Raw genomic sequence first — 144,179 nt, 5'->3', positions numbered from 1 at the left:
TATCCCTGTCATAGATCCACGCAACTGCTGAGGGGTTCAGTACATGCAGATACCCCATCCTACTCAGGTCCTCTATCCCCAGGACAGCCAGGTGCAAACACAATTGATTAGCCTGATAATGACAACAACACCACCAGCAGCTTATTGTGTGTCAGGCACCACACCAACTGCTTTGTAAATATTGCCTCATTTAAGTCTTGGACCATTCAACAATGTACATGTTATCAGTGCCCTTTTACAGTCAAAGGAGGTGAAATGAAAATAATAGTTCACCGCTACTTACGTCATCTTTAAGTGATATTAACATAATATCTGCTCTGCTCAGTAACTGCGGGATGCTGGAGACCAGTGTGTAAAGAACTATGTGCACTATGTTGCAGATGGTAGATTATGCGTGTGGTCAGGTGCAGGTGTTGTGCTGGTTAGGTGTGCAAGCCCTCACATGGGAATCTTGGGGTTAGAATTCTGACTCCACCCCCTTGGGCAATGACTTTTCTGTGCCTCTGTCCTCATCTGAATCAAGGAGATAACAGTGCCTTCCTCAGTGGGAAGTGGGGAGGATGAAAGGAGATCATCTGTATAAAGCATTCAGCACTTTATGCTACAAAGCACAGCACTTGTAGGCAGTAAGTTCAACATATGTTAGTCATCATTACCATAATTCAATACTTACATATTTCTTAGAAAGGCATCAGGAAGTTGATTATCTCCAAGATCTCTGGAGATAAGTAAAACATTCCGGGCATAATTAATTCAAACTGGCTTTAGTGTGCGACTCTTGTGTTTGCCTATGCAGCATATGCCCACTTCCTCTGGTAAAACCACCCAGCTTTGCTTTAGGAAATGGCCCTTCTCCATTCTATGGGGTTCTGACTTGGTGCTTCCTCACCCCTGGCCCCAGGGACTCATTTCTGTTTCCCTCTGGATTTGCTGACTTTGTGGGATGAACAGCTGGACTGTTGAGTCCTCTTACTCGCGCTATGGAGAGAGTCTGCTCAAGGCATGGAGAGCAAGACAGAGCTCTGAGATCATTTGAACCTCTGGATCCATATGTGGCTGAAACTAGACACATATCAGACTTATGATTGACTAGTTCTCTCTTCTGCTTAACCTGTTTGAATTCAGTTTCCTTTTTTAAAAATTTTTATTTATATATTCATGATATAGAGAGAGAGAGGCAGAGGGAGAACCAGGTTCCATGCAGGGAGCTTGACGCGGGACTCGATCCTGGGTCTCCAGGATCACACACTGGGCTGAAGGCGGCGCTAAACTGCTGAGCCACCCGGGCTGCCCTTGAATTCAGTTTCCATCTTTGTAGTTGAAAGAGGCTCCAGATCTACTTATAAATGCTATTTGAGCACTTATAAGTGCTTATCCCTAAGTTCTGGGTATACTCCAGTTTCATATTTTATTACAGAAAATTTTATCTGCTCACTGCCTACTACTACTACTACTACTACTACTACTACTACTATTTCTACTACTACTACTACTACTACTACTACTAATTCCTATGCTTGATCTCTCTGCCTGCCTGACAACAATTATTAGGTTAAGTAATGTGTTCAAAGACTAAGGGGTGCAGGTGGGATTTAAACTCAAGTTTGTCTGATTGTAAATCTGTGAGTTTTCTACTATACCAAGCCTCCTCTTCACATTGAGCTAAAAATGTTTTCCACCTGAATGCATCTTAGACATGATGATGGAAGTCTGTGAATAAACAGGTTAATTTAGCAAAATTCACTTTAAATGTCTTCTTTAAGTCCAATCCTTTTTGAGAATTGTAATTGGAAGTGGTGCTTTATCTTACATCATTCAAGTCCAACCTGCTAATCACCACAAAGTCCTTGTTTCCAAGAGAAAAATATGAAATTAGTGCATATTTTACAGTGACTTCTGTACAAGGTAAACTAGGAGGGAATGGGGCTGGGAGTGTCCTCTGCCAGCAAGTAGCTGGAACTCCTGTGGGGAAAATCCACCTACAATGAACTAAATCTCTTGCAGGCCAGTTAGCTATATGCCACCATCAGTACAAATCATGGGCACTAGCCACAGAGAAAGGAGTATTAGTGGGATTGGGTACCTCAGGGAAGGAGGACTTCAAGGAGAGGGAGCTGTTGAGCTATGTCTTCAAGCATGAGAGGAATTCCTCAGAAGTATGTGTGCTCAAGTGATCTAAGAGTTCCCAAAGTGGGATCAGAAAGTTTTCACTGTGGGACTCCCATCTTTAAACACTGTGCTGGGAGCAGGAATACAAGAGGGATGTCAACAGTCCCAGCCTCATCGTGCTGAGGGTATGCAGCATAAAGCTGTGAGTATGAAACTAGGGGTAAGTGTGGGGTGCAGTGGGAACTTGTGGCAGTGGCCCTGTCTCAAGCGGTCAGGACATCTCAGATGGCATCTGGTGGGTGAATGCAGAGAGCGCCACAAGGGGACACTCTTCAGAGACTGTGGAGCAGTGGAAACCAGCCTGGAAAACTAGTGATAACATGACTTGACTCACTGGGGGAATAACAAGCTGTTTGCTAGAACATTTCCAGGTGGGCTGGAGCCAGGAGAGGCAATGGAAAAATATGCATAGGAAGGATTTGGGATGACCTCAATCCCTCCCCTGCCTTTGACATTAGCATAAATGTGAAGAATTCCCCTTCTGTGAAATGGGTTAGAGGCTTGGACAAAGGACTACAGTTGGCTCCCACTTCTTATTTGCTCCCTTCTCTCTCAGCTCAGCCTGGCAGAGTTCTGAATTTCCATCTCTACCTTTGTAGTTTGTTACTCATGGTTTCCAGCTTACCTTCAGCTTTGCACCCTAGTTCCTTATCTATGAATAACCCTGCTTCATGGGCTCCTGGAGACCAGAGCCACATGGCTTCCCTCCAGCTCCACCCCTACCCCGCAGCGTGTCGTGTCGTGTCTTCCCTTCTCTCTCTCTCTTTCTCTCCATCTTCTCTAGGCTGTGTACAACAACTCCCCTCAGCCCAGAGTGCTTTAGCTCTCACCTCAGCACAAGTAGCTTGGCAAGAGGGGAAGAGAGAGGGAAGTGGGTAGAGTAAAACCCAAAGGCTCTGCTGCTCTCTCTGCCTGTGGCCCCAGCCCCAGGTTCCCTTCTTATCCCCATCCCTCATTTCACTTCAGGTCCCCAGTTAGGTGCTAGCTTCAATGATACATGGACACGTCTGGTAACCCTAATCTTCAGATTTCTATCAAACATCCACATCTGGCAATTCACCATAAAGTGTGAAGAGGGCAGGTTTTAGAACATCTGTGCAGATTTTGTTTTTCTTCAGGAGATCTCAGTGAAAACAGAATGAGGCACAGAAGACAGCTTTTTAGATCCTGGGTCAGCCTCCCCTTTATGACTACATAGGACGACACTTAGAATCCTGCTTTTTCTCCCTTTAACTTGCTTTGGGCATAGAAAAAGTAAGAGGAAAAACTCGAGGATTATAGTTAGTTCCTCCATGGAAAGGTAGCAAAGGTTTTCACAGATAAAGGTAGCCAAGACCTGTGGTACCGTCCCTGAGAGTAACTAGACCAATTATTTTCACCAGAGTCCCTATCCTCAGCCTTTATCATGATGACAATTTATTCTCCTGGGTTTTAGTCACTAAAGTATCAAACACACTTGGATCTAGAAGAGAATGAGGGAAGTATGGCTATAAAATACTGACACCACATCAAAGAGGAAACCATTTTCCTTTGTCTTACATAGAACAGTCCTGAAGGTAACCAACTGTTGTATTGATGGTTGACCACAAGGGGGCAGGAGAAGATAAAAGTTCTCTTCATAAGGTTCCTTGTAAACATCCGAGTATTGGCCTCCCCAGTTCTTTTCCAGCCTTTTCTCTATGTATGGTCTGTTTCAGAAGTTTTAGAGAAAGTTACAGTGCAAACTTTGAGGCAGGGAAGGTTGAGCAATGATTCTCAAAATATATAGTTCGCAGATCAAACTTGGGAGGCACTGAGACCCTTTCAGGAAGCCTTTGAGGTCAAAGTATTTTCATACCAATATCAAGACATTATTTGCCTCTTTTGCTGCATTGATATCTGCACCAACAGTGCAAAAACGGTGATGGTCAAAAATGCTGTCACCTTAACATGACTCAAGATACTGGCATCAAGCTATTAGTAGTCAGTATATTCTTCACCATCACATATTTGCAAAAAGGGGAGAGGGCCAATCTTACCTAAGAATGGCCTTAAGCAGTGAAATTATTAATTGTATCAAATGTTGACCCTTAAATTCATATCCTTTTAATCTTCAGTGTGACAAAATGAGAATACACATAAGGTAGTCTTGCATGTCAAAGTAGAATGATCATCTTGAAGAAAAACACCCGTGCAGCCTAAAGAAGAGTCCCTTTTTTTATGCAACACCATTTTTACTTAAAAAAAAAAAAAGAAAAAAAAAAGGTCTGGCAAACAAATTATGGTTTTTCAAGCTTCAGTGTTTGGCAGATATTTTATCAAAAATAAAGTGAACTTACTCGTTTAAAGAAAATAACTAACAGTATCTGTGCCAGTATTTGTGATAAAATTTGAGCTTTCAAGTGAAAATTAGAAATCCAGAAAACTTGTATCTACCCCAGTGAACTTCACAGGTTATCCATGTTTGAAGACTCTTCTGATTAATTTGATGATGGTGGTGACATTAATGAATTTGATATTTTTTTAATATTGTGCAACTAAATGTGTCAAAACCTTGGAGATCTGTATAACTCAGTGAACCACTTGAAGGTCTATTCAAAGTGCAAAATAGCTCAATGGATTTTGGTAAACAGAGTACAAAAAGTTCATTTATATGGCTTCAGATTCTATATTGTTACTAATGTTTAAGAAACTATCATTTGGTAGTTAGGTGTAGTATAAAAGATCAAGAGTCATAGGCCAGTGCTCACTTCGGCAGTACATATACTAAAATTGGAACAATACAGAGAAGATTAGCATGGCCCCTGCACAAGGATGACATGCAAATTCATGAAGCGTTCCATAATTAAAATAAAGAGAGAGTCATAGGCCGGCTGCCAGGCTGGTTCAGTCAGAACAGGTGACTCTTGATCTTCGGATTGTGAGTTCAAGTCCCAATGCTGGGTGTAGAGATTACTAAATAAATAAATAAACTAAAAAAAAAGGGGTGGGGAAAGCCACAAGCAAATCTGAGAAGCTGTTGAGATACCTCTCCCTTTTCCAACTACTTATCTGGATGAGGTTGGATTTTTTTTTTCCACATGCTTCGTCTTGAACAATAGAGCACAGACTGAATGTAGAAGCAGATATATGAGACTCTGATAACCAACAACCACTAACTCTATCATGTTTTGAATAGACATTCAAGGAATAGGATATCTTGATTTGTTCCCTGTCATTTAGTTATAGCAGATAAACTTGGCTTCCTTCTTTGTTTACAAACTCTCTTCTTTAGAAAACAAAGGTCTTGGTCAAGATAATTTTACTTGTCTATCTAGCCTTTACTATCAACAGTATGATCATATCACCTTACACTGTAAATATTTTGTAGTTTAGAAATACCATACAGTTTATTCAAAGACCCTAAGGAAAGTGTGGTCAAGATGGGATTTACCTTTAGTCATCTAGCAACTAGCAGAAGCCTAACTAAAATCCTGGCTTTATGATTCAAGGTTGTTTCCTCCCTCATTACACTGCTTACTTTGGAAAGTAGTTCTCCACAGCAGTTTGTCACAGGAGGGTGGGGAGAAAGGAAAGAGGCCAGTCAATTCTGCATTTAAGAAAGCTCAACACAGACAGGCAGGACTGAAGAGAGTGGGACTCTTGGGTGAGGTGGGTGTCAGAATCAAACTACATGCAAACAATTCTGATTCTTTATTCAAGTGACTTGGAATTGTGGGACTAGGGAGAAAATCCTATTGGCTTCATAATCAAAGGTAGTGCTCTTCTTTGTCCAACCCTCAAGAGGGCACTAGAGCTTTTAATCTCTGCCAAGTAAGGGAAATACCCTGATACTGGTCATAGGGTACTTGGATTCCTTTTATTTCTTATTTCTATTTTTTTAAAATCTGTTAAAGAATTTTATTCTTAAGTAATCTCTACATCCACTATGGAGCTCAAACTCACAACCTTGAGATCAAGAGCCTCATGTTCTACCGACTAAGCCAGCCAGGTGTCCCTGGGCTGCCTTTTACATTACCAGTCTTCACTCTATCCATTTGTTATAGCTTTGTTTCAAGCATAAACAGAAAAGCAGAGTAAAATCAAGGGAGGGAAGCTATGTGTATGATGATTTCTTCAAAAGCTGAGAGTAGGTTATATTGTCATGCCATCAGTGTCTCTTCCATTTTTTCTCCCTAAAGACTTGGCAACTTTAACAATATTTACATTTATATGGCTCCTCTGAGTTTTCAAAGTATTTTTGTAGCATTTGTCCATTGAGCCTCAGGTTTACCTCTATGAGGAAAGTAGACTATGGGGCCTCTGGTGAGCAGAATTGTTTAAAGGTGATAGAAAAGAGTACTCTAGACTGCCTGCACTTCGAGCTGGTAGGATGGAGAAGAACTACCCCAGTGCAGCCCCACCCCCTTCCAGATCCAGTATCATCACAGCAATGGAATTGGCCTCAGACCAAGGAACCAGTGTTTCTGAGTCAGTTAATTTAGGGCACAACTTGAGAATGTGCATTTTAATAAAATTCCTAGTAGATATTTCTGACTGGGGACTACACTTTGAGAATCTCTGCTTTAACTCATACCATATACATTTGCAGAATTGTCTACAACCTTGTTGCAGGGTGTATGGCATCCATGCCCATCATGGAAGCCACCTTTTATGAATGGCCCTTTTTACAGCTGAGGCAGAGAGTAGAGATTAAGTGATTGGTCCATGGTCACATTGATAGAGATTTGGTATAGTCTGAAGTAGCAAGGCCTTCTGATTTCTAGTCAAGGGTAGTTTCTAAGGCCATCAGTTTTTTGCAACTTTCTTTAATAATAGACAGCGATGGTTGGCAATTGTTATAGACCATTCAATAATTATATGTTTAGTTGAACTTTTAGCTGAGCTTGATCTAAGGAAACAGGAAAAGAGAAAGAATCCTTCCTATTTTTATTCCTGACACAGTGTGGGAAATAGAAGTATCCTTCATTATACTTGAGAACATCAAGTATAGAAACATATAAAATACTTAATTTCAGCTCTTCAGAATGACATGTCTATACTAAATGCTGTTGAGTTCTCAAAGATAGTGGATGTCTTTTTTATTTTTAAAATATTTTATTCATTTATTCATGAGAGAGAGGCAGAGACACAGGCAGAGGGAGAAGCAGACTCCCTGTGGGGAGCCTGATGTAGGACTCCATCCCAGGACCCTGGGATCACAACCTGAGCCAAAGGCAGATGCTGAACCCCTGAGCTACCCAGGCACCCCAAGATAGTGGATTTCAACACAGTTTAATAAAAAAATATTTTTGATATTCACTGTGAGAAATATCTCTGCTGGGGCTGTAAATAAAATCTAGTCTTTAACTTAAAGGAATGTATAGTTTAGTGGGAAAAGCAGAATGTTCGTAATTGACTCCAGTGTTACACCAGATGGAATGTGGTATCTACTAAAATGGAGCTTTGAACTGTACCGAGCAGGAGATAGAGGGAAGAGGTTTCACTTAGCAGCATTAATGAAAGTTTTGTGGAGGATGTGTCATCTGAACTGAGCCTCTAAAAGGTAAGAGGATCTTGTCTGGTAAAGATAAAGAGGAAGAATCTTCTGGACAGAGAAAACTGCATGGGAAGAGATGTAGCTAAACCCAGAGCTTGCTTGAGGAGTAGCTACTTTTCCATGTGCTCTGGGAAGAGCACGCTCATGCACTATGAGATACCACTGAAATGTCAGTGGGAACAGTCAGAATGATGGAACAGTTCTGGGCCGAGAGAGATGTGATCAGAGGCTAGGTGGCCATGGCAGGTAGCAGTATGGAGGACAGATGGAAGGGACAAGAAGAGACTGGCAAGGAGGTGGACACCAGTAAGGAGGATACTTCAGAAGTTGACACAGTTGACATGAGTGAGAGAATGAATTTTGAGTCTTTTGTGGTAAACTTGGTTTTGAACCTGATTTCAACTTACTACCTTTGTTATCTTAGGCAAAATACCACTCTCTTTGGACTTCAGTTTTACTATTTCTGAAAAGAGAGGGTAGATGCTGGCTAAAGTCTATGTACTGCAAACTTTCTGCGATTCTGGGAATCCTACTTGTCCTCTGCTGCAAACAGAATTTTGGATGATCTTGGTCACTTTTTAATCCTTCAATTTTGCTAATATGATTATGCCTCCATTTGGGATCACAAAGTTGAAATAAAATACAATTGAAAGTCACATTGATCTAGCCATAGTTTGGGGTAGAAGTGTGAAGATGAAATTCTTATTCAAACCTGCCTTATTTAGAACTTATTTCAATAATACCAACTTTTCAAGTAGGATTGATTTGCAACAGAGAAAATTCTGTCTTGCTGAGTTTACAAATTCATGGAACAGGAAGCATGATTTCAACTCTGAAAATGTGGTAGTTTACTTAGGTTACTTCTTAAAAACACAAGGGTTTGCATCAGGGGTAGAGGCCAGATTTCATGACTCTGACTGGAAATATTAGGGAACAGATGAATCATATAATACATCACTTCAACCGGAAAGTGAATGTATCCTACTGTTAAGAGTTTATCTCAAAATGCTTTGTGAAATCTAAGGGAGCTGGAGGAACCCTAGCTCAAGGTGTGGGATGTCATGGTCTATCTAGCATAGACTCCAGCCAGAAGACCAAATGTGTGGCCTTTTGTTCTCTCCTGGGGGATGGGAAGGATATGGAAAACAATGCTCTGGCCATGGAGAAGATTCAAGGGAATAAAAATGAATCATCGCTGGCCGCCAGGAAACACTAGGAGTTCTCTAAATGGAATGAAGTCCTCCTGTACCTTGGGTGGGAGGAAAGGGAGTGAGGGGAAAAACAGCTGGGGGGGAGACGGAAGCTGGACAGAGGGACACTGCAACAGGCCTGTGACTCCCAACCAGCACCACAGAGGAACAAACCCAAAGGCTGTGAGCTTATGCTGGTTTCCTGTGGTGTTCCTTAGGGAGGTTGGTTGGTTTTTTTGTTTTGTTTTGTTGTTTTTTTTTTTTTTTTTACTGCCTTTGGTGATTTCCTAATCAGCTGCCCCAGTCCCCAACCTCCACCCTATGCAACGTCATCTGCATAAAAATGTGGAGAATGTGACCAACTATTCACGCGTGTCGGGAAGGGCTCTGTGAATTATGAGGCTGCACGTGTAGCCTGCTATACAAAGGGTCTCCTCCAACCAGCAGGCTGGGAACACAAATTGCTGCCCTAGGCGAAGGAGGCCCAAGGGTCAAGGGACATCTGGAGCTGAGTCCAGGCCCTGAACTGGGACTTTGGAAGAATTTCAGGCACATCCTGCTCCTTACTGGACCCTGAGGCATGGGATTTGGGCTGGATTTGCTCATAATTCTTGTGTTTAATTAATTAATGACTTAATCACTTTTTAAGCATCCTTATATTTCTCCATTAATTTCAGTTTTCTTTAGTGTTTCTAAATAATGTCTTTTTTTAAACTTTTATTAATGTCATTTTCAAACATACAAGAAAAAAATAGTATATATTGAAACTGTACCACCTGGCTTCAATATTTATCAATATTGTGCCAAATTTGTTTTACTTATATCTCCTCCACTTTTTAAATCTAGAGTATATGGTATTAAAGCAAATACCAAATCTCATATCATTTCAATTATAAAAATTTCAGAATGCTAGCAGATAAGGACTTTCATTAAGTAAGGCCTAGACCCAAAGTGGGCCTTGAACTCATGACCTGAGATCAAGAGTTACACGCTCTACCAACTGAGCCAGCCAGGCACCCCAGATAAGGACTCTTTTTTTGTAACATAATAATACTATCATATATCATATGTAATAAAATTAGTGATTTTAAAATATCATACAAATATATGTCTTATTATACCACAGAACCCCAAAAAGATCCACACATAATACATATTGGTTCCTCTCTTTTTAAATTGCCATTTATTTGTAGGAGAAATTGGGTCATAAGTTTCTTTTTTTTTTTTTAAGATTTTATTTATTTATTCATGAGAGACACAGAGAGAGAGAGAGAGGCAGAGACACAGGCAGAGGGAGAAGCAGGCTCCAATGCAGGAAGCCTGCCCAACATGGGACTGGATCTCGAGTCTCCAGGATCAGGCCCTGGGCCAAAGGTGGCGCTAAACTGCTGAGCCACCCAGGCTGCCTGGGTCTTAAATTTCTATAGAATTTCCCACATCCTAGATTTGGCTCATTGCATCCTTGTGGTATTTTTCCCATGATTCCTACTTCCTTTTCATTAGGAAATGTTATTTAGAGACTACCATCTGGGCTTGAAGGATAGTCTTTGCCACTGCATTGTCATTGTTTTATGAATTTTTAAGGGCAAATAGTGAGAAAATATTTATTTTTGAAAATAAGAAAAACTGAGTTCCTATTAATATTTTCAATTTAAGTTCATGGTTGCAGGGTTTTTGCTTACTTGATTTAAAAAAATAAAAGATTTTATTTATTTCTTTGACAGAGAGAGCATGAGCAGGAGAAGCAGCAGGCAGAGAGAGAGAGAGAAGCAGGCTCCCCACAGAGCAGATATGGCCTGGGGATTGATCGCACGTTGCTGGGATTATGACCTGAACTGAAGGCAGATGCTTAACCAACTGAGCCACAAGGGACCCCTTAATTTACTTGATTTTGTATTTGTATCTTATTTCTCCTTTCCTGAAAATCTTGATTTTTATAATATTAATATAATTACTAATTAGTTGTAATTCACAACACATTTAACGTAGGTTAAAATTTTCTTGCAGTAATTCTGTGGAAGCAGTATTGTCTCTTATGTTTCTGAAGATAGCAATTGTAGTTCCTTTTTACAATAATGTTTTCTTGTATTCCCTTTATTGTTTTGTTTTTACTACCTAGATTTTCATAAGTATTTGATGAACTTTGGCTATTGACTAAAAAATGAGAGATAGTAAAACATCAGTATTATTAATAACAGTAAGATTACTAAAGAGTATAAAACAAAGAAATTAAGTAAAAATCCCATAATCTTCCATTTGAATAGGAAATCAATATGAACTTATCTTTTTTTCTTAAAATAAATTAAAAATGCACACTTTGTTGCTCTGTCCCTGAAAAGTCTGAGAAGCAATGATAATTCAGTAATAATATGCATGACCAGCATTCAGATTCTGGTCTCTAAATACCATTCCCCACTAAGAGAAATCAGAACTTCCCAGTAAGAGAACTCAGAAACCATTCCCCACTATGAGAAACCAGAACTCTTTTGAAAAAGTGCCTGATTTCAAGACTAGGGCAGGAAATTAACAAGTAAGTCTGGGACATCATTTTATGTCAAGGAAGAAATAAAGAAGCCTTTCAAAACAAATGGAATCACATCAAAAGGATACAAAAGCCACCTTTGAGGCTCCCATTTGCCAAAGATGGGACCATTTGAGCAACACAAAGAATCAAATATATAAAAATTCCTGAGTTTATGATGGTTTTCAAAAATATTTCATTGGTCATCTTTGAAGGTTGCTAGGGCACAATGACATTAAAAAGGAAAATATAAAATATCCTTCCTTTCCTGTATGTACTGTATTTCAGGGTAACCAAATTGTTGATGTGGTAAAGGTCTTCGTAGACCTATAATTCTGACCAGTGAATGAGAAAAAATGATAGGATTCAAAAAACATCATTTTGCACCCCTTTATGATCTAGACAACAATTAGTGTTTGCTAAAACAATTAGGTTAAAAGTCAATGAAGACCTTCATAATGGAAATGTTTCCTTAACCCATTGATCCATTTGGTATCATTAAAACAACTGGACTGTATAATGATGTCCTATGGTAGGAAAAACACAACACCACTTAGGGAGTATATTCTTGCTTAAAAAAAAATCAAACCTGAATCTTATCAACTCAGTAGGTTTAGTGGTCAGTTTACAGAAAACAAGAGGAAGAACATTTAAACAAAATCATTAATATGTAATAAATGAAATCCTGAATGAGATATCCCATAAGTCAGATGAGCTACTTTCTCCACAAAATAATGGCATAAAAAATAGAGGCATGCATTGTTAGAGAATACAAGATACTTGTGAGATATAACAACCAAAGCCAATGCATGGACATTGTTTGGATCCTACTTTGAACAAACTCACTATAAAATACATCTTTGAGATAATTGGGGAAATTTGAATATAGGCTTAGTATTCAATTATATAAAGGAATTATTTTAAGTTGTACTATCATAATAGTATAAGTGCTATTTTTAAAAGTTTTGTTCAGCAAAAGATAGACGTATATTGAAGTATTTCTAGATGGGTTTAAAAATTGGTGAAACTGGGTAATAGATACATGTGAGTTCATTATACTGTTCTTTCTACTTCTAAGTTCAAAATTTTCTATCAATTAGGTTTTTAAAAAATAAAGGAACAAACTCTTGGTGAATGTTGAATCAAAGTTATCTCTAAATAAACATAGTTTTAAAAAAACAATAGAAAAAACAATCTTGGTTAACATAGAACATGGACAAAAAAAGAAAATGGGTATTTCCAAAAAAAAAATCTAAATGAACAAAACCCGATGATAAACTAACCATCTCCTCTACGTCTACCTTACTTGATTTCTATGTCGTCACTACCAATGTTCTAGATATCAATCACCTCTCTTCCATGTGATTCTGGTAATGCACAAATTCTATTTTTTCTGGCTCCTTTTTCCGAGAACTATCTCCCTTCTGTCTGTATTTGTGATGCCACCTAATTTGTGCCATGATGCAATTTTCCCATGATTAATGCAATTTATAGGACTTTATTTGTCTTCCATGGTTCTGTGTTAGATTTATTTTTCCTGTAGTCACCAAAGGAGGCAGCCCAATTGCAAAAGTAAATCCTGTTTGGATCATAGTAGAGACTGAGGCACAGCTCATTCCTTCTAAGCTGTATTAACTCTTCTCCAGTGTTGAGTCATGACTTTGTCACTTCTTTCTTCCCTGACACTAAATTTGGTGCCCATGTGTCTCCCAAACCTATTACCTGCCACTTACTTACTAGAGTGACTCGAAGCAGAAATGAATTTTTCAATTTCTGAAAACTAGCCTTTTTCACAACCCAGCTAACTAGCCTGACGGAAGAGTAAGAACTCTCGAACTCTCCCAGGACAGACTTCTCCTTCTTTTCAGAGGCAAGTGCTCACGGGGGCAAGTGCTCAGGGGGGCGGTGGGGGAACAAATGAGCCTTGTGCTCTGCCCTTAAGGTCAATGGATTGAATGTGGCCTTGTGTGTGTCGTGAATGTACAGTACATGACATCATGCATATTCAGTGGGCTTTTCCAACCGACAGAGTCCCACTCATGACCAAAATTCTTTTTTTACAAAGGCTCTCCTCTGACTTTGGAGGTTAATTTACTCTCCTGGTGCTTTTATCTTTTTTTTTTTTTTTTTCCTGTCATGGCCATGATTCTTTTTTCTTCTGACTTGCTCTTTTTTCCCTACCCTCTCCTCAATTCTGTTCTCCTTTTTCTGTCCTTTTATTTTTTCCTCCTCCTATATTCCTTGCTATCTGCTTCCTGCTTTTTCCTTCTCCTGGTTTCTCTTTTCATTCTTCATGTGTAAAACTATTAGAAACACCCGACCTCGACTGTCAGTTTTATGTGGGTCAACTGAAACCTTCTTTATCACTTCCACCCACATTCCAATCCTGCATCTCCAACAGACTAATTGATATTTATATTTGGATATCCTTGTTATTAATTCCAAAATAAAACTTATCATCTCCCTAAGAGATTCTCCCTCACATTTTCTTTGACTTTGTGACATTTCCAGGCTCCTAGCCACCCAGACTTGAGCCTCAGACTCATCTCTTGTTCTTTCCTTCACCAGTCCATTGGGACAAGGAGCACATTTTATTATCTCAGTCTTTGAAACGCATCCTCACTCATCCCTCCTCACCGTTTCTACCAACATCATGGTGATCTGGGCCCATTGGTTGTGCTGAATGATAATAGTGACTCCTCTACCCCCATTTCCCCTCTATTTGTTTTGCCCCTTGGGTTCCCTGGGCCCACTCTCACCATAGATGATTATTCACTCAAACACTGCTTGGTTCATTCCAAATCTAAAATATTATGTGAATATCTATCTACCCTTCTCTGTAGGAAACCCAACATCCTCAGGCTGGCATTTGAAACTTTTTGTAATTATTTCTATCTGACGTTCCCAACCTTCTCTCTCTCCAGCACAGCTTCCTCCTGACTGTGTATACACTATTCATTTCCTGTCAAAACCTTTCCTTATACTCTCATTCTCATTTCAGATGACACGCTGCTTCTTCTCCACTGATCTGTGACCTTTCCATCCTCCAAGTCCCTGTGAAAACCCTCTTCCTTCAGAAGGGATTTATGGATGAAATAACTAGATGCCCAGTTTTGCTTTAAAATAATCCAGTGGACAGTGGACGAGTGTGTATGTGGGGGGGGGAGGGGTAATAAATGAAATTACATGGACACAGGTTGCCATGTTAGATATACAGAGGTTCATTAACCTATTCTCTGAACTTTTGTATATGTTTGAATCTTCCATTACAGAAAGTTTAAAAATAAAATAGAATCTAGGAGTATGGCCATGAAACGTAGCCTCTTTTTTTTTTTTTAAGATTTTATTTATTTATTCATGAGAGACAGAGAGAGGGCGGGGGCGGGGGGGCAGAGAGAGAAGCAGGCTCCATGCAGGAAACCTGATATGGGACTCAATCCCAGGACTCTGGGACCACACCCTGAGCCAAGGCAGATGCTCAACTTCTGAGCCACCTAGGCATCCCAAAACACAGTGTCCTATACAGGCAGGACTCATCAACAGTTGGAGCGGATTCCAGCAGAATGTCAAATTGGTCTCAGGGAGGGTTGGTAGAGAAGAGGAGTATGGTGATCATGTAACCAGCCTATAAAATTAGATTCTACAAGATTTGTGTCTGCTCTGTTTCTGGCTGTACCCAGCATATAGAATGTTCCTGGCCCTCCATATTATTTGGGGAATTAACTTATTGAGTAAATAGATGATCTGTAAGTCAAGGTAGGTCTGAGAACAGCCTGCAAATCCATTCTGTCAAAGAAGAAAATGGCCATGTTTCTCTTGGGGCCTAAATATGTTCACAGTGTACTGCAAAAGCATAAATAAAAGCACCAAACATCTCATTTATTCAAAAGGATGTCATTGTGTGCTTACCATGCTTCATGTGTGAATAAAATACAGAACAAAGAAGTCTCTGCCTTCTGGGGCTTATATAGTAGAGGAGGTACAGACAAAAAAATACATGGTCTGGAGAGATCAATGCAGAATAAGGTGTATAGTGTCACAGGAAAACAGAAGAGGCACCACAAACTCTGGAGGCCCAGGAAGGTTCCCCAGAGCTGAAAGCTGAAGGATAAATAAGTGTTTGCCTTATGAAAACAGAAGGAAAGACTGTTTCAAGCAGAGAAAGCAGCTTGGAGAAGAGAGGAACAAATGAAAGAAGTTTACTGAGGGTGGGTCCTAGAACAAAGCAGGTCAGGCAGACTGACTGGTTGTCAAGGGTCAAGTCAAGAGATAAGATTGGACGAGAACAGAGGAGCCATATCCTGCAGGGTATTGTAGGCTAATTTATGGAATGTGAACTCAATATAAAAAGCTAAGAGAAGACCTTGAAAAGTTCTCGAGCATCCAGAGTGACGTAGTACTCAGGTTTTGCATTTTTGGAAGTCCCATCTGGCTAAAGTGCAGAGAATGGATGGGAGGGTGATAGCTACAAAGCTGTGCAATCCTTTTTTTTTTTTTTTTTTTTTTTTGAGAGACTGTGAGCTGGGACAGGGATGGGTGCGGAGGTAGGGAGGGAGGGAGAGGGAAAGAGAATCAAATCTTAAGTAGGCTCGCATGGGGGTGTGGCACTCGATCTCACAACCCTGAGATCATGACCTGAGCTGAAAAATCAAGAGTGAAACACTTAGCTGACTAAGTGACTCAGCCACCCAGGTGCTTCACTAGAGAGAGATGACGGTGACCTTGCTAATGGATGGATGGGGTGGGGCATGGGGGCGGGCAATACAGACATTTCAGAGTGGAGGATAGGGAAGCCATTCTTCAAAATAGGAAATAAGGACAAGCAGTGTATGTTCTCATTCATTTGGGGAATATAAATGGTAGTGAAGGGGAATATAAAGGAAGGGAGAAGAAATGTTGGGAAATATCAGGAAGGGAGACAGAACATAAAGACTCCTAACTCGGGGAAACGAACTAGGGGTGGTGGAAGGGGGGAGGAGGGCGGGTGTTGGAGGGGAATGGGTGACGGGCACTGAGGTGGACACTTGACGGGATGAGCACTGGGTGTTTTTCTGTATGTTGGTAAATTGAACACCAATAAAAATTAATTAAAAAAAAATAAAAAATAAATAAAAAATAAAATAGCAGAGGATAAAAAAAAAAAAAAAAACAAAAAACAAAATAGGAAATAAGGAGGAGCCACCGCTGCCAAGTCCCGACCCCGACCTGACCCCGCACACGGCCACCTGCCGCCTGCCATGCACTCCTGATTCCTTTTGGTTCTAAGTCCAAAATGGCAAATGACAACTCTCAAGGATCGGCTGATTCAGAATCTTCTTAAGAAAGACAATATCTCCCAGAATAAGATTACAGTCGTTGGGGTTGGTGCTGTTGGCATGACTTGTGCCATCAGAATCTTAATGAAGGACTTGGCAGATGAACTCGCTCTTGTTGATGTCATGGAAGACAAATTGAAGGGAGAGATGATGGATCTCCAGCACAGCAGCCTTTTCTTTAGAACACCAAAAATTGTCTCTGGCAAAGACTATAATATGACTGCAAGCTCCAAGCTGGCTATTATCACGGCTGGGGCACGTCAGCAAGGGGGAGAAAGTCATCTTAATTTGATTCAGCGTAACCTGAACATCTTTAAGTTCACCATTCCTAATATTGTCAAATACAGCCCAAACTGCAAGTTGCTTGTTGTTTCCAATCCAGTGGATATCTTTACCTATGTGGCTTGGAAGATAACTGGCTTTCCCAAAAACCGTGTTATTGGAAGTTTTTGCAATCTGGATTCAGCCCGGTTCTGTTACCTAATAGGGGAAAGGTTGGGAGTTCACCCATTAAGCTGTCATAGGTGGGTCCTTGGAGAGCATGGAGACTCCAGTGTGCCTGTATGGAGTGGAGCAAATGTTGCTGGTGTCTCTCTGAAGAATCTGCACCCTGACTTAGGCACTGATGCAGATAAGGAACAGTGGAAAGAGGTTCACAAACAGGTGGTTGACAGTGTCTATGAGGTGATCAAACTGAAAGGCTACACTTCCTGAGCCATTGGACTGTCTGTGGCAGTTTTGGCAGAAAGTATAATGAAGAATTTTAGGTGGGTGCATCCAGTTTCCACCATGATTAAGGGTCTCTATGGAATAAAAGATGATGTCTTCCTTAGTGTTCCTTGCATCTTGGGGCAGAATGGAATCTCCGATGTGAAAGTGACTCTGACTCCTGAGGAAGAGGCCCATTGAAGAATGCAGATACACTTTGGGGGATCCAAAAGGAACTGCAGTTTTAAAATTTTCTAATGTACCACATCACTGTCTAGACTACAACAAGATTTTAGTTGGAGGTTGTGTGTGTTGTCCTTATTATTTGACCTGTTACTCAAGTAGTAATATTAAAATGGCCTAAGAAAAACATCAGTTTCCTAAAGTTACAAATGGGAATGGTTCACAAAACCCTGCAGCTATATCCTGATGCTGGATGATACCTGTCTTGTGTAGTCCTAAATTGGTTAACGTAATATAGTTCCACCATCTCGGAGGCACCTCTGCCAATGTCATATATGCTGCAGCTATTCTTCAAACCAGATGTGTATTTACTGTGTTCTGTAACTTCTGATTCCTTTGCCCCAATACCCAACATGCCTAGTCGATCTTTTTTCTTCAGTCACATCCTGGGATCTAATGTATAAATTCAATATTGCATGTATAGTGCATAACTCTTCTAAAGGATCTTATTTTGTGTACTATATATGTGGGAATGTAGTGTACATTGCCATAAAATGTAAAAAGACAATGCAGCCAACTATCTGTCCTACCAACTAAAATACCAAATAAATTTTGAACAGTGAAAAAAAAAAAAAGGAAATGAGGAAATGAAGTAGTTCCCTATCTGTGTGGCTGTTCTCCACACGGATGCAAGTTTTTTCTCAAAATTGCTTTTATTTGAGAAAATAAAGAAATGTCTCAAAAATGTTCCTACTGTATAGGGAGTGCCAGCTTAGGAATGGATGGCAGTGTGAAGAAGGGAAAAGATCAGTTGGTGGCCTGAGAATAAGGAAACCGGGTTCTAGTCCATAAGTGCCATTTTCATTGTTCCACTAGCTTTGTTTCATCATACTTCCACTTCTTTAGTTCATTGTCTTCTTCACGAAGGTTGATTTTCTTGAATACTTTCTATATCTTGGTTGTGGGCTTATCTGTGTGGTTGATATTCCCAGTTAGAGTCTGTGTCACATCTGTTTGTATGGTCTACCTGGAAAGGAGACAAGAGTTGCCCTGGTGACCTGCTTGTATTCTGGTCTGCTTTCAGGAAGAGGAAGGACAGGCTGTGTCACCTGGCAGGGCACTGTACTGGTTTGTTAGATGTTAGTACTCAGCGCTCCCTACTAAGGTCAACAGCCACCTGCTGCCCTGTCTCTGATCTGATGGAGCCTGGAGGCAGACACTCCATCACTGCTGCCTGGCTGCTATTGCTGTGACATCTATTCCCTATCTGTTGTCCTGGACTCCCTTCTGCTGCAAGTTTATACAGCCTCCAAGTATATACCTCCTTAGCATGCTTCAACTTTTCTCAGAGGTCTCAGATGCATCTGGACTACAGATTTCCCTGTCAATCCAATCTTCTCAATTTTTATTCTTTTTTTTTAAAGGTTTTATTTTTAAGTAATCTCTACATTCAATGTGGGGCTCCATCTTACAACCCTGAGATCAAGAGTCACATGCTCTACCACCTAGCCACGAGGTGCCCCTCAATTTTTATTCTCTAAGTTATTTGTGACCAAAGTCTTAGATTTTTAAGGCACAATTATTTCTAGGAATTTGGAAAAACTGCAACTTGCATTTAGTCTACCATTTTGAAATGGAAGTCTCTGCTCTGGCTAAACCACTCAAGTATTTCAGAAGCTAATCTTTGACAGTCCCTGGGACTTTGTTTTTTAAGATTTTATTTATTTATTCATGATAGACACACAGAGAGAAGTAGAGACATAGGCAGAGGGAGATTCAATCCCAGGACCTTGGGATCACGACCTGAGCCAAAGGCAGACACTCAACTGCTGAGCCACCCAGGTGTCCCAAGGTCACTGGGATCTGTCTTATTTGCCCATCTTTGCTGAAATGAGAAGAGGACAGGAAAGATTTGTTGGAAAACAGGAACAATTTATTTTCTTAAAGCTGATTTCTTTTTAGGGCAGCCTGGGTGGCTCAGCGGTTTAGTGCCGCCGTCAGCCCAGGGTGTGATCCTGGAAACCCAGGATAGAGTCCCACATCAGGCTCCCTGCATGGAGCCTGCTTCCCCCTCTGCCTGTGTCTCTGCCTCTCTTTGTCTCTGTGTCTCTCATGAATAAATAAATAAAATCTTTAAAAAAAAAAAAAAAAGCTGATTTCTTTTTAATACCTGAATGGGGAGTTAGAAGTTTGTATCCAAAAGAGTATTTTTTGGTTATTGGGAAATGGGTCACTCAAAGTCAAAAGCATACTCAATGTCAGAAAAATACCTCTATTGCCTTTTAGAGTTTGGATTTATGTACTTTCCAAATGAGTGAATTTCAAGTCCCTGGACCTGGCAGAGCTGCCTTCTCTGGGCTCAGAAATAATTTGGTTCCAGGGAGCTGAAGAATTTATGGACTTCTGAATTCTATCCAACTGAATAGGAGAGAAGCTTGGGAAAGGGCCAGCCAGGTGCATGACAAAATTAGAGCTACAGCTGGAGAGAGGGGATTCCAAGAGAGGGAGGGTCAGCCTGAGGGGCTGAGTCATCAGTACAGAGAGGATTCTGAGGGCTCTGGAATTCTAGTTAGGCCCTGGTGGTGAAATGAAGTTTCGGCTTTGATCCTCTGGGAAGGGGCAGACCCTGTTGAGAGATTCCAGTTAGAGGCTACTCCCTATTTCGTGGAAAAGGGAAAAAAAAATTGCAAAGCTCTAAACAACAACAAGAACAACAACAAAGGTTTTCATTTGCTTATTTGTTTGTGTAGAAGTCTTTTAGTCTATTCAGGTACAATGAAAATAGAAGCAGGATTTAGTAAGTTAGTTAAGAAATCTTTGCTTTGTTTCCTTTCAAGAAACTGGATAAAAAGACCCCTTGACCATTTTCTAAAATTTAAATGAGTGTCTGCACAGGGTAAGAACAGGGTGTGGTGGGGAGAGAGGGTACTGGCCATGAAAGTATTAAATGTGGTGCTTGAACTTCAAGGCTCTCACTCGCAGGGACCCCTTTCAGGGCCTGACAAGTGTTCACTTGGTCATATGCTTTTGTAAAGTTTGCAAAAGTAAAACCATTGTTTTCTTCTACCTTGACTTCCCTCCATCACCATCTTTTCATATCATGTGGCAGCTAAGGGTATTTCAGGGTCTAACTAAAGGGACGTCCAAGCGAAGATAGAGTGAGTTTGGTTCAGTGTGATGTATTTACACAGTTTGCAGGCACTTTGGGTTTAGTTATTTCCACTTGTTTGAATGTAGGAATGGCTTTCGGGATTTTTTTTTTTTTATTTAATTGAGATATGACTCTTATATCCTCAAATTGAATCCTTTAAAGCTATAATTCAGTTACTTTAGTATATTCACAATGCTGTGCAACTGTCACAACTATTTGATTCTAGAACATTTTCACACCCCCTCCCCCCAAAGAAACCCCATTAGTCACTCTATTCTTTCCTTCCCCCACTGCCAGCCAGCTCCTAATCTCTTAATGCCCCCTAATCTACTTTCTGTCTCTATAAATCTGCTTGTTCTGGACATTTCATGTCCATGAAATCATACAATATGTTGCTTTTTGCATCTGGCTTTTTAAACTTAGCACAACGTATTCAAGATTCATTCAGTACTTTATTCTTTTTATAGCTAAATAATACTCCATTTTGTTCATCAAATAAATGCATCAGTTGATAGACATTTCAGTTATTTCTAGTTATGTTCTTCCTGACAATGTGTGAAGTTAGCTAACATGAAGCTCCAGGGCCAGTGGTGGTATCACACTATGGGGATGGCCAATGTGCCAGACACTGGTTGTGGAAGAGAACACTTTGAAATATACAGTCAGAAGCTATCATGTTAGTGGAATGATTAAATCTCTCTTATCCATATAGAAGTGATATTACAAAATTATTGTCAAGTAAAAAAGTTATCAAAATTTTTGAGGCCACAAAATGTGGAAAGACATATAGAGGTGTGTCAGGTGGCTAGCTCATTAAAATATCTTACTTTTTTAAAATTTGGGGATATTTTTGTTAATTATTTTGTTAATATTTTATTAGTTATTTTAAAAAACATGTGTTTTGTGGCTTATTTTCTCATTTTAAATAAGCACTTTTAAATTTAAGCTTATATTTATAATTTTACATTTCTTTTCTTAAATCCTGTAGATCATAAACTGCAAACCCCTTAAAATCACGATCCTCCTGCCTTAAGCAATACTTTCAACTCCGTCACTTTTTCTGTTTCTTTCTTTCTTTCTTCTTCTTCTTCTTCTTCTTTCTTTTTTTTTTTTAATTTTTATTTTATTTATGATAGTCACAGAGAGAGAGAGAGAGAGACGCAGAGAGACAGGCCGAGGGAGAAGCAGGCTCCATGCACTGGGAGCCCGACGTGGGATTCGATCCGGGGTCTCCAGGACCGCGCCCTGGGAAGGCAGGCGCTAAACCGCTGCGCCACCCAGGGATCCCTCTTCTTCTTTCTTTCTTTCTTTCTCTCTCTCTCTCTTTCTTTCTTTCTTTCTTTTTTTTTTTTTTTTTGTAGTATTACTTAAAATGGAAGTCTCTGCTTTGGCTAAACAATCAGAAAGGCCAGGAGCTTGTGTGAGAGATTTCCAATTAGGGGATGATACAGCAAGTTGCTCATTTTGTTGCTTTCCACTTTCTTGTCCATCTTTTTCAGCGCAGGAACACTTTGAAGAAAAACTAGCTCAGGCAATACCTTATTACCTAATTAAATATGCAGTGCCTAGAAGAGTTGCTGTGATTGATTGAATATTGTTCAGCAGGTATTTTCCTCTATGCTCCCTTCCTCTGGGGCAGAGTCTACTTCCCCTGGCTTCCCTCCGTGGGCTTGGCCCTGTGACTACTTTGGCCAATGGGATATAGACAGAAGAAGTCCATATGACAGTTCTGAGCACCAGAAGCCCCATTAGATCACATTCTGGGAGACAGTGGTCCTTCAGCATGGGTCCTGCAAGAAGATACACACAGAGACCTATATCCTGAATCTGATATTCAGCCTCAGGAGGAGCTGCTTGCCACTGACCTGCAGACCATGAGTGAGAAATAAACATTTACTGTTCTGAGCCACTGAGTTGGGGGTTGTCTGAAACACACTGGAGCTGCAGCAGAAGCTGACTAATACAGAAGCACATTCCCAATCTAAACAGCAGAGCCAATATCATTTCTTTCTCGGGAGGCAGCTGAGCTTGGTTCCAAAACTCCAACTTCCAGGATCCTTGACAGCAGATCCCAGTATACCACCTTTCTGCATGCTTCCATATTTCAAGGATATCCATTTCTGGCTTGAGGACATGCCTCCTCTTCCCCACCTCCCTTTAGCTATAATTTTAAGTACAATTTATTTCATTGTTTCTACCCTTTATAATAACACTTTTGTCACTTCAATTAAACAGCTTCCAAAAGCAGCCCACCACATTTCTCCCACCCTCTAATCTGTTCAGTTTGACAACCCAATGAAAAGTAGAAAAAAACCTCTGAGAACTTTTGATCAAGCAATTGCACTTTCAGAAATTTAGCCTAACAGAATAATCACACAAATATATAAAAATGCGTGTACAAGGATGCAAAATATAAGAAACAACCTAAATGCCCAAGTATAGGGGATAGGTTAAATAAGGTATATCAACATAATGAGATACACTGCCACCATTAAAAGTGATACAGTAAAAACATGCTTATGGACATGGGAAAAAGAGGGTTACAAACAAAACATACAATAGAAACTCATTTTGTGTACCCAAAACACATGTATATGTCTAGAAAGTTATATGCCAGTAGTTACAGTGGCTATATCTGTTTGTTAGAATTATGGGTGGCTTTTGTTTATTTCATTTTGTTATTTTTTCTTCTTTTGCCAACCATATTTCCCAATTCTGCAAAGAATATGTTCTACTTCTGTAGTAAAAATGAAGCAAATGTATTGTCCTTTTGACCCTCACAACTGTTTTAAATGAGTTGAGAGGAAGTTTCTTCCTCTCCCTAACCTTTTGTTTCATTTCATAGATATTCAGGTACAGCACAAAAAAGATGGCAAGGATGGTGAGAGGGGCAGTTCTGTTCACAAAGACAGCAAAGTTTTAGGCATTTGTGCAGAGAAAAATGGAACACAAATGCAAGGCGATCATAATGATCCAGTACAGGTAAAGATGGATTTCCTCCTGTGCCTTACCTACAAAGGTTAAGCAGATGAGCTTGGGATTTACATTTCCTGACGGAATACAGATCAACACATAATGGAAACAATGATGCTTAGAGTCCTGGATGGAGAGGAAGCAGCAATCCAACTGAGAAAATGTTCACTTGATTCTGTTTTGCCCATGTGAGTCAGAAATGAGCAACCTTTTGTTGCTGGAGGATCAGTTTCAGAAAACTGAAGTTCCTGAGAGGCTTACATGACATGCAGCAGCTCACACAGGAAGCTAGTGGTGAAGTCAGACTTTGACTTTCTGCCCAATGAATATCCTCCCATGCCATTTCAAGAGCTTCTGAGAAGACTCACAATGGTGGCAGCAGTGGCTAAGTTAACTCCAAAGTTAGAGAGTAACCATCTTCCTCCTAATCATCTGTCTCAGTCATCTGGCACCACCATATAGATATAGATGGTCCCTGGAAAAAATATGGCCTGCTTCACACATTCGCATGTCATCGATGGGCAGGAGCTGCACCAATCTGCTCTTGGTTGTATCTATTTTAGTACACCTGCTGCTGAAGTGAGCACAGAGGAGCTCTTACTGCTTCTCATGGCATGAGCTCTCTGCTTTTTTAAAGAAAGGACTGATTCCACATTCAATGTTCTCCGTCTGAAATGAACAGTGGTAAAGAAATAAAGTCAATAAAATGAAAAAAAAAGAAATTGTAAGAAGAGAGATATAATAAAATCTGTTGAGATAAAATTGTTAATCCGATAAGCTAAAAAAGATCCCAGACTAAGACTGTGTCCAGCCAGAGGAGGATAAAGTGGCAGCAGAATAGAGAGTGGGATTTCGGAGCAAGAACAGCTTCCAGGCTGAGAAATGTTGCTGGAGAGCAACAGACCCTTAAGTGGCTTGACCATTTTGGGCAGAAGAGCTAACCTAGCAGTGTGCTGGAGGAGTGGGCTATATATCTCCTCCAGCTCTGCATTCAATGACATCAGGTTGGTGGCTCGAAGTCAGCTATGGGAGGAGTATTTACATGACAAAAATCAGAAAATGCTATAAATCAAGGCTCTTGCCTTAACTGGTTGTTAAACCCTGCCCAGCATAGCACTGACACAGAGCATATAACCATTCAAGGGAAAAGCCAAGGCAAAGTCCAGCAATCCAGGCAGAAGTTCAAAAGTATGCAAACCTTTCTCCCAACCACTTAACCTCACGACCCCTGCCCACAGCAGTGCCCCGGGGACTCCACCAAAACCCACCTCCCCAGACACTTTCTTGTTATGCCTAAGCCCCACAAGGCTCTTAGAACAGGACAGAAAACAGGGCATGTGCTCAAGGAGAAGCAAAAGAATGAGTGAAAATATGACTCCTGCCTTGCACAGGGCATGCCACCTAAGCGCACAGTGAAACTTTAAACCATCCCTTTAAACTTACAGGGAAAATATAAAGGAAATTAAAAGAGCCTTAATGGTACTTGACTTGTAGAAAGGCAATCTAACTTCTTTTCTACTTTTTCTCCATCTGTGGCTCTGTCTTGTGGAGAATTAGATGGTCTTTCGTTACTTCTCCCCCCGCCCCCTTTAATATCTAGAGAAATGGCTCAGCTTTCAAACCAGATTTATTAAAATAATTTGGGGTAAGATGTAACATCTTTCATTTTTTCCAAGCCACCAGCTCTTCCTGCATCTCCTAGGTTCTCTAAGCTTAGCTACTGCCTCTTCTCGCCTCCTCGCCAGCTGCACTGTAGTGGTAAAGCAGGTGGGAGGGACGTGATTCCTTTGGGTTTCAGTGGCACAGAGGCAAGGGGGTGGGGAGAGAGATACCAGGCAGTGCCATCAAAATGATATCCTGTTTTACTGTCCACTTGACATGGTTGTCATTTTTTATGCAGGCATATTTGGGTCTTTTATCTACGTGTGATGTCGGTGCTTTTTATAAAAATCCCTTAAGAACAATTAAACGCTTAATTTAATGGCTCTCATATGGAGAAAGGAATGAGAAAAAGAAGCTCCAGATCCTGAGCAATCTTCAAGAGATAAACTCTGTCTGTACTATGGTGAAAAATAATGCTTTGAAATTGCCACTGTAAGACCATCTATGTATATTAAGGAAAATTGTAAATACACGGAATATAAAATTACATATAAAGGGCAGCCCCAGTGGCGCAGCGGTTTAGCGCCGCCTGCAGCCCAGGGCGTGATCTGGAGACCCTGGATCAAGTCCCACGTCAGGCTCTCTGCATGGATCCTGCTTCTCCCTCTGCCTGTGTCTCTGCCTCTCTTTCTCTCTGCATCTCTCTCTCTTTCTGCATCTCTATGAATAAATAAATAAAATCTTTAAAAAAAATTACATATAAAATTGTAGGAATCACCAAAGTCCCATCACCAGCCATGATGACTGCTTCCATTTTGGTTAGATTCTCCTTAAGTTCTATTTCCGTGTGTGTGTGTGTGTGTGTGTGTGTGTGTGTGTATTTATTCAAATATAGAGCAGAAGATGTAAATGGGTAGCTTTTTGGCTTAAAAAAAAAATCCAGTACGTTTTATTTGGTTCATGCAATATATTTATAATTTAAAGTTAGATTTTAACATGCAAAAATGAAGAGATTTTTACATTAAATCCAGATTTCATATTTTTCTTGAAAAATTGAACCTGGGGGCACCTGGGTGACTCCTTCAATTAAGCATGTGACTCTTGATTTTGGCTCAAGTCATGATCTCAGGGTTGTGGGATCAAGCTGGGCTGGGCTCTGCACTCAACAGGGAGTCTGCTTCTTTCCTTCTCCCTCTCCCCCTCGTCCCCTCAAATAAATAAATAAATAAATAAATAAATAAATAAATAAATCTTAAAAAAAAAAATCAAACCTGTATTTTCAAATGACAGGAGCTGAGGAGTCACCCTCAAAAGGAAGGCATGTTTGCCAATGTGCCATTGTCCCAGTGCTGGCCCGTGTTTATTTGTCTGTTTGTTTGTTTCTTTTTTTCTTTTCTTTTGTTTATGCTGCATATCTGGCTCCTATAGGTATTTCAGTTCGATGCCCATAATGTAGAGGGTTTTTAAATCATCACATTCATTTTGCATATGCAGCTTTATGTTCAGCTCTTTTCCCTAGGCAATAGATCATGGACCTTTGTCCCTGATTATTCCAGTGTACATACAGTGTTACATGCCATGTAATCCTGTACATGTTTTTTCCCTGATTATACTCATATATCTACAGTAGAAAATATCAAGTACATGAAAGTATGAAGAGGAAATGGACTGGTATTTGGAATTTTTATTTTTTCCCTATGTACATGTCTTTTTAAATAGTAGGAATCATATTGTACATACGAATTTGTATCCAGCTTTTTCACCTTTTCTTGTATTATAAACACGAACACTCCTCATCAACTATATGTGGCTTAGTTGACAATCATCTTCCCTCATGATTGGATGTTTAGGTTTTCCTTTTTAGGTCGTAATTATGTTATAATGAATATCTCTCCGCTGAAAGCTTTTTTCTATATTGGGATTCTTCTGCTGAAATATATTCCTAGAAATGGGTTCTGCAATTAAAGGATAGAAACAGTTTTAAGGCTCTTGATGTATGTTGTCAAATGGTATTCCAGCAGGGCTCTCCACTGTTCTGATTTACACATGTTCCTACATTATGTGAGAAGATGCTTCCTGACACCTTTAACAGCACCAAATGTATATATATAAATATTTTTACTTTTATATATTACATATTTTGTATACTTATATTATAAATTAATATATTATGTAATATTATATAATTAATAACATATATTACCTATTATATTTATACTAAACATATTTGTTTATATATTACTTTAATATATTATATATTTATTTATGCTTATATATTCACTACTGATTTGATACAGAAACATAGCACTTTTTGTTTTTAATTTGCATTCTTCTAGTCCCCAAGAACCCAACTTTGCCCTTTGAACAGAGCAGAACACCAAGGAAAGGGTCTCCCTAATTCAAGGGACCGCCATGAGACAGCCATGCTAATGGAGGTGGAAGTGTCAGAGGCAGAGACCCAGAAATCTCCAGCCAAGGTAGAGGAAGTCAGGAACAGAGACACTTGTGAACAGAATTGGCAAAGGAGTGGAGACCACAAAACTCGGCCCTGTGAAAACCAGGAAGGTTTAGACAGCAGTCTATGAGCCAGACGTCGTAGCTAAAGCCCAAAATAGTTAAATCCACAGAACACAGATTTTGGGGGTGGGGGGGTCTTCTAGTGTATAGTGTTTTTAGGTCCAAAGTCCTAATGAGTCCAGAAGTCTGGGAAGCCACTTGATATTTTTCACCATAGATAATGTCTCCATTTCTTTATTGTTCTTTCTAGTTCATCCTGCCAGCTTGAAATTCCTCTTGAGAAAGGATTTTCAAGAAGGAAAGGAACCTACTGTCCCAGATCCAAATCATTTATTTAACTTAGTTACATTTATGTAACTAAACTAAAAATCAAGTACCCTGGACCTGGATTAAAATCACTCAAGGCAGGAAGGAGAAGTCAACATGGCCAATCAGACTTGGGAGCCAAGGGTAATATCAGGAGTAGCCAGTGTTCACTGCCTAGAGCTATTTATTATTAACGTGGAGTCAAAAGTCTTTTATATATTTTTTTTCTGTAAACACTTCTTAAAGCTGAAGTTTGAAGAGAAAAGGGAAATATGAACATCTAAAACCTCATGGGAATAATGAATATTCTTAGCTACAGTAATATGTAACTAAACCTGAAGGGAACAGTTGTTTCTAGATTTTAATTTCAAATTTATTTCATCGAAGGCATTTTTATTAGTTTTTATCGCTAGTCTTTAGGATTTGTTTCCAGTGATTTTACTGCCTGGGAAACTGAGAGTAGGGAGCATGAAAGTTATAGTTGTCCCTAGCTCACAAAATGTTAATATAAGCATTGATCTCCACATCAGGACCAAGAAAACTTGCCAAACTCTGGCCTACTTTTGTACAACTTGTGAGCTAAGAATACTTTTTATTTTTAAATTTTTAATTAACATGTAATGTTATATTAGTTTTAGCTGTACAATATAGTGACTCAACAACTCTTCATTTCTCAGTGCTCATCACAATAAGTACACTCTTAATCTACTTTACCTGTTTCACTCACCCCCTACCTACCTTTCCTCTGGCAACCTTTTGTTCTCTATATTTAACATCTGGGTTTTTTGGTCTCTTTTTTCTTTTTCTTTGTTTGCTCATTTGTTTTGTTTCTTAAATTCCACACATGAGTGAAATCATATGGTATTTGTCTTTCTCAGTGTAACTTATTTCATATAGCATTATAGCCTCTAGATCCATTCATATTGTTGCAAATGGCAATATCTCATTCTTTTTTATGGCTGTGTAATATTTTACTATCTATAAATCTCTCTATATACACAGTACATCTTTATCCATTCATCTGTGGATACATACTTTGGGTCACTTTCATATCTTAACTATTATAAATAATGTCACGGTAAGCATAGGGGTATATATTTATCTTTTCAAAGTAGTATTTTCATTCTCTTTGGGTAAATATTCAGTAGGAAAATTACCAGATCATATGATAATTCTATTTTTAATTTTTTTGGAAACTCCATAGTGTTTTCATAGTGGCTGCACCAGTTTGCATTCCCAACAGTGCATGAGGATTCCTTCTACTTCAAATAATGTCAACACTTTCTATTTCTTGTGCTTCTGACCTTAGCCATTTTGACAGGTATGAGGTGATATCTTATTGTGGTTCGATTTGCATTTCCCTGACAATTAGTGTTATTGGCTATCTTTTTATGTTGGCCATTTGTATGTCTTTGAAAAAAATATCTACTAAGGTCCTTTGGGCATTTTAAATTAATTAACTAATTAATTTTATTCATTTTTTCCCTTTGCACATTTTAAAATCAGAATATTTGGTTCTCTTTAGTGTGGAGCTGTATAAGTTCTTTATATATTTTGGATACTAACCCCTCATCAGATATACTATTTGCAGATATCTTCTCCCATTCAGTAGGTTGCCTCATTGTTTCATTGATTGTTTCCTTTCCTGTGCAAATGTTATTTTGGTGTATTTACAATAGTTTAATTTTGTTTTTGATTCCCTTGCTGGAGGAGACATATCTAGAAAAATGTTTCTATAGTTGATATCAAAGAAATTACTGACTACGTTTTTTTTTTCTAGGAGTTTTATGGTTTCAGGTCTCACATGTAGGTCTTTAATCCTTCTTGTGTTTATTTTTATGTATGGTGTAAGAAAGTGGTTTAGTAAAAAAAAAAAAAAAAAAGTGGTTTAGTTTCATTCTTTTGCATGTTGCTATCCACTTTTCCCAAGGCCTTTTGTTGAAGACATTGTGTTTTTCCCATTATATATTCTTGCCTCCTTGGTCATAGATTAATTGACCATATATGTTTAGTTTTATTTCTGGGCTTTCTTCTCTTCTATTGATCTATGAGTCTATTTTTGTGCCAGTACCATACTGATTTGGTTTCTACAGCTTTGTAGTATATTGTAAAATCTGGTATTGTGATACCTGCAGTTTTTTTCTTCTTTCTCAAGATTGCTTTGGCTAGGGCATCTGGTGGCTCAGTGGTTGAGCATCTGACTTTGGCTCAGTCATGTTACCAGGGTCCTGGGGTGGAGTTCCACATTGGGCTCCCCACAGGGAGCCTGCTTCTCCCTCTGCCTATGTCTCTACCTCTCTCTCTGTCTCTCTCATGAATAAATAAATAAAATCTTTAAAAAAAGAGATTGCTTTGGCTATTCAGGGCCATACAAATTTTAGTGTTAATTGTTCTAGTTCTATGAAAAATTCTGTTGGTATTTTGATAGAGATTGCATTGAATCTGTAGATTACTTTCAGTAGTATGGACATTTTAACAATATTAATTCTTACAATCCATGAACATGGAATATCTTCCCATTTGTTTGTGTCATCTGCAATTTCTTTCATCAATGTTTTGTAGTTTTTAGAGCATAGGTCTTTTTCTCCTTGGTTAAGTTTATTCCTAGGTATTTTATTATTTTAGTGCAATTGTAAGAGAGATTGTTTCCTTAATTTCTCTTTCAGCTACTTAATATTTAGGTTAAAGAAATGCAACATATTTCTATATACTAATTTTGTATCTTGCAACTTACTGAATTTATCAGTTCTAGCAATTTTTTGGTGGATTCTTTAAGATTTTCTAAATATGGTATCATGTCATCTGAAGGAGTGAAAGTTTTATTTCTTCCTTATCAAGTTGGATGCCTTTTATCTCTTTTGGTTGTCTAATTGCTGTGGCTAGGACTTCCAATACCATGGTGAGTGAAAGTGGTGAAAGTGGACATTCTTATCTTCTTCTTAATCTTAGAGGAAAAGCTCTCAGTTTTTCACCATTAAGTATGATGTTAGCTGTGAGTTTTTCACAAATGGCATTTATCATGTTGAGGTATATTTCTTCTAAACCTACTTTGTTGAGAGTTTTCATCCTGCATAGATACTGCACCTTGTCAAATGCTTTTTCTGCATCTGTTGAGATAATCATATTGCTTTTATACTTTTTCTTGTTAATATGATGTATCATATTAGTTGGTTTACAATATTGAACCACTCTTGCATCCCTGGAACAAATCCCACTTGACCATGATGGATGATTTTTTAAAATGTAATGCTTTTGTAATGTTCAGTTTGCTATTATTTTGTTGAGAATTTTTACATTGATGTTCATCAGAGATATTGGCAGTTTCCTTTTTTTGCAGTGTCTTTATCTGATTTTCATATTAGGGTAATGCTGGCCTCATAATGAATTTGGAAGCTTTCCCTCCTTTTCTATTTTTTGAAATTGTTGGAGAAAAATAGGTATTAAGTCTTCTATAAATGTTTGGTGGAATTCACCTGTGAAACCATTTGGTCCTGAATTGTTGTTTGTTTGAGTTTTTTGATTACTGATTCAATTTCTGTACTAGTAGGCTGTTCAAATTTTCTATTTCTCCTTGATTCAGTTTTGAAAGGTTTTATGTTGCTAGGAAGTTATCTATTTTTTCTAGGTTTGTTGCCTTCTAATTTATCGCCATATAATTTTTCATAATATTCTTTATAATCCTTTGTATTTCTGTGATGTCAATTATTTCTCCCTTATTTCTGATTTTATTTACTTGAGTTGTCTCTTTTTCTTGATGAATCTGGCTAAAGTTTTATCAATCTTGCTAATCTTTTCAAAGAACCAGTTCCTAGTTTTACTAATTTATTCTACTATTATTTTAGTCTCTATTTAATTTATATCTCCTCTAATCTTTATTATTTCCTTCCTTCCACTGGCTTTGGGCTTTGTTCTTTTTTTTTTTTTTTTAGCTTCTGTAGGTGTAAGATTAGATTGTTTATTTGATTTTTTTTGTTTCTTGAGGTAGGCCTGTATTGCTATAAACTTCCCTCTTAGAACAGCTTTGTTGCATCCAAAAGATTTTAGACTGTTATGTTTTCACTTTCATTTGTCTCCATGTATTTTTTATTTCCCCTTTGATTTATTGGTTTCCCCATTCATTGTTTAGTAGCATGTTATTTAACCTCTGCGTATTTGTATTTTTTCCAGATTTTTCTTGTGATTGATTTCTAGTTTCATATTGTTGTAGTTAGAAAAGATGCATGATATGATTTCAATATTTTTGAACTTATTAAGACTTGTTTTATGGCCTAACGTGTGATTTATTCTGGAGGAATGTTCCACATTCACTTGAAAAGAATGTGTATTCCATTCTTTTTGGATGGAATGTTCTGAACATATCTGTTAGATCCATCTGATTTAAGGTGTCATCCAAAGCCACTATTTCCATGTTGATTTTCTGTCTGGATGGAATGTTCTGAACATATCTGTTAGATCCATCTGATTTAAGGTGTCATTCAAAGCCACTATTTCCATGTTGATTTTCTGTCTGTATCCATTGGTCTAAGTGGGGTGTTAGATTCCCCTACTAGTATTGTGTTACTTTCAGTTTCATCCATAAACCTATTAATAGTATTTTTATGTATTTAGGTCCTCCCGTGTTGGGTGCATAGATGTTTATAATTGTTATATCCTTTTGTTGGATTGTTCCCTTTATCATTATGTAGTGTCCTTCTTTGTCTCTTATTAAAGTCTTTGTTTTAAAGTCTATTTTGTCTGACCTAAGTATTGCTACGCTGGCTTTCTTTTCATCTTTTCATATTCATTTGCATGGTAAGTGTTTTTCTAACCCCTTCACCTTTAATCTACATGTGTCTTTGGGTCTGAATTGAGTCTCCTGTAGGCAGTGTATAGATAGGTCTTAGCTTTTTTATTCATTCAGTCACCCTATGTCTTTTGATTGGAGCATTTAGTCCATTTACATCAAAAGTAATTATTGGGCAGCCCCGGTGGCACAGTGGTTTAGCGCCGCCTGCAGCCCAGGGCGTGATCCTGGAGACCCTGGATCGAGTCCCATGTCAGGCTCTCTGCATGGGGCCTGCTTCTCCCTCTGCCTGTGTCTCTGCCTCTCTCTCTGTGTGTGTCTCTATGAATAAATAAATAAAAATCTTTAAAAAAAACAAAAGTAATTATTGATATGTATGTACTCACTGCCATTTATTACTTGTTTTAAAGTTGTTTTTGTAGTTCTCTGTTCCTTTCTTCTTCTCTTGTTCTCTTCCCTTGCTTTTTGATGGCTTTCTTTAGTGTTATGCTTGGATTCTTTTTAATTTTTTGTATATTTATTACAGGTTTTTTATTTGTGGTTATCATTACATTCATATATAACATCTTATGCATATAGCAGTCTATATTAAGTTGGTGGTTGCTTAAGTTTGAACCCATTCTAAATAGCACTACATTTTTATTCCACCCTCCATGTTTTATGTATTGGGATTTCATACTCTACATCATCTTATTTTGTGAATCCCTTGACTGAATTTTGTACATAAAATTCATTTACTAGTTTTGTGTTTTCACTCCCATACTAGTTTTACACGTGATTAATCTACTACTTTTATTTATGCTTCCTGTGAAATTTTATCCGTTTCCTAATTTTCATGCTCCTGATTATGGCCTTTTTTTCTCCATTCAAACAATTCCCTTTAACATTTCTTGTAAAGCTGGTTTAGTGCTCATGAATTCCTTTAAGTTTGTTTGTCTGGGAAACTGTTTGTCTCTCCTTCTATCCTGAATGCTGGATAGAGTATTTGTCAGCCTTACTGGATAGAGTATTTGTAGGTGCCAGTTTTTTTCTTTCAGCTTTGAATATATCATGCCACTCTCTTCTGACCTACAAAATTTCTGCTAAAAAATTAGCTGACAGCCTTATGGTGTTTACTTAGTATGTGTTTTCTTCTCTCTTGCTGTTTTTAAAATTTTCTCTTTTCAGTACCATTTGCATTTGCCATTTTAATTACTGTGTGTGTTGGTGTGAACCTCGTTGGGTTGATTTTGTTGGGAGTTCTCTGTGCCTGCTAGATCTGGATGTCTCTTTTCCTTCCCTAGATTTGGGAAATTTTCAGCTATTATTTCCTCAAATAAATTTTCTGCCTCCTTCTCTCTCTTTTCTCCTTCTGAGATCCATGTAATGTGAATATTATTACGCTTGATTATGCTATTGAGTTCCCTTAGTCTCTTCTTTCTTTCTTTCTTTCTTTCTTTCTTTCTTTCTTTCTTTCTTTCGTTCACTGTTTATCTGAGCTTCCTTTCATTACCCTGTCTTCCAAGTTGCTGATCCATTCTTTTGCCTCCTCTAATCTACTATTGATTCCCTATTGTGTATTTTTTATTTCAGTTATTGAATTCTTCATCTCTGATTGGCCCTTTTTTATTTTTTCTATCTGTTTGTTGAAGGTCTCACTGAGGTCCTCCAGTCCTTTTGTCTCAAGTCCAGTGACTATCTATATGATCATGACTTTGAATTCTTTCCCAGGCATATTGCCTATCTCCATTTCATTTAGCTCTTTTGCTGTGATTTTGTTCTGTTCTTTCAACTGGGATGTATTCCTCTGTCTCCTCATTTTGTCTAAATCTGTGTTTCTATGTATTAGGAAAGACAGCTGTATCGCCTGCTCTTGAAAGACATGGTCTTATGAATAAGGCTTTGTAGCACAATGACCCTTTTCACCAGGACCAGCACTTCAGGGGTATTTTCTGTCTAGGCTACATGTGCCTTACTGTTGTGTCTGACTTGCATTTACCTTCAGTCCCATTGGCTGCAGTGGTCCACTTTACCTGCTATAGGTACAATGGGAAGGGTTTGGTTCCTATGTTGTTAAGGGGCCAGTCTTGGGCTACTATGGGTTTGTCGTTGGATAGTGTCAGCTGGCAGACCAAAAGACTGATATGTGTGTGTGTGTATATGTATATATATATATATATATATATATATATGCATTTTAATATATAGATTTATATATAATTTTGATTACATTTATTTTTAATATAACCTTCTTCCCCCAAAGTGTTAATTCCCTAAGAAGAGTGCATCTTCCTTTTTCTTTTTTCTTTTTTTAAAATTTTTTGAATATTTTTTTATTTATTCGATTTGCTGACATATAGTATAACACCCAGTGCTCATCACGCCAAGTGCCCCCCTCAGTGCCCATCACCCAGTCACCCCCATCTCCCTACCCACCTCCCCTTCCACTACCCCTTATTCATTTCCCAGAGTTAGGAGTCTCTCATGTTCTGTCTCCCTCTCCGATATTTCCCACTCATTTTCTCTCCTTTCCCCTTTATTCCCTTTCACTATTTTTTATATTCCCCAAATGAATGAGACCATATAATGTTTGTCCTTCTCCAATTGACTTACTTCACTCAGCATAATACCCTCCAGTTCCATCCATGTCGAAGCAAATGGTGGGTATTCATCGTTTCTAATGGCTGAGTAATATTCCATTGTATACACAGACCACATCTTCTTTATCCATTCATCTGTTGATGGACACGGAGGCTCCTTCCACAGTTTGGTTATTGTGGCCATTGCTGCTAGAAACATCGGGGTGCAGGTGTCCCGGCGTTTCACTGCATTTGTATCTTTGGAGTAAATCCCCAGCAGTGCAATAGCCGGGTCATAGGGTAGCTCTATTTTTAACTCTTTAAGGAACCTCCACACAGTTTTCCAGAGTGGCTGCACCAGTTCACATTCCCACCAACAGTGCAAGAGGGTTCCCCTTGCTCCACATCCTCTCCAACATTTGTTGTTTTCTGTCTTGTTAATGTTCACCACTCTCACTAGTGTGAGGTGGTATCTCGTTGTGGTTTTGATTTGTATTTTCCTGATGGGAAGTGATGCGGAGCATTTTCTCATGTGCTTGTTGGCCATGTCCATGTCTTCCTCTGTGAGATTTCTGTTCATGTCTTTTGCCCATTTCATGATTGGATTGTTTGTTTCTTTGCTATTGAGTTTAATAAGTTCTTTATAGATCTTGGATACTAGTCCTTTATCTGATACATCATTTGCAGATATCTTCTCCCATTCTGTAGGTTGTCTTTTAGTTTTGTTGACTGTTTCTTGTGCTGTGCAGAAGCTTTTTATCTTGATGAAGTCCCAATAATTCATTTTTGCCTTTGTTTCCCTTGCCTTCTAGATGTATCTTGCAAGAAGTTGTTGTGGCCAAGTTGCATCTTCCTTTTTCATGTGTCCTTTATTTAAGTTCGTAGTTAGAGTTAACAAATGCTTCTTCGATAAATGATGACTATTTATATATATAATATTTATCAATATGTAAATAATACTGTTTAGAGTAAGTCAATTACTTTGAGCATCTAACATTTATAGAATATTTTAATTTATTTATATTTCAATGGTGTTTCATAAGAATATATCCTCTATAATGTTCCTCTATATACCTGTGTATAAAATTAATAGAATATTTAGGGAAGAATATTTAGGGAAGATGGTTATTTTTTTGTGGTTTTATTGAAATGTAATTGACATGTAACACTGTGTTAGTTTTAGGACTACAATATGATTTGATATGTGTATATATTCTTAAATGATCACCACAATCAGCTTAGTTGATACCTATCACCTCATATAGTTAAATTTTGTGTGTGTGATAAGAACTTTTTTAAATTTTTATTTATTTATGATAGTCACAGAGAGAGAGATAGAGAGAGGCAGAGACATAGGCAGAGGGAGAAGCAGGCTCCATGCCCTGGGAGCCCGACGTGGGATTCGATCCCGAGTCTCCAGGATTGCGCCCTGGGTCAAAGGCAGGTGCTAAACGACTGCGCCACCCAGGGATCCCTGGTAAGAACTTTTAAGATATACTCTACTAGCCACTTCCCAATATATGATACAGCATCATTAACTTTAGTCATCATGCTCTCTGTACTTTACATCCCTAGAACTTATACATCTTATATATTTAGAAGCTTGCATCTTTTGACCACTTTCATCCACCCCACCAACCCCCACCTCTGGCAGCCACTGGTCTATTTTCTGTTTCTAGGAGTTTGGTTCTTTTAGGTTTTAGATATAAGTGAGATCATATAGTACTCATCTTTGTCCAAGTTATTTCACTTAGCATAATGCCCCCAAGGTCTATCCATGTTGTAGCAAATGGCAGAACTTGCTTGTTTTTTTCTTATAGCTGACTAATATTCCAGTGTGTGTGTATACACCTCATTTTCTTTATCTATTCATTTGTCAATGGGCACTTAGGTTGTTTCTGACTTGACTAATATAAATAATGCTGCAAGGAACAGGGGAAATGCAGATATCTCTTCAACATAGTGATTTCATTTCCTTTGGGTAAATACCCAGAAGTGGAATTGGTGGATCACGGGAGAGTTCTATTTTCAATTTTTCTGAGGATACTTCATCTTGTTTTCCATAGTGGCTGTACTGATTTACATTCACATAAAAGTGCACAAAGGTTCCCTTTTCTCCACATTCTTGGTAATACTAGTTATCTCTTATCTTTAATGATGGGCATTCTGGTAGGTGTGAGGTGATAACTCATTGTGGTTTTGATTTGTATTTCCCTGATTATTAGTGATGTTGAGTACCTTTTCATGTATCTGTTGGCTATTTGTATGTCTTCTTTAGCAAAGTATCAATTCAAGGGTGCCTGAGTGGCTCAGTCAGTAAAGTGGCTGACTCTTGGTTTTGGCTCAGGTCAAAACCTGGGATTGAGCCCTGCACTGGGCTCTGTACTCAGCACAGAGTCTCCTGCAGTTTCTCTCTCCTTCCTCTGCTCATCCCCCACTCATGAGTGCGCGCTCTCGCTCTCTCTCTCTCTGTAAAATAAATACATAAATTTTTTTTTAAGAAAAATATCTATTCAATTCCTCTGCCCATTTTTTAATTGGATTGTTTGGGGTTTTTTTTTTTTTTTGCTATTGCATTGTCTGCGTTCTTTATATATTTCGGATATTAACCCCCTATCAGATATATAACTAGCTGGAAATATGTTAATATTTAAGTATTGATCTCTATGTCAAGGCTACCAAACCTTGTCCAGCTAAGGATGGCTTTTAGATGTATAAATGGTCAGAAGAAAATTGAAAGGAAAATAATATTTTTTAACATGTGAAAACGTATGAAATTCAAATTTTAGTGTTCATAAAACAAGCTATATTGGAACACAGTCATGCTTGTTTGGTTATGTATTGTCTGCTTTTGTGCTATAATGAAAGAGTGGAATCATTGCCTCAGAGACTGTATGGTCTACAAAACTTAAAATATTCATTCTCAGGTCCTTTGCAGAAAAAGTGTGTGGACTACTGCTCTAACGTATTTAGAGACATAGCCTTACACAACTGAACACCCTTACAGAGGTAGAAGATATAAGAGAGATGTCCCATGTGACTTATAATCAAGTATTGAACTTATGTTCGCTAAATTTGTAGTGCTGCTAAATCAGGCAGGAGGAGAAAAGAGTTGTTAACCACATATCAGAAAAAGTATTAAAAATAAATATGATAAATGATTAAGTTGAAGTGGGCATTTAGGATCTAATATGAAATGCTACAGGTGCAAAATAAGGAAAACCTGAGGGTATGGCATTAACAATCTGATGAAAGTTGTCAAATTATAGTGTTAAATAGTAATGCCATATTCTCAAGAGAACCAAACACAGGTGAGGTTTAATAGCAATGACATGCTTATCAGTTTGAGATCAATACTCAAGCCTTGGGACTGTACTTCTTAGTGCTTTGGATCCCTTCACAACACATTCAGCCAATAAAGGCTATTGACCAATGACTCTATATATATTAGGGTGTCTGAATTTTGGATCTCTGAGTGCTAGTAAGACATGGGACTTAGGTTTCTAACAAAGATGATCTTAAATGGAGAGAAATAGATGTATGAAAAATGGTCAAATAATCTGGTATATTTAAATGGGGTAAGGAGCAGTTTAATGCTGTAGAGCTAGGATATTGTGAAAGATAAGGTTAGTTTCTAACGCCCAGTCTTACTACTTCTAGTTATGTACTATCTAAGCTTAATTATCTAAATAATAGAAGCAATACCTACTTACATGATTTTTGAAGGAATTAAGTAAGATAATATTAAAAGGGCTTTGTAAATTCTAAAACACAGACAGATTTGGGAAAATGTTCTTGCTAGGAAGCCAGGCTGTGAGAATGACTATCCTGCAGTACTGATGAATTACTCTATACAGTTGTAAGGTTTGTTTGCTGCACAAAGGGTTGCAGCCAAGGAAGCCAATGGGGGCTTGCCAAACTGCTCTGGCTTAGGCAGAATTTGTCAGTAAGAGGAGCACATTTTTTTTCATACCATGGCATCTTCTGCTCACCAGAATATATGCACCCATACAGAAGATTTATCTTTCCTCATTCATTCTCATGAAGGTGTAATTTTTACATGTTTATATATAGATATACAGTAGCATTGTATATTCTGACAGTAGTCAAGGGGATAATGCTAGGTAGTTGTTTTTCATCTCCTTGAGAGAAGATGGGACATCGGCTCAACTTGTAGTAACAAGGATCTCAGCCAGGCAGAGAAGCTGTCTGTTGATCTAAAAGAGCTCAAGCATTAGACCATGCAAGGTGAGAACAGAATACTCATCTTTGCAAGACCTTTTAAGACAAAATAGAAAACCTTCCAAATGTTTGCCATTTAACATCTGCCTGACACTCCTGGTTCTCTGATTCTCACATTATCCTGAGATTAAAAGATGTGGGGCCTGCCTTGTGCATTACCCTGTGCTTCACATTTACTTGCCAGAAAATGATTGTGTCATTTTCTTAATGAGATTTACATTTATCAAACATCAAACTGTACTGCATGATGATAACAAGAAAAACAGGAAATACTTGACACTTTTTGGAATCTTTATATCTTATGTCCTGTGCATATATCTTATTTATGATTTTTTTTGACATTTATTGATTAATCCACTCAATGCTTAACCTATGCTGCAGAAATGCTTTCTGTATAATGCTTCTCCATTAGCAAGAAACTGAGGGTAACACTGAGCAATATCATCTGCAGGCATTAGCAGCAATAATACTGTCTTCTCTGAGCATGTCTTTCTAGGTTACCTGTTTGCCTGAGCCAGATGTAGCTTTCAGTGATCCCAGCATGATGATTTCTCTTCCACTTTTGGAAATCCTGAGAAAATTGTAGCTGAATCTTTCTGAATCTTTATGCGAGGACTCTTTGCTTTCAATACATTTTTTGTAAAATAATGACCTTGTCATCTGTATAAATTTGTACTATAGGGGACCATCCGTTTATTTCAGTGATAGCAAATGGCCCACAACATAATACTGCTTAAAATGCCTTTAGAGAATGAAGAGGTGCTAGAACACTTTTAATATAGAATCATTTACATTCTAAATGCCTTTCTATAATTATATAAACTTTTATAACTCTGTGTGACACAGACAAATATGGTCCTTGTTTAGCAGAGGAGGAAATACATTTGGAAAGAAGTCAAATGTTGGAATCAGGATCACACAAGAAATCATCAGCTAAATCAAGTTTGACCCATTACTCTTGCCAGATTCTTTTTGGGCCACCGTCTTCGAATAACAAGCAGAAAAAAAGAAGCTTCTTTTTTGGCTATTCTGAAAGACAATAAGCAGATACCACCACCAGATCACATTGGATGTTAAATTATATTAATCTAGTCAACCTCCTTGCCACTGCATATTCCCATATCACATGGTAAAAATTATTTTCAGAGGCCTCATGAGTAGAGTATGGGATAAGAAAGGAAGATTTTGACCTGCTTTTCATTGTTCTTCATTTCTCTAGATTTAAACCTGTAGGGGTTATTTTCATTCCATCATCAATCAATAAAACTCCTCATTCACGTTAAATGCCCGCCCTTGAGAAATTTACAATGAAGTCAAGGTGGGCTGACTATACATATTCAAAATGGAAAATATATGTGCAATCCTAGTGTCTAAAGCTGGTAAACACACTGTGGTCCCATTGACATACATATCTACATCTTGATGGCATTGATTACCAGAGGTACAATGTCTTCCAGTGTCTTTATCCCCAAATAAATCTTGGCATTTCCAGAATGCACACTTGTGTCCAAGACCCTGTCTTGATTATTGAAGCAACAGGTATGAGAAAGCCAAGGTCCTGATCTCCTTGTTCTGACAGCCCCCAGGGGTGTCTCTGATGATGGTGAACACTGCTTGCTCTGCATGGCCACTGACAAGCGTATGTATGTGGTTCCCACCAAGATGCACCTGGGCTGTCTTCCAAGTGTTGAGAATACTTCTATATTGTCCTCCATCAGTGCAGGAGAGGGAAACCTATTTATTCAGCAAATTCTTATTGACCATCTGTTATATGCCAGACACTATGACATCTAGGCACTGATGGTACAGTGGTGAAAAAGAGGTAGTCCCTCATGGAACCTATGTTTTCAATGGAAGAGAAAGACAATAAACAAATAAGGACACAATCTTGTTAAAGCAAACTCCTGAAGAATCAGTTTTTCCAAGGGCTTCAGTCTCTTTTTGGTGTTGTATCATCAGTAAAAGGCAGAACAAGGCAAACATGTATGAGGATAATTACAAATATAAAAAAAAAATGGAAATTGTTTTGCATTCAATTTTTAGTCAGTCTAGGCCTAATCAGGAAAGTAAGTCTCAAAGGATTGGTTTGATTGATTTTAATTAAACAAGTTACTGTTATCCCTTTTATTAATTAATTGTTTTGTCTTTTTTGACGTATTTACCCAGTTCCAGAAAAATACATTAAATATTATCAGACAGCAACTTGGCTGACCAGGAAATGAGCCAGGGCAATTTTATTACTTAGGACTATTTTAGCCAATAAATATATTCTAGCCTCTTGAGCAACTCAAGATTGAGTTTTCTTATTTTCTGTGGGGGACCATCGTCAGACATAAATTATGAATCTTACATTATAGTTCAGGAATCCTTGTGTAAACCAACAAAATCTATATTGGACAGCTCTTGGTAAGTTTTGTAAAGCTCTTAATAAAATGTAAGTAAATGATAGAATGGTTTTAAATGCTTGGAAAGAACACATTACCATGTCCAAAAAATATTTTAGTATGGTTAAGGACAAGAGGACTATTTCATTATTCAATAAGAATAGACTCAAGAGTATTGAGGTACTGTTAAATGAGAATAGGGACTAATAACAATCTGATTTTATTTTATTTTTTATTTTTTTATATATGTATGTATTTATTTTAACAATCTGACTTTAATTGGTCTAATTGTAGAGGACAAAATCCCAGGAGAGTTAAGAGAAAATGCAGTGATTCCTGCAGTTTTATGGAAAAATAGTTTGGACCAGTTTGCACGATTAGTCACATGTCTCCTTATTTTCTGATGTCCTTGCATTCCTTTGAAGCTCGGAAAAATATCAGTAACAGGAGCTAATTGGTGGGGATCTAAAATCCCACTGAAGAATAGAGATGTGTCAAAGTTAAAATATGTATATTTTAGTGAATTTGGGGGCTATAGATTAAATTTATTATGCAGAAAGTTTAGTGGTCACTGCAATTCTTTGAGAAAGGCAAATTTAGTTCGGAGAATTCTATAGGAAAGGAAGTAGTTGAGAAGAGATTGAAAGAAATTAACACAAAAATAAATAAAGAAGAGACAATAAATCTTAAGTTCAATGATAGGTCCTAAAAAAAAAAAAAAAAAAAAAAAAGATAGGTCCTTTGACTTAATCAGAGATAGGTCCTTTGACTCAATCATAGATGTTCATCCAAAGGTGTTGAAAAAAAACTATCTATACTTAATGACACCTTTTTTCATTAATAGAGGGTTGGGAAGTAAGCTGATGACTTCCAGAAGTTGTCTTGCTTTTGGAGGACTTTTAGTCCTTTTAGAACCTTGAGTCAGATATATAGTGGTCTAGACTTTAGGATACAAATGGAGGATACTAAGTATGTTTACTGGCACACATGTGTCTACGATATATGTCTTAGAATTTAAAAACAATATGTGTGACTAAGAGTACCTGAAATAGTCCTTTTTGGTGTAGTGTTTGTTTTGTTTTTTTTTAAGGAGGCTCCATACCCAATGTGAGCCTTGAACTTAGCACTCTAAGATCAAGAGTTGCATGTTCTACTAACAGAGCCAGCTAGACGCCCCAACATGTATTACATTGCATTTTTTTAAAGTAGGCTCCATGCCCAGCATGGAGGCCAATGTGGAGCTTGGACTCATGAACCTGAGATCCAGCCCTGAACTGAGATCACGAGCTGGATGTTTAACTGACTGAGCCACCCAGGAGCCCTGCATTTTTTTTTTCTCTTTTCTTAAGAAAACTCTATACCCAACATGGGGCTTGGACTCAGTGCAGTTTTAAGGCTGACTTTCACTGGGGTCTGTTTAAATATATTTGGTCTCCTAAATCTATATCCTGTAGTGATAAATTCAACTATGTACCTTTTATAATGGCAGCTCACATCTTTTGCACCTGTGACCACATACCTACCTGATCATATCTGACAAGACCAAATAGAATCTGCCAGGGAAAGAGTCAAGCTTAGTCTCACAGTGCTTTATGCAACAATTTTACAATTTTTTTACAGTGCATATTTATGGAGGTTTTGACAGATTCCATTAAAATGGAAAACTGGGACATTTTTTATTTTCAAGTACCATTAGCTCATTTTATTTTCATAGAGTTTCAGGAAGGATATTTCAATGATATATTTCTTTAAATATTTCTGCATATATTTTAACTGTAAAATGAGATTTTTAAAAAAATCATCCAGTTTTTCCTGAATTATGAGAGCTAAATATAGCAGGATTTGATCATCTGTTGAGTCTCTCAGGTAAATTTTTTCCCATTCAGTTTTGTAAAGTCTGAACCGATTTAGCCCTACCACTGTCGCTTGGGTTTTTGCGAGTATGTGTGTGTGTGTGTGTGTGTGTGTGTGTTGATTTGTAAGTACAAAAACTTAGAGATGTGGTTTGGAAAGACATCAAGGGATGTGAGAAAATTTTGAAATAGTATCTTTTCTTTTTCAGTGGAGAAGATTGTTATATGTGAGGAACTCTATTTTATTCAGAAATCCTATTGAACCACTGTATTTTAATGGTAGTAACACCCGCAAGGGATATTTGTTTTGTATAATAGTAGGTTAGTCTATTTTCTTTTAGAATGGTGCCAGTCTGAATTAATGAGACTTCCCTTTGGATATTAGACTGTTCCAATAAGTAGACATTAATTTTTAAAATTTGTAATAGGAGTTTCCAAGGAGGTTAGAAAATCCCCTTTTCTGGAATAACATGTCAAAATCATGAAAAATATCAGCTTAGACATGTTTTAATTGTGGCATACTCACGTCAGAGCTATCTGAGGAGAATAAGCTATTGATAAAAGAATATCTAGAATCTATTACTCATGCAGTACAAACTATGTATTGATTATTCTTAAGATGGGACAATCACCAAATATATCATTGTCATGAGGGTTAAACAGTCCAATCAGAACAGAACAGGCTTTGAACAACTCTTTCATGTCATGAGATTCTCTTATATTAGGAAGAGAATAGGATGTCTGGCTGCCTCAGTCGGTAGAGCATGGGACTCTTGATCTTGAGGTTGTGAGTTTGAGTCCCCTGTTGGGTGTAGAGATTATTTTAAAAGTTTTTTTTAAAAAAATTGTTTTAAAGGGAAGGTTAGGGAGAGTTATTAGGTTTGGATCAAAGCAGCATTTAATCATGTATTGGAAATAGACAGCCCAAGAATTTAATAGGTGAAAATCAACCAGCCTAAAGTGCTGGTTATTGTTGGGTTGCCTCCAGCAGATAAACAAAGTATATAAGCCTTAGATGAGGGGTCAAGAGAAACATAAGCAATGGACTTATGATGCGCTCCTACTTTGGAATAAGTACCCTTAAAATATAACCTTGTCCGTGATGCACGTATTATGATAAAGGGTTGGTATAAGTCAAAATGTCAAAAGTAGAGTAAGTCTAGTTTTTGAAGAAAAGAAAGGCTCATTTTGTATCTGGATCCAGAAAGTGAGCATTGATACAATTATTTCACTCGTATAGCTGATGGAGCTAATTAAACTATAAAGAGCATGAAACATGCCTTATTATTTTAATATCATTCCTTTTATAAGGTGAGGGGATAATTCTTTTTAGTTACCTAAGGACCATCTGGAAAACCTCAAAGATATTAAGATGTAAAAGACTCTTCACAGATTTTTATTTTTTTTTATTTTTTTATTTTTTTAATTTTTTATTTATTTATGATAGTCACAGAGAGAGAGAGAGAGAGGCAGAGACACAGGTGGAGGGAGAAGCAGGCTCCATGCACCGGGAGCCTGATGTGGGATTCGATCCCGCGTCTCCAGGATCGCGCCCTGGGCCAAAGGCAGGCGCCAAACCGCTGCGCCACCCAGGGATCCCTCTTCACAGATTTTTAAAATAAAATTTGAATTGGGGGTTTAAATTTACAAAAGACAAAAGAGTCTCTATGCATTTAGGAATAATGATGCAGCATCTGTAGGATGACTTGGAGTGGAGAAGGCTGGCAGCCAAGGAGATTAGTTAGGAAAATATTGCAATAATCTAGGTATGAGGTAGTGAGAACCTGAACAAGAATCTGTTCTTGAGAATGGAAAGGAAGGGAATGATGTACAGTAGGGAATGAAGGGAGAACTGGCAGGTCTTAGTGAGTGCCTGAGAGAGAAGGGACAGGAGAAGCCAAAGATAAAGTCTAACTTTGATCCCAGGTTACTGGGAGAAAGAAGGGAACCTAGGGCAGAAATGGGTTTAGAGTACAGGGGAGCTGAAATTTAAAAGGCAGGGGAAAAGGTATGTGTAATCTTGTAAAGGAGGAGATAGAAGGAAAGTTATGTGTGCATTCATTCATTCATTCATTCATCACATTACCTCATTCCACAATGGACCTGAAGCCACTTATAAAATTACAAAGTATAAATAGACAAGAGAATCAGGTGGTAAGAGAAATAGGAAATATCAATCAGATGTGATATCAGCACATAGGTTTGCATGCTTAAAGACACTACACTGGATCTTACTAGGTCTGTAGCCACATTTCCACTATAAACCTGATAAGACTAGGTTTTTGCTTACTAAGCTGCATCTCCCCCTGCATGATTTGAAGACAACTCTGCCTTTGCAGACTTTTCCCCCTGGATTTTGTTGATGACTAATTGAGAGAAAAGGGAGAAGGATGGGAGCCAAGATATGTGTGAACTAAGATTGGGAGAGAAACCCTCCAAGGACTTTGGGAGGAGTTTTGGCTTAAAGAATCTATGAGGCATGAAAGAAACACAGAAGAACAAAATGCTCCCCCCCCTTTTTAAAGATTTATTTATTCATTTCAGAGAGGGAGAGAGAGTTAGAACATGAGGGGAGGGGCAGAAGGAGAGGGAAAGAGAGAATCTCAAGCAGACTCCCCACTGAGTGCAGAGTCCACTGAGGAGCTCAATTTCATGACCTTGAGATATTACCTGAGCAGAAATCAAGAGTTGGACACTTAGCTGACTGAGCCAGCCAGGTATTCCAAGAACAAAATGCTTTTAAGAAACATTGCTGTTGGGCAGCCTGGGTGGCTCAGTGGTTTAGCGCCACCTTCAGCTCAGGGCCTGATCCTGGAGACCCAGGATCGAGTCCCACGTCTGGCTCCCTTCATGGAGCCTGCTTCTCCCTCTGCCTGTGTCTCTGCCTCTCTCTCTCTCTCTGTCTCTCATGAATAAATAAATAAAATCTTAAAAAAAAAAACCATTGCTGTTGATTATGTATCTCCCTCATAGTGTTTGAGAAATATTAGTCAAAGATTGCTTCACTTAGAAATCTTAGTTGGTGCTGCAGCTTTTTCTGTGGATGTTGGCACCATCCTGAGACTGATGGATGTGGGTCATGGTGCCATTATGGATCTACAAGGAGCTTTCAGGTGTGATAGCAGACTCGGGTGCTGGACAAAAATCACCAACACAGCTAAGAGCCAAGAAACAGTTTCCCTCTGATGGTTAGACCAAGAGCACTGGAACAGGAGCCAAACAAGACTTGCTCTACTACGAGTTGCCAAATAAGGGATAATGCATGTAAGTATGTTCACTTAATTGATGTTGTTTCATTAGAAATAAAATGAGGGGTGCCTGGATAGCTCAATTGGATAAATATCCAACTCATGATCCAAGTCATGATTCTGGCTCAGGTCATGATCTTATGTGTCATGAGATGGAGCCCTGGGGGCGTGGTGGTCCTTGCTCAATGGGGAGTCTGCTTGAGATTCTCTCCCTCTGCCCCTCCCCCACTCTTGCATGCACTCTCTCTCTCAAACAAATACATAAATCTTTTTAAAAAAGAAATAAAACAAAAACAAGACAGGAATCTCAAGAAATGACCAACTTGAAGTTGTTTTGTATGTCAATATATATGAATGCCTCCTTTTTAAAAGAGCTCCAAGAAGAGGTAAAGGCCAGATTCATGTTCTGCATGATTGTGATTGTTCCAGTAGCACATTTAATTATAGGACATTTCTTTGTGAGAGCTGCAAAAAAATGAGTGTTCCTAGCCTCTCCTTTGTGCTTCTATTGCTCCCCAGAGAAGATTCTGGCTTTATCTAATGAGCTTTCTTCCTCTTCTCCTATTGTCTAGGCAGTGTCCTGCCCTTAGTAGACCAATGTCTCTGGAATTTTCCTAGAGATTTAGGAGTGAGAATCAGTGGGAACTATAAGATAAGATGGTTGATCCCAGGTGGCATTTTTTCCAGTAGCTTTATTAGTTTTTACAATCTCATTGAGGTATAACTGACATACAATAAACTGTACATATTTAAAATATACCGTTTGATGAGTTTTGCTATATGTATAGTCATGAAATTATCATTACAAGCGAGCCTGGGTGGCTCAGCTGGTTGAGCATCTGCCTTTGGCTCAGGTGGTGATCTCAGCATCCTGGGATTGAACCCTGTATCAGGCCACCTGTTCGGGAGGGGGTCAGCTTCTCTCTCTCCTCTGCTTCTCTTCCCTTGCTCTTCCCTCCTTGTATTCTCTTGCTTTCTCTTCCATGTTCTATCAAATAAATAAAATCTTAAAAAAATAAGAAATTATCATTACAATTGAGATAATGAACTTGTGAAAATAAAGAAAACCATAATTATTAAAAATGGAGTCAGGAAGCCCAGAAGGGAAGTTCTCACACACTACTATTTTCATTTCCAGCAGAGGGAGAGGAAGAACTTCTCCTTGTCCAGCAACAGCTCAGCCAATGAGAAATTGCTGCATGATGAGCAAGAATGTTCTTTTTTTTTTTTAAGATTTTATTTATTTATTCATGAGAGACACAGAGAGGCAGAGACATAGGCAGAGGGAGAAGTAGGCTCCCCACAGGGAGCCAGATGCAGGACTTGATCCTGAGACCCCAGGATCATGACCTGAGCTGAAGGAGGACACTCAACCTGAACCACTCAAGTATCCTGAGCAAGAGGGTGCTGAGTAGCACTTAGGACCTAACTAAGGTTGTGTGAGCCCAGCCAGGCCTAGCAGCCTGAGATCACAGTGGGAAAAGCCAAGGGCTAAAGAGACTGGGTGAGGCCGATTACCCAGGGAAAGCTATGAACCAGGCTCTTTGGTCCAGCCTCTGCATGGGGAGAAGTAAATCCAGAAGGAGATTGGTGTTCAAAGCAAATGGACCATAAGTGTATTGCTCTGTGGGACTTTGGTTCAAAGTTAGCCTGAAGAAGCTGAATTCTGAAAGAATTCTGAATTTCTTAATTCAGAGAAAGAGACTTAAAGTTTAAGGTCTTGGTGGTGAGAAGTTGCTATCACTGTGTATCCTGGGAAAATTAAACTTGGAGGAAAGTTAAAAAAAAATTTGCTCTAGGCACACAATGAACAAACTGTGCAACCTCAGAAACAGGATTTCACCTCTTGGAGTCCTGTTATCAGAACAAAGTGCAATTCTAAAGTCCTATTTGTCTTTCTGGCTTCCATAGTACTGCAACAATGGTGATATAGACTCATGGTTCAGAATGAAGAAGCAGCTGTCCATAGATAATCTTGATTTTACCCTGCTATAGAGTATATCAAATATATTACATGTTCCCAGAAGTCCCTCCAGCAAAAGGAGGAGGTGGATGGTGGAGATAAAGAGGAAGTGATAGAACTTCCCCAGAACATTGGAGGACCTGCAAGGGACCATCCTTTCCACATCCTTCCTTCACCAGCTTATAGGGTGTAGCTTCCGGAACTCTACCAGTGCTCTTAAGTCATGTCTGCTTTCTCCTTTTTCTGCTCCACCCTGGCACGCCCTGGCAACAGAGTGAAAAATGAATGGATGACCCTTTACCCAACTGCCCAATTGGACTGCCTTGAGCCATTGTGCCTCCGCCAAAGGACATAACAGGAGGGTGACCAGCTACTCTTTTAATGATGTGGGAACTAAGAGGAAGGCTTGAGTGTAGACAGGAATCCAGCCCTGTGGTTGTCTGGATTATTCTACATTATGGCAAGTGGAACCTCAGGCCCAGGCCCTTAATGTATATGCCTCTGAACCAAAGATTTTTATATTTCAAAAATTTATTCCTCTGGGCTCAATGAATTTGGATATTTTGAAGCTTGTTACACCCAAATTTTTAGCTACTTTTTTTTTTTAAAAAGAAAAACAAAAAGGATGAAAGCTTTAAGATATTCTAAGGAGGAAGATTCTCTTGTTGGCATTATATCAAATTCTTTTCTCTGGGGGAGGCCTGCTGTTGGGGCAGGGTGGGGTGGGTTCAAAAGGGTTGTAACATATTCTGGCTTTGGGCCCAACATTGTTGAAAAATGCTCAGAGGAGACTCAGAGCACTTAGATGTTTGGCTTTAAAACTTTCTTTGTTTAGATGTTCAAATTTGTTTAAATATTTTCTGAAACAGAAACAATAAAAGAACTTGAATAGAATTTTTTTCATGAAACAAATTCTTTCCTGACTTAGACTGACAAGTTCAGTGTAAAATCACATGCATGTCTTTGTTAAATATTGTACAGAAGAAGTGAAATATATATAGGATTTGGTTAAGTTTTAAACTACTCCTGACTTTCCACAACAATAATAACAGCCACTATTTGATGTTAGGTCCTAGGTCCGATCCTAAATGTTTCACATACCTTCTTTCACTTAATCTTCTCAATTGTCTTTAAACTAAGTAGTATTATTATCTCCACTTTAAGGGTCAGGAATCAGAGGCTTGTGGCTCTAGGAACTTGCCCAGGGGACATTAGTGAGTGTAAAGTTTAGGTTTGGTTGCAAACCTGTATTGATTGGACCTCAAAGCTTGGTCTCTGCCAGTAGTGTGATGATGACTGTTCAACATCCAGCTCTCTGGTACAGGAGTGGAGGTCTGCTTTAAAGTGCTTGCCAATTTCCAGTAGTATAAATATTCAACTACCAAACAATAAACCACCAAATGTTCAAGCCACCAACTTGACCTCACTGAACACAGAATGAGGAAGAAATACACAAAACCAACCCTTGCTGCTATCCACTGCCTCCAGCACACCACAGTTTACCTTGCAGATTATGTTATCATCAAATACATGTTGGAGCCTGGAGGAAACCTGTGTCACTCACCATTGAGTGGCAAGGAGTGCAGTCTTCTTACTCCTCATATTCCCACACATTTCGTCTTGTATGTTGTTCTCTTGGAGCACTGCTCCCAGATACTTCACCTGGCCAAGTCATAAAGACACACACAATTTTCTCATCTGATTTTCTCTATAGTGGGAGACCACTGTTGTTTTCCTTCTTTCACAAAATGAGGAAACAGAGGCAAGGGTTTAAGTACTTTGGTGAAACACACAGCTCACAAGTGAGTGAAGTATTGCTAGACTAAGGCTAGCCTTGAGTCTGTCAATTCCGTAGGTGACGAACTTTTCAGGAAGAACTGAAAAATAGGGATCCCTGGGTGGCGCAGCGGTTTGGCGCCTGCCTTTGGCCCAGGGCGCGATCCTGGAGACCCGGGATCGAATCCCACATCAGGCTCCCGGTGCATGGAGCCTGCTTCTCCCTCCGCCTGTGTCTCTGCCTCTCTCTCTCTCTCTGTGACTATCATAAATAAATAAAAATTAAAAAAAAAAAAGAACTGAAAAATAAAGGCGGAAGAGAGGTAATGTTAGCCAAGTAAGATTTTACATAGATGAAGTTTATCTATATCATGCCAAAAAAAAAAAAAAAGCTATGAGTCTGATAATAAATATCAAAATGATTAGCTGTGTTTTTAATTTTAAAAATCTGGATAATTTGGGAAAAGCAGTTATGGTACAGTGAAGAGAATGTGAAGAAATCAAAGAGTCTGGATTGAGCTCACTTCATCCAATGGATAGATACACGATCTCCAATGTGTCCCTTGACGTTTCCTAGCTTTGATGATCTCATCTCTGAAACGGTTGACTAGACATCAACTGAGACAATTTAAGTGAATGAAGTTAACCATCCAAACGTTTATATAATATTAAGTTTTGGTGTTGAACAGACATGGCTGAACAAAAGGAACTTCTTTTTGTTTACAACTTTTGAGATTTCAGGGAAAATGTTAAACATTGAGAATGAGGGGCACCTGGCTGGCTCAGTTGGTAGATCATGCAACTCTTGATCCCAGGGTCACGAGTAGAGCCCCACATGGGGCATGGAGTCTATTTAAAATAAAAAAAACAAATTGAGAATTAGATTAATAATTGCGTAATTTGGGTTTTGATGATGAAAAATGATACATTATTTTTTAATCTTCAAGAATTTTAAAGAATGTGTCCAAAAAAGCTATTTTTTCATGGAACTAAAAAGTTGTGAATTTATGGGATGAATATCTGGAATCCGTCTTCTCCAGGAGAACATAGTCCAGTTGCTTTATTCTGTTTCTTAGACCTTTTGGTTCTTGCTGATTTTAAGGTTAGGATAGAAAGCCACCTGAATCCAGATGGACTAAACTTGTTGTTCCAGGTCCCTTCTTAGGGCTGTCTCTCTGAGTTCAGTTGGCACGGAAATGGTAGGTTTATCTAGCCACAGGCTTATGAAAGTTTTCTCATACATAGATACATGCAAATCAGAGGCAGTATTAAGACTTGATGCTTAAGGAATTAAATCCTCTACATTCTCTTTTGACCAGAAGGAATGTTGAGAAAGAAAAGTATAGCTCTGTTCCCCCATAGATGTGATAAAGTCTGATCCTTGCAAAAGAGCTTAAGTAGTACAACTTGTGTAAGAAGAATTCTTTGGGTGCAGTTAGTATAAACAAAGGGTCCTTGGCACGAACAGAGAACTAAGCAGCTGCAAGAGATTTGCTTTAAAAACCAAAAGATTAAATACTCTTAGGAGAGAGAGAGAAACTCACTAAGGTCTCTGATATTTCCTTTTTCTTTCTTACTTCTGTGTAGTCTTCTAGATTTAAATAATGTCTGTCTGTGGTTAAAAAGACCAAAAGAATCTTCTGCTTAAGAATGACCATATTGTCAGCATTTTCCCTTTATCTCTCTCAGTTTAAGCAAGCATAGGAGTCTAAGGTTAAGTCACAAGAAATAAATTATTTTCATTCCCTTGCCACCATATCTGTTCTCTATGAGATCATCAATGAAAGGATAGTGATAGTAATTTGACCCCCATGAGAATATTATGAGTTAGTGGGAGTGATTGATGCAGAAAGCAATTGCCTTGAAATGAAATAATTAAAAGTACATGCCAGAACCAGTTTGTTTATTATGGAAAATCCTGGTGAGGAATAATATAGTGTAATAAATTTCTTTGTAGTCTTGCTATTCCTTATGATACAGCAGCTACTCACATGCCAAGTTTCTTAAGACATAAACATGAAATTGACTAGACTTTGTTTTATATTTCCACACAATTCAACTGGTCACATCTTTCTAAAACAGTCCTTATTGCTGCAACATAATTCTCAGTTCAAAGCTGGGAAATGTGCAGTGTATAATTTCATCAGGAAGTTTATACAACTTTAAATTTTACTCAGGTATACTAGAAATACAATTGCTATTACATTGAAGCATATGGAATTGTGGAAATGTGATTTCTTTAACATAAAAAACACAGAAAATTTGTTTTATTGGAAAATATAACACATTAGATGATTGAATAAAGCATACAATTGAATAGCATGATGTAGAAGGCTAGCCAAGATTATTGTTGGGTGATAAAAGCAAGTTTTCAAACTGTATATATAAAATGTCACTGTTTTTGCACTTGTATAAAACTATACTATATACATACTAGAGCACATCCATAGAAACTATATGGAGGAATATACAGCTAAGCTGTTGATGGCAGCTATAACTAGAAAATAAAATTATTAAAGGAAACTTTGGTATTCAATCTATTATATTTCTGACATATTTTAATTTTTTAATAACAAGCTGTATATTGTGTTTGAAATCAGATAAAGGTATTTTTAAAAATCTGTATATACAGATGGCAAATAAGCATATGAAAAGCTGTTCAACATCATTCATAATTAAAGAAATACAAATTAAAACCACAGTGAGGGAACCCCTGGGTGGCTCAGCAGTTTAGCACCTGCCTTTGGCCCAGGGTGTGATCCTGGAGTCCCAGGATTGAATCCCACATTGGGCTCCCTGCATGGAGCCTGCTTCTCCCACTGCCTGTGTCTCTGCCTCTCTCTCTCCTCTGTGTCTTTCCTGAATAAATAAATAAAATCTTTTTTAAAAAATAAAACCACAATGAGCTACCACTACATATTTATCATAATGGCCAAAATGAGAAATAATGGCAAAATCAAATGCTGGAGAGCATGCAGAAGAAAACAGATCATTGATGCATTGCTGGTGGGAATGTAAAATGGTACAACCATTCTGGAAAAACAGTTTGGTAATTTCTTATAAAGATAAACATACACTCAGCATATGACTCCACTTCTAGGACAAGAGAAAGAAAAATTTAATTTCCACACAAACACCTGTACATGAATATTTCTAGCTGTCTTAGTCATAGTTACCAACATCTGAAAACAGCTAAGTGTCTTTCAACTGGTGAATGGATAAACTGGTATTCCAATAAAATGAACTACTATTCAGCAGGAAAAAGAAACAGGCTATTAATACATATGCAACAACATAGATGAATCTCAAATGCATTATGCTGAGTGGAAGAAGTCCACCCAAAGAGCTGTATGTTTCCATTTATATGACATTCTGGAAAAGGCACAACTGTAAGTTGGTATCCAGGGATTAGGGATGGGATGAGAAAAGTGGAAGCACTAGGCAGTGTTTCAGGGTGATGGAACTGTTTTTGATTTTGAGTGCAGTTGTGGTTATACAACTCTAAACATTTTCAAAATTCCTATAACTATACGCCAAAAAGGTGAATTTTATCGTATGTAAATTTAAAAAATACTTTTTATTTATTTTTTTTTAAATTTTTATTTATTTATGATAGTCACAGAGAGAGAGAGAGGCAGAGACACAGGCAGAGGGAGAAGCAGGCTCCATGCACCGGGAGCCTGATGTGGGATTCGATCCCGGGTCTCCAGGATCGCGCCCTGGGCCAAAGGCAGGCGCCAAACCGCTGCGCCACCCAGGGATCCCTAAAAAATACTTTTTAAATGCTATTAAAAAGATCTAATTAATATTTTTATAAATCCACAAGTTTTGATTCATCCTATGAATTTTCTGGGTCATATTAAGAGAAACTGCTTTTAAATTTAAATTAAAGGCCGTTGCCAATTGTAAATTAACTGTGAGATTCTTGCTACTTAAGGAGAGATTGGGAGTTCAGAGCCATATCTTGCAGTCTCTGCATAAATGAAGACTGTATGACATGCAGGTCAATACTCGTTATTTAGGAGTAGACTGCAGATTGTAGGTGCCTTCTTTTAAGGCTTTAACCCCCTTCACACCAGAGGGTGGCATTACCCACCCATCACTTAGATGCAAAAAATTGTTTGATCACCTTTGTCTCAAATGTCTATGCTGCTTCTTCCTTGATTCAAACCATAGTAAAGAAGGCCCTAGAGGGCTCCAAAACCTAATGAAATGCTTAGTGGGCAGCATTAGAATAATCTTTAGGGCAGCCTGGGTGGCTCAGCGGTTGGTTTAGCACCACCTTCAGTCCAGGGCATGATCCTGGAGACTTGGGAATCAAACCCCGCATCGGGCTCACTGCGTGGAGCCTGCTTCTCCCTCTGCCTGTGTCTCTGCCTCTCTCTCTCCTCTCTCTCTCTCTCTCTCTCTCTCTTTCTCTCTGTGTGTGTGTCTCTATGAATAAATAAATAAAATCTTTTTAAAAAAAGGAATAATCTTTAGCAGTTAGCACGGTACTCCACAAAATAAAAACACTGTTTCCAATTATATTTCCCTTTAAGTTTGTGTGTCTTATGGAGGAGTAAATAAATGAATAAATTTTTAAGAGAGGAAAAAGAAGAAAATGGAGAAGACAATACAACAAAATCTGCTGCCTAAGGCTGAAAGCCTGAGCTTTTCTTGGCCACATCCATTTTACAGCTCAGCTTAGAAATGAAGTCTACTCATTTCACATGGCTTATTAATGAGTCAGGCTTGATAAATTTTGGTTTGTTAATAGAAGAGGCTGAAACAGATTGTTCCATATAAATAAGTTCTCAAAGTAGCACCCTAAGTAATGGTTATGATGCACCAGATGTTCTTAATGAAGTGACCACTTCACATAACAGTGTACGCTAGAGTCTAAACTGAAGGAAGTACCCCCTCCCCACCAAATGCCTATCATTTTATTTCCCTTCTTCTAGTAGAACATCTCCTCCTGTCCGCATCAGAAAATAACAGTGGGACACTAGCTTGCTGCCTCTTTGCTTCTGTCATTCTGTTTACTGTGGTTGCAGCTGCTTCAAGTCAATGCTAATAGTAGGTCTTTTCAACCCAGAGCATCAAGCTAATGTTTCCATATCTCAGTCAAGCGAACAGAGTCTATTAAGTCCTTCCTATATACTTTGTCTTTGACAGAGTAACAGCCAGAAAGCTCAGGAAAGAGGGTACCACCACTGCTCGGCACTGATCTGAGAGAGGGTGCTTTTTCTCACCATCACTGTGTATCTCTGGCTTGCCTGCTCTAGTGCAGCAAGGGCTGGCGCTCTGGCTTTGGGATTGCTAGCCTGGGAACTAGGCTTGATGTGTTCCTCCTGGTGCTCTGACCTGTGAACAAGTGACTGTAACTTTCTGAGTCAGAATTTTGTCACACTAAAACAAGGAGATTAGATGACGGGATTTCCTGAGCCCCTTCCAGTTCCTTTTTTATTTTTTGTACTGGAGTTCAATTTGCCAACATATAGCATAACACCCAGTGCTCATCCTGTCAAGTGCCCCCTCAGTGCCTGTCACTCACTCACCCCCTCCCCCCGCCCAGCTCCCTTTCCACTACCCCTTGTTCGTTTCCCAGACTTAGGAGTCTCTCACGTTCCTTCACCTTCACTGATATTTCCCACTCATTTTTCTCTCCTTACCCCTTTAATCCCTTTCACTATTTTTTATATTCCCCAAATGAATGAAACTATATAATGTTTGTCTTTCTCCGATTGACTTACTTCACTCAGCATAATACCCTCCAGTTCCATCCATGTTGGGCTATGAGCCTATGCAAAAAGGGGGAAACATGGGGTCCAATCAGTAGTGGAGTTCAAGGATACACAAGGCCTAGGATTCTTCCTGAATCATTAACTCATCTGCATATCAGTATACTACTCATTCAATACACAGACTACAAAGTGAAGAAGTGGTGGGTACAGGCAAGTGACACTATTAAAAGATGACAATTTGGCAAGATTGAGATGTTTCTAAAGTCCTAGGGCACATGGCATAGTGACAGTAGATACTCAAGTGTTTGAGTCAGCCTGCCCTGGTTCAAATGTTAGTCTTATCAGGTAGCTGTGTATCCTTAGCCAAATTCCTTGCTTTGGGGCCTTTGCCCATCAGATGTGAAAAATGATAATAACATTACTCTCCTCAGAGAGTTGCTCTGAGGATTAAATAAAATAATGCATGCTTGCCTGGATCATGAAACATTGGAAGTCAATTACCAACACCACTTCTGCTGCTTCTTCCACATACAGTTTGTAGTGAATGATATGCTCCAGAACCACACTGAGCAGCAGGCAGTGGTGGGGAAAGGAATGGCAGTGGTGGAGTGACTAAGGCACCAGACTTGGCCTCCAAAGTTGGATTTTACTTCAAGATAACACAGAGATCAAGAATGTGCCTGCAAACAAATTCCACAGTTTAATTTACGCTAAGCATGTACCGCCACTTCCTAGCTGGGTGACTTTGACCATGTAGCCAACCTCTCTGAGCCTCAGTGTCCCCATGACGGCACTAATGCTTATCTCTTAAGGATATCGGAATGAGCTACGTGAGATAATGCACATGAAATCATGCATTGTAAACCACAAACTCCCCCCACAAACGCAAGGATTGCTATGTGCCAGTAAGAGTATGAATGAAAACTTTGGACAGAAATCTTTCTGAAATGATACTCTGTTTCTCCAACATACTGAAATAATTTGCAATTATTTTTTTTAATGACTCAGGGTTATCTTTGTGAACATCTATTACAAACATAACATACCTGTCTGTGGCGCTTCACAGTTTTACCCTGTTCACAGGCCCAACTTCCTCTGTTCCCTCTGAGAGGTGCAGAAGCTGTTTGTCCTCATCCTGACCCTGTGCTTCGTTCCCATCAGCATCTTCCTTCACAGCTGCCATGGTCTGGCTGCTGCTCCCACTTCTTTTCTCTCATACCACATAGCTTTTATTGGAAGCAGATGTAAGAATCCTATCAAACCCTTCTGCCCAGGGCGTGATCCTGGAGTCCCGGGATCAGGTCCCATATCAGGCTCCCGGTGCATGGAGCCTGCTTCTCCCTCTGCCTGTGTCTCTGCCTCTCTCTCTCTCTCTCTCTGGCCTCTCATGAATAAATAAATAAAATCTTTAAAAAAAAAAAAGAATCCTATCAAACATTCATCTTGAATGCTAGGGCAAGGGGAGCCTTTGAGTAAGGAAGAGGCACATTCAGGTGTTTTAGAAAGCTTACCTAGCAACTGTTGATATGACGGGGTGAAGATGGGGACTGGGGTCAGAACAGAGTAGTGTTATTTACTGACAAGGAAAGATGAGAAGAGCCTGTATTTGAATGATGGCAGGCAAGAGCAGGAGGGGGTAAAGCCTAAAGAGAGTACCAGGCAAGCCAGCAAGTCTCTAGACCTTTATTTTTTTTTTAAGATTTTATTTATTTATTCATGAGAGACACAGAGAGAGAGGCAGAGACACAGGCAGAGGGAGGAACAGGCTCCATGCAGGGAGCCCGTTGCGGGACTTGATCCCGAGTCTCCAGGATCACGCCCTGGGCCCAAGGCGGAGCTAAACCACTGAGCCACCCAGGGATCCTCTAGACCTTTATTCATTCGATAAATATTTATCGAACATTTACCCTGTGTCAGAGATTGTACCAGGGAATACATTGGTGGGTGAAATAGGCAGAATCTTGATGTCTGTGAAATTATGGTCTGTTCCATTAACTGGAGGTCAGCGAGAAGGGAAAGGGGAAAGTCAAACAGAGGGTGCCAATGTTTCTAGCTTGTGTGTCTGAGGAAATGCTGGTGCAACTGACAACAAGGAAAAGACAACAAGGGAGGAGGACTGGGTCAGTATGAAAGGTGACACATTCAGCGTTCAGCATAATGGACTTGAAGAATTGATATCTAATTAAAATGCTTTCCTAAAATGAAATAAGCTTCAACTCTTGAGTTCTATGGCTGGAACCAGGTGATCTGTGTGGAGTGGTAGTTTCTCAGTGTCTAATTAGAGAGACATCCAGATTAGACTAGAGATGCTCATTCCTGGTCTTGGATTTGGGGAGACTTTTTTTTTAAACCTAAAATGAGAAAATTCATTAACGTAGACAATATCTGTAAGTATAGTTTTAGAAAAAGATACTAAAATATATGTCAAGTTGACTTTTCCCATAAAGACCTTCTATAAAGTTGAAAGCATAAAAATAAGTCTTAACCCAGTCAAGGTATTTTTTGGAGGCAGCAAGACAAAATAATCCAAACACATTTTTTATAATGATATAAGTTAATATAGGGATGGAATATAGAACTTATGTCCCATAGGCCATGTTTCAAATATCAGATGAGTCTAGGAAACTACTGCCAAGGGCTGGATTTTGGTTAATTCTTGGCCAGAGAGGGATCCCTGGGTGGCGCAGCGGTTTAGCGCCTGCCTTTGGCCCAGGGCGTGATCCTGGAGACCCGGGATCAAATCCCACGTCGGGCTCCCGGTGCATGGAGCCTGCTTCTCCCTCTGCCTATGTCTCTGCCTCTCTCTCTCTCTCCTCTCTGTGTGTGACTATCATAAATAAATAAAAAAAATTAAAAAAAAAAATCTTGGCCAGAGAGATTCCCTGCCTGCTACCTAACACAGCAATATTCAATGTGGCTCATCAAAGAAAGCTCTGTAGGCCACTGATACGTGCCAACAGAGTTGACATGCTGCTGGAAAAATTTAGAAGCCTTCCTCTTTTATTCCTTCTCAGGCCAGAGATCATTCCACTTCCTCATGGAGGTGTGCCGCTGAGATGGTAAGATCATAGTTTCCTCAAAAAAAAAAAAAAAAAAAAAAAAGTATAGTGAATCTGCTCATACTTTTAAAGGATTTGTTTAAACCTTACTGCTTTGAATCATAACTACAGAAGAGATCATTTTATCTTGAAAAAATATTAAGAGTAGGTTCACACAATCAGTGACTTATATGTAAATAGGTTTTCCTTAGGTCAAGGTAGCCAGCAAGCTATTATTTATAAGGTGTCTGTAGAACAGTGGTTTTCAACCTTGGCTGTATTTTGAATCACCCTGGGAACTTTAAAACATATTGATACCCGAGTCTGACCCCAGGGGCTCTGGTTTTTTTTTTAATTTTTATTTATTTATTTATTTATGATAGTCACAGAGAGAGAGAGAGAGAGAGGCAGAGACACAGGCAGAGGGAGAAGCAGGCTCCATGCACCGGGAGCCCGACGTGGGATTCGATCCCGGGTCTCCAGGATTGCGCCCCGGGCCAAATGCAGGCGCCAAACCGCTGCGCCACCCAGGGATCCCCTAGGGGCTCTGTTTTAATTGGTCTTTGAGAGACAAAAAATTTCCTAGGTAATTCTCATGTGCAGCTCTTGTTGAGAACCATAATTGTAAAACACTGGATTTGGGAGTAAGACCATATCCCAGGGACATAAGCTGGCTGAAAAACAAGGTCCAAAGAGAAATCCTTATTTACTATGACTCAGTGCTCACTTAGCCCTTTTCACTTTGATGTACTTTACTTTGGTGGTAGAAATGCACCCTAGCCAATTCAAGGAGTATCTTTATCAGGTTACATGTGCACGGTAGAAACAAACAAACAAACAAAAAAAACAAAAGAGAGGGCAGCCATAGGATATAGCCCCTTTACATCATTTAGAACTTGAGACCTTGTTCTTACTCATGTTAACCTTGGTAGTAGTATTACATTATAAAGAAAAAGAAGTAGCATCTGATATGGCCGCTCTACTGCTTGGGGGAATCTATCAATATATTAATGGAATCAAGCCCTGAGAAGGTTTTGTAGCCTTCACATTTTTGTCTTTTCTTCATTTATTTATTGTTTTTGTTATTTCTGATATTTATGCTTGGAAGATTGCTAGCTCATTTTGGTGCTCACGCTCATTCTGGATGACTTATGCACCAGATTCCTGTCACTGGATGCATGAAACACAATCATATTTACATTTGATGTGACTGTTGGGGCCATCAGATCATAGTTCAGCTACTGCTTGTTATAGCCTGAGCGAGTCAGTTTAGGTCTCAGAATCTCATTGTCCTTGTCTTGTAGGGTTGTTGTAAGGATTGCAAATAATATATTACAGTGTCTATTGCATAATAAATGCTCAATAAATTATAGCTGTTATCTCCAAATCTAGATTACAGAGTCCTTAAGGGTATTGGGTCATATTTTCTCTATGAAGTTTAGCTATTTATAGTTCCCTAAACATGCACGAGATGGTTTTCAATAAAGGTAATACAATTCCAACTTTATAAATGATAGGGAATATTAGAACGAATTGCCTTTATCAGGCATACAGAATTGAAGGTACTGTCTACGACCATGTTACAGAAAAAAGTGACCATGTCTAGTGGAGAATCAGGTCCACAGTCTTAAGAGGTTAAAAGCTCGGGTCCTAGAGTCAGACCACCTGAATTTGAATTCTGGTTTCAATTCTTGCTGGCTGAGTTTTTGCTCAAGTTGCTTAATCCCTCTTCACTTGTTTCTTCATCTGAAAACTGGATATGTTGAATGGATGAATGAAATAATGTATATACAGTCCTTACCTAGAATCTGGTACAATATAAAGGTTCAGCTAAGGCTTGCTATTATTATCTTTGGCTTTATTAGCATTGTTCTGACTCATGTACTAACTTCTAGAGGAAGGGACAATGGCCAGCAGGTCACATGCAAACAGAAATGAGGTGACTCAATTTGGTAAGAAGCACAGGATGTCTAGGAAAGAAGCACAGACGAAGCCAAGGACAACAGCCTTTGGAAACACAACCACAGCCACTACCCGATGGAGACAGCACACACTGAGGTCACTCTTGGGCAGTCACTCAACTCATTAGAATTTGACCAGCCCTATTTATTCAACATTGTGTCCGATAGTGGTGGAAATATTTAAAGGAAGTGAAAAGTAGACCCTTAGAGGAACTTCTAGTCTGGGTGGGGAAAGAAGTCTTTGTGAAGAAGGTGGATGCTGATGTTAAGTGCTAACTTGTGAGGTTCAGCCTGTGCTTGCAGTGGAGTTACAAGAAGATAGAGAACAATTTTGGCCCTTCTGCCACCATTATTTCTAGAGGAAAATAATGTTGTTACTCATAATACCTTAAAATATGATTAGTAGTGAAGGTATCCTGGCTACCAACATAAAACCACACCTTTTAATTCCTTTTATTCCACAACAATCCAGGATATAACTAATCTGTGAAGAATCAGGGAGTAGATTATTCAGGAAAAGGTGTGGGAGTTATGGAAGATTTCTTTTTATTTATTTATTTGGAAGATTTATTTACAACACTTTTTCCCAGAAATAGCCCAGAAGGTTGTACCAGGTACTGTGCTAGACCTGTGATGTTTAGGATGAGAAAGATACGGTCCTGCCTTCAGGGTTGGTTCACATTCTAGTGGCCCATCAAGGTCTGTTTCTTTCTCTGTGCTCAGCATTGTGGTCAAATGATCTGAAATAGATATACTGAATCCATATGACTATATAAGAAAATAAAGAAGACAAAGGTGTGCCATTATATGAAAACTACCCCTTCAGGCCCTTTTAACCAGTTGAAGGGACAAATATAAACAGAGCACTTTAGTATTTTTGGTGAGGACCTGAGATGGGAGTGTGCCCAGTTGTTACAACCACTTGTGGGGTAAGTCCTCTGCCAGAACTCTGAGAGGCTGCAGATGCGTAGTGATGTCCGAACTGAAGTCCCAGAGGGAATGAGAGATCATCAGGTGATAAGAAGAGTATTTTAAGCAAGGAACAGCATAAACAGGGCACACTGGAGTCAAGCTATCTGTGGGGATGGAGAGCTACCAATAGTTTATTATCCCTGACGGTATAGGTAAGAAAGGGCAGGAGTTGACAGACTGAGGGCAAGCCACAGGGCCTTTCCAGCTAAAGATTTAGCCTGCAGGTGAGGGAAGATCCAGCAAAGGGTCCTAGACAGGAATGTGTGGTGGTCAGATTTGTGCATTAGAAAGATGTAGAAAAAGGAGTTAGCCAAGTATCAGGATTAGGTACTGTTGCACCTAATGTTGGATTAACACTAGTGCAGGTTTGTTTTCTCACATAACTGACTATCTGGAGGTAGGTAGTTATGACCAAGTCACTCATCTCCTATCTTTATACTTTGCCATACTTTTGTCCTCATAATTGTCACTTTATAGTCAGGAGAGGGTTGTCCAGGCTCAAACCAACACATTGATATGTAAGGCAGCAAATGGAGAAAGACACAACTATGCCTGGAAATCACTTGCCTTCCAGCAAACTGTTAGCAGTTCAGCCTAACAGTTTGGTAACTAATGGTGACTCCAGCCACAAAAGAACCCGAGAGAGCACTCATCTCCTTCCATCTATGGTGGATTCTTGCAAGGGAGGAGATTGGGAATACAGGTTGGGTAGATAACCTGTCATTTCTGCCACAAAAGCTAGCCAGTAAGAGGAGACAAGGACTGGAAACAGGGCAATGGTAAGAAAGAAAGAGTGGTCATTGCTGCCACTAACAAAGACTGAACACAGAAATTCTGAGTAGTGGATCTAATTCTAAGAGTGGGTTTGATGTGTCATCCCACCTGGGGATGGATATAAATGAAAAACTCAAGTGAAAGCCGAGGGTTTGGGATATATTTGGAGGACATTAGAATGTAGGGATCCCATCAAATATATCCCAAGCACTACTGGGAATTTCTAAGCAGTGCATGGTTTTTCTTAGGCCTAACAACTTCAATTAAGCCTAAGTCTGTGGAGACCTGCTAATTTGCACAGCCCTGTTTTTTCTACATGTTAATATACCCACCCTGGAATTTAATGGATAGTAAAGTTATGCAAAGAATCACTGTGTGCAACAAGAACCAGAACATTTTCTGCCAAGCCCACCTCCAATACAAACACATACACATACCAGTCAGGGCTATACATAGAACTTGTTCTTGAAACCCAACATCTATTTGCCACACTGTGGAGCAAATGTGTTTTCATTCTCTTGATTAAAATAACAGGAAGTATCATCATTCTTGAAGTCTTGGTATTTATAACAGACATATAACCACACACACAAAAATATAACTATGGAGACTCTTGATGAGGTCTGTTGGCAAGGTGTCTGGTATGATTCCTGGCTTGGGATAAAAAGTCCTGCACCTGAATCATCTTACCTCTCAAGTAATAGTGCTCGGAGCTACCGTGAAGATGCAATCCAAGAAGACTTCAACATCTATAGAGGTCCTCTTTGACTGCCAACCCAAAAGGGGCCTCTGCCTTTTCAGCCCGTCTGGCAAGTCATGGAAATTCTACTCTGGAACTGGATACAAGAGAGGTATTTCTTCAGTATTTACTTTGACCAGTGAAATTACTATGACAGATTTTTTTTTCTTTTCCTCAAGACACAGAGTGACATTTTAAAGGAGAAACCACTTGGTGCCATAGTCTTTTAAAAATAATATTAGAATAAGGGCTCAAAGGAATGTCTGCTCAGGCACAACTGTCTATAGCCTCGTATTTCAAGAAGAATCCGGCCACTCTAAGCAGACAAAGAGCCAGAACTGCTTATTTCAGCCCCTGCCCCTTCGCTGTACTCGGCATCAGATTAAAAACTAGTGACATCCTCTCAGTGCAACAGCTCTTTTGGCCTGTTTTTTTTTTTTTTAATTATTTGAGAGAGAGTGAGAGAGAGAGAGCGAGAGCACAGCAGAGGGGGAGGCAGAGAAAGAGGGAGAAGCAGACTCCCCATGGAGCAGGAAGCTGATGTGGCCTCATCCAGGACCCTGGGATCATGCCCTGACCCAAAGACAGAAGTTTAACCTACTGAGCCACCCAGGTGCCCCTCCTTTTGCCTGTTTTGCTGCCGAATCTATGCTACATTGTGGTGTTGCTTTTTTCATATTTATACTTCATTTTCCTGACCGGATTAAGAGTTTCTTGACGTCAGGGGTCATACTTTATAATCTAATACATCTTGCAGAGTTGTGTTTGTCATAGTAAACTTGCAGAAAATAATTGTTGGATGGATGAATGAAAAAATGACAAAAACTGAAAAACAGTGTAAGATGAGTTGCTTTATAGCCCGGTAAAGAGGATTACGAAACTCAGGTCAGATTAACAGGAAAGGTGGTGTGGGGGAAAGAATGTTTCATTTGTGTCAACAGACATGGATTTTAGCCCCAGGCTGCCTTGCTTGTTTTCACTTATTCAACAAACATTTCTTTAAGTTTCTCCAGATGAGCGATGAGCGGTGTAATCCTTGCGGCAGGCCCTGAATAAGACCAAGTCCCTGCCCTCACAGTGTGGTGGTGAGGGTGAGGAAGACATGTGGCAGTCAGGGAATATGGGAGATACAATGTGATTGGCAATATGATAATGGCACACACAGGGCACATGGAGATTCTAAATCAGACTGTGGATTTCGGGAAAGCTTCCGGAAAGAGAAAGATTTTTTTTTTCAAGTGTTGAAGGATGAATGAGTGATGGGTAGAGGAGATTGATTGAGAAAAGCATGATAGGTAGAGGGACTATCATGTGAAGGTGTTACATACCATAAAATGGAAGATTGCATTTGAGAACTAAAGGCTCAGCTGTAATGGTAGCTGTGGCCAGAGCTGAAGTTAGAGAAGTAGGCTAGAACTACCTTGCAAAGGGCCTTATGGAAATATGATTTAGTGTTCAGAGCAGACGTTTAGAAATCAGACAGAACTGAGTTCGAATCCCAGCTCCGGTAGTTAGCAGCCACATAACTAACTGGTTTTTTTTTTTTTTTTAAACTGTAAGTCTTGGTTTCCTTAGCATAGTGTGTAGCTCTATCATTTATCTATTGCTGCCTAAGAAATTATCCCAAACCATCACACATTTATTAAATTCTCAGTTTCTGTGGGTCCAGAATCTGGTCCTCTGCTTCAGGATCTCCACAAGGCTGCAATCTAAGTGTCAGCCAGAGATGAGGTGTCATCTCAGAACATGACTGGAGAAGGATCCATTTCCAAGCTCCCTTACATGGTTGTGGGCAGAATTCAGTGTCTTGCTGGCCATTGGCCAGAGGCTGCTCTCAGTTCCTTGCCATGTGGGCCTCCCCAAGATAACAGCTTGCTTCATCAGAGTCAGTAAGAGACAATCTGTGACCAAGACAGATGTAGCCTAATCACTAAAGTGACTTCTCAACACTATTGCCACATTTTATAGGTTAAAAGTCATCAGGGCAGACTACACTCCAGGGGAGGGGATTATAAAAGGAAATGAGCACCATGAAATGGGGATCTTTGGGAGTCATTTTAGGCTACTAGCCTATAGATGGTAGCTTATATTACCACCAAATAAATGTTAGCGATTTTTATTATGCTCAATTGAGAGATTTGGAAAACCTAGAGAAAGCTGGTGAAGGATTTTATATCAAAGAGTAACTTCAGCTGATTTTCGCTAGGTCAAATCATGTCACGTCTTTGAGCCTTCATTTTCTCCTCAGTACAGTGAAAATACCTACTTCCCATAGAAATGAGAACATACATGTGCAAGTATAAATACATTTTTGTAACAACAAGCATACAACTCATCACAGTCAGAGGAAGCAAACTGCTTTGGGCCAGTTTTCCATTTTGTGTTGATACTGTGAGACTCACCGTCTGATATCTTCAAAGTTTTCAGGGCTTGGCCCTCTGGGCCCAGAAGGATTTGTATAACTGGAATAAACACCCACAAAAAGAAATTTGTCTTTTGAACATCCCTTAAGGCATTTCTAAGGGTTTGCTTTTTTCCCCCTTCTTTTTAAACACCTTTGCTTCCAAGGACCCCATGGGGGCTAGAGAGAGAAAACAGACTATCTGGGAAATTTCAAGCTCTTGATAATAAAAGTGGTAATAAAATCTCATCTGGCTCCTGATGCTTCACATAGGGTTTGTTTGTGGTTTATGGGGTTCCCCCACATCTAGCAGCTGGTTTCCAGTCCCAGGGAGCGACTCAGGTTACTACCCTCTTGCCCACCCCAAGGCCAACCCCTGTGCCCACAAGGCAGCGGGTGAGAGACGGAAGGTCCCCCCCCCACGCCCCCTAGCGCCACGCCCATTTCCGCTTGGTGCCCAAATGGGAAGCTTCATTCCCTGCCCCACGTGGAGCCCATCTCACACAGTAGTGTTCCATGGTCTTCCCAAGTGCTGCTTTCCCTGGGAAAGGTACACAGCGCTCTCTTGACCCAGACGCAGACCCAGACCCAGGCCGGTGGGCATTTCGGCTGGTAGCCCAGTCTTCCCAGGTGGTAGCCTCTGGATGGGGGTCGGAACTTAGGAATTAGAACCCCCACCCCTGCACTCCACCCCCGCCCCCAGCCTTCATCCCGGCTTCACACAAGGGCGCGCTTCTCGGCGGGGCGTCTCTGGGTGGAGCAAGACAGTGCCTCGACAGGCCGCGACAGTGCCTCGAGAGCAGGGCACCCGGGACTCCACCACCACACCCTCGTCCTGCCAGCCTGGCGGGGCTGCACACGCCGCTGCGGGGTTCCCCCTTGGCGCTGAGCTCCCCGCTCCTGCAGCGCCGCTGGCCTCGGACTCCGCGGGCCATTTGGTCTCGGGGGAGGGGCCCGCCGACCCTTGCGGAGCAGTCCCCGCAGGAGGGCGGGAGCGAGCCCGGCAGCTCTCGGGTTGCGGAGGCAAGAGGCGGAGCAGCACTCCGGGCAGCCCCGGCCCGAGGCTTCCACCTCGCCAGCCCCGCCGCTCCGGCGACCGCTGCCTCGGAAAACTTTTAATGAGAACCAGATGTCGAACTTTCCCCGAGCCGGTGATTGGGTCCCCGCCGGGGGCCGCAGCCAATCAGCGCGCTGGGAGGGCCCCGAGTCCCGGCCCGCCCGGGCGCCCGCGGGGATCCAGGTTGCAGGCTGGCGCGGCGCAGCTAGCGGACTGGCGGGACTGGCGGGACTCGCGGGCCGGGCGGGGACGCGCTCTGCAGCGGGGCAGCCCAGGAGCGGAGCCAGCATGCGGGGGGACCGGGCAGCCCGGCGACTGGCGCTGCAGCCGCTGCCGCCGCCGCCACTGCTGCTGCTGCTGCTGCTGCTGCTGTCCGGGGCTGCGGCGCTGCACCCAGGCGAGCTCTTCCCCTACGGGCAGTCGCGGGGGGACCAGCTCCTGCAGGAAGGCGACGACGAAAGCTCAGCCGCGGTGAAGCTGGCGAGTCCCCTGCACTTCTACGAAGCCCAGTTCAGCTACCTCTACGTAAGTCCATCCCCCGCTTGGGGTGGAAACCGGCAGATTTCTCGCAGCTTCTTCCCACGGGTCAATGTAGCGTGGATCTCCCCGAACCCCTGTTTTCCAAGGGGAGGAAATAAATAGAACGCACGCCGGGCTGTCCCCGAGCGCCCCCGGGGTGGGACCTGGCTTTGCAGCGATGCTGCTGACTTGCTTGCTTTGCTTTACCTCGAGAGGACGGGCATTAACTCAGACCCACAAATTCGCAGCCACACAAGCGTCCCAGGCAGGAAAGGAGGTGGCGATGCTGGGGCGGCCAGTGGGATTTCCAGGAAGGACCACGAGAAGGCTGCGCGCTTCTGCAGAGCTGGCGGGTCCCCCCTCGGACCCGGAGGTTTTCTCCCGCGCTGTGCGGGAAGTGGGAAGATACGTGGACCAGAAGTTTTAGGGGATTCCTGGGCCCATCGCACCGCGCTGTGGGTTGGGGTGGCGGGTGGGACGTCGGCTGCAGTTGGCGCTGGTCGCCCTGAATCCGGAGGCCGGTTCCCAGAGGGTGGAGAGGGGGGAGCGTCAGGCCCCCGGGCCGTTGCCTTCCCTCCGTGCGCAGCAGGGTGGGCGCGCACGTTTGGACCAGTGGTGGCCGCCCGAGGGCCTCCTGCCGCGAACGCGAGCGTCACCTTCTGTCCTCCTCCTCCCGCAGGTGGGCACCAACGGCATCATCTCCACTCAGGACTTCCCTAGGGAGACCCAGTACGTGGACGATGACTTCCCCACAGACTTTCCGGCCATCGCCCCCTTCTTGGCGGACATCGACACGAGCCAGGGCAGGGGCCAGGTCCTGTACCGTGAGGACACGTCCCTGGCCGTGCTGGGCCAGGCCGCCCGCTACGTGCGCGCAGGCTTCCCGCGCACCGCGGCGCGCTTCACCCCCACTCACGCCTTCCTGGCCACCTGGGAGCAGGTGGGCGCCTACGAGGAGGCCACCAGCCGGGCGCCGCCCTCGGGAGAGGTGAGTGACCCGGGGTGCTCGGCGGCTGGGCCAGCGGAGGGGTGGGCTTGCATTCTGGGCTGGAACCCCGGGACGGGTTTGGAGTTGCTCTCGTGCTGAACCTGATGGATCGATGGGTGGCCCCAGGGCTGAAGTGGCTTGGAAGCGAAGGAGGCTGTTTTCTCCGGGGGTCCTCTAAGGTGGACCTGAGGGTGACTGCTTCAAGCAAGGGAGTAGGAGGGCCCAGTCCAGATGCGGAAGGGCCTCCGAACACAAGGAGGTTCACTGTTAGGTTGTTTATTTTTAGAGTCACCTCTAAGTATCTAAGAATTATTTCTAATTATATGTTCGTTGAAGGAAAACATCAGCAAATACAGGCAATTTAAAAAAGAACAACCATCCATTTTCCTACCACTCAAAGATAATCACTGTTAAACATTTTCATTTCTATATTCCAGAGTTCTTCTTTTCCTATTGATATCTGTATTTATCTGTCACTGTCTGTTAACACTAACGGGTTCACACAGCACATACTGTTTTATAAACGATTTTTTTCACTAAATAGTATATTGTGAGTATGCTTCAATAGCATCATCTATACTATTTGCATAATATTCCACCCAGTGAATTTGCCACTGAGTCCAGGGGTCATTAGGTTATTTCCAATTTTTCATCATTATAAATAATTTTATGAAGCACTTTTTTTTTTAAATAAACATTTCCACATGTCCTTACTTGATATTCCAGGAAGTGGAATTGGTGGGCCACAGAGGATATACTTTTTATAAAGGTTCTTGATAGCTTTTGCCAAATGCCCTGCATACATCAGTTTACATGCTCCCTAGTTTGTAAGAGACTGTCCTCCATTTGTTTTATAGTCTCTACCTGAGAAGGTAAAACAACCCAAGCTCCCAGTCTTTAGATTTGGCAGCAACATTTAAGGTACTCTAAATGGGGGAGCCCGGGTGGCTCAGTGGTTTAGTGCCTGCCTTCAGTCCAGGGCATGGTCCTGGAGTCCTGGGATCAAGTCCCACATCGGGCTCCCTGCATGGAGTCTGCTTCTCCCTCCACCTGTTTCTCTGCCTCTCTCTCTCTCTCTGTGTCTCTCATGAATAAATAAATAAAATCTTTAAAAAAAATAAAGTACTCTAAATGGACATCAGGTGGAACCAGGGTAGCTTGGCAAATGGGGAACTGCCTCATTCCTGGAATAGTTAAGGTCTTCCTCCCGTGAAATTAGACGGAATCTAAAATGTCATACTCGAAGGGCTGAAACTCTTATAATTTATCTCTATTTTAACTCATCAGAGTGTTTCTAAGTTATAGAAAGATGGCATATATCCTCCCTAGAAGATTAAGTAGCTTGCTCACTCTCACTGAATCGTTCAAGAAGACGGCATTCTTGTTTTGTGTTCAAAAAAGAAAAGAAAAATAAGAAAAATATTCCCAAAAGATATCTAAGAAGATCTAGAAATAAAAGATATTTGAATTTGTGATTTTTTTGGCATTCATTTTTTTGTCAGGCAGCATTTAGTTTTGTTTTTTGAGTAACTTTTTTTTACAGTGGTGGGTTTGACATTTCAGTTATTCAGGGCAACAGAATACACTCAATTTGAACAAATATATTGGCCACTTCCCTTTTGCAGCGCATTGGGCTAGGTGGAGGGCTGGAGAAAGAGGGCTCTCCATTATTATGTTGCATTCATTCATTCACATTCATTCATTTTTGTATATAAGTTTTAAAAACTTACTTAAAATTAGTGGCGCCTGCTTGGCTCAGTCAGTTGAGCTATGGACTCTTGATTTGGGCTCAGGTCATGATCTCAGGGTCCTGAGATCAAACCTGGTGTCAGGTTCCTGGCTCAGCAGGGAATGTTCCCCCCCCCCCCTTCCTCCCTTCCTCTGCCCCTCCCCCAGCTTGTGTGTGTGCTTGTGTGCTTGTATTCTCTCTCTCTCAAATAAATAAATAAATACTAAAAAATTAAATTAAATATAACATACTTATAGTAAAAACTTAGAAAATAAACATTATTTATAATTATAATTAGCAGAGGTTACCACTGCTAATAGCTTATTGTTTTCTGTCAATCTTTTTTTTGTAGACATATATCTTATATGTGGTATATTCATATAAATGTGTGTATAAGTCACGTATATTTAAATGTAGTTAAGATTTATTCATCCAGCAGATTGTTTTTGCACACTTACTATAGTTCAGAACTGGTACAGATACAGTGAAAGGACCTCATAGTTTAGTGGAGACATTGATTATGTTCAAATGGTAAGTGCAGTAGCATCTTCACTTGGAGACTAACTCTGCTACTTCCTGGTTAGGGGACTCAATCTGGGAAGGTTTTAATGAAGAAGCAGTTTTGAATCTGAGTTGAGCATAGTGGAACAGTCTCCAAAGAAATAGCATGTGACCTATTACCCATGTTCTGTAAAGTATAATGTGTTTTGGGCATTGCATGTGGTACATTATTACTGAATAGGAAGGGTGTTTAGGCATGAGGATGAAAAGGCCATGGGGTGGGGGCAGATCATGCTCTTCTGGGAGTTTGGACTTGTTTCTTTGGCAGTGGACAGGTTTTGAAGAATTTTAAGCAAGGGATTGAATTTCTTTTTCCCCAGAGTTCTTTTTTGTCTATATTGAAAAGGTAAGGGCTCAAAGGAAAGACTACTAAGACAATTATTATATATGTTGTATATTCAAGCTACCTAGTTAATTCTTAAAACCATTATTTTATCATATTGTCTTCCCACAACAATCCTACAAGATAAGTACAAGAATTACTGTTTGCATTTCACAGATAATGGCAAATAGAAGATAATGCAATTGTCCAGAATTCTGCTCTTAATGAGGCAAAGGTCAGTTTAGAATACACATTTGATTCCTAGTTTTTTTATTGCCTTTATTTTTAAGTAATCTCTACACGCAGTGTGGAGCTTAAACTCATGACCCCAAGATCAAGAATTGTATGCTCTACCAACTGAGCCAGCCAGGTGCCCGTTTTGTTTGTTTTTTGTTTGTTTGTTTTCGTATTGCTTTTAGCCCAGATTTTTTCATGCAAGACCCATTTTCTTGGCTCAAGTAATGTCGGTGGACACAATGATAATTGTGCTTTTCCCAAAGACTTCCAATAAATAAGGCTTGATGTGATCTTAGTATCAGAAGAGTACTTGGCATCATATTTCATTCAAAGGAAAAATGGACTTGCAATGAAATTGGCTGGCAAGGATGCTGTTGATACCTTAATACTTCCAAATTAGCATTCCAGTGCTCTGAATTCAGCTGCACCTGTCTTACTTTTTCAACAATATAAAGATGAAGTTGAGTTGAGTGAGAGGAGTCAGAGAGATGAACAGTTGTACAGAAGTGCTGGGATGGTGAAATCACACTAGAGCCTTAAGATTTCATTTTTTCACAGCTTATTTGAAACCAAAAATTACAATACAGAAAAGGTGACTTTGTCACTTATTGTTTCAATTTCGCCTGTAGCATGGGAATACTGCTATTTCACCCACCTTTCAGGTTGGTTGTGAAGACAATGACAATACAAAAACAGTTTGAAAGAAGATGTGGGTTGTAAAAGGTTAGCAGTAGCTTTGGAAGCAATGACTTAGCTTCATTCTTAGATTCCTAAGCTGTAAAATGGGGGACAAATGCCTACCTTACAGGATTGTAGTCAGAATTAACTAAGGTGACGTTTTTAAGTAGTCATTGTATTCTTTTAGACCTAGTGGATGTGGCTGCTCAGCCAATCTGTGTTCCTATATGTTGGCATGATAGGGGCAGATTCTGGTTTTTAAATTTCTCTATCTTGTAAGGACTCAGTGATGTAAGGCCTTTACATTAGAACTCTTTAAATATTAGGTTTTCTGAACTACAACTTCTGTTTGATCTCTTTTGGGTGGGAACTACGGGAAGATTTGTAGATTCCAGCTCTCTTTTCTAGTTAAAATCATTCTTCAGATATTGCCATATGCTGAGTTGGCTTCAGAATTTGTTTCATTTCAAAAGAAGATAAGGGTTCTGTTTGGAGAGAGGATGTTTTTTCAATTACCCACATTGAAGGTTCTTCAGAATACTTTAAAGAGCTCTGTGATTTGAGTTCTTATTTTAATAGTTCTTTGGAGATAGATTTTGGCAAGCAGTCATCTGCCTTGCCTGAAGGGCTGTGTGAGTTCTACGTGGCTTTCTTAAACCTTGACACACTAACCCCTGTTTATCTGGGAAACTTGAAGATACCAGAGGAACAGGCATCTTTACCATTTAAAACTATTTCAGTTGTTGCCTTTCCTCTCCATGGATATTCACAGGGAGTATGACAAGATGTTGTACCTGATGTTGCAGGAATGGCAAAGTGTAACTGCAACTAAAAACAAAATGGATAAATATGGGGTGCCTTAGTGGCTCAGTTGGTTAAGCATCCAACTCTTGATTTCAGCTCAGGTCCTGATCTCAGGGTCGTGAGATCTACCTCGTTGGGTGCTTTGGATGTGTAGCCTGCTTAAGATTCTCTCCTTCCCCCTGGCTCTCTTTAAAAAAAAAAAAAAAAAAAAAAAGGAACAGATAGTGTTTATCAGTTCAGTTGATCTGAGACTCCTCAACTGTCATAGGTACCTCACAGGGCAAAGAAGTCACAGTATTGACCTTCAAAGAACTTGTTGACGGAGACATAAAGAGGACTGCTGTTTACTTCAGCTGTGGTTTGCAGGGAGGGAGAGAATTGTTTTGTTGTTGTTGGACAAATGGGAGTTATGGAGAACTGGTCACACAGATCTTTGTGATATGGGGATTGTTTTGTTGACCTTGAATGTCAGTTGAGCTGAAAGGGCTGAAAGAATGGATCTCAAGAATGAAGCAGCAGGAGAAAATGTTCTAAGCAAGGCCTTGTTCTGGGAGCAGGCTGAGAGAGCTGAGGTGGGAGACATGGATGAAGTCATGGGGCCGTCACACATGAACGGAAGGTTGCCCATCGGAGCCCATCGGGACTAGAGGGTGTTGACTTGTTTCAAGGGATGATTGTCCTTGATGGAGGGTGGTGAATCCACAGAGAGAATGAGAGGTAGAAGGACTTCATTGTAGCTTTTTGACTTCTGGAGCTGAAGTCCAGAAGACAGGAGGTCTGGGTCTATCTGAAAACATTTAACCTGAGGCTAAGACATAGCTGTGAAGATGTGCTGAATAGAGACATATATGGAAATTGGTTCATGAAATGTTTAAGCTTTCCTAAGAACTAAGAGTCAGGAAGGATGTCACATTAGAGACAAGAACATATATCTTTGAATTTTGGGCAGGATCTATAGGATTTAGGGCATAAAAAAATGAATGAGGGGAAATCATGCATGTGACAGCAACATACAGGTACTGAGAGGTGGAGAATTAAAGTAAGGGATGGAGGTTAGTGCTCACACCAAACACTGGAGGCCAGAAGTCAGTGATGCTACCACTGTAGAGAACATGTGACCCTAAGGAAGACTGGAAAGAGAATTTTGTGACCCCTGTAGGATTTACCCTACTTCTGAATTTTTATCGTAATTTTTGTAAGCCACTATAGGCAAACCTGTTTGAGACAAGGCTGGCACCATTCTGTTTCTTTGCCAAATGGCTGAAAATTAATTAAATGAATTGTAAATTTAGAAGCCTGTAAAGGAGCATGTTTTGTATCCCTCAGCCTGGTTCTGCCGAGTGTCAAGTCAACATTGACTGGTGATGTCCCATACCTGAAAGGGAGAGTCAGACCCTGCCTGGTTCCTGCTGACAACTCTGGCTTTTCTCTCTGATAACAGGATGGCAGAAACTTTGAAGCAAGGCAGCCACTGGCCCTGATCCTTTCTGTGCTACTTCTCTTCCCATGAAGGCCCCTCTCTCCTCCCTGGGATCCTGAGGAAGTTGGGAACCGGTGACCCTTTTGTAGGGTTTGGCAGCCCATCTGAGGGTTTATCTTCAGAGACAGAGCATGTGTGGTTCTTGCAAAGGCACTGGTCTCCAGGAATGTGAAGACCTTTCCGGTCTGGAAGCCAGTCGAGGAGTGTGTTGGGAGGAGGAGTCCTTCAGGACTTTAAGAAGTATGCTCTTTAGCAATTAGATGTAGAATTTTGTAGAGCCAAGAGAGAGAACTCTAAAAGTGATCATTTGGTGTGTGGGTGGTTTTTAAACAGCCAAACTCTTTTGGCCTGTACTTTAGTATCATAAATTCTATCTAAAATCCTCCTATTCGCCTTTTTCAGTGGAGACAAGTAGATTAAATACAGCCTTGCCACCTATATAATAAGTGCTTGCCTTAGGGATGGCGTATAAAAGGCATTGAATAAATTTTCATCAAACTGGATTTTTTGACTGACAAGAACGAATAAAATAAAGTGCTAAATTCCCAGGCTCCACAGTAAAAGCCAGACACTCCCCTTCACAGCTCTGTTTATTTTCTCCCTCCTCTCCTCCCCCATCCCCTTCAGTTCCTCACAATCCATAGGACCCCCCCCCCCCCTTATCTTACAGAATTTCTCTAAACTTAGAACCAGGGTTCTTCATATCTTACATTTGTTGTAGGTAATCAATGCCAGGAGCTTGGAAAGCTTAGCTTGTTACAAGTCCTTTCTCTTTCCTCAAGTACTTTGATTTCCCTAGCTGAAGCTTGTTGATTCTGACCAAAGGAGTACTCTGAAGTTATGGAATCAATGCTAATCAATGACATAGTATGTATTATGTATAGACATACTGCAGAATAGGCTTTGTTTACATTTGGCAGAAGTTAAGGTTTCCTAGCTTTGAGAAATTCTAGAAAGCATCTTTTGCCTTTTGTTTCTGGAACCGTCAAACTTTGCTGATGAAACTATCAACAACTGTAAAGATAACAAATATATAGCCCTCTACCTCCACCATCTTTAAGTGTGTGAGCTTAAAGAGAGAAAGCAGGGGTGCCTGGCTGGCTTAGTCAGTAAAGCATGCGATTCTTTTTAAGATTTTATTTATTTATTCATGAGAGACAGAAAGAGAGAGAGAGAGAGGCAGGCAGAGACACAGGCAGAAGGAGAAGCAGACTCCATGCAGGGAGCCCAGTGTGGCACTCGATCCTGGGACTCCAGGATCACGCCCTGAGCCGAAGGCAGATACTTAACCACTGAGCCACCCAGCCGTCCCAAGCATGCGATTCTTGGCTTTGGGGTTGTAAGTTTGAGTCCCATGTTGGATGCAGAGATTACTTAAAAATAAAATCTTTAAAAGAAAGCAAAATAAGGTAAGTGTGTCTATGTTAGAGAACAAAAAGAAAGATTGTGTGCTTTTTTTTCTTGAAAAGCATTTAACACCTGAATTGCTGTGTCCTATAAGCAAAATGTCAGAACTATACTTTGAAATTAAGCATTGGAGAAAGGAAGAATAAACATTGGAAGAGTCTGAACACCATATGGGGAAGGGCCCAGGACAGAATGAAATGCAAGGCACTTTCCTATTGTTTGCTATTTTATTTAGTAAGATATGATGTTCTTTTCTGGGGCCTACTTTTGTCTGTCTAGCAAAATGGAGAAATAATACTCCATTTATTTAAAATGTTATTTAAAACATTGTTTAAAATAACATTTCTAAGAGTCACATTATTTAGGAAGTAGTGGTATTTATAAATAGCTCCCAGTTCCCTACCAAATTGTAAAAGGAGAGGGATTTAGTGAGAGAAGAGAGTCCTAAATATAATACCGGTTTAAGATAAGGAAATACCACTAACAGATTACTTGGGGGTATGGATGGAGATAGCATTATATAGGTAAAGGCAAAAAGCGTCTGGCTGAAAAAACAAGAATAAATTGAACTTTAAGGAGTGATTTTATGAGGGCCTAGGTGTGGAGTTTGTGGCTAATTCAGACTCCTGGCCTCTCACTCTGGTCTGCTTTGGCTCCTCCTGTGTTTATTAATGTTCACAGGCTGCCTCTGTGATGCCTCCCAGCCTAAGCCTGACACCTCACACACCCTCATCCGGCCTGTACTATCTTCAACAGTAACTGTCCTGAATTCCAGCCATGGCCGTTCCCTTCTAAGTATGAGACGGTCCTGGGCAGAGACTCCCTTCTTTGCTCCATTTACTTCAGCACCAAGCGTAATGCCTCATGTTTAGTAGGTACTTGGCTGAATTAATGTGCAAGTGAATTAATAAGTGGAGTTTACAAACACAGAAACAGCTAACCAGGCAAGATGGAGGTAAATACTAACCAGAAACACCCACAAAGATGTTATGGGTGGTCAGAGAACAGAAATAAATCTACAGAGAATCATAGAATACCTCAGAAGGGCAGCATTAGAAGGTTAGGAGGGTTTCCGGACACAGAGAAACATGAGCAAAAATACAGAAGCATTAAAGTATGTTAAAGCACAAAGGGGAATATTACTCAGTGTGATGAAGACCCAGCAGATCTAAACCTGGGGAAAGAGTTTGGGGCAGTTAGAAACCACCTTGAATGGGATGCTAAGGAGTTAGGATGCCTAGTGGTGCAGGGTATGGATTCTAGAGCCGGCTGACCTTAGGCAGATCTGTTAGCCCACATGTCTTGTTTCCTGGTCTGTGAAATGAGGGTCAGATAACTCAGGTGCTGGTGTGAAAAGGCAGATGAAAGAGAAAAGAGAGAGGCTGTGAGAATAGTATGGAGGCTTTTGGTCAGCCAGCCAATGGCTAACACCATGCCTGCCCATAATAGGCATTCAGTAAACGCACAAATGAATGAATGAATGAATGAATGCTCCACATGAGTGCCCAAGGCAGTAAACTAAGGCAGCAATTGTGGGAATACACAGGTGAATTTTGGTACTTGCCTTTTTTTAAGATTTTATTTATTTATTCATGAGAGACACAGAGAGGCAGAGACATAGGCAGAGGAAGCCTGAGGCAGGACTCCATCCCAGGACCCCAGGATCACGACGTGAGTCAAAGGCAGATGCTCAACTGCTGAGCCACCCAGGTGCCTGATACTTGCTCTTAAAGACGGTTGGATGAGAGAAGTTTGAAACCTTAAAAACATTATTTTTGGAACCTATGGTTCTTACCTATGCATATTTCAAGTATCGATCTAAATGATAAAAGAGGATTATGGTAATGATATAGCTTATAAAATTACAACTTGAAGAGGAATTTGAATAGAAAATAATATATAAAAGCAATTTGGAGGAATCCTGAGAAGGTAGGAGACCCTTTATACTTTAATGATGCTTTGCTTGCATTGTTTTTTCTATTCTTATTTAATTAAGAATCTTACCTATTTTTGTTTGTTTGTTTGTTTTTCATAGCTGAACACTTTCCAGGCAGTTCTGGCATCTGATGAATCTGATACCTACGCCCTCTTTCTTTACCCTGCCAATGGCCTTCAGTTCTTTGGAACCCGCCCCAAAGAGTCTTACAACGTCCAGCTCGAGCTTCCTGCTCGGGTGGGCTTCTGCCGAGGGGAGACCGATGACCTGAAGAGAGAAGGACCCTATTTCAGCTTGACTAGCACTGAGCAGTCTGTGAAAAATCTCTACCAGTAAGTAACATAGGGCATAAGCCCTTCCCTGTCAGATGTAAGGACCCTTTGCAGCTACCCAAACTTGAGTGGCCATAACACCATTAAATAATATCTTGATGACTTCTTTTTTTCCCCTCTATTTAAAGATTCTATTTATTTATTCATGAGAGACACACAGAGAGAGAGGCAGAGACACAGGCAGAGGGGGAAGCAGGCTCCCCATTGAAAGCCCGATGTGAGACTTGATCCCAGGACCCCGGGATCACAACCTGAGCCAAAGGCAGATGCTCAACCACTGAGCCACCCAGGTGCCCCTCTTGGTGGCTGCTAAGGGAGGCTTCAGGTCAAAACCAGGAATTAGATTAGACCCTGGGAGGAGCAAATTCACCGAAATATAAAAGGCTCCCTATCCTTTCTGCCCTATTTGGTACAGACATCAGAAACAGAACAGTGTGTATGTGTTTGCACAGCCACTGAGGCTTGCTATGGAAAACATTGCTCTTGGAGCCACATAAAAATATCCAGTAATATAACAGATTTTTCCAAGTTAATCATTTCACAGGAGGAGATGTTGTGATTTAATCATTTAGACAGATACACGTTAAAAGTTAAGTCAAGAATAGTGTAATTTGGGGCAAAGGGAAAACCAAACACATTGGTAGCATTCAGAGGTCTCAGGGTTTCCGTACAGCTTCATCAACTGAAACCACACTGGTTGGTTTTCCATGAGGTAGCCGGCACATTCCTGAGACCCATCAGAGGCTTACTCTACTAGTGCAGTAATAAGCCCCTTTGCTCTTTGTCGGTCCACATAGTACCATATCTGGGTTAGCACCAGTTGGTATTTGTTAATTTTAGGGCTTGCGAAAAAAAAATCTTTGCTTTTATTTCTTTCCCAAGTCCGGGTCTAGAAGCCAGGCGGAATACACTGGTTACTTAGCCTTGCCTAACTGCTTCTTCCTTCCATTACATTATTCCTGGGCCCTGGAACACCTTACACTTTTGCATGCCATCGCTTTGCTCAGCTGCCAGCAAGCAGGCCCTACAACCAAATATGGTTACTTAGAGCTGGCATTTATTGAGAGCTTGTTATTTGCCAAACACCATGTAAAACACTTTCCACAAGTTATCTTAATTAAAACTCACAAGAATCCTAGGAGGTAAGTTCTACTATTTTTCTCAATTTGACAAATGTGCATAGGGAAGTTAGATTGCCTGTGACCTCAGAGTTATTCAGGGGCAAGTTCAAAATTCAAGCACGAGCCTGGAGTTCTGAACTACTTCTTTTGTGCTGAATCCTCGTCTCCTTTCCCAGTCTTATGACCCACCTTGGGCATCTTTAGGTCTCCACCCAGGCTACCTTTAGAAATCCAGTTGTGAGAAAACAGCTCTTTGCTTTCTCTTCTATGGTTGCACCTTCCTCTTCCACTTTTCCACAGATTCTCTTCTCCTCACACATTATTGAGAGATCACAATGGGCCAAACACTTGAAATACAAAGATGTCTGAAACATAGGCCCCGCACACACTAACAACCTGCACTCTGGTAGGGGCGACACACGAACAGATCAACAATTCCAGAGCATTGGAAAGAGTGCCAGCAGTACTCAGGGTACAGGAGGCAATGGGGGCCAAACAACCTGCAGGAAAAAGCAGTTGTGCTTCCCCACTGCGGTGATAAAGACCCTTTGGAACTAGGAGACACATGCGCATACACACACACACACACACACACACACACACACACACGCAGCGCTCACATTTACCTCTGTCGGTGCCTGCCCTCAGTTTGTATTTTTGATGCTTCCTAGAGATCTCCAACTTGCTTGATGAGAACAGAGAAAGATGTGGTACAGAGGGAGGGACTTTTCTTTAGTATAATCCATGCTTAACATAAAAAAGAAAGCACAGACTTTAAGCACAAATTACCCAGTATCACTACCCATTTCACGTGATAACCAGTGTTAGTTATTTGAGGACTGTAGGACCATGCAGAAACTTTTAAAAACCAATATGGTTCTTTTGCTATCCATGCGACATTTTCCCATTTATCACTATTTTATAGGTATCATTCAGGAAGATACATGTGTTTTTTCTTTTAATCATTTTAAGACTACAGAACACTGCATCATAGTTATACTATACCATTAAGATAATAACTTATTGATGAACACTTAACATGTTTTTTTTTATTTTTCTCATTATAAATATCATTGCAGAAACAGCAGAACACACGTTGCTCAGATTCTCATTTCCACTAACGATAACTTCTTAAGAGTAGAATTGCTGAGAAAAGCTATACACAGTTGAACATTCTGATGAACAGGAACATACTGCCCTTCTGAAATGTCCAGTGTATGTCCTCACAAGATAGAGCTGTGATCAGCAGCTTGTCAATATTTTATTTTATTTATTTATATATTTATAAAGGTTTTTATTTATTTTATTTGAGAGAGAGAGAGAGAGAGTACACGAGTAGGGGGAGGGGCAGAGATAGAGGGAGAAGCAGACTCCCCACTGAGCAGGGAACCCAACAGGGGCCTCCATCCCAGGACTCCTGGATCATGACTTGAGCCCAAGGCAGATGCTTAACTGACTAAGCCACCCAGAAGCCCTCTTTTCAATATTTGTGAATCTGATCAGTGTAAACGTTTATACTCTCACTCTAATTTCTTTGATTAGTAGTATAATAGCTATTTATCTATCTTTGTGACTTCTCTGCCCCTGTCCTTTGCTATTTTCTGTTGGAGTGTTTGCAAAGAGAGCTCGTAAATAAGAAAAAATATAGTGAGTATATTAATCCTTTTATATGATGTGAATCTATTTGTCCAGTTGTTCATCTTTAAAGCTATTTACCATCTAGAAGCTGTAAGTTCAGGGTTGGCAAAGTTATTGTTCTCTTCCTTTATGATTTTAGGTCTTTGTTACTCTTAGAAAGTCCTTCTATACCTTCAATTGTAGGAATGTTCCTCAATTTAATATTCTATTTTACTTTTCATTTAAATTTTCAAAAATACACAGAAGAATGGAGGGAATACATAAATGAACACCCAAAATCTCATCCCCTGGATTTAGAGTTGTTGATATTTCACCATATTCATCTTTTTTTAAGTATTTTAAAGTCAATCTCAACATTAAGGATCCAGGACATCACTAAGTCTCAAAATTATGTACAATAATGTATCATTATTATTTGTTTGGCAAAGATTTTTAAGCATACATTTTCCCAAGCGTGTTAAAAGTAGAGAAGGCATAAAATACTCCATCATTCCCTATTTGTTTTCAAATAGCCAGATTTTAGACAAAATATGTGAATTTTAGAGATTTCTAATTTGATGGTCTAGCATTCTGAAACCTAATGTCAAAATTTCAGTATGGTCCTTTTAGTTAGCATGTAGGCCTGGTTCTATTTGGTTTTATACTAGGGAAAACTTTGAATCTTATCTTAATAGTCTTTCAGTTTTGAAATAAATTGCTCACCATTGTAGGATGGTGGGTAAGTGGACACTTTTGTTATGCACCGTTTCCTTTTTATTTAGACAGAGCAACCTGGGGATTCCTGGAGTGTGGGCTTTTCATATCGGCAGCACCTCCCCACTGGAAAATATCAGGCCAGCCACCATTGGAGGAGACCTTACCAAAGCCCACCCTTCACCTCCCCCAGAGCAGTCCTTCAGGCCTGAGGCAGCCCTGGAAAGTGACTACACTGAGGACAATTTGGATTATTATGATGAGAATGAGGGAGAAGTGGAATACCCCCCGAGTGAACCTGAGGAAGCATGGAATGGCCACAGCAGTATTGACGTTTCCTTCCAGGCGAAGGCTGAGCTAGGACCTGGAGGAGGTGGGATATCTCCACCGGATTCTGTTCCAGCCTCCCCTTTGCCGCATCTGACAGCTAGTGATGGGCAATCCTACCCTGAAACAGAGTCTGTCACCTTGGACCCTCAAACCAAAGAGGGGAGAGTTCTAGAGGGGAGAGATGTTCCAGATTTAAATGGCCGAGTGGAGTCTTCTGAACAGCCAGGGACCAGAGGCCCAGCCCCATCAGAGATAGAAAGCGATTCACTGGATCCTACCCAGGGAACCCCACCTCCCCATCCAGGTAGAGGGGCACCGCTTTCAGAAGAGGATGTTCCTCCAGCCCATCCTGAAGGAAAGGCAGTTCTTCTGAATTACTCCGTGCCAGCTCATACTCCACTGGGTCAGGGGAGGCAAGTGCTAGGTGTGGAAGATGTCATTGATTCCAGCACGGAGGGTAAGTGCCTGAGAAGACTGGGTGCTGGGATTTCATTTTTAAGATGCTGGTTTGCACAGAGTTGCGATTTTTCTCTCAAGTGAGTTGGTGTGATGTTTAGCAAATGAAGATTGGAATGGACTTTTAAACCTATGTTTCAGGAGATGGAGTAGCTTTCCTTTGCCAAATAAATCTTGGCAGGCAGATTCTGTTGGAATTTCTTGACCATTAATAATGTTTTCTACAAATGGGCCTCATGAAGCAAGTGGGGAAGAACTAGGTTGCTCGGGCCAGCTATGCTCTCAAGTGTAATGAAGTATTTCAATTTGAAAGTTCAGCAAAGGTGAAACGTTCTGGGGTTTCATAGACATTACAGGGATGAAAGGGTTAAGGCAATTTTTTTAAGTGACTGGTTATGCTGGCTCAGAGGATCATTCCAGATTCATACTCCACTATGGGACAACGCGTGTGTTCTTCTTGGTGAGAGATGCCTCGGTGGCGTGTGGGAGAGGAGACCCATGGGGAAAGAAAATTGCTAACCACCTGTGTCTTGTCATTTTTGGTTCATGGCTGTGCAGCTGTGGTATTCACCTCCCTGGAGTCTTGTCCTCATTTCATGACTCACTGACCAGAGTGAGGGGCCAGAAAAGAAATGCTGAGAGGAGGCAGTGGTTAATTAATACAGACACGAAGTCATGTCGCCTTCCTTTCCTTGTTAAGACTTGTCACATTGGTTCTTTCTTTCCAGTCAGGGATGTAAACATGTGAGTGGGCAACTGAGCCCATTTGTTCCAGGGATTGCTCTTCTGACCTCTAAGAGGAGGAAAGGGGCCAGAGGTGAAAGCATTCTTCAGGACCTCTTTCCCCCTTCCCCCCCACCTTTTCTGTTTCCCATTCTTTTGTAGTAAAAACAAGTCGACCTAGCAAAGAGGGCCTTCTGGGTTCTTCTGCTGTGGTAGGGATCAAGCAAGAATATGTTTGAAGATGTGCCTATTCTAGGAGGAAAGAAACGACTTTGTGATGAAAGTGGCCTCATGTAATGATTAGAGGGAGAGCTATTGGTGTCAGAGTTAGATTTGAATCCTAGATGCTTTGCTTGCTTGTGCATTTGCTTGAGGCACTCTTGGAACCCCCAAGTCCCTGACTTTTCTTAAATTTGCTGAGGGGACTAAATGAGATAACAAGGTTCTCAGTGTCTGTACTAACTGATCCTTAATAAATTGTGGCTGTTGTTACTATAGGATATTTAAAACAGGAGGAATGGGGTGAAGGGATGGCAAGAGACTAGCCAATAGGCTTGTTGAATCACCGTGCTTTATTTTGTGCTGAAGGACCACATTTCAGTTAAATCCAAGATGTGAATTTTATCTGAAGGCTTCAGAACCTTCACTTCCTTATGACAACCTCCTGACTTTTCAGTGAAAACTCTGTATATCTAAAGAAAATGTAAAACCAAGTATCAAAGATTTATAGTAAAGGGATTTTGAGGTAAAGATGGAATCCTAAAATGGTCTCTTCCCTTGTGACTTCCTGGCCTGGGAAGAGGTTGGAATATTAAGTGGATCTGTGGAGTGATTTATTAAGGAGTTAAGAAGAAGGGGCTGCACAGCCTGCTTTGAGCTGTGAGAGGTTAAGCTCGCTGCAGTAATAGGGGAGGAGGCTTAAAGAGAGTCAAGAACAGAGGCGGCAGCCATAAGCCTTCTGGGGCATGAACTCTGATATTTAGCAGCTGCTGGAGGGCGTTTACTCCTGACGTCTTAAAAATGGCAGAATGCATATGAAAAAGCCGGTTAATACACTACAACATTTAGGGGGGAAAATCCAACCAGAAACGTTTGAACAACAACAACAACAAAATCAGCAACAGCATGTTAGAAAGCACAGAGAGACTTGGAAACTTGAAAGCACAGAGGGAAAATGGGCAAGCTTCTGCTTTCCCCTCAGGTTTTAGGAAGACTGTGTGGCTAATGGGACTATGCAGTTATGACATTTTCTTTTTTCAGATGAAACATTGGCACCCCAGAGGTCTGTGTGGACTTCCTCTGGGACAGCTGGTGGGTGGGGATGGTGGAGACTCACACAGAACATTGCCTACAAGTGCCCAGCTGTGAACCATCCTGCCTGGCTGTTTCTACTGATGGAGTAGAGAAGCATGGCTTTAGGTGTTAGGTGGACTTGAGCTTGATTCCCAGCTCTGCTGTGTGGTTTTTGGTAAGATGTATACTCTGTTTGACCCTCATGTTCTTCAGCTATAAAATGGAGGAAATGTAGACCTCATGACGTAGCTGTGAGAATTAAAGTTGAATATGGAAGGCACCAAGCCCATTGCATTTTAATTTCCCCTTTAAACTTAGAAGTCATCTTGCCAAATGAAGATATTAAGATTTAAAGAACCCCCCAAATCTCTCTCCCTTTCAATTTTTTCCCCTTAGGGACTCTTTTTAGAGGCTCTTCTTGTTATTGAGAAATCTAGATTCTTTTCAGAACATGTGTACACCACGCAAGAATGTCCCAACCACATTCTAGTTCTGGCCTCAAGTGTATTACTCACTTTGTTCTGTTCTCATAGACCACAGAACCAGCAATAAAGTGGAAATGCAAGCATCCTGTCTGAGGTGCCTTGTGACTCCAGGGAGCTCCAGTAGCTTGTCGACAACCCAGAAAGTTACATGAGCACCTACTGCATGTCCTTCTCTGACTGAAACACTAGAAGTTTTGCCTGGCATTTACCACATACCCAGTGGGTTGCTAAGTGGAACTTGCTTTAGTTTGTGCTGCCATGGTCACTCTTCTGAGCTTCCCTGTGAGGTAGATACTCTTATTGTTCCCATGTTACAGAGAAACTGAAGCCTGGAAATACTGAGAGATTTGTCTGAGTAAGAGGCAAGGAAGCCATGGAAGGATTAGTACAGGTGGTAAGGTAACAGAGCAGAAGGTAGCCCTACGTGTCCCTGCGGTCTGGGAAGTCTTTGTGACGGAGGAGGGCCTTGAGCTGGACCATGGGCTCAGGGTCTGAGAAGGAAACTGGGGAAACAGTCAGCACAGAGGACTGACAAGTATGGAGATGGAGAGAGAGATGATGAGGGGGTGGGTGAGAGAGGTCAGAATTACAGCTGACCGGGTCTGCCTGTGTGGTGGGGAGCAGGGGTCATGACTTCCAGAGCTCTTAGATATTCTTACACCTGCTGAGGTGGTGCTACCAGGAGCTTCATCTAGCCTCAGTTTGCATGGTGAATTAGAAAGGGGAGGGACACCCGGCTTTCAAAACCTACTCATACAGACTCCATTGTGGGATCCTCGTGTTCCTACTTAGATGGCAGTCGAGCTGGGAAAGCCCAGGCTGTCACAGGGATTTCCCTGTGGCTTTTAGTCCAACCAGACTTTTGGCTTTGGGAAAGGCTGCAAGAATGTGTTACTCATGCAGCTTCCACCTCAAGATGAATTAGAACAGGCTCTGCCTCCCCATCCGACCTTCCAGAGGAGAAAGCATCTCTCCTGGGTACACCTCCAGGGTGCTCAGGGTCTGTGAACACCAAGGCCTCCCATACCGGTGAAGACACCTGCAAGGGAGAGCCTGCTGGTGATCCTAATAACTGTTTGTCCAAGCAGCATCGCTACACCACACACACACACACACACACACACACACACACACGAAATAAAACACATGAAAACCGGAGGAAAAAGCATGCCACTGTTTTTCATTTACAAAGTTGGATGTGGTTTTTCTTACTAATCATTCTTCAAGGCAGGGAAACAGGAAGATCTTTCCTTTAGTGAAAATGTGGGTCCTTTTTTGAGCAGTGAAAGCTGTCAAAAGTAAAAGTCATGCCAACTGCCAGGGGCAGCCCCATGCTGGGAGCCCTCTGTCCCCTCTCTTCTCGCACACTGTGCCTGGAGCCTGCCCACTGTCCCCTTCCACGTGGCTCCGTCAGAGCTCTTAGAGAAGGAGGCAGGCCAGGCCCAAGGCTGAAAACAGGTGCTTAAATGTTGCTGGCAAAAGGAAAAGTGAAGGACAGATCCAAAGCAGTGCAGAGAAGTTTCCATATGCGTGAGTAACTTCCAATTAGGACACATCTCAAGTATTTTGGTAATGCCTTTGCTTCTTTTCTCTTATGTATCCCCACCCCATTTTTCTTTCTATTAAGGATATGAGTAAAGAAGCGTTAAATGGGAAAAAGAAATGATATAAAAGTCCTCATGTGACGATTGCTTCAGCTACTGTCTAACCAGTTAACAAAGCCTTTGCAAACTGATCACATCAAAACTGGCTGGCCTCCATCCTCCTGCTGTACCCTGAGTCACCAGCAGACTTGTCTCTACTGTTCTGACTCTTTGGGACAGGTGCTTCCAGGCAGAGAGTGGGTCCCAGGAGGGTCTGGAAGACAGCCTGTGGGTAAATTCAGGAGACAGGAGGCCATGAAAGAAAAATGATTTATTAATGTGTGGGCTCTAGTCCACTTGCCTCTGATTCACCTGGGTCTTTCTTTAAAATGCCACTTTCCACACCCCTTCTCCACCGTCTGAACCAGAATCTGCATTTTTAAACCAGGGTCCCTGGGTGATTCCAAAGGCCACACTTGAGTACTGCCCGGTGTAATAGAGCATGGGACTTAGAGCCAGAAGACCATATTTCCATGGGCCTTAGTTTTCTCATCTGTAAAATGGAGATGATAATTATTTACCAGAATAGAAAGAAGTGTGAAAACATATCCAAAATTGATGTGGAGAAGCATATAAATGATGACTGAAAGAGAAAACTGCCACTTTGTTTTGGGACACGCTCATCGCACATCTCATCCAGCTGAGATTCAGACATTGACTCTATACCTTCAAGTAGTTCAGCATCTTTGGATCTATCTGCATTTCCCATAGAAATTTGGCCTGAGGTTGATAGCTGCATGTGGGATCCTGTTTCTAGGTCCATTTCTGCCTTTTCTTCAGGGCTTCTGGATTCCCTCCACTAAAGGATCTTCACTTTGCATGCTTGTGGATCTGGGCCTGAGTGGGCAATAAGCACCGAGTCCTCCTGCTCAGCTGGCCAGGATTGAACGTGAGAGCATTCCCTGAAATCCCACCACCCCAGGAGCTGCTGTCAGATGAAATTCATTAACCACGCACGTTAATGAGCATTCTCTAGCTCTGAAATGGAAAATTTACGGATATCCCGAAGGTCATTACCTATGGGCATAAGAACCACCTGGGGAGTGGCGCAGGTGCAGATACCTGGGCTCCACCCCTAGAGCCTGAATTGGTAGGGCTAAGATGTGCCCTGGGAATTGGCATTTTTAACAAGCCCTCCAGGTGATTGTGATGCAGTGATCCCCCTTCCCCAACCCACAGTGAAATGCCAGCTCTCCCTCTGCCTGGTTGAATGGTGCCCTGCTGAGGCTCTAAGTCCTGTGGGAGGGAGCAGAGCTTCCCTGATGCCTCCAAGCTGTTGCTGGAACGGATCCCTCACAAGCCTGCCCCGCCCGGTGCCCCTGTCTCAGGAGACCCCAGCTCACCGAGATGTGAAGGTCACCATTGACATCTCTCTGTTTTCTCTTTCTCCCTCCCTCCCTCTTGCCTTCTCTCCCTTTCTGCCCTCGTTCTCTGCTCCATCCAACCCATCAGCAAACCCTGTCAGATCCATCTTCAAAATATTCCATATCTGGGCCCTCTCCTCTCCAACAGCACTTCCAACTGCTGGCACCCACTTACTGGCTCGTTCTCTGAGGTATCCTTAAGTCCGATGTCGTCACTCTTCTGCTCTGGACAGCTCAGTGGCTCCCCTTCTCACTCAGACTGAGGCCCAGCTCCATCCTATGACCTGTAGGGGCCCTCCATCAACTGGCCCATACATCCCCAGCCTTCTCTCACTGCCCCTGCTCCTCTCCCAGCCCACTGTGTCCTGCTGATAGTGTCCCTGCCTCCAGCCTCTGCCCGGAAGTACCCACCCCCTTCTCCCATGGTCTTCTCTGATCCTGCTGTTCTAAAGAACAAAGTCCCCTCCCCATCAGCCCTCTTGACCTTCCCTGATTTAAGATTCTGCACAACTCTTAATATCTGTGCTAAATAATTTACCTGTCTGTTCACTGCTGCCTAAGAGAATGTAAGCTTCTGCTGTGTCTCTAATTCCTAGAACAGAGCCAGACCCTTAGTGAGTGCTCACATTATTTGTCTGCTGTGTCTCTAATTCCTAGAACAGAGCCAGGCCCTTAGTGAGTGCTCACATTATTTTTTTAAGATTTTATTTATTCATGAGAGACCCAGAGAGAGAGGCAGAGACAAAAGCAGAGGGAAAAGCAGGCTCCCTGCAGGGAACCCGATGTGGGACTCATCCCAGGACCCCAGGATCACAACCTGAACCAAAGGCAGATGCTCAACCACTGAGCCACCCGGGTGCCCAGAGAGCTCACATTATTTGCTGAATTAATAAATGAAAGAAAAGTGCAACGGGCATTTACCTTTCCCCTAATGAGCTGTTGTAAGGTGTGCATCTGTGTGCACATCTATGTGAAGGCAGGCACAGAAAAGCCATCCTAAGGGAAACATGTGTTCCCCATTAGGAGTGAACCCATCTTTTCCCTGTGTAGCTGTCCTGGGGCTGGAAAGCTGAGCTTCTATCTGTGACGCAACAAGCTCCATCCTGCGAATGCAATGTTCCCCCTGAAAAAACTGCTTATGAATATCCCCGAGCCAGCTTCCCAATAACCACTAACCTGTCATAATAATAGTTTAAGCCTCCTTATGGCCTTTCATGGAAGCCTAACCAGTGTTTTTTGTTGTGAGGAAAAGTGCAGTCTGGATGGCAGCTCAAACTTTTGCACAGTTGCCTTTGTAAGCTGCTGGCTGCACTACCAAGCTCCTCTCCTGTTGCCCATATGAAAGCCATGCCTGTGCCTTTTTAAATTAACCCACTCTCCCTATTTATTGTCTTCCCGTGTCCCAGGTCTCTGTTTGATGACTCACTCTTGCAAAGGGGACTGAGTGCAAGGACACGTCTTCACCAAATAACAAATAGAGGGAATATAATATAAACTCACAATTTAATTCAGAAGAACAGTGTTTAGAGCTTGGTTTTATTTTTCCTCAACCTGAAAATGACCACCCTTTAGATCTGTATCAGATTGCTTTTTTTACCTTGGTACTCAGAAATATGTTCAAAAAAAGTGTGGCTTCTGGCGATGAAGGTATGAGAAGTGTGTCACCCTGATTTTAGAGAGGAAGGAATAGTGCATTTCTGCGGATTGCACAGAGCCACCTGAGCTGTGGCCAAGGTTGAGTTCTAGAGGTGGGGGTGACCCCCCCCCACTGTAATCCCCCATGCCATGTCCCTCCCCACCTGGTTCTAGAGGAGAGTCCTGCCTGAGGCAGTGCCCTGAGCACTTACCAGTGTGCTGCTTTCACTAAGCGCTTACCTTTGGAGCTGGAGAAACCCAAGACTGACCAGTTACATTGGTTTATTTTACTCAAACTAGGTCCCCACAGACTTCTTAAACCAATGGTAGACAGTGATACATAGTTTTCTTCACAACAGCATCTATAATATCCATTCTGGTTTTTGTGGTGATGGTGGTGGGGGAAGGATGCGAGTTCTATATCACTTCCCTATTTCAAAAAAAATGTTCAGGGCAGCCTGGGTGGCACAGCGGTTTAGCGCAGCCCAGGGCGTGATCCTGGAGACCAGGGATCGAGTCCCACGTCGGGCTCCCTGCATGGAGCCTGCTTCTTCTGCCTGTGTCTCTGCCTAGCTCTCTATGTGTCTCTCATGAATAAATAAAATCTTTTAAAAATATAAAAAAATGTTCAGGGTTATGGCTAAATTTTTATTTTTATCAAACTGAAATTTGTCAGCTGTATCATCAAGGCCATATAGCAAGTCTTGAGTCATTGACTTTATTCTCATGATGTTCACGGATATTCCACTTAAACTGTATTACCATCCTGCCAGCCCCTCACCTGCTGCTTTCTCAATCTATAAGCAGCAGTCAAGTACTGCCCTAAAGTTAATGCTCCTCCTATGCTTTTTTTCTCTGCTTGCTGTAATCCCCATCTGGAGCATCTCTGCTATCTCCTACCATTAGGCTTGATTTCTAAAGTATGCCTCACATCTTACTTGCTGAAGCCTATGCTGATCAACCTCAAGCACCTGATCAGATCCTTAACCTAGCTCTCATGGTCTAGGTACCTGGGTTCCATTGGAGCACAGCTATTAGGAATCTGGAGCCAGACCTCCTGGGTTCAAATTCCAACTCTGCTACCTACCACCTGTGTGACTTCAGGAAGGTCCCTTTAATATCTTTTTTTTTGTTCAGTGATTACTATTTTTTTATAAATTTATTTTTTATTGGTGTTCAATTTGCCAACATATAGAATAACACCCAGTGCTCATTCCGTCGAGTGCCCACCTCAGTGCCCATCACCCAGTCACCCCCACCCCCCACCCACCTCCCCTTCCACCACCCCTAGTTCGTTTTCCAGAGTTAGGAGTCTCTCATGTTCTGTCTCCCTTTCTGATATTTCCCACTCATTTTTTCTCCTTTCCCCTTTATTCCCTTTCACTATTTTTTATATTCCCCAAATGAATGAGACCATATAATGTTTGTCCTTCTCTGATTGACTTACTTCACTCAGCATAATACCCTCCAGTTCCATCCACGTCGAAGCAAATGGTATTTGTCATTTCTAATGGCTGAGTAATATCTTTTATCTGCAGAACAGGAATAAAAAGAGCCCCTGCTCACATGCAAATTGAAAGCCTTAATAAACTTCACAGTAGTCTCTGGCATAGAGGACACACTATTTAAATGTTTACTTTGTTCAATTTTTTACTTGCTGGTTAAGTCCCTTTCTGGCTGTGTTGTGACTTACCATGGTGCTATATCTTCCCTCTGTTGGTTTGTTTTCTGTTCTTCCCTGGAATCCTGTGTGCCTACCTGTTGATCTTTCCATTTCTTCCTTACCCTCTGGTTTCCTCTTTCTCAGACCTACATCTGAAGCACAGCTGCCACCTAGGTTTGCCTAGGAGTAGGGTACCTGTCTTCCTTGGGAGCTGGCACTTCGCAGCAGCAGCAACAGAGTCCAGCACTGGGGTTCTGTGCTGTCCCTGGGCTCCCTGAGTCTCCCAACTCCCTCTTGCCCCGGGGAAGGTGGAGGCCAGGTGTGCATGGCCACTTTGCCTCCTGGTGGCCACACTCGGATTAACATCATCCCTGGTGTCCAGAGAGAGCCTTCTCTTTTCCCTTAACGTCCTCTAGTCACACTCCACTCCCTTGGTCATTTCCTTTATGGACAATGGCCTCTGCCCCAGTTACTTTGTTTCTTGGGAGTACAGATGGCTGCCTTTTCATTAATGGGCAAAATAAGTGGAAGATGGAAGGAGTACTACTGGTCCACTGGGGTCTCCTAGAAGAGCTGTGATTGTGACCCACTGTCTTATACTGCACAGCAATCTTGCTTGTGCCATACTTGCCACCAGAAACCCTGCAAAGGCATAGGACATCTAACAGCTGCATTCCCCTCTCCCTCCCTCTCCTCCCTCCCTCTCTATACACTTTCCTTAGGGGGTGTGCCCTTGAAGGCCCTATTCGGAAGAGAATCTACTTCCCTGGGCAGTGAGAAGCTACAAGTTATTCTCTCTAGGGTCAGTGTCCCCTAGAAGAAAAGCATTCTTGGACCTGAGACCACATTTGTTATTTCTCTCTTCGGTCTTCCTCTCGGGGTCGTTGCTCTCAGGTTGAGCCACTTAGAACTGCTGCTATGTGACCATTGTAGGTTCATAAGATGGCAGCTTTGTGCAGGTTGGCCTAACCTGTGCTTACTGGTTGGCTTTTATGTTCCTGCACCACCCCCACCCGAGTGGTGAGTGGTGCAGCCTCCTCTGACTTCACCAGCTCTGTGGTGAGACCAGATGGGAGCAGTCAGCAGTACTTCTTGTCAGAAGACCAAGTAAGTGAGTTCCCCTGGGTTGAATGTTGTTCCTGTCTCCTAAACATCAACCTACTTGTTTATTACAATCTGAACTGATTTTATGGAGTAGATGTGGTGTCCCTAATAAAATTTGACAGCCACGATGCTGGAATCACTTAGTCCTTTTAACGCAAGTTTGTTTTTACTTTCCAGTCTTCACGTATAATGCTGCCAACAAGGAAACCTGTGAACACAACCACAGACAGTGCTCCCGGCATGCCTTCTGCACGGACTACACCACTGGCTTCTGCTGCCACTGCCAGTCCAGGTTTTACGGAAACGGGAAGCACTGTCTACCAGCAGGTAAGGGATACAGGCTTGACTGGACTGGGGGCTGCTCCGTGGGTATTTTCGCTCATTTCCAACTGCTGCTGTGAGCTTATGGACCTTGCATCTCCCCTGCTTGAATCAAAGCACTGCCAACTTGCAGGTGCTTAATAAATGTTTGAGAAATGAACACATTTGGGCTGATTTCCCAATTTGAGGATTAGCCAGAAATCTTTTCTCCTCTTTGCCAGCTCTCATTAGAGTCAAAGTGGATGGGAGAGTGGGAGGATGGGAGAAGATAAATCGAAGACAGGTCTGTTTTGTATGTAGATGGTTACTTGGTTGGTGACAGCATCACGAAGATGGCTAAAGACTGAGTTTTGAGAATTGTGAGTGGAATTGTTTTCTGTGCACCCATCCCCAACCTGGATGGTGGTCAAAATTGATTGGATTTGCTGTCTTTTAGGAGCGCCTCATCGAGTCAACGGGAAAGTGAGTGGCCACCTCCACGTGGGCCACTTGCCTGTGCACTTCAGTGACGTGGACCTGCATGCTTACGTTGTGAGCAATGATGGCAGAGCCTACACGGCCATCAGCCACATCCCTCAGCCTGCGGCCCAAGCCCTTCTCCCACTCACACCAATTGGAGGCCTATTTGGCTGGCTCTTTGCTTTAGAGAAACCAGGCTGGGAGAATGGCTTTAGCTTCACAGGTGAGTAGGAGGGGCCTTTGAAGAGGCTGATGGTCACCAGCCATCATGCTTTAGTTTTTATTCCGTGAAAGAGAATTTGTTTGTTCAGTGTTGCAGAGCCACAGGTGTATAGTTTTCTGTGTGGAGGTAGTTGGGAATGGTTTGCTAATGCTGGTCTAAGGACCACATGTTGATAGCAAGTGTTTTGAGGATACTTTTTGCCTCTTTCCTCCCTACCTGAAAAGGCTTGTTTCCTATTGGATTTATCCTTATCATAGGTACTGAGAGAAAAGTTCTTCCCCCACCTCTAGCTATAGACTCAAGAGCTATTTGTAAGAACTTGTTTTTCAGCAAATTTTGAATGAAACTTTGAGTTAGAAGTAGGTAGAGTATATCCAGTCACATTTGAATTTCAGGTAAACAGTCATCATTTGAATAACCTAGTAAAAGTACCAAATATTGTATGAGATGTATCATACTAAAAATACACTCATTGTTTCTGAAATTCAAACTTAACTGGGTATCCTAAGTTTTTGTGCTAGTTTTTTTGTTGTTGTTGTTAAATCTGGCACCTTACAAAGAGAAAGCACAAGGTGTTCCTAGTAGCTTCGCACAGAAAACAAGCTGTTACAAAGAGAAGCAGTTTGAAATGAGGCAGGATAAAATCACACTGTTTAATAGAAGATTTGGGGAACCGATGAAATCAGCAGCTGGTAGTACTTAGTTCTGGATATCCAATGATCTTCTGAGGCACTGTTTCCAACAGTGGTAGAAATTAAGATGTATGACGTGGTAATTATTACTGGAGGGTACTACATCTCATCCTAGCTGTGTGCTGAAGTCTCTCTTCCTCTCCAGGTGCAACCTTTACCCATGATATGGAAATCACTTTCTACCCAGGAGAAGAGAGGGTTCAAATCACTCAAACTGCTGAGGGACTTGACCCAGAGAACTATCTGAGCATTAAGACCAACATTCAAGGCCAGGTGCCTTACATTCCAGCGAATTTCACAGCCCACATAGCTCCCTACAAGGAGATTTACCACTACTTGGATTCAGGTATGTGTAGTTTTGACATCTATAAAATGGGGACAGTACATACCTTATGAGATATTTGTGAGGATGATGAGTTATTACATGGAATGTCCTTAGAACAGTGTGTGGCACATAAAAGGAGCTCAATGTCCTTTTTATTACTCTTACCAGGTATATAGTATAAGGGAGAGAAGTGTTGGCTGCTACACAAATGAATATCAAGATCCCTCTCCCAGTACTAATGTAATGCCAGTAATAATGTAATCAACAGCAACCTTGTCTCAGGGGGTGGGGGGTGGGAAGGGGTTGTATAATTACATACAGTTTTTAACCATCTGTGCTCTTTGGGACACAGGAAATTATGGACTGTTGGAATTTTTACTTGTCCTATACCCTTGTTTCAGCCTGTTTTAAAATGAGATGCTGCCCAGTGTTGTAAAACTAATGCTAGATTTGGAGTCAGAAGATCAGAATTCAGATCATGGATGTGTAGTTTAAAATATATGGGAATAAGGTCACTTACCATCCGAGGGCCTATTTTCTCCTCTTTAGAATGAACATTAAGAACACCTTTTCTCTCTGCCTTCCATAGTTGTTACATGTGAATTGTGATGAGTTTTGGAAAACCACCTGAATGCAAGACACTGGCTTAGCAGTTGCTGGCCTGCAGCACTGCAGTTTGCTTTGGGCTTTGCCCTTCCTCCTTCTGTGGGGTGAGAGGTAGAAGCCAGGCAGGAGATAAAGAGAGGAAGATGGGTAGTGGAGACCCAGGTGGTAAACAGAACAGCTGATGGCCAGAAAACTAGCCCAGGCTTCCAATTCCACACTCAAACTGAGACAAACGACCCCTTCCTTGGCCCAGAACTCTTCAGACTTATGTGCAGGGTGTTGGGAGCTGTCACATCTGTGTAATCTAGAGAATGGACTGGTTGAAAACTTGGGGTATAGAGTCAGGCTGCCTTGTGTTCCAGTTTCAGCTCTATCCCACACTGACCTTGTGTCTTAGGCTGCTTCTCAACCTCTGTAAGGCTCCCTGTACAGGATCACAGGCTCACGTTGCTGGTATGAGGTATATATAAGGCAGTGTTTCTATAGCACTTGGCATGGCTGGCACAGAGAAGCAGAATTTATCCTTTGCTAATAATGACAGCAGTGATTCTTTCTCCTGCCGCTTAGCACTTTGGCTTTGTGTCTACTCAGATTCCTGGAATTGCCTTGCAGGTTTTCCATATAAACTCAGGAACTTCCCAAGGGAACATACTCCAGGCATCATGAAAAGCTGTACAGAAAAAAAAAATCTATGAAAATCTCCCACATGAAAATCTCTAACATCTTAAAAATTTACCAATTGGGCTAACTAATGTCTATTGCAGCTGTGACCTCCACAAGTTCCAGAGACTACTCCCTCATCTTTGGTGCTATCAACCAAACACGATCCTACCGCATCTACCAGAACATCACTTACCAGGCATGCAGGCATGCCCCCAGACACTGGGCCATCCCCACCACCCGGCAGCTGAATGTAGACCGAGTCTTTGCCTTGTACACGGAAGAAGAAAGCTTGCTTAGATTTGCTGTGACCAATCAGATTGGCCCAGTTGAAGGTATGTTTCCTTCTGTTGTTTTGGGCGAAAGTGGAATCTATTTCTTCCTTCCTTTGTGAGTAGCCTTAGAATGACTCACAGAGTTTACTAAGGGTTACTGAATGCCAGGCTGTGTTAGGTGCTGAGAGTAAGGATGAATAAAGCAGGGTCTGTCTTTGAGGTGGAGACAGGTAGGAATGGAACTTTTAGAACAGTGTTCCTGCCAAACTAGGGAATAGACTGAAGCTGGTGTGTGCCAGTCTGTGTTGGAGAGACACATGTGAACAAGGTGAGACCAAGTCAAGAGGGAAGATGAAGTATTATAATAAGAACAGGGTGCTGTGAGCCTCCTCTGGAAGTTGAGGGAAGGGGTCCCTGGAAAGTGACAGTTTAGCTAGAACTTAAAGGATGAGAAGGATTTCACCAAATCAGGATAAGACAAAGAGCCAGTGCCTAGAAAAACAAAAAGAACCACATTTAAGAAAAACCCAAGTTAACATCATACTCAGTGAGGAGAGACTGGATGCTTTCGCTCTCAGATCAGAAATAAGACAAGGATGTGTGCTGTTGCCACTTCTATTTAGCACTGTATTGGAAGTTTTAGACCAGACAATTAGGCAAGAAGATAAAAAGCATCCAGACTGGAAAGGAAGAAGTAAAATTATCTTTGTTCTCCTGTGATATAATCTTATATGTAGAAAATCTAATTCATTAAACTATTAGAACTAAGTTTGGCAAGGTTGCAGGATATAATTTTTGTATATTGATCTTTATTTCTATATAATGAGCAAACTGAAAGGGAAATTTTAAACAATTTTGTGGCAAAAATGTTTAGAAATAAAAAAATTTTAAGTGTAATACTTTTCACTTTTACATTAAAACCTATAAAGCATTTAAAAATAAGACTGGGACACCTGGGTGGCTCAGCGGTTGAGCGTCTGCCTTTGGCCCAGGATGTGATCCTGGAGTCCCGGGATCAAGTTCCATATCGGGCTCCCTGCATGGAGCCTGCTTCTCCCTCTGCCTGTGTCTCTGCCTCTCTCTCTCTCTCTGTGTCTCTCATGAACAAATAAGACCTAAATATAAGAAAATCAGAAGACCTTATTTGATGGTTATGAGTCAGATGACATAGTATTAACATGGCAATTCTTCCTAAATTGACTTCTAGATTCAATACAATCCCATTCACTGACCTTTTTGCAAAAACTGAGAAATGGATCCTAAAATTCATGGTCTTTTAAGAAACCCAGAAGAGCCAAAACAATTGTGAAAAAGAACAAAGTTGGAGGAATTCCACTTCCTGATTTCAAAACTTAAGAGTAATGAAGACCATGTGGTCCTAGCATAAGAATGGATATACAGATGAATGGAATAGACGTGAGAATCCAGAAATAAACACATTTATAGCCAATTGGTTTTTCACAAGGTTGCCAAAACAATTCAGTGAGGAGAGAGTTTTTTTTAACAAATGGTTCAGGAACAGCTGGATATCCACGTACTAAAGAATGATGATGGACCCCTATCTTACACCATATATAAAAATTAACCAAAAATGGGTCAAAGACATTAATTTAGCTAAGATTTAAAAAAAAAAATAGGGGTGAATTTTTATGACTGAATTTGGCAATGGCTTCTTTAGATAGGATACTAAAAGCATAAGCAAGAAAGAAAAAAATTGGGTGGCATCAAAATTAATAGCCTGTGCTTCAGAGGATAGTATCAACAAAGTGAACATACAATCCACAGAATGGGATAAAATATTTGAAAATCCTATATATTTTTTAAAGATTTTATTTATTTGTAAAAAAAAAAAAATTTTTATTTGAGAGAGAGAAAAAGCATAAGCAGGGGGAGGGGCAGAGGGAAAGGGAGAAGCAGGCTCCTTGTTGAGCAGGGAGTCCATTGTGGCTGGATCCCAGGGCCCTGAGCCAAAGGCAGATGCTTAACTGAGCCACCCAGGTGCCTCCGAAAATCCTATATTTTAATAATAGACTTGTATCTAGAATATATGAAGAACTCTTACAATTAAAAAGTAATCTAAAAGAAATTTAGAGAGAATATTTTTCAGAATATATACAAATACTCAAGCACAGGAGAAGATGCTCAGTATCATTACTCCTCAGAAAAATGCAAACACAGTCAAAACCATAATGATGCAACTTTATATGCATATGGACAGCTATAATAAAAAAATAGGTAATAACAAGTATTGGTGAAGATGTGGAGAAACTGAAACCCTCATACACTGCTGGCAGGACTATAAAATAGTATGCCTACTATGGAAAACAGTCCAGTTTCTCAAAATTAAATACAAGGTTACCACTTGCGCAATTCTACTCCTACTTACAGAGCTAAGAGAAATGAAAATTTATGTCCCCACAAAAATTTACACATGAATGTTCATAGCAGTATTATTCAGAATAGCCAAAAGGCAGGAACAACCCAAATGTCCATCAATTGACAAGTGCATTTTTTAAATGTTCTATATCCATGCCATGGAATATTGCCAAGACCTGAAAAGATGAGGTACTGATATGAATGAATTTTGAAAACATGCTGAGTGAAGGTAGCTAGTCACAAAGGACAACCTATTGCTTGATTCTATCTAATGAAATATTCAAAAGAGGCAAATCCACAAAGACAGTAGATTAGTGGTTGCCTGGGGCTGGGCCATAATAGGAGGATCGGGAGTGGATAGCCAAAGGGTACTAGTTTCTTTTTTTTGGGGGGGGGGTTCAGATGTTTTAAAATTGATTGCAGTGATGGTTGAGTAACTGTAAATATACTAAAAAATGTCTAATTGTGTACTTTAGATGCATGAATTATATGGTGTGTGAATTATATCTTAACTGAAAAAAAGTTGGGGGGGGAGGCAAAAAATACTAAAGCAGTGTTTCTCAATTTTGTTAGAATTAGCCATACCGTGAAGCTTGATAAACATGATAAAAAAAAGTTCTAGGCTTTTTAAGGCACCATAATGCCTTGTTAAGGCATTAAGGGTGTGAGGAATCTTAAGTAAATATTGCTAAGTGAGAAAAGCTGGTCTGAAAAGGCTTCAGCTGTGTGATTCCAACTACAGTTGACCCTGAACAACATGGGTTTGAACTGTGTAGGGTTACTTATCTGTGGATTTTTTTTTCAATACAGTACTGTAGTCTTATGATTTTCTTAACATTTTCTTCAGTTTATTATAAGAATACCATATATAATATACAAAATATGTGTTATGAGTAAGGTTTTTGATCAACGGTAGGCTATTAGTTTTTGGGGTGCCAAAGTTATACAGATTTTCAATTATGCAGGGGGCAGCACCCCTAACCCCCATGTTGTTCAAGGGTCAACTGTATATACATGCTAGGAAAAGTGAAACTACGGAGCATAAAAGGATCTGTGATTGCCAGGGGTTTGGGGGAGGGAGGCGGAGAGCACGGGATTTTTAGGACAGAGAAGCTATTCTGTATGCTACTGTAATGATGAACACATGTCATTATACATCTGCCCAGACCTATAGAACTACATAACACAAAGAGTGAACCCTAATGTAGATCATAGATTTTAGGTGATATATCAGTATTGGTTTATCAGTTGTAAATGTACCACACTGATACAAGAAGCCAATGAATTGCAAATTGGAGAAAGTGGAGGGCTAAGGAAGCTTACTCTCTGCTCAGTGTTTCTACAAAACTTAAACTGTTCTTTAAAAAAAAAGAAATTTTAGGTGAGCCAGAAGATGAACCTGTGAAGTCTGGAAACCCTAATAGGTAGGAAATTGTCAGATGAAAGGGACATTTTAGTTCTGAAAGCCAATAGCTAGTGCTTTCCCCTAGAAGGGGCAGTGAGGGGAAAAGAGAAGGTCTCCTTCCCTTGGCTACACACTGATACTTTGGAGGCCAGAATTGGTACCTCTGTGAGGTGATTCTATGACTCAGCATTGGAGAGGAGGGCTCTGCAAGCCTCCTCGGGCTCCAGGTGGGGCTGCCACTTCCAAATTATGATACTGAGATTGAGGCCTGAGGGCTGGACTCTTAAAGAATGCAGAGGTGACTTGAAATGAGAATTCTGAGTTTGCTGGTGCGGGGCGGATGGGCAGTTTGGTTTTAGGAAACTTGCTTGCGGGGTGCAGGCATCGGGAGCCCAAAGATGATAAGGTATTGAATAGCATGAAAATGTCTGTTGATTTTAGAGAAATGTACATCGGAAGAGGGGAAAAAGATTATTGCCTATTTCTCAAGAAAAGATTTGAACAAAAACAACTGAGCAAACTGTCCTTCTACACTTTGCTAAGCATAGATGTCTGTATAAAAACAATGATTAGTGGAGGAGCCTTCCAGGCCCAGAATCCTGCTCAGATTCTAGAATTATGGAGGGAGAAGATAAATCTCTGGCTGTATTTTTCCTGGAGACCTACCAAGATGGGAGTAACAAAAAGAATGCCAGCAAACTGGCAGGTACCAAGCTGCTCGTCTTTTAGAATTTTATGTGATTTTTCCCTTCCATGCAAGTCAAACGATAACAGTAGCAAAGGATGGTTTACTGGGTGCCAAGCACTGTTCGGAGAACTTTCACAAATTAACATTTTTAGGTCCCACACAAGCCCCTGCCCCAAAAGGGGATCACCATCCCCCATTTTACAGAGACTGAGGTATAGACATGAAGTAACTTGCCCAGTCACAGCTACGAAGTGGCCAGCTGGGACCCAGGCCTGGGCACCAGCCCCAGAGCCCATCTCATAACCTCACCTGGCACTGCTTTCCCACATGAACTCCACTGGCCTCAGGATGGCCTAAAAAATTGGGCCAAAGTTCAAGAGGGAATATGTGTTTTAACCCTGTGTGTTTGTCCCCTGTTTCAGCCACCCCTATGGAAAACTGCAATATGGTTTATGCAACCTGAATAGGAGAGACGGGGGGAAAGAAACCAAATGACAAAATAAAACCTCCCCTCCCATTCTTGCACCCCACCCCACCCCACCCCACCCCTGGCCCCCACCTCCCTGCCCTTGGTGCATCGCAGTATCTTCTTGAGTGTTTCCAGCCAGACCGTCATTCCCTCTGGAGGAAGGGAATGTGTGGGACCCAGCACAGCCACACCGGCTGATGTGGGCACCCGTGGCTTCCCTGTGCTTGGGAGGCAGTGCTGTGGGGTCTGCCCAGTGACAGTCAGAGCCTGGGGCCCGGCCCGCTTCCCAGCTGCAGCTCCTACACCTCGCCAAGTGTTTGCACTTCAGGTGTGCGTGGGCGGTCTCTCCTGGGCTCCTGGAATGGGACCCTCTTGCACCCACCGTGGGGCTCCTTCTGGCTAGTTGGGGAGACTGGGAAGAGGGCCACTCAGTGAAGCGGAACGGACTGTTCCTTGAAGGAAAACTGCTCTTCTCTTGATTAAATGAGTAAATTAGTTCCAGATCTCCTGTCAGAGAGTCAAGCTGTTGGAGAGGGTGAGGGCGAAGCAGAACTGGTCGTGAGGAGGATACTGCTGTTCTTACTATAATAGGAGAAAGCTAACAAGCCATGGAGAATGAATAGCCACATGGCTTTAGAAATGTATTTTTAAAACTATATTTTTGGAAACCAAATTCAGCGAACAGGGCCTATGCTCAGAAGGGCTTTTATACTTGATTTAATGCTCTGCTGCTGTTCTTGTGAAACTCTTAATTTTTGAGCAAGGGGTTCCACATTTTCATTTTGCACTAAGCTCTGTGTATTATGTGGCCCATCCTGTCAGTGAAGTATATTTTAAATCAGTGTCAGATAATTATGGACAATTTTTCCCCTCGATTTTTAGGGAGGGCGGGTATCCTGTTCAAGTTTGAAAGTCAACTTTTGCACTACATGTTTTGCATGCCTAACAGGCATAAGCTAGCAGACATAAGCTCTTGACATCTATGCATACTTACTGATCTGTACCAGAATGTGCCACAGTGCAAATATGATGTTGGAAAGTACTGAGCAAAAAGGTTAAGCGTTAGTATTTACAAATTAAAACATTTCAGAGCTCACTTCTCCCTGGGTAGGCGAGGCATTTTATACAGAATCTTCTTCTAAAATGGAGAAATAAGAAAGAATTGTCTTGCATTGGGTCTTTAGTGAGGACATGACCCTGCTGTTCTTAATTATAACCATGCCGGGGACTGTCTCAGGAAGTTGGTCTGTCCTACCCTATAAGTTGTGCTTCCATCCTGTCCACCAAGAGATCCAGAGGTAAGAATGAGGGATATGCAAGGGTATCTGCCTGATTTGCAGAACTCAGGCTCATGTGGACATACTTAAGTTCATCAAGTTTAAAAAGGGCCAGAGCCATTTGTTGGTCCTTTTTTCTTGGCAAAGATTCTGTGACATAATCCAGCTAACATCATTGAGGCAAACCGAAGATAAACATATGGCCCTCTTTTTTCCCCCCCTTTTTGGACCATAATGTGGTAATAAGAATAGTCCATTGCGGGAACACATGGTGGTGTTTCTTTTAAGGCAATGGGAGGAATTTTCCAGAAAGCAGGGGGTCCCTTCAGAGACTCAGCCAAGGCATCCCAGTTCACAGCAGATTAACACAGGATATTGGAAGAGTCCACGTGGGCAATGGGACAAGCTCTGGATAGGTGGATGGACCTCCTGCAGGACTGGTAGGGAGTCTAGTCTGAGGCAGGTGGCAGCAGCAAGCACTTGGTGTAGACTAAGTTATTTTGGGCAAAGCCTACCCACTTGAGATAAGGGGGCGTGAGAAGATATGGGTGAGCTAGAGAGAAATGAGAGGGAATCTGGAAGGAAGTGGGTCTAGGAAGTTAAAGTAGGTGGTACTGCCAACATGTCTATTGATACTGAGAGGTTGGTCCCTAGAACTGTTGAGAGCAAGGCAGGTTTGGGTGAAGTTCCTAGAATCTTTTAAGTCTCAGATCAGAATTAATTCTAGGGACCAAGACAAAGCTGAAATCACATGAAGATGAGCAGTGGCCCCCACTGAGGAGGGAGAAGGAATGGAGTCACTAGGAACTGGGTAGGCCTTTCCATGGGGGAAGGGGGGATGCCTTTCACATATATCATGTCAGTTTTCTTTATTCTCTTCAGTTTTTGTAGGTATCAATATTATCTTTATTCCTATTTTACACGAGGAATCTGAGGAGTGAATGGAAGTGCCCAGAGTTAATGGATTCATTGTGTCTGGGGCTCTTTCTAATACCATCTCTGTGCCCTTGGCTTAGATACCTCTCTGAAGGTCCTTTGGTGGTGGCTGTAGCAAAATGGTGGAAAGCAGACTGCCTGCTCCAACCACCTCTTCGGACTGTGTGAGCTTTGGCAGGTTACTTGGCCTCTCTGTGCTGTACTGAAAGTAAAGATAGTAATACCTTCCTCACAGTGCGGTGGTGAGGATTTAAAAAGATAGGTTGTGTAAGAGGTTTAGAACAGTGCCTGGCAAATACGTGTTACTACTGTGCTCTATTTAGAAATAAAACTTTTTAGGGAAGATTTGAGATATTAAGAGTTATCACTACCTAGGAGATGGGTGGATCTGTGGCAAGGTTATTCCTAAAAAGTAAATACTGCAAAAATCATTCCTCTTTAGTCTTCCAGATCTTAACAAAGCAAGATGTTCCCAGTAATCAAATTGACTTACCAAATAGTTAGTTTTAGTGAGAGGTTGCCCAGTTTAGAGGCAGAAATTTTGGATGTGAGTTCTTGCTGTACCGTTTCCTGGCTTTGTGAAACGGTGCATTTTTTTCAATGTCTCTCACTTATCTGAGAGACATAATAACCAATATCCATAATTACCAGTCACAGGGCTGACAGCCCACCTCACAAAGTTATCCCGAGACTCACACAAGGTGATAGTGTGAAAGCCACTTTTAAATAAAATTATGACATGGGTTGGATGCTTTTATTCCCTGGACACAGGCCTACTATAAGCAAGAAAAAGTTAGCTGTCTGCAGAGTAGGCAAGAGGAAGCCATTCTGGAATTTAAAACTGCAATTTAAATAATCTAGTCCAGCTTTGGGTATTAATAATTTAGTAAGGTAGCCAGGTGGGCCCCCCCCAAAAATGAGTATACAGTCTGTCCCAAGGAATCTTTTATTTTTTGTCTGTGCCATTCTCTTTACAACAACCAGATTGTGCTTGTGTGTTTTACTTCCTCTCTACTCATGCAGAGAACTCAGAACCCACCCCAGTGAATCCTTGCTATGATGGGAGCCACACATGTGACATTACAGCTCGGTGCCATCCAGGGACAGATGTAGACTACACTTGTGAGTGTGCCTCTGGGTACCAGGGAGACGGACGGAGTTGTGTGGGTAAGTTGTGTGCACTCTGTTCTTTCATGGGATCCCCCAACTCGGTGTTAATAGAAGATAAGCATGTCTGCTTTAGGTTCTCCACTGATTGAGAGGCGCGTTTAGCAGCTGTTCACCTAAATGCTCTCATTTCAAAACTAAAGCACGTTCTGGTTAGGTTTGAGGTCTAGAGGATAGTTTGGAGCGGAGTATTTGGGGCTAGGACTGGGAAAAGAAGACATGTTACAATTCCTGCATATTTTGATTTCTCAAGTTTTGTCATTTTAACCCTGTATTATTTCTTATATTTACTAAAACATATGTTTTCCAGTTATCTTTAGGTTTCAGACATTGTGTTCCTTTCATCCATTACATCCCCACAAGTCTCAGAAATTTCTTTATATTTCTAAAAGAAAAATTGTTTGTTTTTCTTTTAAGTGTTGAGTGGTTGTTTTTGTTTTTACTGTTTAAAGATTTTTCAGAATATTCAATATTTCTCCCTGTGACTTATACTTGAATGATTTGAGATAAATATTACAACCTGCAACATGCATTCACATCTGATGCTTAGAAATATGACATTTTGATTCCCACCCCTCAATTTATTTGTTCATTGAAGCTTCATGGTAGTGAGACAACATTGGGCTTTCAGAGCTTCCACTTGGAGAACTCTTGATTTAAGAAGTGCTTTTCTGTCCTTTTTTCTTCTTAGATGTAAATGAATGTGCAACTGGCTCCCATCACTGTGGCCCCAACTCCATGTGTGTCAACTTGCCGGGAAGCTACAGGTGTGAGTGCCGGAGTGGTTATGAGCTTGCAGATGACCGGCACACTTGCGTCTGTGAGTGCATTTCTCTTTTTGGCCAAAATGGTGCTGATTCATTAATGTTTCCACTCTGACATACGGACGTTCTGCCGTATGGTTTTAGAAAAAATTTATGTTGAAATTACCCAAAGGTATGGATCAGTTCAGTCCTGTGTTGTTGTTTTCCTCTAAATGGATACTTCTGGTGTTGAGTTATTGAAAGGTGTTCTCCCAGTTGGGATTCCTATGTCTTGGTATTTGGCCCAATTGTGTAACAAGACTATGAACCTCTAATACCACCAGTTCTAGATAGAAGTAAGGTATTTATCAAATTTAAATGAAATGGATTATAATTCAAAGATGCTCATTCCACGTGACCGACTATAGACCTCCATCTGTAATAAATCTACTCTTGTAGGGTTAAAAAAAAACAAAACAAAAAAACCTTTGGATCTAAAGAAGTGGATCTGAGAGAACTAGGATTCCAAATTCATCCCACTGGTAGAGCCAGATGATGATAGAGAAAATACACTTTTTAACCCAGTGGGATGAAAAAGTAGCAGTGATCACAGAAACTCTGTGTGCTTGTGTCTAGTTCTGGTGATTTATAAACTTTAATCAAGGACCATCTCCATGACTGACCTTCATGTTTAGTGTTTTTGATTACAAACTCAGACCAGTACTCCCCAAACTTTAATATGTATCCATGCCATCTAGGGATCTTTTTGAAAGTCAGATTCTGATTTTCTGGCTCTGGGATATGGTCTGAGAATCTTCTGAGCCCTCAGATATCCTGATGCTGTTGGTGTGTGGATCACACTGGGAGGAGTAAGCCTCACCCATTCGCAGGCCTGCACTCTTAGATGTCCTTGCCGCCTTCTCTTTTCAGTGATCGCCCCACCTCCCAACCCCTGTGAGGATGGCAGTCATACCTGTGCTCCTGCTGGCCAGGCCCGGTGCATTTACCACGGAGGCAGCACATTCAGCTGTGTCTGCCTGCCTGGTTATACTGGCAGCGGGCACCAGTGTACTGGTGAGTACCTGTGGACTGTCGACCTCAGCGATTCTGGAAGGTCGCTTGGATGCAGTGTCTCCACATAGCCAGATCATTTCTCAAAAGGACCTCTCCCTTCCTTCACTCATGCAGCCTTGGAATTATCTAAAGAGCAAGAGAAAAGCTGTATTTTGAGTCAAAAAGCAGAGCGAGGGGTGGTTTCCCTTGGACTAGATTTTTGAGCATATACAGTTATCCTTGGTGGAGACATTCTTGGAGCACTAGGAAGCCACTCTCAGATTGTAACTTTCTGTTCCTTGGAGCTGGTGTGGGCTGGAGGATCTTTGGGAAAGCCCACTCACCTGTTGGGAAGTCTCTATCCTTCAATCTCTTTGGTTAATGGCTTCATCTAATGCTTTTAGTCATGCCTAACTGGCTGAAGTGGTATTTTAAATAATCTCTACACTTACATGCAATGCTTTTTCTCTAATTTTTCCCGCTCCCCTCTCTCTCCTTTTCTCCTGGAAATCCGAAGACATTTAAGGTGGTTGAGGCTTGATGCAGTATTACCATGAGACTGGAACACAGGACTAACTATTAACATTTAACTTGGCCAAATAATACTAATGACATTTGAGGTTGTTACTGAGCGAGGTATAATTCTCTGGGTATAAATGTTCATGAAACCATGATTAGTAGTACTTTAATATAGTTATTATTTAGCAGATCTGCATAATCCACCAAAGGTTTTCAAAATGTATCAAGTGACGTGATGGAATTGAAACCCAATTTCATGCTGTCAGTAATATCCCAGAATTATGGTAAAATGAGACCCTGGGAATGAGAGAATGGTGGGGAAAGGGTCTGTTTGGGGATTATAAACCTGAAACACAGGCTTTCTCCCTCTCTTAAAATTGCTGCCTGCATTGTCCAGGCCACTGTACCCCTGGGCACCCCGAGCTGATGTGCTAGAACAGCCGTGTAACTCCTGGGAGCTTTACAGCAGCTTAAATAGCATAGAGCCCACCCCACTCCTTACCAAATGTCTGCTTCTCATACTCCTCCCACTCCTCTTCCCCTCAGTTTCAGTGGAGAGGCTGGCTGGACCTGTAGACGGAAGCCATATGTTATGGACAGAACAAACGTGTCAGGGCAGCACTGCTGTCCTCTCCTTCCCAGATGTGGCGGGTCACTGGGCATTGTCTGCACTGGCTCTTTAATGTTTCCACTTCTGTTGTACAGAAGCTCTGCTGTATGGTTTTCTTGAAAATACAGTTTATACTGAAATGACCCAAAGCTATGGCTCAGTTCAACCCTGTTTTTTTTCTCCCCTCCTAAAAACACCCCCATCTTTAGAGCTCAAGTGTTTCTCCAGTTAGAATGAGATAGATTTGGAATTCACAGATGCTTCTCTCATTTGACCAGCCAAAGAGCTCCATCTGTCATAGGACTCTTCACAGACAGAGGTAGCCTCCACAGGTATGGGGGTCAGGGTGTGAGGTGCACTAACTCCTACTGGTGTGGTTCTGTTATTTCTCACAGTGGGAATAATATCTTTTCCACCCTCGTGGAACCTTGTCATACAGTTTCATTTAACACACTTCTGGCTCTAAGAGATGAGACTGCTTGGAGAATCAAAATCTTGTCAGAATTTCATATTTAAACATTGGGCTGCTTAGGGCAGCAGAGGTAGTGATTTTAAGGTATTTAACTCTTTAGGTCTTTGGCTTAAAGCCAATAAGTTAAATTAATTGCAGCCTAGATGTGATGCATGTTAATAATCAGAATACTATTTGAGTTAGATGCTTATTGGCCTAATTCCTTCTAGAATTATTCTCTTATCCTTCTTTTAACTTCTACTTGTCCTGTAAGACTTTGATTATCTTTGGAGTCAGATTAGAACTCGGAAATTGGCCACTTTTACACATTGAGAACTTTCGACTGATGCCATTCATTGCTATTACTTACATCTTGCTGATTTCTGCCATTTTAACTTAATTCTTTTGAAGATTTTATTTATTTATTCATAAGAGAGAGAGACAGAGACATAGGCAGAGGGAGAAGCAGGCTCCCTGTGGGGAGCCCAATGCCAGACTTGATCCCAGGACCCCAGGGATCACGACCTGAACCAAAGGTGGATGCTCAACTGCTGAGCCACTCAGTTGCCCTAGATTTCTGCCATTTTTAATTGTCCTCATTGAATCTCTGCTCCTCTACTTTTTAGATTTTCTCTGGAACCTGCAAACCTTAAAACATGCCAAACCCATCAGTTGCTTCCCTAGTGTGTTAGTTATCTATTGCAACATAACAAATTACCCCCAAGCAGAGCAGCTTAAAACAATACACATTTATGATATATAGGTCAAGGACCTGGAAAGGGCTTAGCTTGGTCCTTTGCTTTAAAGGATCCTTGCAAAGGGTAGGCCTGGGGTCTCATCTAAGGATCTAACTGAAGAAAGATCCTCCCATGGTTACCAGCAGGGTTCAGTTCCTTGAGGACTGAGAGCCTCAGGTCCCCACTAGCTGTTGCCTGGAGATAACCTTCAGCTTCTTGACACACAGACCATGAACAAGGTAGCTTACTTCCTCAAAGCCAGTGACAGCAAGTCTGCTAGCAGAATGGAAGTTATAATCACAAGAATGACATCCCCTCAATATTGCTTTGGTGTGTTGGCAAGATGCAAGTGACTCAAGGGAAGAAGATTACACAAGATTGCAAACACTAGGAGGTAGGGATCTTTGGGATTCCTTAGAGGCTGCCTCCCAGAAGCAGTTGCCATGTGGTTGCCTTCCAAGCCTTTCAGATTGTAGAGCAGTAGAAAATGAATAGTAATTTTCCTAAAGACCTATGCCATGCCTAAATCAAGCTGGGCTAATCATGAAGGTGACTTACAGGATAAATATGTAAGAGTAGGAGTGTGTGTGTGTGCACATGCACACGTGTGTGTGCATGCATGCACATATTTAAAGGCATGCCACAGTGTGCATGTGACCCTGTGACCACAGAGAGAAAACAGCAAAATAGAGAAAAGGTTCTATTTTGTGGAAAGTGTGCATTCTTGAAGCACACATATTTTTCTTTACTCCATTAAAGTAGCAATAAAAGGGTGTGTGAGTTTTTCTTTAGCCAGTTTGTCAAAAACTGAGTTCCCTGGAGAGGCTGGACTTGGCTTTGGGTTCTCAGTCTAGTCTGAGTCACTAACAGGAATTACTTTTATCCAAGTATAAGTAAATCTTTTCCAGCTTCCCTCAATCAACACTAATTTCAATGGTTTCAGGGTTGATTTCAACCATGTATTGATACGAGTTTTAATGCTCAGGCCTGTTTGTCCTCCTAGATCTTGGTGACTTTGCTAAGTGCAAAAGCAAATTCTCTTGAGTCAGGATCTTTCCAGGGAGGAGCAAGTGTGAGTTGAATAGGTGGGATGTTGCTCAGTGCCCTTACCATTCAGGAGGGACATGAGAAGACATACTTAAATTATTTTCTCTTAGATCTCCTGTCCTAAGAATGGAGAGGTTAGGAAAGGTATGGTCAAGTCGCTGCAGCCACAGGAGAAGAGAGCAAGGCTTGAAAGGAAGGAGTTTATTAGAGAGGGTCCCAGAGAGAGGGTCATCACATACCACGTGGGGCACAACCGGTGGGGTACAACCGGTGGAGTGCTTGACTGAATAGGTGAGGAGTGAGAACTTGTGGGCCAAATCCGTTTTTGGAACTTTCACTGAACGGTTTAGAAGCAAAGGGGATAGGGTAGGGTGGGATGGGTTGGCGGGAAGCTAGGAGGTGTTAATCTAGTAGTTGGATTTATTTTGAAGAGACTTCACCTAGTTTTGGGTGTGAGCAGAATAAGGCCAGTGAGAAGAGTGTTGAAACACCAAAGTGTGAATTCAAGATGGAGGATTTTAACAGATTTTCCATACAGGTTTTTCACCAGCTTAATAGGTAATAGAATGGAGAATTATGCTGAGATTGAGCCATATGTCATTATCTGAATAGTAAAGGAGCTCTTGAACCTTGTTGTCTTGGCCTCAGTGTCCTAGCAACCCCTAAAGACCCCAGACATTGGTTGTTAAGCATAAATGGCAGCCCCCTCCCCCAGTGGTACAACAAGGAGTTTCTCCTTTGCCAAGGGGCTTAACGTCTTTTCATGTTTTCTGTCCTGACACTGACTCTGATCAGAATTCCTAGGCCATAGGCTTTAAGAACATAAGTTAACTTGGTAGCTCTGGGGAGTCCCCTCTCTCTTAGTTCAAAAATAATTTCAAGAAACTGATCCCTGGGTTCTAGAAATAGGCCCTGTGTCTCAGGAATTCCTGCTTCCTGTCATTGCCTGGGGTTCCTGTTAGCATGAGAAGTACTTTTAGCATATGTATTATGAATAGCTTTAACTTCCTGCATTTACTTTCCTGCTGGATGTTCATTTTTACAGCTTTGGTTTTACAGCCAGTTTTACAGCCTTTTGCAGGCCCAGGGAATTGAACGGCCACAGCTTCACTAAGCTAAGGATTTGAGTTGTCCTTTTGAAGAGACAGAGCCAAACTCAGGGGTAATTAAATATGACAATAGAGAACCCATATCGATTAGATTGAAGATAGGGTTTTTGTTGTCATTGGTTTTGTTTGGTTCCTAAGGAAAAAAAAAAAAAAGCTGAGGAACTAAACCAGAAAACCTTCTTTGTTTCCAACTTTGCAGATGAATTTATAAGTACTGTTCTGCCTTTGTAGGTAGAAAGGAAGGTAACCAAAGAGCCCAGCTGCTCATCTGGGCAGAGACTCTTTGGGTGGCATTAAACTTGGTTGTATCAAGCATTCAGGATTCTTTTGGACTTAGGGGAGCTAATTTATTTTGACTAAACTTCCCCAAGACCGAGGATAAACAGAATGTGAATTTGCTAATAAGAGTGTAAGGGATTCCTCTCCTGTGAACAGAGCATCTGGGTTTCACGTCCAGCATGTCCACTCAGTGGTACCCAGGAAAGCCCCTTAGCCATGGGAAGGTGTCTCAATGAGAGCCAGTTCATAGCCAGGCTGGTACTGACAACCCTAGAAGAGATTTCATCTGCTGCATTGAAGGTGGGCCGAGGAGCCACCTCTGTCCCCAGCTGATTCATGTCAAATTCAGGCTGTAACTCTCCAGATTCCTGGGTTCTCTGTGTTTTTGCCACTGACTGTAGCAAATTGATGCAATTCACTCCTGGGCCCCACACTCTTCTAGGTTTCACACTGATCATCTCAACTCACATTTTTTTTTTCCTATTCACACATTTAAAAATCATTTTTGGGGTGTTTTTGTGGAAGCAACTGCTTTCTTTTATTTTCAGTAGAGCCTTGTTCAGGCCTATACCCTTGATCCTTCTCTAACTCTGGAAGACTAGGAAGTCTTTGCAGGTAGCTTATCTCAATCACCGACCATTGGTTTTATTTTATGTATTTTTTTTAAGATTTTTAATTTTTCTTTTTAAATAATCTCTACACCCAGCGTGGGGCTTGAACTCTCAACTCTGAGATCAAGAGTGAGTCGTATGCTCCACCAGGAAGGAGCCCCTGGCCATTGGTCTTAATAGTTTGACTCTCAGAGGTTTTTTGGGGATAAAGACAGTATGCTTTGCCATTGTCGGCATATGCTGATTACAGTAAATAAAAGGACTATTAAGTTGGCATTTGTTTGAATTTGCAGGATGTTGCAATTTTCAGAAATATGAAAATCTTCTGGTATCATGTGGAAGTGGAGGGTGCTGAATTCTTTATACTGATAAACCTGACAAATTTAGATTTTCTTTTTTATGTGTTGTTTCAAAACTTCTGATAGTATTTTTCTTGCACTTTTCTATCTCTTCTAAAGACAGGAAGTAGAGAAAATATCTGATTAATTGGGCATTTGTAGATAGTAGGACTCTGATTACATGAGCCCGAATGTGCTTCTAACTTAGTTGAAAAAGCACGCAGAGCCTCACAGGCTGCTGTGCATCTGCATATTGGTGCTATAGGGACATGGTGCCAACAATGCAAGAACAAAACCATTGTTACACATATTTACTGCTGTGCTACTGAAAGGAAGTGAATGATTTACAGTCTAAAGGCTAGTTCAAAGGTGATAACTTCCTGGAATTCACTGTGGATGAAAGATGCTCTAGAAATATACAGCAGGATATTTTTTACTGGAAGTGACCACACATGTTTGATTTCTAATTAGACATTCTTAGTCTAATGGGTTGACTCTTCTGTCCCTCAACTTTGTGCATTAAGCTTGCCTTTAGCTGCCATTATATTTCTGCTCATGTGCAAAGGTCTTCTAAGGTTGACCTCTTGTCAGTGACCCATGTGTACTAAGGCCATGTAGTAGCCCCAGTTGGGTGCAGTGAAGTCATGCTGTTCCTTCCTCCCTCCCCCACCCCCTCATCCCTGTTCCTGCCTCTGCAGATGTTGATGAATGCTCGGAAAACAGATGTCACCCCTCGGCTACCTGCTACAATACCCCTGGCTCCTTCTCCTGCCGATGCCACCCTGGATATCACGGGGATGGATTTCAGTGCACACCTGGTAAGGTTTGGAGAGCCAGAGTAGGCCCAGAAAATTGGCTCCTTTGGTGCTATTTTTCTACAGCCTTCAGCCCACTCTTACTGGAGACCAAGGCTTTTCCTGTTCCCTCTAGCTGCCTATTTTACTGAAGCTCACTGGCTATTAGCATTCTGGGAGGCCAGGAGTATGACCCATCCATTATCCTGCCGAGTGTCCTACCAGTTGTGGCAACTGCCTTAGTGATCTGCTCTGCCTTGGTACGTGTGATTTAGATGAAGAACTTACATCACGCTTACTAAACAGTAGCCATCTGCACTAGTGAGCTGCTAGTAAGCCCCATGACTATTCTAGGAGGTCTTGGCCAGCATGGTGCAATTTTCATGATTGCCATTGACTAGAGCTTCTCAGACTTAAATTCTAGACTTCAGGGGATGAACAAAGTTTTGCTTATTTTCTCCCAAGTCTCTTGGGATGTTTGGACAGAAGCCATTCATGTTTCTTCATTTTACGCAGACAGCCGGGGGGACCCTGAGGGTTGAAGGGGAGGGGCTGTTTTATAGTACAGTCAGCTCAGGACAGGGGGAAGTGTGAGAATTAGGGAGAAGTTAGGTAGGTTGTGGCAGAACTAAAAGTATCCAGGAGTTCAAGAGTTCAAGCTCAGTGCCTTGCTCTTTTTCCCATGTGATACTATCTCCCAAGTATATGGAGGGAAACACAAAACACCTCAGACCAAGGCCTTTGAAGTTAGCTGTAGAAGTGGGCGGGATGCAATGTGTTTTATTCCTCCTGTGTACATCTCCTTTACCGTGGCCTCTTCGGAAGACCCCGCCTCAGGACTGAAACCCTGTGAGCAGCAGCAGCACCACGCCCACGCTCAGCAGGCCTATCCTGGCAGCCAGCTGCACATTCCCCAGTGCGACGATCAGGGCCACTTCCTGCCCCTGCAGTGTCACAGTAGCACGGGCTTCTGCTGGTGTGTGGACTCTGATGGTCACGAAGTCCCCGGCACCCGGACTCCACCCGGCTCCACGCCACCTCACTGCAGACCACCAGGTGAGCCGGTCAGGGAAGAGAACTTGTTCTAGCCCTGGCCTGGGGCCTGAGAAGTGGGACGGTGCCGATTAGGGGGCAGATTACCCTCCTTGCCCAGACCATGCAGACCCAGGGCTGATCTCCACCCTGTCACAGCCTCCTTCCTCCTAGGGACGTGTGAATGATCTGTGTACACCTGTGTGCTCACTCACGTGATGGGGATGGACAGACATACATAGGTGATCACTGTGGCACACTGCACTGCCACCTTAGACTTGTCTGGTACAAGACTGGAACCTGAGATGGAGCGTGTAGGTCAGGCTGAGGGCACTGCCCTACATCAGTTACGTCAGCTTAGGGAGATCTGAGAGCTAGACAGATCTAGACAGAGCTAGACAGACCCGCCTTTTGTCCACAAGGAAAACTGCTTTCCCATCTTCCTTTGTATCACTTCACTCTGCCTTCTGAATTGCAGCTAACAGTATGAAAGTCATTTCAGCATTGATAGGAAAAATAAGTATGAACCTGTGGGTGGATCCAAAGGTTCACAGCTAGTTTGCTGTCAGCTAATCATCCCGGTTGTCTCTAGCCAGGCCTGGCATGTCAATGGGGAGAGTCCCACTTGCCCCAGCCACCATCAGAAGAGGTGCGGGAACCCATCATGGTCACCCATGCAGTCTGAGATGCTGATGGTGAACCTGTCTGTGTCATCTGAGCACTCCCCGTCTGGGTGGGGCCTGTGGTTCTCAAGTGCTCACATTTCATGCCAGCTGCAGATTGCCAGGGCAGGTTTGTGCTCCCTGCTGAACTGTTCAAAGTGGGAAGAACTTTTTTTATTTTTAATATAGAAGGACTTTATTATGAAGAACATAGGATTGATATGATACTATTTTAGCCCAAATAATTCCTATAGCCATGAGCTTGCTATTCAAAGGTCCATTTTTACTATCGAAAAAGAGAAATACTAAGCTTGGCTTTTAACATATGAGAATAAGAAGAGCTGGAGAATTACCACCAGTTTTGCATCATGGCCAGGACATTAGTCTTTCTAAGATTCACAGAGGTAAAAATTGGTTAATACTGGACATAGGTGTATGTCCTTATTGCCATGAAACTCCCAGTTTCTCTCTGTCCCTATTTTTAGGAAAAGATTTTGCAGGTCCAAAAAAAAAAAAAAAAGGAAACCCCACCCAGAAAAATTGTTTCACTCCTGCCTACTTTTGAAAAAGTCTTGGTTCTAACTCCATCTGGGATTTAAAGAAATCAGATGGTTGCAACACGCCTTGGGGAATGGTTCTGAGTTCTGTTACACTTACTAAGACAAGTATGTGTGAATGACAGGGAGTCAGAAGAGAGCCAAGAGATTGAGAAGCTAATGACTGAAGGAGGGACATGTTCTCTTGGGCAGACTCTTTCCCCATGGCCCAGACTTTTCTTTTGGTGCTGGTTCGGCCTTGGCTGTCATTTCTGACTAGTCTCCTCTGCATTTATGGGGTTGGCTTGAAGGGAGGAAAACACTCTGTGTCCAAAATTTCAAAATATTTAAAACCCTGCCAACCAAAAATAGAAAAGAAAGAAATCTGTGGTTGAATTAAGGAGCTTCAAATAGTAAGGAACGAGAGGGAGGCATACATATCAGATGTGAGGTGCCTGTTTCCCAGAAGCTGGGTGTGCTGTGTGTCTGCATTCCAGACAGAGCTTTGCCTCACTGGGTGGTCCCCTGAACCAAGACTGTACCCTCTGAGTTTGCACTGGGAGCTTGGGGGCAGTGTTGGGAACTTCTCCCAGGAATCCCATCTTGATGTAGATGGCTAGTGTTTGAGGAAGGGCCATTACCCTGTCAGGGTCTTTGAAACACATCTGGGTGAGGAAGTCAGAGACTCTCCTTCTCCATGAGGTCTTAAGAAGAGCTTGGCTCCCCAAGGGTCATGAGCTATAGAGGTGACCTGAAAAGCATCCACTTCCCCCAAACCCAATGAGTTTTGTAGTTGAGCTAGTTGGGTTTGAGCTCTGAGGATTTTATTTACCACCCTCCCATCTTCCTGGAGGAATTGTAGGTACTAGAACTAAATTGTAATGTTTCCAACTTTGTTCTTTGAAGCCATTGGGGGTTTTGACCAGAGGAGTGACATGAAATGACTGTTTTAAAGGGACTCTTCGGGATCCCTGGGTGGCGCAGCGGTTTGGCGCCTGCCTTTGGCCCAGGGCGCGATCCTGGAGACCCGGGATCGAATCCCACGTCAGGCTCCTGGTGCATGGAGCCTGCTTCTCCCTCTGCCTGTATCTCTGCCTCTCTCTCTCTGTGTGTGACTATCATAAATAAATAAAAATTAAAAAAAAAAAAAAAAAAAAAAAAAAAAAAAGGGACTCTTCCTGGCTGCTGGTCATTTACAGTGGGGGACAGCAGAGAGGGTGGAAGCCACAGAACTAGTAAGAAAGTTTGGTAATAATCCTAGCAGGAGACCATGGGGCTTGGACCAGGGTGACAGGAGTGGATGTGTTGAAAAGTGAAGATTTTCTGAATCTATTTTGAAGGGACAGATGACATTTTCTGACCTATCAGATGTGGTGAGAGAGAGAAAGGAGTCAAGGACGTTTGGGCTAAAAATGGAGGTGCTACTTACTGATACAGAAAAGTCTAGGGGAGAGCAGCGATGAGGGTAGAAAGCAGGCCCCCATTCCCACCCCTGTTCTTGTTCTGAGACTGATGTTCTACACCCAGTTGATGGTATCAATGAGGTACTTGGCTGTATGATTCTACAGACCACAGGCTTTGAGTTGCAGGAATTAAGAAAGGAGAAGTACCTTCTACTTGAGTTCCTTTGGATAAGTGTATCCTAGATGGGTGTACAAGTTATTTCAGCGTCTTACAGCAGAGTCCCAGCAGACCTAGAACCGAGACCCACCACATTTGGGACAGAGTGACAGCCCCGTGGAAACAGGCTGGGAGGAAACAGCTAGAGACACGGTTCTGCAGGAGCTGGTAGGGGGAGCAGGGAGGGGAGGGTGCTGAAGGGAGGCGGTATAGCTACAAGGCAGCAAGCTGGAGCCTACTGAAAAAAGGTTCAGCTCTGAGCCAAGGGCTTCTGGGAACTGGAGTGTTTAACAGTCAGTTTGGAGTTGTTGGCCACCACCTCTGCTGTGCTCACACATGCTCATCACAGCAAGTCTCACTCCATATGGTTTTCCAGTGAGCAGACATTGAGGGCCACATAAGTAGGGCACTCAGGGACCGTTTCTTTTTTCTTTTTTTTTATAAGTGCCCCCTCAGTGCCCGTCATCCAGTCACCCCCCCTCCCCCGCCCACCTCCCCTTCCACCACCCCTAGTTTGTTTCCCAGAGTTAGGAGTCTCTCATGTTCTGTCTCGCTCTCTGATATTTCCCTCTCATTTTCTCTCCTTTCCCCGTTATTCCCTTTCACTATTTTTTATATTCCCCAAATGAATGAAACCATATAATGTTTGTCCTTCTCTGATTGACTTACTTCAGTCAGCATAATACCCTCCAGTTCCATCCATGTCGAAGCAGATTGTGGGTATTTGTCATTACTTTCTTTTCTTTCTTTTTTTTTTTTTTTTTGTATTTGTCGTTTCTAATGGCTGAGTAATATTCCATTGTATACATAAACCACATCATCTTTATCCATTCATCTTTCGATGGACACCACGGCTCCTTCCACAGTTTGGCTATGGTGGACATTGCTGCTAGAAACATCGGGGTGCAGGTGTCCCGGCGTTTCACTGCATCTGTATCCTTGGGGTAAATCCCCAGCAGTGCAATTGCTGGGTCCTAGGGCAGGTCTATTTTTAACTCTTCGAGGAACCTCCACACAGTTTTCCAGAGTGGCTGCACCAGTTCACATTCCCACCAACAGTGCAAGAGGGTTCCCCTTGCTCCACATCCTCTCCAACATTTGTGGTTTCCTGCCTTGTTAATTTTCCCCATTCTCACTGGTGTGAGGTGGTATCTCATTGTGGTTTTGATTTGTATTTCCCTGATGGCAAGTGATGCGGAGCATTTTCTCATGTGCATGTTGGCCACGTCTATGTCTTCCTCTGTGAGATTTCTCTTCATGTCTTTTGCCCATTTCATGATTGGATTGTTTGTTTCTTTACTGTTGAGTTTAATAAGTTCTTTATAGATCTTGGATACTAGGCCTTTATCTGATAAGTCATTTGCAAACATCTTCTCCCATTCTGTAGGTTGTCTTTTAGGTTTGTTGACTGTATCTTTTGCTGTGCAAAAGTTTCTTATCTTGATGAAGTCCCAATAGTTCATTTTTGCTTTTGTTTCCCTTGCCTTCATGGATGTATCTTGCAAGAAGTTACTGTGGCCAAGTTCAAAAAGGGTGTTGCCAAAAAAAAAAAAAAAAAAAAAAGAGTGTTGCCTGTGTTCTCCTCTAGGATTTTGATGGAATCTTGTCTCACATTTAGATCTTTCATCCATTTTGAGTTTATCTTTGTGTATGGTGCAAGAGAATAGTCCAGTTTCATTCTTCTGCATGTGGATGTCCAATTTTCCCAGCACCATTTATTGAAGAGACTCTTTTTCCCAGTGGAGAGTCTTTCCTCCTTTGTCGAATATTAGTTGACCATAAAGTTGAGGGTCCACTTCTGGATTCTCTATTCTGTTCCATTGATCTATGTGTCTGTTTTTGTGCCAGTACCACACTGTCTTGATGACCACAGCTTTGTAGTACAACCTGAATTCTGGCATTGTGATGCCTCAGCTATGGTTTTCTTTTTTAACATTCCCCTGGCTAACAGTAACTTCTTGCAAGATACATCAATAAAGGCAAGAGAAACAAAAGCACAGAAGAGAAAAGAAACCTACAGGACGGGGAGAAGATATTTGCAAATAACGTATCAGATAAAGGGCTAGTTTCCAAGATCTATAAAGAACTTATTAAACTCAACAGCAAAGAAACAAACAATCCAATCATGAAATGGGCAAAAGACACGAACAGAAATCTCACAGAGGAAGACATAGACCTGGCCAACATGCACATGAGAAAATGCTCCACATCCCTTGCCATCAGGGAAATACAAATCAAAACCACAATGAGATACCACCTCACACCAGTGAGAATGGGGAAAATTAACAAGGCAGGAAACCACAAATGTTGGAGAGGATGTGGAGCAAGGGGAACCCTCTTGCACTGTTGGTGGGAATGTGAACTGGTGCAGCCACTCTGGAAAACTGTGTGGAGGTTCCTCGAAGAGTTAAAAATAGATCTGCCCTACGACCCAGCAATTGCACTGCTGGGGATTTACCCCAAGGATACAGATGCAGTGAAACGCCGGGACACTTGCACCCCGATGTTTCTAGCAGCAATGTCCACAATAGCCAAACTGTGGAAGGAGCCTCGGTGTCCATCGAAAGATGAATGGATAAAGAAGATGTGGTTTATGTATACAATGGAATATTACTCAGCCATTAGAAATGACAAATACCCACCATTTGCTTCGATGTGGATGGAACTGGAGGGTATTATGCTGAGTGAAGTAAGTCAGTCGGAGAAGGACAAACATTATTTGGTCTCATTCATTTGGGGAATATAAAAAATAGTGAAAGGGAATAAAGGGGAAAGGAGAAAAAATGAGAGGGAAATATCAGAAAGGGAGACAGAACATGAGAGACTCCTAACTCTGGGAAACAAACTAGGGATGGTGGAAAGGGAGGTAGGCGGGGAGTGGGGGTGACTGGGTGACGGGCACTGAGGGGGGGCACTTGATGGGTTGAGCACTGGGTGTTATTCTATATGTTGGCAAATTGAACACCGATAAAAAATAAATTTATAAAAAGTAAAATATTCCCCTGGCTATTCGATCAGGAACCGTTTCTAAGACACATGGTCGGTCTCAAAATAGCCCTCTCAGGTGTAGGTCCTGGAGCTGGAACCAAGTGGGAAAGAATAAATATTGTCTTTAAGCATCATGCAGTCCACTGAGTTCCCAAGGAGGGTCCCTGCTGAGTGCTCTTTAAGCAGAGGCTCTGGGCCCTGGCAGAGTGGTCTCCATGGGTCTCTCCTGGCCTGAGTGTGACCTGCACCCCTGATCTTACCTCCTCTTGCTCTCTACTGATTCGCCTGGGCCCTGATGACTAATCCTCCCGGCCCTGGATATTTTCTTTCTCTAGATTCTTGCCGGGAGCTACTTAGAGCATTTTACTGCAGCGGCCCAGTGTCCAGGGGCCTGGCTGAAGCCTTCTGAGCAGACACTAGGAGGGCGGGAGGCCAGGTGCAGGGATCCTCAGCTACATGCTGCATTCTTTCCTTGACTCACCATCAAAGGCTTTTTGTCCCCATCTGCTCAGAGCCTACCCAGAGGCCCCAGACCGTCTGTGAGCGCTGGAGGGAAAACCTGCTGGAGCACTATGGTGGCACGCCCCGGGACGACCAGTATGTGCCCCAGTGCGATGACCTGGGCCACTTCATCCCCCTGCAATGCCATGGCAAGAGTGACTTCTGCTGGTGTGTGGACCAAGACGGCAGAGAAGTGCAGGGCACCCGCTCCCAGCCAGGCATCACCCCTGCATGTAAGCAGTCCCCAGGGACAGCCCCCCCTGCCCCGCCCCAGTCACCTCGACAGCTCTGCGGGGTTTCGGGGTCTCGGTAGGGAAGCTGCCAGCTGTGGGTGACAGTGGGGAGGGAAATGAAGGGTAGAGTCCAGTGAGAGAAGTCACTCCTACGCTGTTGATTTATAATCTAGTCTACCCGAGAACCCAATTTGGATTTAGTGTTTGGTTTTGTCATTAGCAGTTTCTGTAATTAGAACATCTGGAAGTCAGTTTAACATGCAGTTACTCCTCCTCCCTAGCCCAGGGTGAAAGAAGACACGTGTCACCCCGAGGGCCCAAAGAAAAGCGGACACAATACTGGCGGGGTTTTTTTTTTCTTCCCCTTAAGAAGAAAAAAAAACTTTTGCTTTGTTCTGAGGGAAATGTTTCGTCTTCCTCCCTAGTAATTGGCAGTGTTTTACATAATCCTTGGGGGGGGGGGGAACCCTTAGAAATTAGAATTTCTTTTAAGGAACATCTGGAACACATCTGTCTAGGGTAAAAACCTTTTGATGTTTGTGGAGGTTCTGCTATGTGGAAAGTAACTTCTTCCCTTCTCCCCACTTACCCTTGATTCCTTTCCTCTTCCACGCAGGTATACCCACCGTGGCTCCGCCCACGGTCCGGCCCGTGCCACGGCCTGATGTGACCCCTCCGTCTGTGGGCACCTTCCTGCTCTATGCCCAGGGCCAGCAGATCGGTCACTTGCCCCTCAATGGTACCAAGCTTCAGAAGGATATGGCCAAGACCCTGCTGTCACTGCATGTAAAGTGGACTTCTCCCGTGGGGGTGGGACCGCACAGGGCTTTCAGATCCGGGCAAGGGCCTGGGGTAGAGGGAGGTCCTAGAGGATTTCTGGGCTGTAGTCCGACTTCAGGAGTCTGACTCTGCTACCACAGCAAATGGGGGCAGTGTTGCCGAGAATCACACTTTACCAACCAACGCTTTCTCCCGTGGTTCATGGGGTTTCAGATATGTGGAAAGGGAATTTCAGAGTTGTCAGGATAGTGAGGTTATATGATGATCCAAGATGAAATTAAAAGAACCCAATCCCCAGGGTTCTCTCCATGCTAGACCTTTCCAGAGGGTCCAACAGGTCCAGCTCAAGGGTGTGGTTTCTGTGGTCAGTTGAGAATCCCAAGTGGAAACAAATCCACCAATACCTCATTGTTGCAGCCCCCTCCTTTCCCATCCCTCCCCCCATTTGGCTCTGTGGATCAGTCTCTTCAACTCCTTCACAGAAAATCTGGGTGAAGGGGAATGCTGAGAAAGGAGCAGACAAGCTTTCCTAGGTGCTTGTTGCTTCCTGAGCCTGCAGGATCCCTTCTGCCAAGGCACTCCATTTTGGAGGAGGGATTTCTTTAAAGGAGAAAAGAGAAGGGAGTTCACCAGAAAGGCACAGACATTTATAAAGGAAAGCTGTGTGATTCCATTTCTAAACCTCATGCAGCAGGTACTCGCTTACCTAGAATAAAGAATAGTATAATGTCCATGTCTGCCTTTACTTAACAAACTAACCCCTTATCTGATTCCAAAAATTTAGAAGCAGCCAGTATTCAGAGGAAGATGTGTTTAAGATTTAGGTTTTGTAGTCATGATTTAGGTTTTGTTGTAGTCAGCAAACACTAGCATGCTGTTTTGTAAGTTTCCCTAAAAGATGTAGAAACTCAGAAATTGTCAACACCTCAAATCCAACTATTCCAGCCAAGTCTGATGGCTGTACTGCATTTCTGATTTTGCCTCTCCCAGGGCAAGGTCATGGTGGTGGTGGTAGTGGTAGGGGTGGAATTGAAAGAGAATGGAACATGAGTTATAAGCACATCTTGGAGAAATTTACTTAATATGATTTATTCTTCCAAGAAACTTTGAAGTCAGTACAGGGGTTAACGGATCCCATGACTCCCTCAGTCAATGGAAACCCACATGGATGTACACTCCTGCCTGAGACAGAGGACTTTTACTTTTCAAGTAAAACTGTACTTTGACCTTCAGATCCTTCCATATACACTGCCCATTTTTTTCACAGGAGCCAAATCCTGCTTTGTTCAGTATTTTTTATATTGACTCCTCTCCCAGAGGCATGTCAAGCGAGCCCCAGGAGGCTGTGTTAGGCAAGTCAGGACCTGGTGTGACCTCAGGGACAGCCAGATGGCCCCTAGATGTTTGCTTTGCACATCTGTTGGGTTTCTCAGACCAGGAGTCTGAGTTGGAAATTGAATGAAGCAAGTACTGTGGAGTTTTGCAAAAAAGTATCACAGACTCAGCATTAAAAAGAAGAAGAAGATTTATTTAGCAATAACAAAGGGAGGACCTCCCTAGCCAGAGGTTTGTTGGCCACCCACTCTCCAGTTCCTTAACTCATCCTAACTGGAGACTTACATAAGAGTACATCCAAAAAGTTTGCTTCATAGTTCAAAGCAGAAATATAGGGGTAAGCGATTACACCTCAAGGGAAAGATTATATTCACAGGGGAAGGGGGAGTAGATTTTGTCATTACATGCTGGTGAATTTTAGAAAAGCTGTTTCAAAAGTGCTGATGCTGATCTCATTTGGAAGGAGTAACAGTTTTGTCCGTGTTACCCCCACCCCCAGGTAAAATATTAAGAACTTACTTTGCTGAGACTAATGTTTGTCCTTTAATCACTAAAGGGGCTGATAAAATCATTTTATTACTGCTGGCAGTAATAGTGCTTATTGAGCACTAGCTCCAGACAAATGAGTGATTAGGACACTATACAAGAATTTATGGTACTAAGTTTTAGAGCAGCACCATCAAGTAGGTATTGTTATCTTCATTTTACAAATGAAGAAACTCAAGCACAGAGAGGTTAAGTTATACAGCTGGTCAGTGGCCAAGCCTGGCTGGGACCCCAGAAGTCCGCCTCCAAGCCCACTTGTGTCACCATGCCACTTGGCTGCCCGTATGACTGTATTACAGGTTGCTCACTACAGCCATGTGTGAGACAGCTGAGCGAGAGCCCCAGGGACGTGCAAGGAGTCCTAATTCTTCCAATTTCATGTTTTGGTCCATGAAGGGCTCCATAGTTGTGGGAATTGACTATGACTGCCACGAGAGGATGGTGTACTGGACAGATGTTGCTGGGCGGACAATCAGCCGCGCCAGTCTGCAACCAGGAGCAGAGCCTGAGACGATCATCAATTCAGGTCAGCAACTTCATCCAGAAGACACTTTGTTCTTCATTTGGTTCTACTAAGTTGAACAGGAGAGGTTAAGTGCTCTAGAAGTCACTTCACTGAGTGGTGCAATACTAGTCCCTCTGTAAACACGCATTCATAATGTAAGAAATGATAAAGGGATCTTACTGTGAGCCTACTGAGGAACAGGGCTCTCCGCAGAAAGGGCTTGCGCTGAGCACTCGGAGCCTGGCCCCAGCTGCTGCTGCCTGGCCCCAGCCCGGAGCTGTGCCTGCTGCGGTCCGGCTGGTGGCTGTGTTGGCCTAGAGAACTACAGGTGGAAGAACAACTAACAAAGGTCTGTTTCTCTATTAACCTGGTTCTTATAACTGAGATCCTCTCAGAACTTGGACTTTTCAAACATAGTAGAGCGCTCTGCTTCAGGTTGTTCTCTTTTCATACCTGCAAATACTCCAGTCTTGTTGTTCTATTTTCAGGTCTGATAAGCCCCGAAGGACTTGCCATCGACCACTTCCGTAGAACAATGTACTGGACGGACAGTGGCCTGGATAAGATAGAGAGGGCCAGGCTGGATGGCTCTGAGCGCAAAGCTCTCTTCCACACGGAACTGGTGAATCCTCGAGCCATTGCTGTGGATCCAATCCGAGGGTCAGCTGGGCTTCCTGATTCTCCTGCTACCTGTAGATCCTAATTTGAAGCCCTTGGATTTTAAACGCCGTGTGAGGAGGATCAGAACAAGAGTGTAAACCTCCAATGCATGAATATAACAAGATCTACTAGGTGTAAACACTGTTCTAGGCAAAGACAGAGTCTGTTCTTTCATGGAGCTCACATTCTAGAAGGAAGACAGTAAACTAATGAATAAAATAAAAATTATTAATTTGTGGTATGATACATAGAGAATTCAGAGACTATGTGAGAGGGACTGGGGGCTGATACAGATCAGGTGACCAGGCCAGACTGGGGGCTGATACAGATCAGGTGACCAGGCTAGGCTAACATTTAACCTTGAATGAGGCAGGTCTCCTTCAGTAATGCATTAGGAAATCTTCATGTTGAAGCCACAGGTTTATCATCATTAAATGGTGAAAGTAACCAAACTCAGACTCTGACACTTACTTCTCTGGCCTCATTTTCACTATATTTAATTTATCCCACAGCAACTTGTACTGGACAGACTGGAATCGAGAAGCTCCTAAAATTGAAACGTCTTCTTTAGAAGGAGAAAACAGAAGAATTCTGGTGAATAAAGACATTGGACTACCTAATGGTTTAACCTTTGACCCTTTCTCCAAACTGCTCTGCTGGGCAGATGCAGGTATTACTGGTGGCAGGCAAACACAGAGCTCTTCATTACCATGGGTGCCAGCACTCTACCACAGATTTTACAAAACCAAATCTCATCATGTAGAACTTTTGGTTTAAATTTTTAACAGTATGGTCCAGAACTACTCATTTAGTTGGTGTATAAACTGTTAACACTTTGTATTGATACTTATAATTCTTCCTGGGGTTTTGGGCGGGGGCGGGGGGGCAGTGTCTGTGAATTAGGTGCTGTTTGAGGGCTAGTTCTATGTCCAACTCATTTTTGTACCACTTGCCCTTCCCCACACAAGCACTTCGTATATTGTTTAAAGTAAAAAACTTTACCTGCTGTTGAAATTGACAAACCTAGATAAGTGAACAAGAGGTTTTCTTTTTTTTGCCAGTAAGAACATTTTAAGTATCTGTTGCTTTCCCAGTCAGTAGGTTATTAATGCTGAGGGAAACTCTTTGGAAAGTGACATGTCAGGATGGCCTTCAGGAATAAGCTGGGGTTGCCGAAACTCAAGGTCTTGCTTTCTGTAGTGTGATTTCCTCACTGGAACAATGGACCAGATGCTGTATGTCTACTTACATACTAAGGAATCTGAAAATATTCATTCTTAAAGAATTTATAATCTAAGCCAGTTGGTCCAAATCAAGTTATTTTTTCTAATGTTACAATGTAAAAAACTATTTGAAATTTAAATCCAGTTTCCATAAGAAACTGATTAGGTATTGCAAAATTTTGAAGACTGCTTCCTTTACACTGAAAAATACGAACCACATTACCATTTTAACCATGTTACCATTTGACTTTCAATTTGTATCTAGAAAAAAAACAAGTCTTTAAGGATTTTGTTAAAAGGCATTATACACTCCTTACAAAAGGCAAGTATTTATCTAGATGTTATGTTTACAATTTAGGAGGTGATACTTGAAATTAATTAGGGTAAAGTTTATGTCTAATGTCCTACTTTGGGAAAAAAAATGCAATCCTCTCTTCACAGGAGTCCAAATTCTAAAAACTAGAAGGCTATTAAACAAACTGAAGACTGAAAATAGAATAGGAAAATTTTAATTTTTAAATTTTAACACTGCATTGGGAATAAAATATCTTATTCCCTATTCTACCTATGTTTCCTTTCAGAAGGCCCCTACCTGCCACAAGTATTTTTGGCAAAGGAGTTTTCTTTCCTCATGGTATGAAAGGATCTCATTTTCCCTTTCTGATATTTTAAAAGGAACCAAAAAACTGGAGTGTACACTACCTGATGGGACTGGACGGCGTGTGATTCAGAACAACCTCAACTACCCCTTCAGTATTGTTAGCTATGCAGATCACTTCTACCACACAGACTGGAGGAGGTAAGCCTGACTCACACTAGCCAAGCCTGAAAAAGCAAACTGTTCTGGAAGACACACCACCTGTCTTACCTAATGTCACTAATGACTTTAGTAATTCAGTGGAGAGTGTTAAGTTTTCATTATTTCTTAATTAGTAGATATCATTCAAGTGTTGCTTTTAAAATCATAATGGTATTGCTCACATGTTGTTGAAAAGTGGCAGAGCAGATTACTAAACAATCCAAAAATGAAGTGCATTAATCTAAATCTGATTTTCAGAGAATAAAAGACTACACATAAGTGGTAACATGAGGTATATATTAGCTGTATGATTTAAATTGATTTTTTTTTAAATGACATTATGGATATATATTAGTTGTCCACCTAGCAGGAGGAGAAATACAATAATTTAGGCTAATTTCCCTTAGCCTTGCAGTCTTGATTTCATTGGCCTAGTGTTGTAATAGATCCTCAAGTAAATTGTTCAGCAAAGGTTGATTTACATTAGTGGTTCTCAAAATTTTAGTGTGGCATCAGAATCTAGCTAAGGGATTGTTAAAACATATTGCCAGGTCCCATCCCATAATTACCAATTCAGTAGTTGGGAGTTGGGGCCCCAAAATTTGCATTTCTATTAAGCTCCCAGAGGATGCTGGTCTGGGGATGACCACTTTGAGAACCACTGATAGAGAAAATCTTGAAATCTAAAGGAGTCAAAACACATTTGGTAAAATTTTAAAAAATACATTCTAGAAGACTAGCTAGCAGACATTCTCTATTGAAATGGACTTTCTATCCCACCTTCAATCCCACAAATTTACTCTTCCGTTCTGTTACCAGGGATGGTGTCATATCAGTAAATAGAGACAGCGGCCAGTTTACTGATGAGTATCTCCCAGAGCAGCGATCTCATCTCTACGGGATAACTGCAGTCTACCCCTACTGCCCAGCAGGTAAATAAAATGCTCAGGCTGCTTCTTTAGACCAGCAGGGTAGAGAAGGATATACCTGATAACAGATTACACTTGGCCCAGGTACCAGCTGCTGCCACAGCCACTGCGACCAGTGAGAGACACTTTGAATAGGAAAGTTAATGGCTGATACATAGGGGTAAACTGTCTTTACTACCCTAAGTCTACCTAGCTTAACTATACACAAAAAGGTCAGTCTATGAGGACATATCCTCCTTAAAATACTTGCTGTTGCAACTGGGTTATATTCACTCACTGTCCCTTCCACCTCCCCTCACAGGAAGAAAGTAAATACAGCATCATAAAGGACTTGGAGTTTACAATCAGAATCGGACCCTAAAGAACATTTACTACAAACAAAGGTGAAGAAAGTGAAAAGGAATTGGACTTACAAGATGAACACTTTCAGTACAAAAAGACTATCTTGTGGAAAGTTAATACCTCAATCTTTACTACTGTATTTTGAAAAACAAAAGTTACTACAAGCTTTAAAAAGTAACCATTTTGATTGTTAGTTATTAAAGCAATTTTTTGTACACCTATCATATTTAAAAGGTCAAATTCAATCAACTAAGAACCAATTAGAATATGTTAAGACCCTAAGTCTAATTTTTGCTAAGGATTCTTTCTGGCCAAGAAATTAAAGCATAGGTTATCAATATAAAGACAGTCCTGAAGATACTAAGCCTTGACCTAGAGAAGGCTATGCAGAACTGGTGGGGAAAAAACCAACTTATTTAAAGATCTTTTTTTTTTTTTTTTTACCTCTACATCACTGCATTTCTATTTATATTAAAAGGTGCTAGAATGTTTCAATTTGTATCTTCTGATCCTGTAAGTCCCTGTATACTTACCCACAGAAGTTACTACATTTATAAATACCAAAGATGTAACAATTCTCAAATTTTCTAGATTACTCCAATAAAATATTTTAAGTTTTCCTATGATTTGAGGATCTGTATTGTCTCTATAACAAAGCTGGGGGTTGGCATATATCTCAACCACAAAGAGGATGATTAGTTATATACACAAACACAGCAGTCAGAAAAAATCCACTTTCCTGAACTTTATTAAAGAAAAAAAACAATGATGGTAAATCTTGAGAACATAGTCAATTTTCTAGGATTCTTCCCTTGAAAATGTGACATTTGATTTCCAAACACATGCCAGAGCGTACATGGCTCCCAATTGTACTAATCAGGTGAGAAGCTGAAATCCTAAAATGTTCATCTTCCAACTTTACCCAGTCTGTGGTCTGTCTTTGGATCAGCAATAATTGCCTGAACAGCTACTATGGCTTCATTAATTTTTGTCTGTAGCTCTCTGAGCTCTTCTATATGCAGCAATCGCAGAATTTGAGCAGCTTCATTAAGAACTGCATCTATTTTATAAGAAAACTGCATTAATCAGTATTCAAGACCATTTATTGCCCATTTCTCCCCCAAATGTCTAAAAATAGTTTGAATTCAAACAAAATCACTTACCTCCTGTGTCAAAACCAAGAATGTGTTTATCTAATGCAACAGGCAAGCCCTTTAAAAAAAAAAAAAAAAGGTCAAAATAGTTAAGAATCATGTTTTCTCACCTATAACTGAAAATCAACTAGCCATTCTGTTAACCCTTTTAGCTGCAGTGGCAAGGGGACAGATAAATTTTCTCTCTAGATTTGCCTTTTGATGAAAGAATGGCCTCTACATGTAGTAGTGGAAGCTAGTTCTGTATCACCCATTCCCTCTTTTAAGACGAGGCATACAAAACAGTAGCTCCTTTTACAGCTATGCTCTATCACCGCTGCTAGGGAAGGGCAGCTGAGCAGGGCTGCTGCTGCCCTACTTTAGCTATAGTTGGCAGCAGAGTACAGGGCAAATGGAACAGGATTATTTTTAATATTTCTGTGCACATTAATTTATCTTTATACAAAATCTAAAATACAACCTTTTCTTCAGCTAGCATGATTACCAGATTACCTATATATAATTTAAACTTTCAGTAATAGCTCATTTGGAAATTTTTCTGAAATCTACGAAAATGAACAGACTCTAAACCATTTAGTTAACTGGTCAGTACCTACACAGAGATATGCCAAAGATGGTAACCATGATGCCAAACATATGGAGTTCACAGTAACAGGAACAGTCTAAACTCTGATCATACTGTATAAAATCTATACTTTCAATGTTATAAATACTAAGCTGTCACTACTTGATCTTGCCTTATCCATTAATGTAAATCTACTTAGGCTCCAACTGCCTTAAAATAACTAATATTATCTAAGTGAAGAAATAAATGAGTATGTAAATTCAGCAAACAAAACTAAAAACTAGAATTGCACTGAGTGGCTTTCTATGTCAGTCTTGTTTTTGCTTTGTCTGTCAACAGACCACCAAGCTATCCCACATGACCCAAATGCTAGTTATGGTTATAAACAAGAATACTTATTGTAAGTACCATAGCATGGTACTAAACTTAGGACTTAGAGCACATAAAATAAAATTTTACTTTGCAAACAAGAGCAAAAAGATATGGCTATGCCCTTATTTGCACTGCCTTCAAACTGAGGGCATAGTTTCGCTGAATGAATGAATGAATGATTTTATTATGCCCAAACAATTTACTGCCTGTTCTACAGTGTGGGTGAAAGAAGCTGATCTTTAATCCAATTTCCAGTGGTCTGATTCATACATAATTAATAAGCAATAAGAGCCTTTAAAACAAACAGTGTCTTTCAGGGGGGACTACACTGTCCTGGCATTAGTAACTTTTTAACACTGCTGGGCCTTGCTAAAGATGGGATCAGAGGACAAAAGACATTGGGGAATTAGGGGAGACAAAAAAGGACCAGAATCTAGAATGTCCATTATATCCAAGGCATTCATTGCAGTTATCTATGCATAGCAAGAAGCATGATCAGACACCTGCAACAGCTGCTGCTAACGCCTGAGGACATTCTCTGCACTATCTTTAGTCAATGAGACTTTGAGAGTATTTGGATTTCTAGTATGCTTCATCTCTAATACCTCAGAATTAAGGGAAAAATAGTTATGGTGTTAAGACTTTTTTTTTTTTTTTTTTTTATGATAGTCACACACACACACACACACACAGAGAGAGAGAGAGAGAGAGAGAGAGAGAGAGAGAGAGGCAGAGACATAGGCAGAGGGAGAAGCAGGCTCCATGCACCGGGAGCCCGACGTGGGATTCGACCCCGGGTCTCCAGGATCGCGCCCTGGGCCAAAGGCAGGCGCTTAACCGCTGCGCCACCCAGGGATCCCTGTTAAGACTATTCCTATGGTGTTAAGACTATTCCCCAGCCTACAAATCAGGACAGAAAGGTGACAGCTGCAGTCACCTGTACCCAGAAACTTATACTCTAATATAGCCTCTGTGCCCCCCTACTCCCTTCAATTGGGCTGATCAACTAGCTCATACGGGCGTTCATACATAGACCTTTGTCCTCAACTACCATTAAGAGCACTGGTTCTTCGATCAGACTGCCTGAGCTCAAACACTATTTAGGGATAAATTACTTTCTCCTAAGTGATGCTAGGAAATATGAATAAAATGAGAGATTTCTCTGAACAAAAGAGAAAGGACAAGATTTAGGTCAAAAAAGAAAAAAATTAGTAAGACAAGTTGTATCCTGTTTTTGAGCAATTAGTCAAAATAACCCAATAATACTATTTTACAAGGTAAATTCTCTTAAACATTTAACTGGGCTCGTGCAGTGGTTGTGCTGGTAGACTGTGGATGTGCTATCAGTAGCTGCTTTAAGGTATGAAGTGAAGTTTTTCACTCAAAAATAGCTATAAATTGCTTAAAACCAAATTCAATCCCACTGAAATAAGCTATCCTTTTTCTGGGCAGTTCTAACTAGAATGGTTATCTTAACCAAATACATAAAGATACTAAATCATAAGAATACCAGAAGGAACTTTCATTAATAATTATTTTAAAATTTATTTAAAAAATAACGCATACCTCTTTTGTTTGGTTTGCTTTGGCAACTGCATCTTGTGTCAGGCGCTCCTGTACCAAAATGCGAATTGCCTAAGAAACACAAAAATAGTTTTTACTTTTTACTGGCTGTTCGCCTTTTTGCTGAGTTCTAGAGAATAATGATACCCAGTTTGAAGTTAGAATTACCTACACCTCATTAACAAATTCACCAATAAATTAAAATCAAAACTGCTGACAGAAAGCTTTCACTTTTAATATTTTATAATGTGGAAAGATGTTCATAAACAAAACAAAATCATCCCTCTACACAGTCACTGGAATCAGACTATTGTGGATCATTACAAGGACTCTATTACATTATAAGCATGCTCCAGCATAAATGCACACACAAACTCTTGACACAGTGGGTTAGCATATAATACACACTGTCCTTGATTTTTTTCACTTAATTATGGTAAAATGTTTTCAGATCTCTCATACGACATTGTTTTTCTTCATCACCAAAGCATTTTATTATGGCAGCTACAAGTGCATGCATGTACCTAAGCAGATACTCTAAAAAAGGTTTTTAAAATGGAATTTTAATTAGTGGATAACAATTTTAACTCAAGTGCAAAAACTTAAAAAAAAATCATTAATGCAAGCCAAATGCTACATTTAAAAAGAATCATTAAAAGAAAAAAAGAATCGTTAAACCAGTCTTTAATCGGGATCACGAATTTATTCATCAGTCTAGTTGCCAAATAGTATATCAATTCTCAGTTGGCAAACCTATCAAAATGTTTTTTCCATGTTGTCATGGGCTGTTTGAATGCTTCTTAAAATAACTCCAAACACGCAGCTTAGAATTTTACAGTTTTAAAAGATTTTTATTTATTCATGAGACACAGAGAGAGAGAGAGGCAGAGACCCAGCAGGAGAAACAGGCTCCCTGTGGGGAGCCCAACGCAGGACTCGATCCTGGAATCCCAGGATCATGTCCTGAGCCGAAGGCAGATGCTCAATCAATGAGCCACCCAGGCGTCACATAATGCTTTTGATTATGGCTGATTTATACTTTTTCCCTTTGGGTTTTTAAAGTCTAACCAAAGCACCCCAAATATGCTAGTCTATTTGTCCTCTCACTCAGTTGATGAATAAAGGTGACATGACCACTGCAGAACTACTGTTCCAAAGCAATTTACATAATGGCCCGAGTAAGGAACAAGCCTTTGAAAGGGCTAAATTTCAATAAAAACAACTTCTCTATTTTTAAAAGTTTTTATTTATTTATTCACTTAAGTAATCTATACATCCAACATGGAGCTCGAACTTATGACCCTGAGGATCAAGAGTCACCTGCTCTACTGACTGAGCCAGCCAGCTGACCCAACTTTTTGTCTCTTGGCATCCAATCTGAGTTAACATGCAGATCCAGTATAGAGAATTTTAATAATCTAGAAACAGTTTTTCTCTTATTACAACTGTCATTTAATACACACAATTCTAAAAAGTAGAATTAGTTTTGGCTAATCTTTTGTGGGTAGAATGGAATTTAATTACTGAATTTAACTGCAAAGTAGATTAAGGTAATTTACCTGTATATAGTCCAAAGCACTTCAATTTCTCATAAAATCAGTACTAATTTCTATAATAATTTCTAAGTCTGGAATCTTAAGTACCTTAAATATACTGCTCCCTTCTCCCTATCCTGGCCCACTGTACTATCACAATTGCATGACATAAATCTTCTGAAGTAGGAGTATGTTTTCCCTCTTAGAAGAGACCTGTTTCAGATCATTAGGTTCCCTGAACTGCAGGCATGAATTGAGTGGCCTATGTAGGATGGAGCACTAGGAAAATAAAAACATTCAGTCCTCAAAAAGATTTTGGGGTATAGGGTAGCCCAGGTGGCTCAGCAGTTTAGCGCCACCTTCAGCTCAGGGCATGTTCCTGGAGTCCCAGGATCAAGTCCCATGTCAGGCTCCCTGCATGGAGCCTGCTTCTCCCTCTGCCTGTGTCTCTGTCTCTCTCTGTCTCTTGTTAATAAGTAAATAAAATCTTAAAAAAAAAAAAAAAAAGATTTTGGAGTTCATATTTTTGACCACATCCACCAGGACTAATTTGGCATTTTCCATTAGTGAATACATATCACGCATCTTTAAAAGGACTTATTAAATAGAAGGGCAGATACAAGAAAAAGAATAAACCACAAGGTTAGAGTGCCTAGATTAAAATCCTGCCTCTCTCATCTTAGACATCATTTATCTATTCTAAGTCTCAATTTTTTCATATTAAAATGAAAGGATATCAGCATCTACCTCCAGGATTGCTAGGAGGACTGAATGAGATCATCTTTGCCAAGGATTGAGGACAGTGGCAGGCACAAAGTAAACACTTTCATGTTAGTTGTTACAGATAATCTGGTACCAGATTAAGTCATGAAATCTGCTTTAAGTCTCACATTCCTCAATATTTCATTTAGCCATATATCTACATATCAAGCATAGGTAATTTTTAGAAACTGAAGTTTTTCTTCTACATAAAGAGTTTCTGTCAAGAATCAAGAATATGCAACTGACCTTAAGCATTACCAGGTAATCATCATGACGCTGAATCTGAAGAAGGTTAGCCAAAGCCATTACACCAGCCTTAAAATCAGGATTATTTACTATAAAAGATTAAAAATGGAAACTTATGGCTCTGCAAACATGTAGTTACATATATGTAAGCATATAAACTTACAAAATACATTTTTAATTTTCCAATAACAAAAAAAGTCTCTTAGTTTTTAAAACTGCTTCTAAGAGAATTGTTGGGGCACTGACGATTAGGTAAACTGATGAGATCAATGGGGTCTGTATTAATCATCTACGCTGAACAATCCAATAAATAACTAAGTTAACTCACATTAGGACTGTGCTGTAACTTTTCTGGCAGGGCACATTTATGTAACACTTAAGTAACATTTCTTTCCAAAGCTATTAATTTTAAACCAGACCCCTTCAATGGACAATTTTCCCCAAACCTTTTCTCTAAGCAGTAGCTCTAGTCTTTCTAAGCAGCTTATTTATTTTTAAGAGTAACTTGTAAATTATAGGTCACAATGAATCTATCATGAAAGAATACTTAAATTATTATAATAGAATCTTTATACTTTTAAAAAGAGAATACTTAAAGGCATCTAGAAGTGAAAATAATGAAAAATTTTTACCACTTGTCTAATGTTATTAGATTAGAAAAAATATTTTATGCATCCAGAAAGGCAAACAATCACCACCATGATTATATACAAATCAAAACCCCCAAGTTAATATGAAGAGATTGAAGAATAGTATTCTAACATTCAAATATTCAGCTCTAAGAGGAGGGAGAAAACACACTGTAAATGAAATAAAAACAGAGAATAAAGCATCAAAATAAAGCATTCTTAATTTACTAAAACCAAGGAACCCAAGACTTCCTCATTCTAGGAAATAAACATTCAAGGGCCCAAAAATGTTGACGATCATTTTTATGCACTTACATACTTACCATCCAAATTGATCAACGGCTCAGCATTTTTAGCTGCGTTGTCAGCATTCTTTGTATTATCGGGTACCAAGTCCTTGTATTTTTCAGCTGTAAACATAAGCAAAAATACAATTTGTAGAACTGCACCTTAAAGTAAAACAAACATTGCTTATTTATTGAATTTAACTGAGCCAAACTGATAAGCATAAGATAACTCATCCAAACAAAATTATTTTTTGCTATAAAAAAAATCCATCAGAAGACAATGCGATTGTAGCTTCCTGATTAAGCTAAAATGATTACTGACATATCTATACAAATATCTCTTCATTAACATTTCTGCAAGTAAGACATTTTAAACACCATCTAAATTTGAGGACAGAAGGTATGCATTTACAGCTTGCTGAGAAACTTAGCAGGGGAAGAATCAGAGGAAGGTTAAGTATAGGTTACACAAGATTAAATACAAACTTGCTAAAAAGTTTCTTCCTAAGTCTTTTGAATGCCATATATGGAATCCAAACACTGTGCTTTCTAAAAAAAATCAGCACTTCAAAGACACCATCATACAAAAATCTAATTTTATGGAGATCTGAAACTCACAATTCCAAAGGCAAGTTTTACTTACTTTTACTTGAGAAAACACTTAAAAAGACTTTACAACTCTTAAGTATTTAATAAAAATTCACTAAACTTAATGCCCCAAATGCCATAGTGTTTCTGTGATTTATAAATGAAAGAGGGAAATAAAAACATTAAAATTTAACTCAGTCAGGGGTTAGCTTAAAGGAGCTCCCACTGGCCAAACCTGGAACAGTGTAAACATCAAAATATACAACGACCAAAGATTATGGCCCATTGAGTAAAATAAGAATCCACATTTCTATAATGATTTAAATAGACAAACATAAATTGAAGAGAAAGGAAAGCTGCTCTTTACAGTAAAAAGCCAACACATAAATGTAGAACAAATGATGAAATTAGAAAAACACCACTGGCAATCATCAACATAATAATGGACTCAGGCAAGAATAATCAAATGGAAGCTAAAGGTAGAGGTAAAGTCTGAGGAGCAAAAGCATACTGACATCATCTCAAAGTATCTCCCCACAAGATACAAATTTATTACAGAGGGGAAAATATTAATTTTACAGTGGAGAAACCTTATCAAAGTGATTAGAACATAACCAGTAACAGGGCATATCACTAACTTAGAAGAACACATTATTTCTGTGCTATTCTTAACAAAAGTACAAACCTTGAATCTACTTATGAAGAAACATCAAACAAACCCAAACTGAGGGACACTCTACAAAATAAATGTCAGCATCATGAGGCACAAATAATGACTGAGTAAATGTCCCAGATGACAGGACACTAAAGAGACAGAACAACTGAATGCAACACATGGTCCAGGATTGGTTGTTTTTTGCTATAAAGAACATTACTGAGACAACTGGTGAAATGTTGAGTAATAGCTATATATAACAGTACTGAATCAAAGTTAATTTCTGTACTGTAATTATGTAAGATAGTGTTTTTTTTTTTTTTTTGAAATGTGCATCAAAGTACATAAGGGGAAAGAATCATTTATAACTTTAAAATGGTTGAGAAAAAAGGTACATATATGTCTATGTATATATAGAGAATAATGCAAATTAAGTAAAATGTTAACATCTATAAAATACAGAAATGTGAAAATTCTTTGTAATATTTTGCAACTTCTGTAAATCACCTTAATTGACAAGCTAATGAAAGGATTTAAAAATGTTAAGGCACAAATAATAGAAATTCACAATGGTTTCATCAAATGAGAATAAAAAATTTAAATACCTTAAAAGTCTGGAAAAATGAAACATATCAAAGTAAAGCAAAAGAACAACAGCACCTCCTATTGCTAAGGGATAGTTTTACTATTTTAACCCTTTTCCAAAAAAGGGTTTGCAATTCTCAATTTTAAAATTAAACAGAAACTTGTTTTCAAGTTTAGACTTTTAATATACTTTGATACTACTTACTTTTCAACTATAATTCAACTAACGTTTCAAATAAAATTCAACTATAATTTTTCAATATAAAAAATTTATATTTCAGACATAAACTCTTAGTTTGTTTTTTTTTTTTTTAACATACTAAAAAAGACCCTGCTATTACTAATAGATATTTGTACTTAAGAGCTACAGTCAACTGTAGGGACACACACTCATATGGCATCTACTGTTCTTGGTACCCAGGTAACCTAAACATGCAGTATTATAAAATAGGACAAGAGAAATAAAAGGGTAAAACATGAATGAACTGAAATGTGACAATTGTATTTGGGAATAGTTGGAACACTTTGGAAAAGCTGGGGAAAATTTTGTTGCAAATTAACAGTTTCTGCCAACTCAAACCACAACACATAAAGACTTTGCTAAAGACCCTAAAAATCAACCAATGCTACCAAGACTTGAGATTACATACTTATTAAAGGAAGAGACTTAACTATTTTTTTTTCTAAACTAAAACTGAAAGTAAAGAAAGTCTTAGAGCTTTCCTTAAGATTTCTGTCATAAGGCTTCTGAAATTTAAACCAGCAAAACACAGCTGGTTGGATGCTCTGTATCCAACATGTACCTAAACATTCATAAACCATATTCATCATTTATTAAAGTTGATAAGCACATCTATTGTAACTGACAAACTATGTCATATTACTGTAGCAGTAAAATCATGACTGCTCCCCTGCCTCCCCAGCCCCTAACCCCAAGATATCTATTATCCCAGTTCCTGGAACTTACGATTATGTTACATTACATCGCAAAAGGGACTCTGCAGATGTGATTAAAATAAGGACCTTGAAATAGGTGGATTATACTGGATTATCGATGTGGACTCAATATAATCATAGCATCCTTATAAAAGGGAGGCATGAAGATCAGGGTCAGAGAAGATGGGACAATGGAGCCACAAGAGAGATATGAAGATGCTATGCTGTAAATCTGAAGATAAAGAAGCCAGTCAAGGAATGCAAGCAGCCTCTAGAAGGTGAAAAAGACAAAGAATAGATCTTCTCAGAAGGCCTCCAAAAGGAACAGGGCTGTGTAGACAAACTGACTTTAACCCAGTAAAACAGAAGTTGGACTTCTGACCTCCAAAACGTAAGATAATAAATTGTGTCTTAAGTCATTGAATTTGTGGTAACAAGAAACTAATAGAGGTACTACATAGGAAACAAAGCTGAGTATCAGCTTACAATTTAGTGGGGCAAATAAGACATATAATATAAGCAAAGTGGAAAGTGACAAATGACCTAAAGAGTAGACAAGGTAGAGTTAAAAGCTATGAAAGTTGAGAAGGAAATATTGTTGCGAGGTGGCATTTGAGCTGGATCTTGCAAACATGAGTTGCATTTGGATGTGTAGAGCTAGACTGACATGACATAATGGCCAAGGAAAAGTGTACGCAAAAAAAAATCTAGGGGAGAAAAAGAGATAGAAGCAGGAAACAGCACTCTTAAAGTTTGGCTGGGATGTCAAGTATGTGAATACTAGTTAGACACCAGTTATCAAAGGTCTTGAATCAGGCCAAAAGACCTGGAGTTCCTTTTGTAGACAAGGGGAAAGCAATGGTGTTTCTGAATATGTAAGAGCTGTTCTTTGAAAACAAAGCAGAGAATTCTAAAACATTTATGTTTCAAAAAATAAGCCCAGAGGGCCTGAGGATGAAAATAGAGGTTTATGCTAATGGGAAAGGAGTTTGAAAGATACTGCAATAATCTCAGCAGAAAATGACAAGAGCCTGAACCAGGGTGAAAGGAGTGGGAATGAAGATACAATGGACATCAGAAAAGATGGATGGCAACAGAATGGGAGGAAAAAGAAGACAAAGGTCCAAAAGGCTTCAAAAGGGGTGCTTAGTGGCTAGGTCGGCTAAGCATCCAACTCTTGGTTTCAGCTCAGGTCATGATCTCAGGGGTCCTGAATCAAGTCCCGCCTTGTACTCCTCACTCAGCAGGGAGTCTGCTTGAGATTCTTTCCCTCTGTCCCCACCTCCCACTTCATGGGCATTCATGCATGTTCTGTCTAAAATAAATAAATCTTAAAAAAAAAAAAAAAAAAGTCTTCAAAAGCAGAAGATGACAAGGACTGGGAATTACAGCCCCATAAAAGACAACAACATAAAACTCCGAGGATGGAGGTAAGATAACTGGACTTTGCCTTTAGATCCTGGCAGGCCTTTCAAAATGAAATGGTCTAATGAGAAGAAACAGGAGTTTACTGGAATTTCTTTTCTTTCTTTCTTTCTTTTTTAACTGCAGGTACTAGTATTCAAAAGTTTCCAAATAAGTATCTATAATAAAACAACGTGAAATATAAGCAGTAAACACATTTTGGCCTATAGTACCTATTGGCATTAGATGTATGTTTCCATTTCTTGAGAAATTACCTGCTGCAAATAACACTCTGAAATACTATCAATTCTCTTAATATTCCCAAATTCTAAAAGAAAAATCTAAGTACCAATGAGAGGGCTGCTTTTCATGTTTTCTAATAAATGAAAAGACTGTAATTTTTGAAAAGAAAACTCTTTCCTAGACAATTTGGGAGTTGGGGGGAGAATGAGAGCTAGACATAAAAGGATGGTTACAAAAAATAAACTGTTAAGTTCACTACATTTTAACATTCCTTTTGCCCCCACCTTTCTTCTCCCTCTCTTTAAAACACACATTCCCCCAAAAACATACCATTATCTCCATATTCAAGTCTAACAGCTAAACCAAGAAGCCAGTCAATTGCTTCTTGTCGATCTTGAATCTTGAAAGGACAGTTAACATCTCTGAGATACTGTGAAGAAAAAATATCTAGTTTCATTATTACTATAATGTCACAGAAAGAAAAAAATGGTAGAATTGAAAGAGATCTTAGTTTGGATCTCTATGAATGCAAACAACATTTACATTACTAAACTGTTGATGCAATTATATAACCCAAACAAAGGAAACATTTCAGTGTACCACTTAAAGAAAAAAATTGTTTCCATCATGCTTTTTAAAATTTTTGACTTTTGCAGATTCCCGGAAGGGCATCACTGATCTAGAACAACTTCCTTATTTTATAGATGAGGAAATAAGGCCTCAATATTAACACTTGTGAATAGCTACACAACTTGGATCTAGGACTTGAACCTAAACTTTCTGATTCCAGGTCTGAAAACACATGGAATTTAAAACAAACAAACCTTTAAAAAGAATATACAAATAAACCAATTATTATCTAAATCTTAGCTTTCATATTATGGAAATGCCACAGCCATGTGACACAGATGTAGAATGAAACCAAGCATTTTAGAATGCCAGAAGCTATATAAAGTGGCCACTATCCTTCAAATGTGTCTCTCAGGAGCTTAAAATCTCATTCCAGGAGCAATGCTATTAGTAAAAATTTGTGCAACTCCCTTTTGGGCCTAATTAATAATCAGTACTTTTTAGTTATAACTCATTTTCTAACCAAAAATTTTATACCCTTGCTTTAAAGAAAACATCTCATTCACATGATTTGGTCATGATACAAAAAACAAATCTACCTTCAAAGTATAAAAAATTATCAATATGAAAGATATTTAAAATATGTTTCATGATCTAAAAGTAATTACAAAAGTTATGCATATGCTTTAAACAATGACATCATCATTCCAAAGAGACCAACTTGAAAGATAATGTCTGTTTGGACTGTAAATTCCAATATATTTAAGTTATCCTATTTTACCGTCACTTCTAAGTGTTTTTCATTAGAAGATTTTTTATATTCTTCAAATAGTCTTATATGAAACTATGTGTTGTTCTGCACACACAAATGGGTCATGTGGTGTGATATAAACATGTTTCCAAGTCTCAAACATATTAAAAAAACAAACACAAAGAACTTTTTAAGAGCAAAAGAAAATAATCCAGTAGTAGCAATAATGGTAGTATATAGGCAGGGTAAGAAATAAAGCATATAGCACTTGCTATGGGCCAGGCCTGGCTATATTATCACTCATTAACAATACACTCCATCACTATCACATAGGAACTACTGTTATATCATTTATTGATTATGAGACAAAGTTTAATAAAACTTGCCTGTAGTCACAGGACTAGTGTGTAACTTACACAATTCCCTAATTCATAAACTCTCTGATTCTAACGAGAAAGTATCTGATCACCTTGCAGAAGCAAATAAAAATAAAATAAAAATAAAATAAAAATAAAAATGTTTAATGTAAATAATGATACCGGAAAATGTGATTTTTATTCTAATTTGGAAACAATTCTCTTTTCTGCAAATATGTTACAATTAAACTAAGTCAACGGGAAAATTACTCTGGCCACAAAAATAAGATATATACACAGACTTTTTCAAGATTAGTTATAGCATACACAACAATGGACATATGTGTATGTTAAACAGAACCACAAACAAGAAATAATCTTAGTTTTTAAGCACGTCAGTGTCTTTAACAAAGTAAGTGTGTTATTGTTACCTTTTGGGTCTAAGGAAAAAATCTGATTTTGGCCACTTTTAACATTTATAGAATAGAAATCTCATAGTGTTTCCACACAAAACTATTTCTAACACTGAAAGCTTGTAGGAAGAGACAATATAATTTGCTTTAAAGACATAATAAAAAGTTGTATCTCTCATATCCAGTTTTTCTAACACTGATCATTACTTTTACTATCTTGAACAGAATTAATTTTAAGCTTGACTGTCTTCATATGATCTTTAGAAAAGCTCAGCTCTCTGTACAGTGTACTTTTATTTAACCTTCTAATTCATTACCTTTTCAAAGAACTTGGGCCAGTCACTGCTGTGGATGTTTCTTAAATTACCTCTGTCTTCAATCTTGTAGTGTCTGATTTTCTGGTCTTCAAGCCAAACAATAAAGTTTCTAAATTCTGTTTCATCTGCAACGAAAATATCTCATAAATCACTAGAAGCACTAGATAAACCACTTCCTTCTCTACAAATAAATGGTCTTGTGGACTTTTTTTATTACTCCAAAAGAGTAAGTTAACTGAGCTGCTTGAAGTAGAAGTTGAAAGCACAAGTTTTAGATGAACAGATTAGCAAATATTCTGTTCAAATTCTGGCCTGCCTTCATATTCTGGCTACAGACACCTAGTGGTTGTGTGAACTTGGGCTTAAACTTCTTGTGCCTTAGTCTGATTTACAAAATGAGCATAATAATACGACTTACCTCTTGCGGTTGTTATGAAGATAAAATAAAGATAAAAACAGTGGCTGGCACATAGTTTTGCTATATAAGTGTTGGTTATTATTCCAGTTCCTTTGGGGGGGGGGGAGTGAGGGAGGACTGGGCAAAGTTAAATGTACAGCAAAGTAAGAGTAAAGTACAAGAAATCAAATGACAAAACAGGAACAGAAGATACCACTGTCATTTCCTGTCATAAGTGTACACCTGAGAAAAGTTGATACATTTCACTTAGTCCTCCGAAATCTTTCTGAGGAAGGTAATATCCCCAATTATACAAGAGAAAACTGAAGTCCAAAGATTCAAATCTAGATCTAAGCTCTGTTGCCACTGACCCTTTTTTATTAAATGAAGGCAAAGTAGAAAGACAAAATCCTATACATTGATATGCTTCTATAGGAGATCAACAAAACACCCTTAACTGCTCAGAAATCATTTCCGATTTCAAACTCGGGCTTCCCTTATGAAGTCTTGAGAACCATACAACGATCTAAGGACCCTGGGTTGTACGAGATCACTTTCAAAGTTGTAAGTCTAACCCCAGGCCAAAAACTCTGGAAGAAATGGGTAGTGGTGGGGAGCAGTTAAGCAACAATGGGGAGCAATGTTAATGCTTTTTAGAATTTTAACGCTGGGAAATCGGAAACACCTTCCCATCCACAATTCAATCGCCCTGATCGCCTGCTATTAACTTTTTCTGCACGCCTCCATAAGCCTGTTGCGGTGCGTACTTACCCCAACACGGTCAGTCCTGGACCTCACTGTGCACTCTCTTGATCTCAAACTGCAGGGTGGGCTCCGCCTGCACCCCCCTCCACCCACCCCTTAGCTCCCGGAGAGCAGCGAACTAGTCTTCAAGTTACTCAGCACCTTCCTCAGACTTCAGCACTGTGCTTCAAGTATCGCCCTCTTACCCGGGGGAACCAAGTAGCTGAAGAGCTACGTTAGAAAGCGAATACTCTTAGTGTGTTTCCAAGTGTGGGTGGGGGGTGGGGGCTGGAGTTTTAGCAAGTGCCCAAAGTGGCAATGCCCAGGCAGGAACCGGTGTGTGGGGGGGGGGGGGGGGGGAGGGGGGTGGCTCCGAAGCCCAGCACGGGCGGCGGAAAACAGGTGCTTGGCGGCCCGGAGGGGAGGGGCCAGGGGACCCCCGCGTGAAACCAGGCCCAGGGGGTCCCGGTGGGGAGCCCGGGTTGGGGGCGCTGAGGGAGCGGCCGCCGGCGGGGTCACAGACGCGCGGCCGGCCTGGGGCCGCCGCCTCACCTTTGCAGTTGAAGCCAGCCGGGTTGTGGTAGTCGAGAGCCGTCAGCTTGCGTCGGAACATGGTCCCCGCGTCTCGCTCCGGTCCCCCGGGCCTCGGCCGGGAGAGGAGAGGCGAGGAGGTGCGGGCGGCGCAGGCACCGGCGACGCGGCGAAAGGGCGGGCAGACGCCGGGACGCTCCGAAATGACGGCGGCCCTCGCCAATCGGGGCTTAGGAAGGGCGGGGCCTGCCAATGCCCACCAATCGCGGCTCCGGGTGGGGAGGCGGGGCCACGTCGAGGCACGTCGACGCTCAAATAAACTTTATTGTCAGCTTCCTGGTTGTACAATAGGCAGAAAGCGGCTGAGAAGCCAGTTGTCTCGTTTTCCGAGGCCGTTCCTTCCTGTGTTCCTTGCCTTTTTGATACGGCAGGCAGCGAATAGTAAATATGTGATTTCTACTGTTTAGTATTTTCAGTTATGTCCACTCGCTCATTCGTGTATGGTATGCCTCCCGCATAATAGGTGCTCTTCTTACACTGCTAATTCAGAGTTTTCGCAACGTCCCTTTCAGACGAGTTGGGAGAGACCCACGAGTAGACGTATAACTGTAACACTGTGTGATCGTTCCAGACCTCACCACCAGCTGCCGAGTCTGAAGCCAGAAACTGGGAGCCATCCTTTACTTCCTCTCACTCAAGTCATAGCACCCAGTAGATCATCCATCCCTGCTGTTCTCAAGTCTCAAGTGCCTCACCTCCTTCCAACTCCACTGATGCTACCTCAAATCAGGCCTTATTTTTTGCTTATTCTGATGATCAGATTTCTTAGAGTCAGTCTTGCCTTCTCCAATCCATTCCCTTCCCTCTCCCCCTACAGCAACTAGAGTGATTTTCTAAAGCAAAACCTGTTTATAATTTTTTTCAATGGTTAGTGTCTTTTGATGGT

General features: G+C 41.0%; 3 protein-coding genes and 1 non-coding gene across 5 annotated transcripts; 3 read left to right on the top strand and 1 right to left on the bottom strand.

The window, feature by feature from the left end:
• The first annotated feature begins 4,890 nt into the window (after nt 1-4,890).
• Nucleotides 4,891-4,997, top strand: LOC112921498 (U6 spliceosomal RNA). Its single transcript, XR_003235257.1, has one exon. It is a non-coding gene; the product is annotated as a U6 spliceosomal RNA (small nuclear RNA).
• Nucleotides 4,998-16,677: 11,680 nt separating this feature from the next.
• On the top strand, nt 16,678-17,911 carry LOC112921337 (L-lactate dehydrogenase A chain-like). The gene is made up of 2 exons (XM_026000530.2): nt 16,678-17,364; nt 17,612-17,911. The coding sequence occupies exons 1-2, from the start codon at nt 16,678-16,680 to the stop codon at nt 17,783-17,785; spliced, it is 861 nt and encodes a 286-aa protein (XP_025856315.1). The 3' UTR covers nt 17,786-17,911.
• Nucleotides 17,912-67,483: 49,572 nt separating this feature from the next.
• On the top strand, nt 67,484-128,256 carry NID2 (nidogen 2). Of its 2 annotated transcripts, XM_026000694.2 has the most exons (21): nt 67,484-68,153; nt 68,827-69,135; nt 78,389-78,621; nt 82,142-82,860; nt 92,947-93,096; nt 93,527-93,772; nt 94,610-94,810; nt 96,160-96,390; nt 104,505-104,648; nt 105,340-105,468; nt 106,322-106,465; nt 112,844-112,963; nt 113,765-113,995; nt 120,290-120,511; nt 121,128-121,297; nt 123,569-123,698; nt 124,166-124,337; nt 124,850-125,007; nt 126,236-126,359; nt 127,179-127,291; nt 127,590-128,256. In XM_026000694.2, the coding sequence occupies exons 1-21, from the start codon at nt 67,701-67,703 to the stop codon at nt 127,598-127,600; spliced, it is 4,410 nt and encodes a 1,469-aa protein (XP_025856479.2). In that variant the 5' UTR covers nt 67,484-67,700; the 3' UTR covers nt 127,601-128,256. The 2 variants fall into 2 exon arrangements, with proteins under 2 accessions (XP_025856479.2, XP_025856480.2); XM_026000695.2 differs by lacking the exon at nt 127,590-128,256 and having other exon boundaries at nt 67,686-68,153; nt 127,179-127,299.
• A 104-nt stretch (nt 128,257-128,360) lies between these two features.
• Nucleotides 128,361-143,428, bottom strand: RTRAF (RNA transcription, translation and transport factor). Its single transcript, XM_026000696.2, has 8 exons — nt 143,255-143,428; nt 141,562-141,686; nt 139,485-139,584; nt 134,780-134,866; nt 133,828-133,916; nt 131,288-131,356; nt 128,794-128,842; nt 128,361-128,690 (listed from the first exon to the last, which is right to left on the bottom strand). The coding sequence occupies exons 1-8, from the start codon at nt 143,313-143,315 to the stop codon at nt 128,536-128,538; spliced, it is 735 nt and encodes a 244-aa protein (XP_025856481.1). The 5' UTR covers nt 143,316-143,428; the 3' UTR covers nt 128,361-128,535.
• Between the last annotated feature and the right edge of the window lie 751 nt (nt 143,429-144,179).

Source organism: Vulpes vulpes, chromosome 6 (genome assembly GCF_048418805.1).
Source record: "Vulpes vulpes isolate BD-2025 chromosome 6, VulVul3, whole genome shotgun sequence".
Lineage (NCBI taxonomy): Eukaryota > Metazoa > Chordata > Mammalia > Carnivora > Canidae > Vulpes > Vulpes vulpes.
Note: the sequence above shows the minus strand (reverse complement) of the source record. Positions and strands in the feature narration are given on the sequence as shown.

Bases quoted from the DNA above. Each gene is read 5' to 3' on its own strand.
- NID2 (XM_026000694.2), top strand. From the start codon at position 67,701: ATGTCGAACTTTCCCCGAGCCGGTGATTGGGTCCCCGCCGGGGGCCGC. The intron at 94,811-96,159 runs GTATGTGTAGTT...TGTCTATTGCAG, and splicing joins TTACCACTACTTGGATTCAG to CTGTGACCTCCACAAGTTCC. The intron at 105,469-106,321 runs GTGAGTGCATTT...TTCTCTTTTCAG, and splicing joins TGACCGGCACACTTGCGTCT to TGATCGCCCCACCTCCCAAC.
- LOC112921337 (XM_026000530.2), top strand. From the start codon at position 16,678: ATGACAACTCTCAAGGATCGGCTGATTCAGAATCTTCTTAAGAAAGAC. The intron at 17,365-17,611 runs GTTCACAAACAG...CTCCTGAGGAAG, and splicing joins ATAAGGAACAGTGGAAAGAG to AGGCCCATTGAAGAATGCAG.
- RTRAF (XM_026000696.2), bottom strand. From the start codon at position 143,315: ATGTTCCGACGCAAGCTGACGGCTCTCGACTACCACAACCCGGCTGGC. The intron at 141,687-143,254 runs GTGAGGCGGCGG...TTTTCGTTGCAG, and splicing joins GGCTGGCTTCAACTGCAAAG to ATGAAACAGAATTTAGAAAC. The intron at 128,691-128,793 runs GTAAGTGATTTT...CTTATAAAATAG, and splicing joins TCTTGGTTTTGACACAGGAG to ATGCAGTTCTTAATGAAGCT.